This window comes from Carassius gibelio, chromosome A7 (genome assembly GCF_023724105.1).
Source record: "Carassius gibelio isolate Cgi1373 ecotype wild population from Czech Republic chromosome A7, carGib1.2-hapl.c, whole genome shotgun sequence".
Classification (NCBI taxonomy): domain Eukaryota; kingdom Metazoa; phylum Chordata; class Actinopteri; order Cypriniformes; family Cyprinidae; genus Carassius; species Carassius gibelio.
This window is the reverse complement of record NC_068377.1, coordinates 12517007-12626188: the sequence shown is the minus strand read 5'-3', so window position 1 is coordinate 12626188 and position 109182 is coordinate 12517007. Positions and strand designations below refer to the sequence as shown.

Here is a 109182-nt window from a genome sequence, read left to right as displayed (position 1 = left end):
TGATGCACTGAGAAACAGGTCAAACACATCTCTGCATAAAAATAGTATAGTTCATGAATCCAATTTTATATTACACTAATCAAACCATTGTGCACCTTCAAGCCATTTAATATTCAGATATCATAATGATTTTTCATTGCATGACATTGTATTTGGGTTGCTGGAGAGGAAACAAATTGATTATGTCATGTAAATATGAGCAAAGCAGTACGTGATTTGTAATAAAACTGTCATTTGCTTTGGGTTATAATTAAAAAAGCTCTTTTGCAAGAGATTAAAAAATGACCACTGACTGAGGTTATGTAAACACTTTTATACTCAAATGACTATGATTGATAGTGAATATATCTAAATAATTGATACACAAGACACATTTCGGCCCGAATCTAATGATATGCCTTTAGTGTTTACAGAAATGTTACTTTGTGAGTGAACATTTTCGTGCTCTATAAATGGAAATTGATCGAACAAAGCAAACAAATAAGGAAATAATATTTGCATTGTAACTAAAGGGAGATTGAATCCTTCAAAAGAACAAATAAAGTGTTTTAACTATATACACTCACCTAAAGGATTATTAGGAACACCTGTTCAATTTCTCATTAATGCAATTGTCTAATCAACCAATCACATGGCAGTTGCTTCAATGCATTTAGGGGTGTGGTCCTGATCAAGAAAATCTTCTGAACTCCAAACTGAATGTCAGAATGGGAAAGAAAGTTGATTTAAGCAATTATGAGTGTGGCATGGTTGTTGGTGCCAGACGGGCCGGTCTGAGTATTTCACAATCTGCTCAGTTACTGGGATTTTCACGCATTTATAGGGTTTACAAAGAATGGTGTGAAAAGGGAAAAACATCCAGTATGTGGCAGTCCTGTGGGCGAAAATGCCTTGTTGATGCTAGAAGTCAGAGGAGAATGGGCCGACTGAATCAAGCTGATAGAAGAGCAACTTTGTCTGAAATAACCACTCGTTACAACCGAGGTATGCAGCAAAGCATTTGTGAAGCCACAACACGCACAACCTTGAGGCGGATGGGCTACAACAGCAGAAAACCCCACCGGGCATCACTCATCTCCACTACAAATAGGAAAAAGGGGCTACAATTTGCACGAGCTCACCAAAATTGGACAGTTGAAGACGGGAAAAATGTTTCTTGGTCTGATGAGTCTCGAATTCTGTTGAGACATTCAGATGGTAGAGTCAGAATTTGGCGTAAACAGATTGAGAACATGAATCCATCATGCCTTGTTACCACTGTGCAGGCTGGTGGTGGTGATGTAATGGTGTGGGGGATGTTTTCTTGGCACACTTTAGGCCCCTTCGTGCCAATTGGGCATCGTTTAAATGCCACGGCCTACCTGAGCATTGTTTCTGACCATGTTGATCCCTTTATGACCACCATGTAGCCATCCTCCGATGGCTTCTTCCAGCAGGATAATGCACCATGTCACAAAGCTTGAATCATTTGAAATTGGTTTCTTGAACATGACAATGAGTTCACTGTACTAAAATGGCCCCCACAGTCACCAGATCTCAACCCAAGCCCTGTCTAGCGTCTTGTGTTTGTCAGAGCGTTGTTCGTCATTTTCTGTGTTTCTCATGTTCTGCCTTCCATGTGTTTGTGATTCTCGTCGTTGGATTGTCCTGTCTTCCTGGAACCCTGTCCACTCCATCTCAACCCTTGCTTCCTCCTACTCATTACCCGATCGTTACACCAATAGAGCACCTTTGGGATGTGGTGTAGCGGGAGCTTCTTGCCCTGTATGTGCATCCCACAAATCTCCATCAACTGCAAAATGCTATTCCATCAATAAGGGCCAACATTTCTAAAGAGTTCTTTCAGCATCTTGTTGAATCAATGCCACGTAGAATTAAGGCAGTTCTGGAGGCGAAAGGGGGTCAGACACAGTATTAGTATAGTGTTCCTAATAGTCCTTTAGGTGAGTGTGTGTGTGTGTGTGTGTGTGTGTGTGTGTGTGTGTGTATATATATATATATATATATATATATATATGCAAAATTTACATTCATCAGAGAACATAACTGTGGACCACTCAGCAGCAGTCCAGTCCTTTTTGTCATTAGCCCAGGCGAGACACTACTGATGCTGTCTGTTGTTCAAGAGTGGCTTGACACAAGAAATGTAACAGCTGAAACCCACGTCTTGGATTCGTCTCTGCGTAGTGGTACAAGATACAAGTACAAGATATCAAGAAAATAAAAACTATGTAGAATTGACTCTATTCTTTCTAAAAATGACTTTAGCATTCCAAATATTCTTTTCAATGTAGTAAATGGTATGAGATGTGATGAATTTAATAGAATTCAAAGAAATCGAGGTGATATGTTTAATAAAACATTCCATGAATCTCCATCATCACAAAAATATAATGAAGGAGCTTCAGGGAATGTTTTTTTTTTTAGTTTTCAGTTCCTTGTAAGTCTCTATTTATCTCACACATCTCATTTCCATCCGCATACATGATGTCAGCAGCTTAGATATAACAGGGTTCAAAATATGTGACATCTCTGTATCAGAATAACCCTGTGAATAGGAGAGAATGAGGAGAAGTGCAGTTAGTACAGGCTGTCCCATGATTATCTTTGCCTGAGAGGATGAGTCCAGCTTGCAGCCAAGCAGAAATACACACCCAGATTCTCTCAAATGTCAATCAAAGCCAGCACTCAAATGCGAAATTGTAATGCAACAGCTGAAACCCATGTCTTGCATACGTCTGTGTAGTGGTTCTTGAAGCACTGACTCCAGCTGCAGTCCACTCTTTGTGAATCTCCCCCACATTTTTGAATGGGTTTTGTTTCACAATCCTCTCCAGGGTGCGGTTATCCCTATTGCTTGTACACTTTTTTTTTCTACTACATCTTTTCCTTCCCTTCAACTCTATTAATGTGCTTGGACACAGAGCTCTTTGAACAGCCAGCCTCTTTTGCAATGCCCTTTTGTGTTTTGCCCTCCTCGTGCAAGGTGTCAATGGTCATATTTTGGAAACTATCAAGTCAGCAGTCTTCCCCATGATTGTGTAGCCTACAGAACTAGACTGAGAGACCATTTAAAGGCCTTTGCAGGTGTTTTGAGTTAATTAGCTGATTGTGGCACCAGATGTCTTCAATATTGAACCTTTTCACAATATTCAAATTTTCTGAGATACTGAATTTGGGATTTTCCTTAGTTGTCAGTTATAAACATCAAAATTAAAAGAAATAAACATTTTATATATATATGAAATAAATCAACTTTTTGATGATATTCTAATTATATGACTAGCACCTGTATATGTATGTATATTCAAACACTGTGATTAAACCATATATGTGGACACTTGTTAAACATTTAAATTTCACATGCAACTAAAAATGTGTAAAGCCTCAAGTATTTATCTTAAGATCAATTTGTGAAAATAGGCAATTCCAAACTGTTTTATCCAGCTTATGTCTTCGCAACATTTTAATAAATGACATTTCTTATATATATATGTATACTGTATAATTGTATATAATGGTTTCATGTGAATGAAACCAAGAGCCTTGGAAGACTTTTTCAATTTAAACTGGTGAACAATTAACCTTGGGGTAAACTGTACAGGATCTTTTGACTTATAGTTACAGAGTTATAAACTAAAAGCAACTGCAATTATTATAATGCTATATAGTAGCCAATTTGGAAACACCCCATATAGTTTTGAGATTTCTAGAGATTGAAGATTTTTTATTTTTTAAATGTTACTACCAAACAAAACAAAAATGTACGGTTAGACAGAACAACACCTCTTTTTATGAAATCCGAATATAACCCAGGTTAAGCTTTTTCTGAACATTAGACACATTGATACATTTCACCAAACACTTGCACTTCACTAATAGTTCTGCTTGAATATTTAACACTGGTTTGAAACAGATGGCAGTTTTTATTTGACATTCAATGAATCTGCCCAAAGGACCACAACAAAAGGCAACACACATTACTAAATCTCATCACAGTGTTTGACCCAGAAAGTTATGACATGTATTAATAAATAAAAACTGTCCAATATATGCGAAGCAAGGGAAAATATAAAATAAAAACATGAAATTTAGATATCAAGCTTACAACGAGATCTTATTTCTTTTCAGCATTATTATTCTTTACTGTAATCTCTTTTTTTAACAATCCAAACTTAGTCTAACCATTACAATTTTGTTACCCATTAATGTATTAATCCAAGGTTTATTTTGATATTATCATCTTTTTGAATATTGGACATGGACAAATCCAACCACAGATTCGACTGCAGACTGTATATTCTCAATGTAATGTTTTAGAAACAAAAAATCCCCAAAGTTATTGACTATTGACATTTATCAATTAAAATGGCAGCTTTTGAAACCACCAACATTTTTCAAGGTCAGTCTGAACTGTAACCACAGTATGAAGATCTAAACAGTCTAAACTTCAAAGCCACAAGCAAGACTCTAATGCATCAGCGGAAACATTTTACAAGGCGCAAAACTCATTTTTGGATCACGTTTACAAACTACTATAAACCTACCCGTCCTTCTCCACATTGCTACTCTGAATGAGAATAAGTGAAATCTGAACAAATTAAACTCTTTAAAACTGCAATGAGAAACAATTTCACAGCAGCCACAGGTGAATCAACAACTTTATTTCATTGTGGCAGAATGAAGCTCTACTGGTTTTCCTGAAAGGGGTAGCTGAGAGCCGGAGGCAAAACTTGGCTCCTGGACTGTTCATCCAACAAAACCAAATCATCTACGTCTTGTCCTTGGAACCTGCGGCGGCAAACTTTCACTGTCACTTTTTGCCCTTGAAACACTTTGAGTGCTTCCTTGGAGGCCATAGCCCTGGCGGCAGCCTCGTCGCGCCCGTAGCCTGTGCCCATGTAGACCGTACAGCAGCGCAATTCACACACCTGGCCTTCTTTCTGGGTACGTCCCGTAGGCAGGTCAGGAATGTCTTTGAGTGGAACAAACACACAAGTAAGAGCGGCCTTACACGACTCCACACAACTGCGCAAGATCTCAAAGTGTTCCAGGTTGGGGCCAAAGCCACCGGCAGACACAAGCTTCCAAGCAACGGCCTTATAGAGTCGATTAAAAAAGGGCTGGTGTTCTGCAGGAGCCCCTGGAGGAGGGCCCGATTTGAGAGCACTGGCAGCTGGACGCCCAACGCTCTTCACATGAGCTGTAACGTCTGTATCGTTGGGTTTAGTCTTCTTGCTCTGGGAATCAGGATCCACTGCTACAAAATACAGTTAAAGAGCTACGTGTAAATCAAACATTTGATCAAACATCTACTGTTCAGAAGAGTTATAAATAAATGGTATTGCTTTAAACTTTCTATTTGAATCCTCAAAAAATTTCACATACTATTTCTGTTTTTATTGTATGTTTGATTAAGATACTTCTTTTAAAACCCTTTGAACGGTTGTGTTCACTAAATATAAAAGATAGCCCATGTACCTGAAGGTGCAGGTCTCTTTGTTTTCCCCATGATTTCATCTCTAGTCTTTCGCACAGGGGCTTCAATCACAGTGATTCCTTCTGCCATCTCATTTACCTTGTCCATTACAGGCTGTGGATATCTGCATTAGGGCCAATAACAAATACAAGTGTTCTCAGTGAGAGAGAGAGAGAAAAAAAACATGTCTAAAATCTGTCTGAACGATCAGTCAAGTCTGAATTGTATCAGAAGTGTGGTGTGAATATTCTTTGGTGGACATTTTTTAAATATTAATATACTAATAACAAATAAAACTGTTTCATTATTTTAAACTTTATAATCAGGACAGTTCTTTGACCTTTTATACTTTATATTCATGTCATTTTATGTATGCAAAATTTGGGGTCAGAAAGATTTTAAAATATTTTTTTTAAGTCTCTCATTCTCTCCAAGGCTACATTTATTTGAGTTCAGAAATATAGACATGTTTTGTAACATCATAAATGTTTCAGTCCCTTTGAAAAATTTAATGTGCTTTTGCTGAATGAAAGTATTGATTTCTTTGAAAAAATCAAAAAATAAAAATCATACTGGCCCCAGACTTTAAAATTGAAGCATTCAATTCTGCAAAAAATTAGATGCATGACATTCACCCACAAACAACTGAAATAAGAAATGCACTTTGCGTTCATGAAAAAATTACCGACAGCCCAGAAACACGTGGTTGGCCCAAACCATGGACAGAGACAGAAGTCTGTCTAAACTAGGACTCGGGATCCCAGGTTTGATGGAAGGAAAGTCCTCCATATTGCGCAGGACAAACTCTCTTCTGGCATGCCACTGTTTGTTTGTCTCACAGGGTCCTCTTAAAGATCCCAGCCAGTTCTCCAGCTGTGGGTTCTGACTGAGAAACTCAGAAACAATGTCTTCTCCTCTCTCCTCCGCCATCACTGCAAATCAAATCAGTTTGAGAAGTTCAGAAAGAAGAAGGTTCGTGGCCTGCCCTCAAGACTGAAACTGTAGGCATGTTTCCCAGCGACAGACAAACAAACAAACAAACAGTTCAACTGTAGTTGGCAAGGTATCTAATACTACACAGGCCAGTTTACACATAAACAGAAGTTTGAATAAACATTAGAGTTCTGTGTTGAGTTAATTGTAGTTTTGATTCGACTTCGCCCAGATTATTCTTAATAATATAAGTTACCACGTTATAATTACCAGAGCTTTTCTGTAATGCATTAAAATGACCACTTTGCTCACCCTGCAGGCATTTACATGACTGATCTCAACTACAGCAGCACATGTAAGTTAATATAAATGAAAGCGCAAAACACACAAAAGACTCAACTGCAGATCCTGGAGAGAAAGCAAGATCTGTTCACCTCTAAATATATTCTCTGCAGATGAGTCCTCATCAGCTGTATGTGGTAAAAATATTATGTTAAATTTAAGAGCAGTGGAGCCATAGTAGCTGGCTGAGCACTTCCCCTGTCGCGCTCGAGATCTGCGTCATCAACATGCGACCATGGTTTTGGCGGTGCGAAAATATTGATGATGAGAACTTACTATCTCTATTTCTATTATCGTGTGTTTCATTTGGATACGCTATCTAACTAACAGCACTGGCAAAATGATTCATGAGCTGCTGCTCGCTCTGAGTGGATATCCTGGGACAATATTCACCTGGAATAAAAGGAATGGATTGCAGGTATTGAATGCAGTAATGTCACTCTGTCACCAATGCATCTAATAATGATCGTGTGTATACCTCTATTATACCGGATAAACTGCATGATGACTGTAGTAAGGCGATGATTTTTAGCTAACGTGTAGTAACTATTTTTTTATTAATACATTTAACGTTGTAATATATATATATATATATATACAGTTGCTGGTCATATAAATAGAATATCATCAAGTTGATTTCACTAATTCCATTCAAAAAGTGAAACTTGTATATTATATATTCAGTCATTACACACAGACTGATATATTTCAATTTTTTATTTATTTTAATTTTGATGATTATAGCTGGCAACTGAGGAAAATACCAAATTCAGTATCTCAGAAAATTAGAATATTACCAAAACAAAGAAAGGATTTTTAGAAATCTTGGCCAACTAAAAAGTATGAACATGAAAAGTATGAGCATGTACAGCACTCAATACTTAGTTGAGGCTCATTTTGCCTGAATTTCTTCAGCAATGCGGCGTGGCATGGAGTCGATCAGTCTGTGGCACTGCTCAGGTGTTATAACAGCCCAGGCTGCTCTGATAGTATCCTTCAGCTCTTCTGTATTCTTGGGTCTGGCATATCGCATCTTCTTCTTCCCAATACACCATAGATTTTCTATGGGGTTAAGGTCAGGCGAGTTTGCTGGCCAATTAAGAACAGGGATACCATGGTCCTTAAACCAGGTACTGGTAGCTTTGGCACTGTGTGCAGGTGCCAAGTCCTGTTTGAAAATAAAATCTGCATCTCCATAAAGTTGGTCAGCAGCAGGAAGCATGAAGTGCTCTAAAACTTACTGGTATACATCTGCATTGACCTTGGACCTCAGAAAACACAGTGGACCAACACCAGCAGATAACATTGCACCGCAAACCATCACTGACTGTGGAAACTTTACACTGGACCTCAAGCAACGTGGATTGTGTCTCTCCTATCTTCCTCCAGACTCTGGGACCCTGATTTCCGAAGGAAACATGACATAACATCACTCAGCAGCAGTCCAGTCCTTTTTGTCTTTAGACGCTTCTGATGCTGTCTTGTTCAAGAGTGGCTTGACACAAGGATTGCGACAGCTGAAACCCATGTCTTGCATTCGTCTGTGTGTAGTGGTTCTTGAAGCACTGACTCCAGCTGCAGTCCACTCTTTGTGAATCTCCCCCACATTTTTGAATGGGTTTTGTTTCACAATCCTCTCCAGGGTGCGGTTATCCCTATTGCTTGTACACTTTTTTTTCTACCACATCTTTTCTTCCCTTCGCCTCTCTATTAATGTGCTTGGATACAGAGCTCTGTGAACAGCCAGCCTCTTTTGCAATGACCTTTTGTGTCCTACCCTCCTTATGCAAGGTGTCAGTGGTCGACTTTTGGAAACTATCAAGTCAGCAGTCTTCCCCATGATTGTGAAGCTACAGAACTAGACTCAGAGACCATTTAAAAGCCTTTGCAAGTGTTTTGAGTTAATTAGCTGATTGTGGCAACAGATGTCTTCAATATTGAACCTTTTCACAATATTCTAATTTTCTGAGATACTGAATTTGGGATTTTACTTAGTTGTCAGTTATAATCATCAAGAATAAAAGAAAAAAAAAGTTTCACTTTTTGAATGGAATTACTAAAAAATTAATCAACTTTTTGATGACATTCTAATTATATGACCAGCACCTGTATATAAACATACTAGTGATAGTTATATGGTACTACAGAGAATACCATGATATATAATACATATTATCATGATGCATATCCAAAAACATGGTAATACCATAGTGTTCTGTAGTACTTCAAAAAATATTATGCCCATGAAAATAGTATTGTGGTCCTATGTTAGTGGTATGCTAGTAGAAAATGAGAATCAAGTGTTGCTGATCACAGGTGTCCCAGGACCTTCCGTTCCTCCACCCCAGTGAGACCAGTGTCCTCAACCGGCTCTGTAAAATGGGCACTGACTATGTGCGCTTCACAGAGTTCATAGAGCAGCACACGGGTCATGTCCACCAACAGGTAATCTGAGCGTATTCTGCATGCATTGTGTGTCAAGGACATGATCAGATCCAGGGTAAAGTGTGATTTGGTCGACATGTCTCACAGGAGCATTACTCCAGCCAGCCGAGTCAGTCTGGGCTTCATGGCATTTACCTGCGGGCGTTCTGCACCGGGCTCAACTCCATGCTGCAGCCCTATCGGCAGGCTTTACTGGACCTTGAGAAAGAGGTGTTAGACTTGGAGATTACACTTGAAGTCCTTTTATGGCTGTATTTGCATATAATATTAAAAATTAAACATTATTTAAATGATTAAACTTTAAATTCTCCTTACAGTTTCTTGGTGATCCACACCTCTCCATTTCTCACGTAAACTACATGCTGGAACAGGTAAAGCAAACTTTCTAGATATTTTACCTAGACATCCAATCCACTGAAATAAGCTACATGACCTAACTGATCTATTTACACTGTTCACATGTTTGGGATCAGAAAGATTTATAATTTTTCTTGAAAGAAATTAAGAATTGTATTCAGCAAGAACCCTTTAAATTGATTTAAAGTAACAGAAAAGACATTTATAATGTTACATAATATTTCTTTAAAAATATGGTTTCCAAAATACCATACAGCAGCACAATTGTTTTCAACAATGATAATAATAAGAAAGTTTCTTGAGTGCCAATTCAGAATATTAGAATGATTTTCTAATGACTTCACTGAAGACTCGACTGATGACTGCTGAAAACACAGCTTTGCTATCACAGGGAAAAAATATTTTAAAATAGAAAACACTTATTTTAAATTGTAATAATATTTCACAATATTATGTTTTTACTGTATATTATATCAAATAAGTGCAACCTTGGTGAGGATAAAATACTTCTTTTAAAATAATTAAAACCAATCTTTTTAACAGTAGTGTGTATAGAGTTGTTTTTAAATTATTAAAAAAATAGTGACTTTCAATTAAACTAAGTCACAGATTTTTAATATGAACTCAAGTTTTCAACCCCCCTGTATATGACTAACTTGCAATTTATTCTGTTGTTTAGTTTCAGCTTCTCTTCCCCTCTGTGATGGTTGTTGTGGAGACTATCAAGTCTCAGAAGGTTGGTAGCTTGAGGGGAGCCACCGGTTTGCAGTAAATGATTAGAAGAGTGCATGGTTGAAAATAATAACCCTTCTGAAACTTTCTTGTTTCAACAGATTCATGGCTGCCAGATCCTAGAGACTGTATACAAGCACAGCTGTGGAGGACTGCCTCCTGTCAGGATGGCCTTAGAGAAGTGAGCTCACAAAACTCCCAAATAAAAGCCCCTAATGCACGTGGTGGTGGGAGACACATAATTCTATTTTTACTGCTCTAATGGTAGTGTCTGTTTCGCAGGATTCTTGCAGTGTGCCATGGCGTGATGTATAAGCAGCTGGCTGCGTGGATGCTGCACGGGTTGCTGCTGGATCAGAGCGAGGAGTTCTTTGTCAAGCAGGGCCCCAGCGCAGGCGGAGCCACAGCTGCGCAGGAGGAAGAGGAGGAGGACCTGGGGATCGGAGGGCTGAGTGGAAAACAGCTCCGTGAGCTGCAGGATTTGGTGAGCAACTAAATAAATTAGAGCAGGGTGATTTGAAATTGTGGGCAATTTAAGCCATCCCTTGTTTATAGGCAACCTTAAACAAAATTGGGTTATCTATTTTATTCACCTGGAGTCTAAGCCAGCATCTTGAGCAACAGGTGAGGAAACTCCCTGCCAGTCCATCACAAAGCTCACACAGAGATTTTAGGAAATAAGTTTTTGAATTTCCCTTGCTTTGATATAGCATGAAGTGAAAATGTTTGATTTTACTTCAGTGTGATCAGTGGTAAATGTTAATTCTATATGGCTCAACTTACCCTCTCCCTAGGCTCAATTTAAAAAGTTGAACAAAAAAGTTTTTGTTTTTTTGAAAGCCATATTTTGAAAGCAGTTTATTTAAGATTTAAAGTGAGTATTCCATAAAGATGCACCACATCCTGAAATGTATGTACATATTTAAAGGAAAATGCCACTGTTTTTCCATATTCAACTACGTTCTTCCCTCAACTTAGATGAGTTGATATGTACCTCTCTCGTCTCAGTGCGTGCACTCAATTGCTGTAGCGCACAGTGTGACTATATTAGCATTTAGCTTAATACCATTAATTCCTTAGGATCCAAACAGGGATGAATTTAGAAGCAACCAAACACTTCCATGTTTTCGCTATTTGAAAATGGTTACGGTTATGAGTAATGTATAAACAAAATAAACTAGTGATTTCCTAAGCGGATAAAAATTATGACTACAATGTATGGCGGAAGAGCACTTCGCAGCCCTTCGACCTCCTCGCAGTAATATCATCACTCCTGATATAAAATAATAAAATAAAATGCTCCATATTTTAAAATATATAGTGAAAACCCCAGGTTTCCCCAGGAAAACCCCACAAGTCCCCAGGATTTGTGTCACTGGTGTTACCGTTTGACAAAAATCAGTCGTCTTGTAATAAAAATCACACTGATGACATCACTTGACTTGCTCCTTCATATTTTCTAAAGATCTATGAAAAAAGCCCATGTTGAGTCCACTGTGAATGGTGCTAAGCTAAAGTAGCATAGTGACGACATGCGCTATAGCAATTAAGTGCACGCACTGAGACGGGAGAGGTACGTATCAACTTCGTCGTGTGTGAAATAATGTATCTGTGCTTGTGTGTAAAACAACAAAATGATGATGTATATGCTCAATCATATGTACTTGTATATACAGGTGCATCTGAATACATTAGAATGTCATGGAAAAGTTCATTTATTTCAGTAATTCAACTCAAATTGTGAAACTTTTGTATTAAATAAATTCAGTGTACACAGACTGAAGTAGTTTAAGTCTTTGATTATTTTAATTATGGTGATTTTGGCTCAAATCTGACAAAAACCCACCAATTCACGATCTCAACAAATTAGAATATGGTGACATGCCAATCAGCTAATCAACTCAAAACACCTGCAAAGGTTTCCTGAGACTTCAAAATGGTCTCTCAGTTTGATTCACTAGGCTACACATTCATCGGGATGACTGCTGATCTGACAGTTGTCCAAAAGACAATCATTGACACCCTTCACAAGAAGGGAAAGAAACAAACATTCATTGCCAAAGAAGCTGGCTGTTCACAGAGTGCTGTATCCAAGCATGTTAACAGAAAGTTGAGTGGAAGGAAAAAGTGTGGAAGAAAAAGATGCACAACCAACCGAGAGAACCGCAGCCTTATGAGGATTGTCAAGAATAGTCGATTCATAGAATTTGAATGAACTTCACAAGGAATGGACTGAGGCTTGGGTCAAGGCATCAAGAGCCACCACACACAGACGTGTGAAGGAATTTGCTGATCCACAGATAACATCAGAGGCGTCTTACCTGGGCTAAGGAGAAGAAGAACTGGACTGTTGCCTAGTGGTCTAAAGTCCTCTTTTCAGATGAGAGCAAATTTTGTATTTCATTTGGAAACCAAGGTCCTAGAGTCTGGAGCAAGGGTGTAGAAGCTCATAACAGTACATGTACAGTAAATTAACATACTTTCCAGAACAATTTACTAAATGTTTTTTTTTAAATGGTCTTATAAAGTATTCTAATTTGCTGAGATTGTGATTTGGTAGGTTTTTGTTAAATGTGAGCCAAAATTGTATTTGTTAAAAGAAGCAAAGACTTTAAACTACTTCAGTCCGTGTGCATTGAATTTATTTAATACACGAGTTTCACAGTTTGAGTTGAATTACTGAAATAAATGAGCTTTTCCACAACATTCTAATTTATTGAGATTGTTATGTGTAATTGGGGCAGGAATAGTAGCTGTAAAAATAGTTGCCTGCTGAAATTTAAATATATATATATATCTTCATGACATGGTTAGTTTGTCTTTACTATACACGTTAGATGTGAGTCAGTCAAACAAAGGGAATCCTGTCAGATCCTGCTGGCAGAAAATTAATTTGAATATTAATTTTCTGATGAAGAACGGTGCCTTGCAGAGTTTGGTTCTCAAACACACATACCATGTAGTTTCCAAATAAGCCTGAAGGACTTGATTAGCTGGATCAGGTGTGTTTAATTAGGGTTGAATGTAAACTCTGCAGGGCTCCGACCCTCCAGCAACTGACACCCCTGATTTAGACCAGTGTGAAAATCAACCCATGTTTTTACGCTGCAAACACGCAGAGCTGTAAATATAAACTGGTGGACTGATAAGAAGATAATGCATTATAGAAATATAAACAATTTAGACACCCACATGTGAACATTTAAGACAGTGAAATATATTTATTTAATCAAAAAATAAATTGATGATAATAATAGTTTAAACTAATAGAATAATTGATACTTTTGACACATCCATATTCTTTAAAATGGTTATTAAGCTGAAATGTGAAGTTTATCCAATAATGAAACTTTTTTTAGTTTTGAAAACCTGTATCTGAACTGTAAATCATGCTTTTTATAGTCATATGTTAAAATAGACATTGCTCTACCCCAACTCATATGGTATTCATTTTATTTGTGCAGGTCTTAAAAAGTCTTACATTTGAGTTTAAAAATCCTGCAGATTTGTTTAAAAGTTTGTAGAGGAGGGTCAAAATGACATTTTCCCTCTGTAACTCAGAACCAAATTACAGGGGAGTGAACATAACTTCAGAAAGCTGGCCACATCATGTTATTTTTACACAGAGATTGGTAGGTCTATTAGTAAAATCTGTTGACTTTAGCCATCTTTGTTGCATTTTGTGCCAACAATGACCATTTAAAAATGGGGGAAAAAGCACATTTCAGTTTTTTTCTTCTCCAAAGTTTACATGCCTATAAATAAATATTAAAGGTGTCTGAATGACCTTTTATATTTTTGGTCTTAACAAATTTGTCCCTTTGGTATCTTCATTTTTAAGGCCCTATATGGTTCATTTACAAAGATACTGTAACTTCATTATGGCTCCTGGCTTATTTTGCACAATTACACATTTTCAGTGTTCAAAAACTAAATGCTAGTCACTTTGCATACAAATGATTCTCCTTTCCTTTTAAAAAGGAGTATCTGAATAACAAATAAACTAGAAATATATATAAATAACTAAATAATCAAAATAACTGTACTGAACACACCTGTCTAAGTGCCATAAAGATTATTTTTCCAAAAATTGTGTGTCTGGAACTTAAGAAGCATTAAAGATTTTGCAATATGATTTTAGATTCTAGTTCTTAATAAACTTTTTTTTATTTTGGAATCTTCAAGGCCCTACATTGTTCAGTCCCAGAGATATGGGGAGCCCAATGCGGCTCCAAATTCATATTATTGATTAACACCTGTTTTCAGAGGTCGAAAACCAAAAGTTGGTCACTTTGTAAAACAGCTAATACTTATTTTATTAAAAAAACAATGTATAAATAATAAATAATACTGAAACTAGAATTGTAGCTTGTTTGCCTCTATTAAAAAAAAATCATACCTACCTGAGTCCTATAAAAATGCGCTGAAATTGTCAAGTTGAGGCACATTAACTTACTCCGTTGTCTTATTCACTTTACACTTTTATAAAGTTTCCAAACATAAATTGGTCCCTGGCAAAACATCCGCTATTACATTACTGATTTGTCTAAGGTTATTACAAATGCTGAAGTTTGTAATAGGGGTGCACGATAAATATCGGCCGATAATTAATGCGCATATCGTCAGTAAATCAGCTGATAATGAACGTGGATTTGCGCAGCTTGTCAGTTAACAGCGGGTCTTGTCAGTAACAGCTGCTCTATGTGAAAACACACACCTGATGGAATTTACCGTTGATTAGAGAACCGACTTTACTGACGAGATGCGCATTAATTATTGGCCGATATTTATCAAGCACCCCTAGTTTGTAAAGCATAACGATACTATATACTGTACATCCACTTTCACACTTATGAAAAAGCAGAATGGTGTAGTTGCAACAATCACCTGCAAGGGCTAGTAGAGTATGATAATCAACCAAACTCTGCTTGAACGTCAAATTAAATTTGTGATGATCACAGTTTATATGTACATATTCTAGGATTAAACTGTCTTCTGTTCATTACTGTCCCTCTATAGAGACTGATTGAGGAAGAGAACATGCTCGCACCATCTCTGCAGCAGTTCTCCTTGCGGGTGGAGATGCTTCCCTCATACATCCCTGTTCGAGTAGCTGAAAAAATCTTATTTGTTGGGGAGTCGGTGCAAATGTTTGAAAATCACAACCAGAGCCCATCCCGAGCTGGTGAGCAGAAGAGCGTTTTGCTGCTGTTGTTCAGGTAGGTTTGCGATGGTTTAGTTTCGTAACGCTGCCCTCGTGTGTTTGACCAGGCTCTATACTGAAGCACCAGGAGGACATGTTTGCAGCGGAGCTCCACAGACTCAAACAGCAGCCTCTCTTCAGTCTGGTGGACTTTGAGAATCTGGTGGATGGCATTCGGAGCACAGTCGCTGAGGTTTGTCCTGTAACTAAATTGGTATTCAAAGGTGAATCCTATGAAACATGTCTAAAGCCTCTTTGGGTCATATTTTAATTTGTATATAAAAGATGAATGAAGCTTTTTATTAAGCCATTACAATTTTTCGTAAAATACAACTGTTCACTGTTATGGTAGCCATTGACTTCCATAGTATTATTCCCATAAATAATATTATACATATATCTTGATAATGAAAATCTAAAAGAAGATAAGATCAATGGCAAGGCTTCCACAGTCATGGAAAATGTGAAAATATCAGGACATTTAGATTCCGATTTTACAACTGGAAAAGCCAAGGAATTTAAGGCTAAAAAAAGAAAAAGATGTAAAGGAATATTAAGTTTTTCAAGCTGAAATATGAAAATGTTTTAATGAGATTCACTTAAAGCTAACAACACTAGCATGTGTCTAGATGCAGTTGTGTTTGTCTTTTTCCTGCAGCACTTATGGAGTTTGATGGTTGAAGAATCAGATCTTTTGGGGCAGCTGAAGGTAAATAAAGAGCCGTTTCTTGATGGTATCCTTTTGCAGGTGCACCTTTGCTTTCACAATTAATTTTTTGTTGTTGTTTCAGATCATAAAGGACTTTTACTTGTTGGGGCGAGGTGAACTGTACCAGGTCTTCATTGACCTTGCTCAACATATGCTGAAGACCCCACCATCTGCCGTTACAGAACATGGTATATTAAGACACTTTCCTTCTAAACCTTCAGGTCAGCTTCCTCAAATTCTTCTTTCATCTTCATAACTTCTCTGAATTTGCTACATTTGTTTCAGATGTCAATGTGGCATTTCAGCAAGCAGCTCATAAAGTGCTGCTAGACGATGACAATCTTCTGCCCCTCCTGCATCTCACCATAGACTACCAAGGGAAAGAAAGCAAAGGTATCACTTCCTGACTAGCTATTTAATCCTTCACCACCTCTTTCCAGTTTCCACGTAGGAACTACTTCTCAGAATTGGATAATTATGCTTGCAGAGGCTTCTGGGAACCGAGAGGGCACCACTCCTCCACAGGAGACTTCTCCTCGTGAGGCTCCGCCTACTGGCTGGGCAGCTCTGGGATTGGCTTACAAGGTTCAATGGCCCCTGCATATTCTTTTCACTCCTGCTGTGTTGGAGAAGTAGGTCATTCTTTCATGTTAGCAATTTAATGAACAGTATGAACACCGCAGCAGCAGTTTCTATGAAGTGAGCCCTTTCTTGTTTTAGGTATAACGTCGTGTTCCGTTACCTGCTGAGTGTGCGTCGAGTCCAGTCTGAGCTGCAGCACTGCTGGGCCTTACAGATGCAGCGCAAGCATCTCAAATCAAACCAGACGGATGCTGTTAAATGGAGACTCCGCAACCACATGGCCTTCCTAGTGGACAACCTTCAGTATTACCTTCAGGTTACTACTTGAATCATCTCTCAATTTGCATACAACACGCACTAGAGATATTTTAGTATCAAATTATTTGGGTGTGTCCATCAGGTGGACGTCCTGGAGTCCCAGTTTTCACAGCTCTTACACCAGATCAACGCCACACGGGACTTTGAGAGCATCCGATTGGCCCATGACCATTTCCTCAGCAATCTCCTTGCACAGTCTTTCATTCTGCTCAAGCCTGTGAGTGTCCATCACAAACCTCTCTTTGTGTAAATAATCTAGGCCGTGTTCTGCTTTTAAAGAAATCCTGTTTCTCTCCCAGGTGTTTCACTGTCTGAATGAGATTCTGGACCTCTGTCACAACTTCTGTTCCCTGGTCAGTCAGAACCTCGGGCCTCTGGATGAAAGAGGAGCAGCGCAGCTGGATATTCTTGTGAAGGTAGCTTTGCTCGTGTGAATCGTTTTCAGAATTATTTCAAATGCAAGACTGTTTTTATGAGGGTGGGATCATGCTTTGGTCATGATTTTGACAATCTAAACTGAAGAAAGTCATAATAATGAAATTGATGAGTTAATTATGAAGTCGACTTCAATGAAAGTCGATTATGATATTCATAATTATGATATAAAAAGTCAAACTTATGTGTCAGTTAAGACTTAAAATTAGGAGATGCTAAGTGAAAAGTAAAAATTATTGGCAAAAAGTCAAAATTATCTTATTTTTATTTCATTTTTTTATTAATTTAAATTATAAAATTGAAATTATGACAAAAACCATAATGACGAGTTGAAATTGAGATCAAGTCAATCATGGCAGTTGAAAGTGAGATACTTTTTTTTAAAAGTCAAAATTATGACATGCCAAGTCATAATTAGAACAATCAGGTTTTTTTTAAATTCATAATTATGGTTTACTAAATATTTTGATAAGAAATGGACTTCCATAAATACAATCTTACATTTGGAATAATATCAAAATCAGGACTTTGTATGTTATAATGCATTATGTTACAATGTTATAAAGGTAAACACTTTACTTTACAATTTAAATGCTTTATTTCATAATTATCATTTACCCTTGTGTGATTAATTTTTTTTGTTGACATCAACTGTGTACGATTGCTGTACTTTTCCTTCCCAGGGTTTTAGTCGTCAGTCGTTCCTGCTCTTCAAGATTCTTTCCAGTGTGCGTAACCACCAGATAAACTCTGATTTGGCACAACTGCTGTTACGACTCGACTACAACAAATACTACACGCAGGCAGGAGGCACGCTGGGAAGGTAGTCATGACTGCTACAGTGCTTGAGAGAGCTGATACATGCAAAAATGTAACTCATGTTGTTTGTTGTCCTACAGTTTCGGGCTATAAAGCGGCACCTGAAGATTCGAGGCACAATTCATACAATGCTTCATCTCAGCTTAATACAAACATGCCTAATACAATAAGTGTGTTGATTTGTATATTTAAATTATTGTAAGATGTCACTGTCTTTGTCACAGTCTGTGTCCTGCTTTTTCTTCACTTTCAACTGTCTTATGCCATTCTTGAGAAGTAAAACTATTCCTTGAGCGTGAAAACGTAAAATTTGTAAATACTCTATATGCTTTGTAATCTCGGTTTTGAAATAAAACAGACAAGTGAAACAATAATTATTTTATTTCATAAAAACTATGTACAGTAAAATGCATGCATTAAAACCCAGAGGACGTTTAAAATACATGTGAGAAGACACCGGAGGACGATGGTTTACGTAGACGGGTTGTGACAGAATTCAGAGTTGCTGTCATAGCTGAGGCACTTTCCACAGATCAAGCTCTGAATCAGCCACTCCAGAGACACAACAGGCAAGTCCAGGGCCACACGTTTCAGGTCCTCAGATGATGTCACTGCCACGTCAAACTTCATGTTTGGAATGTCTGTCGAAAATTGACATCACATTATAGAATATGGTTTTCTAGTCCCTTTGTCATCAGTTATTTATGCGTCTATAAAGCTCTATAAATTTTTCCATTGAACTAAGTGTACTATTACCTACCAGAAAGGTCTTCGTTTTCTTTATGGTGATGAACTTTTGCTGCACCACCCATGGAAAGCAAAGAGGTCCACAAATCCACACGATCTTCGGATATGAGCACCACCTTCAGAGCTTTAAAAGGGTTACAGCGAGGATGCCTGAGGACAGAGCAAGAAAAATCTATTACCAAAAAGATGATTTTAGGTTTTGTTAAGACAGGCAGCAAAAACATGCTTTTTGTTGATGTTGTATTCAACTCAACTTTGTTCTGTTGTTTGTAGTCTGAACAGCAGTCCAAAAAATTACATATGAAATAATAATAGGGGTTTTAATAATAATAACGTGCATATCACACTCAAAGTGCTACAGTACAATATAAAAGACTAAGAGTTGGGGCTTTTCTGATGCAGTTTTTAAATCTAGAGGAAGCTGGTTTTAAATGTTACTACAATCAGATTTTTGGAAATGCTATTTGGTCTAAATATTTATTCCCCATTATTTTACGCTCTCTTTCCACTATCACAGCCACTCTCTCAAGCGTCCTGGCATCATAACTCATTACTCTGGCAACTTGTGTAGATACACTGGATGTTTACCACGAACAGATGAATTGTTTGCTGACAATCTGCCCTAAAGGCTGGATCTGAAAAACTATGTTAATTAATAATAAATGAGATAAGTATAGTCCTATCCAAACGAGACGGGCTCTTACCACTCCACGATGCGTCCCTCTGGCCCCAGACCGGCAGGAAGGAGGTAGTTCCTATAGTTGACCAGCTTCTTCTCCTGGCAGCAGTCCCTCACCCACATCTGAGACACGCAGGGAACTCCACCTGCCACACACAGCAGATACTTCCTGGTCCGACAGTGCTGGTCGGCGATCAGCAAGCTCTGATAGGCTGCTTTACACTGACAATGCAGGAAACACACATAAATAAAACATGCACACACAGCAAAAAGGATGCTGTGCAGTTCTTGCAGGAAAGAGAGGAGTGGTGCTGAATATGAGCTCACCTGTTCTTCATTGAAGTCAAGCAGGATCATTCCTCCTCCCGCCTCCAGTTGTCTCACTGTATAGTGTTTGCTGTACGGTGCTCTCTGAACATACTCTAAGGAAAATCATGAGGTTTATCACATTATACACAAACACACACATCCAAATCGTATGCTCTCCAATATTGGAATTATTTATACTTTTTATTGAAAAATTTGAAATAACTGTCCTGTATTTTAATACATTTTCCAACCTAATTTATTCCTGTGATGCAAAGCTGATTTTTCAGCATCATTACTCCAGTCTTCAATGTCGCATGTTTCATTTGAAAACCATTTGCAACATGTCTTTACTGTCACTTTTGATCATTTTAATTTAGCCAGGAAACAAGTATTAATTTCTTTGAAAAGTTAATGTAAAAATTTAGTACAAATCTAGTAAGAAACCAAGACAACATTCCACAAACCATACTAAACGGCAATTTTGCTGCCTTGGCATCATTGCTTCAAATGTTGTATGATGCTTGCCTTTATAAATCACAAAGCAAATCACAAAGCCTTAAACACAAAGCACACTCAACACCAATCACACATGCGCTCTTCATTTGTTCTAGCCCTCACCTTCATCCTCATCGCTTGGCTGGTGGTTGAAGTCTCTGTCGTTTTCAGAGGACGCTGTCAGCATGAAGACAAACCCCATAAAGAGAGAAGAGTTTTCCGGAAGAGGTCCATGTGTTGCCACCAGGTCATTGGGGTCAGGGGGCAGGTCTGCTCCACTCCCAGATGTGTTACAAGCAGCAATACGCTGTCCTGTTCAAATGAAACAAAAGGATACTTAGTATGGCATGGTTGGGTAACAAAAAAGAAGCCATAAAGTCAAATGAACTGTGAGGAATTAAACCCAGGCACCAATCCCATAAAGCCCGTTGAGTGCTCACCCACACAAAAGGAAAAGCATGTAATACTACATACCAGTTGCGGTTTAGAGCTGGAGATCTGCACTCCATTTAGTTGTATCAAAAGAAGTATTTATTCACACCTTCAGGTGGGTTATCAGATGCTTTTATATTGTAAAACCTGACAGTTACATGCAACACTGCAAACACGGGGGAGAAAAGCACTACGGTTTGTCATTCATACGTCCGAGTTCATTTAAAAATACATTTACAGATAAATATAAAACATAATTTCATAGCCAATAAAATGTTGTTTAAAACCCAGAACTTTAAAATACCGAATTAGGCGATAAAATCAGGCATATAATAAAACGTTCTTCTAAAACTGAGCAAACGCTTTGGTCCATATTGTTGAATTAATAAAGTCTGTCTGCAAGGGGCACCGTACCCACTCTGGCCCCTCCCCCCCTGCGTCCTCTCTTTGCAGGACTCCTTTCGTCCTCTGTGCCGCTGAGGAGCTTGCGTTTCCCAGAAGGCCCAGGGTTTCTCGGGCTGTTGCTGGAGCTGCGGGTAGGGGTCCCTGCTCCACTGGAGTTGCCTCTGCATCTCCGCTTTCCTTCTACCAGGTTATCTGAGGACAAAATAACACTGTGACAAAAGGTAGTGCAGTTTCAAGATATTTAGTAGTATGCATACCAAGAGGTCAAAGTCTGGCTAGTTAAGTCTGGCTAGTATAAAGAATTATAGTAGATGTTTGTTTCCATAATTAGCCTGAAACCACAGGTCACAGGTTTGAACAGGCCAGCTGAAGACTCACCAAGGCTGATGTCAGAGGCCATGGTTTGGGGTGTAGATGGTTCATAGGGTCCCAGTCCATACTGCTCCCTCAGGCGGTTGCCTTGCTCTATGCTGAGAATCACAGACGTTCTGCTGTACCAATTACTCTGACCAGCTTTCTCCACACAGTAAAGGAACTCAGAGCCTTGAGTCTTGTGACCCTTCACCACACCTGAACAGCGGAGACAGAATCAGGATGGATTCAGACAGGTAATGGTGCTCTAGTGTTGTTTTGGTTTGTTCCTGCTTACCTATATTAAAGTACTCCTCCTCGGTCAAGGCAGTGACTTCCGTCTCTAGAGGAATGGGGTCACAGAGCAAGATGTCTTTTCCTTGTACTTCACACTCCTGGTTGTCATCGAACAGAAGGCGGAAACGGTTCTCTCCCAGGTCTCGGGTGATACTCCCAGAATAGAAATACGAGTTGGATGACCACTTGGCCAGCACACGCAACCCAACAAAACTGCTGGAGCCAGTGCTGTTATCTGGGGAGAGTGTGTTGAGAGAGTCAAAGTGGCCTGTAGCACTGGGCTCTACTGGGCTGCCCGGGGCTTGGACATGCCTTTGGGCAAAGAGCTCCTCTTCTGAGGATGATGCTCCCTGGCCATGGGCACCACCTCTCTGTCCTGTCCTGCCACCTCTGAGAGTCAGTATAAGCAGGTGATGGAAAGAGAGAAGAAAAAAAGCAACACAATGAGCATCACAACACCCTCTAATTATGCAAACAGAAAGCTTTCCATGATCCATAAAGCAAAGCTGCGTTAATACTAATGTCTCAGACATTTTGGGGGGAAAAGGAACAAGAGTCATGCAAAGTGATTAAAAACAGAGGCTTTATGAAGTGGCTATAAATTAGTGCCTAATTGAAGATACAAACAGTGTCTTGGACCCTGCCAGTCTATCCAGGAGCACCTCACCTGGACAGAGGGCCGCGGGAAGGAGGCCTTCCTCGCCGGGCACGGCCACGGGGGCTCAGTTGGGCAGTGACCTGAGGCCCCCATGCATCCGTCACCTCTGACCCCACCTCCACAGTGTGAGTCCTCAGCTGCTGCCGTCCCCCCCACCTGGGGTTCAAACACACACAAGGAGAGGATGCGCTCAGCTGAAACGCCCTCGACCAAATGTGTATGGGGCAGCAGCCATGAGAAGATACTAAAATCATAACCGTGTCTAATAAAGAGATGGTGAGAACATGCTTGAAGGAAACGTACTGACAATAACATGCAAACAAGACTTCCTAGGGCCTACTTCCCTACAAGAGTGACCATTTCCAGGACTCGTGTGTAAACTGCAGAGTGTTAGTCATGGAAACAGAGACTAGATGACTTCTCACCGGCCAAACTTGCCCCCTCGGCTTGGGGGCATTAGAAAATCTGGCATTCTGATAGGGCCCAGGCCTCCACTGCTTGTCCTACTGGAGTCGTGGTGTGATTGGGCCTTTGAGGAGAGTGAACTGACGTCAGCCAGGTCTCCTGAAGTCACGGAGCTTCCTGTGCGGGACGGAGAGATGTCATTCTCTACGACGCAGCGATCCACAACGGGTTCCTCTGACTCCTTGGAGAAAAGATACAGCAGAGGTTTGTTTATCTGCTTAATCCATCCTTGAGTCCTTTGTCAATGTTTCTGACCTGTCCTGGAGTAATCATAAAACTGAGACTGAAAGCCAAATACTGGAGGTGCACCAAGTAATATTTTTCTCATTAAAAATATTTACCCATAATGAAATACTTTTAAAATCATGCCCACTCAAATAAAATGAAGATGTGTCATATCAGTAGCTTACTGAATGGAGTATTTAAGTGAAATGTGAATTCCTGAAAAGAAAGTTAAAAAATATATCATTGTAAATTATAATAAGGTAAAGGAAAACTTCCAACTTATGAAATCATTGGGATGGTGAGCCAAAGGCTGACATTTTCGTAATGAGGACAAAACAAATAGACATTCTAGAAAATATTAGAGAATGACTTCTGTATTTTTCATGAATTGTGCTCAAATCTGGTTGAGTTATGTGAACCTGGCACCCGGTTGCCTCATGAGGGCTGTCATGTCGAGATCACATGACCAGCCACCTAATGTCCCAATTATTAGACACTTTTGGTCACTGGATTAAATTGTTCATGCCTGAATCAAAACGATTATCACAAGATGTCACTATAACTAGAGCAACATGACCAAAAATTGTGGAGTTGCCAAGGCAACACTTCTTACATGAGTAACCTTGCGGTCAACCTCTCTGCCATCTTCATAGTAGACATCTGTGATGATCCGAGTGACCGTTGTTCGGACTTCCTGGACGGTGCGAACATGTGTGCGCAATGACGGGCCTGGATGGGTTCTGGTTGGTGTGCTTGGTTCTCCCTTTCAGAGTAAGATAACACTTGAGTATACACCTAAAAAGTTACAGCCCTTTACATATAATAATACAAAATAATAGTGGATTTCTTGCAATCTATGACATTGTGCAGGACTGTTCATATTCACCAGAAATAATAAAGTCATTATAAACATTTATTGAAATATTTTACCCTTCCAGACAGGTTGCACGATGCAGACCGGTCAAAACTGGTCTGCTGAGACACAGCTCTCTGTCAAACCAAAGGTAGAACATAATATAACATATTGCATGTTAACGGGACAGGTCACCCAACAGTGAAAATGTGCAGTTAATGTATTCCCCCCGAGGCCACCCAGGATGTGGGTGACTTTTTTTCTTCAGTAGAACAGTATAGAAGATTTTCAGGTGAAACCGTTGTCCTTGGTGATTCATAAAATGCAAGTCAGCAGCTGCTGGTTTTTGAGATAAAAAAAACAAACAGAAAAAACAACATAAAACCAAGACCAAATCAAAACCTGTGGCTCCTGAAAATACACTGAGGTTTAATGAAGGTAAATGCATTCTCACCGAGCGGCAACATCCCGCTCTTCCTCCAGAAGTCAACAAGGAAGTGACTAAAATGGCAATTCATCGACTGGCCACTTGAGTCTGGCGGCGAAAGGGAGTCACTCCCATAGACTCCCCATGTTAAAATGCCCAACTTTATAGCAATAAAAAACACGTTTACAGCCTGGTATCAAAAAAGAAAAAAAAAAAAAAAAAAATTGGTCTATATAGCTAATTTTGCCCTTCATGAAAGCTGTGAGGGGGTTGAACCGTTTAAATTATATTAAGGGGGGGGGGGGGGTGAAATGCTATTTCATGCATACTGAGTTTTTTACACTGTTAAAGAGTTGGATTCCCATGCTAAACATGGACAAAGTTTCAAAAATTAAGTTGTACGTTTGAAGGAGTATTTTTGTTACAAAAATACTCCTTCCGGTTTGTCACAAGTTTCGGAAAGTTTTTTTCGAATATGGCTCTGTGTGACGTTAGATGGAGCGGAATTTCCTTATATGGGTCCTAGGGGCACTTCTGCCGGAAGAGCGCACGCTCCCGTATAGCAGAGCAGAGAGAGCACAACGGACTTCACTGATCAGAGCGAGAGCGTCGCGAAATGTCACAAAAGGAGTGTGTTTTTGGTTGCCAGGGCAAGACAACCCTGCACAGATTACCAAAAAAAAAACAGCATTAAGGGACCAGTGGATGGAGTTTATTTTTACAGAGCATCAACGGAGTTGTGCAAGTGTTTGTGTTTGTTCCCTGCATTTCGAAGATGCTTGTTTTACAAACAAGGCCCAGTTTGACGACGGATTTGCACATCCTTTATTTCTTAAGGATAAAAAGTGACATGCTGCCAACATGACCACTGCCGCCACCGCCTACTTTGAGCATCAGAAATACTCTTCAGAAAACTACAGGTGATGTCACGGAACGGCACATATTTCTTATAAGAACCCGCGGATGTAATTATTATTTATTAACTTGTCCCAGCATCCAGGATAAGCACAGGTAAAGTACCATTTTAATTAATAATAAAACACATGCGTTCTCTATATCTCTTGTAAATGAACTTTTACGAGAGTATGAGCCCGTGCATCCGTCAGAAAGATCACACTCCACACAGACCTCAATGTATCCTTAATAGCCGCAGGTTGATTTGGTCTTGTCTGTTATTTAAATCTCTTTAAATACACTTACATTTTTTGTATCACCAAGAAAAATGGTTTCACCTAAAATTCTTCTTTACTGTTCTACTGAAGAAAAAAAGTTACCCACATCTCGGATGGCCTGAGGGTGGATAAAATAACAGCAAATGTTATTGTTTAGTTTTTATTGTTAATTGTTGTATTTTATTGTTAAATGTTCTTACTTTGCTGGGCGGGCTAGTGGTGGAGCAGTTATCCACACTTGTTTGCTGCGACACGGCTCTCTGTCGGACAGGTGTTCGAGGTTTGCCAGAAGTGATGAGAACCTCTTGTTCTCTGGCAGGGGTGGACAGACCACTGACCAGAGGCTGAGGGTTTGCTTCCATACCAGCAGGATGCAGAGTTACAGCTTCAGTGACTCGGCCGGAGGCTCTGCTGGCCGCGGTCTCTTTTGGCCAGTTGGGAGACAGTCCTGAGTCATTAGTTTTAGGGGGACTGAACAGCTGGCTTGCTTGTCTGCTGAAGAAGTGGGGAGACAATCACATAGAGGCAGAAGAACATTTGTTTAGTCTAGTGCACATGACCTTGCTTAATTACTTTAATGTTTCACTTAGTGATGAAAAAACAAAACAATTTATTGACATGTGAAGCCACTTACACATAAAAATAGGGCTGTAGGATTTGGAGACAAAAATGTAATGGCGTTTGCAGGGGTTGCGCAGTTTGTCCAACATTATATTATTGTTGTATAATTTGAACAACATTATATATTATTTTTATTATATATTCAAATAAATTATAAATCATTTAGGTAAAAACAAGGCCATCACTCGTCACAAGTATGTTTTCTTAGCATTCAGTTCCCACATTTGTTTAAAGAACAGCACTGTGCAGGATGTGGAAAAGGGAGTTTTGGCAATTAAAGAAAAAAAGATTTTTTTAAATCAGATTGATTGAAAAAAAAAAAAATCAGCCAACTAATCGATGATAAAAATATTCATTAGTTCAGCCCTAAATAGCGGTTCACTTCCGCGATTTTGTACGATTGCGTTCATCAGCAGCAAACTGTTATAGAGTTCACTTGAACCGTACCCCAGACCAGCCCTTTTAAGTGGACTCAGGTACGGTTCGCGGGTGCGTACCTAAATTCACCACATCATCCAAAAATACCAGACTCTGACGTCATTCGAACCCAAAAGTGCTAGTGTGAAAGCACCCTGAGATCACCAGGAGAACACCTTGAGGAACCCAGGCCAAAGACAAGGACCAAAACAAAACCAAAAACATCCCAACCTTGAGCTGTGGAAATGGGTCATGCTCCATTGTTCGTCTCTCTGCAGCCCTGACCAGACAGAAGTGGCAATTTCAAACCCACTTTAGGTTTCTAAAGATATCCAACACCAAGGGAATCTTTATTTATAACCTCAGCAAAAAAAGATTTCAAGGTCAGTTGTGCCCAATATTATTCTCATTGAGTCTAGTAAATTAAGACAGGGCTTTATGCTTACTCTGTTTAATAGCACTCAAGCAAGCCCCTCCAAAAGCTTTTTTTAATTTTTAAACATTAAACAAAAAACTTTCATTTTGCAGAAAGCTATAGGTAATTTTAAATGTAGCTCAGAAATTATTTATAAATGATTCTCATTACAAATTTGGTAAGATGGTTGGAGTGCCATACGTTTGATCCAAGTGACCCAAAGTATTTTAGAAATGGAGTTTGTGTGGAGCAGCATTAAATGCAAACCGAGCAGCTCTTGAGACATTGAAAACACAGGATCATGAAGTTGCTTGTGCATCAAAGAACAAAATTGCTTTTTATTTGACAGCACAAAAGGCACAATAATTTTTGTCGTAAATGCTCATTGTGGAGCTCTGTGAGAGCCTTTAATTCAAGATACCTAGCAAACAAGTATTATTTTTTTATAGAACTTTCACAAAATATACTTTTATCTGTAATGAACGGCAGGTGGTGATGTAAAGTGTGACATCTCTCTTATTTTAGAGGAGTGTGGTACCTGAGCGGAGGATCACTGTACTCTGCATCATCCTGGACCTGGACCTGCTTGTGGACTTCCCGAACACGGCTGAACACTGACGGACTGAAAGACAGACAAGAACAGGGAAACAGTAAACCACATCATTTCCCAACAATGAAAAATAATGTCTGCAATTTTGTCCAGTTTTTAAATGATATTAAGTCCAGTGTTATTACAAATGTGTTAAAAAGACTGAGGCAGTGAATCAGCAGCTGTGAGTGACAGCTAAAAAAATTCATCCATCCCACAGACAAGCTCCTGCATAGCAACTACCGCAAGTTACCTGGTTACATCCATGGCAACAGTGGTAGCCTTGGAGACAGATCCTTCCTCATCTGTTAATGGTGGTTCTGGGGAAGCATTAAAATCAAGCTTAATTCATTACATCCGACAGTATATAACTGTCTTAAATAATACAAAACACACATATATATGTATATATAAGTATATAATTTAATTATGCAATTATAATTATATATGATCATTTTTTGGTGTAAGACAATGAGTGAAAATGTCTGTGTCTGAAACAACAACAAATGTCTTTTACTCTGCAGGCTGAAATGTTCTGAGCCCGAGCTGCCCTCCTCCACTGGGGTCACCAGTCTCATCCTCAGACTCAGTTTCCCATCTTGCTCCACTGCGGCTGGCTCTTCGCCCTCTCTGCTCTCCTCCACCGAAATCTCACTGGCCCCCATTGTCGTCTCCCTGGTAACGTCGGCCTCTGACGGCTCTGAGAACGAGGTCATCAAAAGGCATGAAAAAAATCCAAAAGGCATGAAGAAAAAGAAACATGGTTCAGCACAAGAAGGACAGGAAGGTTAAGAGGGAGGGGTGTGCAGATTCATCTCAGCATACTGATTAAAATACAAATATGTTATGCAACAATAAGAAAGGGACACCCACCAATAGGAGTGCTGTGCCTCGGGGTCTGTTTCAGCTGACTAATCTGTGGAGGAGTTGCACTCACTGCTGGGTGGATCAGCTCGCCCTCTTTGGGCAATGTAAAGTGAAACGGAAGCTCTGGTTAGGGAAGAAAGAAACAATCAGAAGACAGGTTACATAATCAGCAGGGATAACAGATCACTTTTGTGAGGCTTAAGCCTACCTCCAGAGCTGTCACTCAAACTTTTGTTGGCCGCATTGTCTGAGGTTTTTTTGTGCTGTCCTGTATCGCTAGGCTGTGTGCCCTGGGTCTTAGCTCTCTCAAGCTGTAAAGGTGAAACCTCAGTTGATCCCATCGGCTGAGACCCTGAGATCTTTGCCGTGGCTTCACGTTTGTCCTGCACAGAGCCCCTCACAGGTTGTGAGGAGCTTATGAAAGGCTGTGACCTCCCATCCTTAACTTTCTCCTGAGAGACCCTGTGGCTCTCTTCTAGCACCATGACACTGAAGCTCTCCTCTTTGCTGGAGGAGTGGTCAGCTCTGCTGGGTTCACACTGGGATGTCTCCTGCTCCTCCTCCTCCTCCATGGGTTCTGGAGAAAGCAGCTGGCTCTCAGACAAACCCAGCTTGATCCCAGTGTCATCATCTGTCCCCTCTCTCTGGATCTCACCTTCATCAATCCTCTCCTCCTCTTCAGCATTTCTAACGCTGTCTGTAACAACACTGTGGCTGTGTGTCATGGGCTGACTGAGTCTCTGGCTTTGAATAACATGTTCTTTTTCCTTCTCTGTGTTCTTCTGGGACGATGCAGTCGAGACTGACTGAGACAGAGACTGTTGGGGGACAGGAACAGGGGTTACAGGTCTGTCAGTTGATGGCGAGGCATTTGAACACTCGGCGACTGAGGCTTTACTTGTTTGTGGTGCATTAGGGGGGTCTGAAACACAGTCTGCAGCGACAGAAAGCTGGGACGGAGTTGCACTTGGAGAAGCGTTTATATTCTGGATCCCTATAACAGCCTGCGAGATCTTTTGGGAGGGTACACAGTCCTCTGCTTTTCCGGTTAAAGCACTTGTAATATTTGAGTCAGGCGTCCTGGAAAGACTTTGTGAATTTGATGTTTTAACAGGCTCAGGGTCCATTCTATTCTTGCCTGCATTTTGGGAATGGTTTTTGGTGCTTGAGTTACTCTTGTCTGCACCAACAGTTCCTTCCTCTTCCGCGATCTGTGTGGCTTGGCTATCTTCCTCCACAACGAACAACTGTGTCTTCTGAGCAAAGCTGCTGTTTTCACTGCTGAGCTCCAGCTGAAAGCACTCAGCCACCCCAGAGGGCTGTGAATCGCTGCTTGAAGACGTTTTTAGCTGCTCCGCTGGGCCGATCTGATTGGGCGATGCTGATGGGTTGTTTTGGTGAGGCAACTTCTTTGAGCTCTCAGTCCCTGGACTATTGTTCCCATGTTCAAGACTTGGAGTGGAAATAAACACGTCCTACATTGAGAAACGTGGTAAGTAAATTATAAACAAAAGAATACCAGATGTTTAACTGAAATGCTGTGGACTGTAACACAAAGTTAAGGTGTGGTCACATTAGCGAAATATATGCAAAATAGGTCCATCATTGTATATTATCAGTAGTGTAGCACTATATAAAGCACAGCTCACACAGAAGTCACTTTCAAACTGCACAACTTTCTGTTGTTTAACATTGCAAATCTGTGTGTCCAACTTGAACCCGATGCACAATCCGTGTGATTGCGTGGTAAAATCGTTCACCCTCACAGAAAATTTCCTATTGAATCCTACTGGATTTCAGATTTCCCACAAAATTCGACAAACAATTGTGAATGTGACCACACCTGTACCCTGAATAACTGATGCATACATGTGAGAATTCAGGCTGGCTGGGGACAGAGAGGCTTTTATCCAGAACAAATCCAGGGGAACTCTGGGACACTGGAGTGGAGGCTGTGGGTTGTGGTTTGGGACAGGGGTCCATGTCCATTGGTTCTTCCTCTCTCCCTGGTGGCTGGTCCTCAGGGGGGGCTGATGTGTCCATTGGGGATCCAGAAGCTTCATTATAATCTAAATGGAATAATTCAGGAATGGGTTAAAAAAATGCATCACATAAACTTCATGTGTATGTAAAACACACTTACTCTGCTCTTTTTCCGTGGGTGAATTTGGGACAATGTAAGGTGTTTGGCTTAAATTGTCCTGAGTGGCAGCCACAAAGTCAACAGACTGCCTAAAAAAAATGAAAGAAAGGCGGCCAGTCAGTTATTGAATGCCATGATTAACCTTTTCAGTGTACGTAGAGAAACAAATTAGATCAAAATGAGATTCTATTTTTTGTCATCAAAGTCATTAACACTCTAAACAGTGAGTAAATGATCACAATATTAAAATAACGGGTGAACTATTACTAAGCAGATGATTGTATAGCATTTATAGTATGTTAGATATTGGAAGATCGTCAGTTAATATTCTTTGCCTTTTCTGTAATCTATAAAATAAGACACTTAATTTTACCCTCCAACTAAAAAAAAAAAAAAAAAAGGATCAATAAACCATGCTAAGAATAGCCACTCACTGTGAAAGACTCTCCTGTACAAGCGTGCCCTGTCCAGACAGATGAAGCAAGCGAAGACTGTGTGCAGGTGTGGATGCTGGCTGTTGCTCTTTCTCTGAAACACTGCTGTCTGCTTTTGTGCCTGTTATAGTGAACATGACAACTAGATAACTACAAGAAACTAAAGCAAAAACACAACTAGGCAATAACAGAAAATAAGTAGAATAATTTGGGTCCACACACCATTTCTCTCGTTTTCAAACATGTCATCCTGTGAGGAAACAAGCACATCATCTTCATCTTCTTGACTGTCAGTTAATTGAGAGTGCAGTATAGTCTGAATACTGAGCTTCCTGCCGAGCCCATCCTGAGGCTTCGAAGGGCAGCCTGAACTGACCTCTGACCTACAACATCATCAAGAAAAGTAGAACTGTCAAACTAAAACTGGGCAAGTTACCATTAATTAGAACTGTACAAATATGACAAATGTTATTCCTTAAAATGTCATGCTTCATTACCAAAACACAAACAAATTTCAAGCCTGTGATGTAGAATTGCACAATAGATATGTTGGAACTTTCACAATTAGCTTCTTGAGGTTTCAATTCAAAATGTGCAAACACTACTGCTTTTGAAAAGAGATTCTTGCCCTGTAGAATTTCCATCTTGATTGGATGGTGTTCTTTCTGAACTCTTCAATCCACCTGACAAGAGAAAATGAACAGAAACCCATTAAAAAAACTAAACGGCAGCAGGTCAATAGTGTACAGTAAAGTTTAAACCTACACTGACTGTCTGTTTGATTTGCAGGAGCTCCATCCGGCTCATCTTCCTCAAAGACCCCCTGGCTCTCTGACAGCTCCAAGAGACCGAACTGAGACGTCTCATCTAAGATCAGATGAACACAAACATTCAATTTATAATGCCAAGCTTTTTTTTAGTAAAGCAGCATCACATGAAATGAATGGCCATGGTGACACAACTCGATATTGCTTCAGTTTTGTTATATTTGACTAAATCTAACTGAAATAAATCTGAAATGAACTAGAAATATTATAAATAAAGAAAAGTTTAAATAGATTTAAGTTGAAGTACTAAAATTGCTAAATAAGTAAAATAAAAAATAAATTAATGCTAAATAGAAATATAAAAACAAATAAAAATAACAAAAAGCACAAAACTAAACTAACAAAAAAAAATCTAAAAATGAAAGTACTGTAAAAATGGAAAACATAAAAATAAACGATCATTAAAAATACTAATACTATAATAGCACACAGATATTAAACAAATAAAAATAGCAAAAAGCACAAAACTAAACTACCATTTTTTTTATATATATTAAAGTTACAATTAAAGTGAAAATGTAAAACATAAAAATAAACGATCATTAAAAATACTAATACTATAATAGCACAAAGATAATAATAAAAACTGGATAAAAATAGGTTAAATATTTGATAGCCTGAATGCACTGTAAGTCGCTTTGGATAAAAGCGTCTGCTAAATGCATACATTTAATTTTAATTTTTAATTTAATTTAATTTAATTTAAAAACATCTGACATTTATCTTACCATGTGTGGTGGAGTTAGCCTCAGACTCCATGTGTTCGGTAACACTTCTGCATAAATACAGTTACAAACAAAAATAAAAGCTTTTTAGTAAAATGAAATATTTCCCACTTGTGGAAATTGTGTAAGATGTCATTGCAGTTCAATACCAGCTTCATATTTACTACCTTTTTGATATGGGATAAGAGTGAACTTCAAAAACTTGACTGTGCTCAGTAGCTGCTGAACCCAGGTTGGACTGCAAATTGTCTGAAACGAATCAAAAACCCCTTTTCAATAAACATATGATAAATGAAATCTTGTGTCCATAGGTTAATTTACTTACCTGAGCAGGCAGTACTGTCACTCTTATCAATCTGACTGTCTTTTTGTAAACAATGACTTTTAGTAGGGGAAGAAATTATCTCCTGCAAAGACATGATGACTCAGTATCAATGTTTAGAGTCTTTACAGAGAAGCACACACACACACACTAGCTGCTATGGCTTGTGATGTCTCACCAGCACAGGGCTTTGTGATGTGGGCTGCAGGTTAGAGAGGCGGCGGGCGAGAAGGGCACAGTAGCTGGAGTCAGGATCGTCCTCCAGGGCCACGCTGTCAGGCTGCGAGTCCTCTACTATGAGGCAGGGGTTTTCTGTCTGAGGAAAACTGGAATCAAGATCACTCTCGCCAGGATCCATAAGGATGGGACAGGGTTAGCAGAAGTCTACACACACAGAGATCAAACAGGAGGGTTAAAACACATGATTTCACAATGAACAATTTTATGTGTTTTTGGCAGGGGTTTTGTTTAGATTTATTTCTATGTTTATGCATTTTCCATCACCTTGTGAACAAGATAAAACACTATATAAACATGCTTTTATTATTAGTTACTCTGTCAAAGGCTGGTCATGTGTTTCTTTTAGACTTTCTGAAATTATTTAAAGTATTAAAATACTCAAACAGCTAAACACGTGGATTTTTTTAACGCCGCATTTTCCCACGAAAAGACTTTCCACAGCTGTGTCCCGCAATATTAGTCTGCAGCTTCATACTACTCCTGTCCCGGAGAGAGTGTGCGTGCACGGACGCAGGTAACGTTAGCTAGCATTGCACCTACAGCCTGAGACGAAAGCAGCCCTCTCTGTAAAACACAGCAGGAAATAAATAGCTATCTTACTTGCTGGATTGCTGTTAGGTGTTAATCCATCTCAACGAACGTGTGAAATTTTACCGTGCACGTACAGAACATCTGTATACTTTCACAGCCTAACATTAAAGATTTACTTCACGGCAAAAAAAAAAAAAAAACACGGCACGAATACTCGCCGTTGATTGGACACGAAAGCTCTTGGCTCAACCGAACGGCTAGGAAACCTGCTGTGATTGGCCGAGAGAGAAGCGTAAGGCGGGGTTTTGTACTCAGGTTTTGGATTGGAATTGCGCAGATGTTTTAAGGAAGCAGTGGGTCTGTTCGCGTAGTTACTATTACCCAGCAGCAAAAACCATTAAATTAATAAGAAATAACACTTAATTATAACATTAAGCGTATTAGGGTTTCTTGACTTAAGGGCTTTGTTGCAACTTGCTCCAGCGATTTACATCGTTTATCAAAGCACGCCCATTAAAGACAGAGCCCTGGAAGACAAAAACGTAAACATTTGACTCACAAGAGTTAAATCACTCGCTATCTTTGATTAAAATTCGCTCAATAGCTAGCTGAAATCTCTTGAGATCATTTTTTTTCACAATTTATTCCAATGAATATTGTTAGATCTCATCAACTTTGAGTTTTAATCTGATTATCATCATTATTAGTGTTATCATTTCAACACTGCCAATAATGATAATTTGTATATCAATAAATTGAACAAACACAGGGCTATATGATATAGCTGGTTCTTTAGTTTTCTGTAGTTGTTTTTTTAATAAGCCTACAAAATCATTACAATCATATTTTGAAAGATCTTGGTACAACCATTTGTGACTCTCGTACATAATTGTTTAAAAAAAAGAACTTCCATATATTTTATAATTCATAATTTAATTCAGAAATTATAAGAAAGTACCTTGTATAAGCCTTGTATGTCAAATTAAACTTTAAAACTGTCAACCCCGTCATATTTGCATTCTGGCGTATCTTAAAATGAAATAATTTAGGTTGTAATGTTTTGACTCTAACAGAAATGTCCTTATCAAACAACAAACGGCATCAGTTTCATGGACTGACCCATAAACCTGCTTCAGTTCTGTGTTTGATCATCATCTTGTGTTGTGTTGCATCATGCTTTAATTGGTTTAGCTGCTGCCAACATATATGAGATGACAATCGTCGATACCAACGATTGATGGCTGCTTACTCCAGCCTTTTCGGCATTTCCGAAAGAATATTTGTACATCTGTCGTCTCGAACTCGAAGCCATCAGGTAATGCAACGATGCCTTATCCTCTCGACATTATGTGGTCAGACGAGGAACCATTGTTACATTGGACTATTAACAGACTGTTAAATCACTTCGTCCATCGGTCACAAAGCATCGCGCTGGAAGCACAAAATGCAAGTCACAGCGATGGCGACATCTTACAAAAATGAGCCCATTACCTGAGAAACGGATCCTGTGCCGAACCGCAGGCTTGTCTGTTTCTGGAAGAAAGCAGGAAGAAAGGAAATGTTGTGCGTGTCGATGATCTCTATGAAGATGATGGGGTGTGTGTGGGATACTTGAGTGTCACTTGACGGTGCCTTTGCATCTTTGGATATGCGCGCGCATGGTAATTAATAGAAGCTAACATATTTCAAAACACAAAGGAGTACAAAGAGACAAATGATAGTGCCCCCCCCCCCCAACTCATTTATTCATGCATACGTGTCTGTTATATTTCAGGTTAACAAAACATTAAAATACTAACTTTGATATTACATTTTATGGATAAAAGGGATTAAAAACATAAATAAATTACACATCATGGTCAGATTAGCCTGTGAGTAGCATGCAGAATTTTTTTTTTTTATTGCAGTAAGGGTCATTAAATAGTCATAGCAAACATTTATGGGCATGTCTGTGAAGTACCATTAATGAGGAGTTGGGGATGAAGAAGTCTTTAAACCTTTTCACTCTGCATACATCTTTAAATAAAGAAGAAGGAGAGTGATCAGAAGTGGCCATAATGAGACATATGGCAGTGTAGATCATAGGTGGAAGCTGACATTACTAGCGTTCAACGTACAAATAAATAATAAAAAAAATAAAACAAATTTGATAAATACAAACACACACACACACACACACATTCAACCAAACAAGCTACCAAAACAGGAAGTCCTTCAAGCAATATACTTTAAAGTGAAATCAGTAGGAGCCTGCAGGAGCTGCAGAGTTCAATGTCTTAGAAGTTAAAAAATACATTATTCAAAATAACTTATGAGAGCATGTGACATTTTCCACTGAGCAGTGAGCCATAAAAAAGAGAGATGAGATCAGAAATTTACTTCATACAAAATATCAGGCATATTGTAAGTAATCTAACTGATAGCTGAAGATAATTTTCCAGAGCACACAATCATTTAACTTTTGGAAATAATACAAACATTGGTAAATACCAAAGAAAATGTCAGATGTAACAAGAGAGTAATGCATGTACGTTATCCTACGTGCAATTTGTAAGTATATTAATTCAAATTTGTGACTGCGTATATTTAAATATCTCTGTTTTTACTAAATGAATCAGGGATAGCAATACAATCCAATAATTGTGTTTGTGCACTGAAGTAGACAGCAGAGGGCAGTAAACAATCCATCTGTTCCTGTTACAGTAGCTGAAATAAGGACTTTGCAGTAAACCTCTTAAAGAATGACTAAACCACTGTGGAAATGTATATCAAATATCAGCCAGTAAAAGCCATGCTAACCCAAACCATGACCAAACCCTGTGAGATGTGCTTAAAGATCATATTTCATCTGCAGTGCATAAGAGATTGCACATATCAGTCAATCTCATGTGTCGGTCAATATTCATGTTTTATGGAGAGTAATCTTTGGATCATATATCATGTGTGATTTACAAAACCCAAATCTTAAACTCAATCCTCCCGTAATGACACGACGTTACAGTGGAGAGAATTGACATGTAGAGTATTAGAACATCTGCTCTCCTGTCACAAAAATAAGAGAAAATGATTCATTGATTATTGATCACCAAAATATGATTATAATAAGAGAAACTCTTGGCTATGTCTGTCTTTCAGAGAGGGTGAGTTTGCAAACATCCGTTTTTGAGAATTAATTTAATCTGGATTACTTCCAATTTTCTTTACATAATGAAAAGTTGTTTTAAGATGGAGTGTAAACAGCTATTTCCCCCAGGTATCTCAGAACACATTATCGATAGCAAAGTTGTCATAATGACACGTAAGCGTTTGGTGGCAGCTGATAACCAATAACAGGATGTCTTTTTCAAGCCACTCTTTCCGCTCCTCCTCTGATCCCGCCCCACGGAGAGGGATGATGGCACAGTTGTCATGGAAATGCAAGAACTCCCTCAGCTCCAGACTCGGTTACCATAGAAATGCCGCTAGGAGATGCTGCTGTAGGTCGTCAGGAGAAGAGCACAATTATTCAGCACCTTGGACAGCAGCGGTGTGTCGGTCCTCCTTTCTGCCGGACTTGTTACTGCTTATTGTGATTGGAGAAATTTCAACAGATCAACAGCTTGATTCAGTGAAGGAACACTTTAAACAGGGTGAGTCGCATTTTGGGTATTCTACCTTTGGGTTAAGCGTGAAGAGTTCAGTAGTCACACATGGACCTAACAGACGTTATTCAGATAAACAGTGCAGAACTGTTTAAGCTTAACAGCTGTTAATATCTGAGCATCATATAAAGAAACTTATGTATGCATATACAGATGATATGTGATCATTATACATTGAAAGAATAGTGTGGAATTTGTTTTTTTTTTTTTTTTTTTACAGTGGAAGGTTTTAAATTTTTTTTTTAGCAGTTATATCAATGACACGTGTGTGTAAATTTTGTGTAGGATATTGTTTATCTCTTGAGATTATAGCATTGTGTACTATTGATTTATTAACTGTGCATCTAACAGGGATCCTGTCATGGGGCGTTGATTTGATCATTTGTGACTTGAATAAGGAACTAAAGCTCTTTGAAGCAAGACACTCTGCCCAATTCCCGTCAGAGGTGAAAGGTCAGTTATTAAAGTTTAAGAAAGATGATGCATGAGCTTTTGCAAAAATGTATAAAAAAAATATAATTTACTATTTTAACTAGTAGCATATGATATAATTTCTGATAGCCATGTGTGTTTGTTTGTTTATTCATTGATGTTTCCTTTTTTAAGTGTACAGTGCTAAATATTTCAAAATGTATAAAAGTGTCTTTATACAGCTGAATTAAAGCTGCTCTGTCTGCTCAAAATTCAGTGTAAAGTTGCAATGCTGCATAAAAGACTATTTCTGCCTGCGCTGATCAACCTTAACACCTAGTATCAAAGTATACAGTAGTAATTGCTTTGTAAATGCATTTATGCCCCCTCTAAACAGCATTATACAGTCTGTAAAGACACCTACATGTAAATGCCATTTCAGAAGCACTTCTGTGCCACCCTTGCAGTGTAAATTTGGCATAAAAAAACCTTGTGATGTTGTGAAATTCAGAACATCTGTTCTGTTTTCTCTGTCAGTATCACAGTATTTGTAAAAGCAGCTATCGTCCTGCCATTTGACAGCTAATAGATAATGTGAAGGTGAGAAGGTGACAGTTTCATTAAATCACAGGTTGAATGATTCGATTGCATTGATGTAAGGCTCCCTGTGAGGTTGCCCTACCAAACCCACCTTAATTCCCATAGCCAATGAAATGGCAACATTCTGTAAATGCATATTACAATATGGAGTGTGTTTATTTTCCCCTAATTATTTCCTTCATAAATGTTCTGTTTTTCAAGTCAGTGTTGCTCTGTTTGGATTGACAGAAAGCTAATGACATTTGAAGGGTGTGGATGTTTTTTTGCCCATGTTATCCATTCTTGTGCTTCAAGGATGTTTATCATTCATAATTAAGCAAGATTCAGATCGGCATGTCATTATTAAGTTTGTATATCTGTTCTTTGCCAATGAATACTGTTCCATAAGAAACAAAGCATTTCAGCTTTGCATGTTGCCAAGCAACACAGACTAAAACAGATATATGGGTGGAATAGAGTGACACTCTTGGGTTTATCCGGCGACTTGATAGCTTGACTCTAAATAACTTGTGAATTTTATGAAGTCCATTTGATTGTGTAAAAGAACAATGCTTTTAAATCAGTAGTACTATTTGTTATGTCTGGTTAAAGGAATAGTTCTCCCAAAAATGAAAACTTGCTTACAATTTACTTAACCTCAGGCTATCCAAGATATAGATGAGTGTTTCTTCATCAGAACAGATTTGGAGAAATTTTGCATCACCTCTCGCTCGCCACTGGATCCTCTGCAGTGAATGGGTGCCATCAGAAATAGTGAAAACATAACAACAATCCACATGACTCCAGTCAATTGATGGATGTATTGTGAAGTGAAAAGCTGCGCATTTACATCAATCCAACCATTAAAGAATTTTAAAACTTCTAACTGCTGCTCCTGGCTAAACTATGAATCCTCTGTCCATAATATTACTTCCTCCAGTGAAAAGTCATCTTATATGAAACAGATAAATATGCACAGGTCAAGCACCACTTAGCTTACAAGTGAAAACTGTTCAAAATGGTTTTAAACAAATCTGTCAGTGGTTTTTGATGTGAGAGGAAAACAGTGCATGGACTTTTTAAACTGGATTTCACAAATTATGTAATTTCTCAAAATCTGGGTTCCTTCAAAGAAGAAAAAAACTCATCTGGATCTTGGATGGCTTGATGACGAGTACATTTTAAGCAAAACTGAAAATTTTTATTTTTCTTTTAACACGCTTAGCCTTATTTTATCTAATAAAGCACATAACAACATTTGCATTGCTTTGTTCTGTAAAGTGTTGGCATTTCTGAACAGCACAGCTGATAACAACATGCTATGCTGCACACTGCAACCATCAGCAGATATAAAGCTAAAGAGGATAAAGTGTTACATCTAAATTTACTTCCTATGCATCATGGCATACCAGAACCCACACACAAACACACACACACACACACACACACATGCATGCACAAGATTGCACACACTGCATGTATGCATCACTCTATCACTCTATCACTACTTTTCTTGTTTTTCTTAATCTCTCCATTCTGTGGTGTTGTACGTCAAGTCTTCAGTCTAAATTCTCTGCTAGCCTGCCTTATGTCATATGGTTCCTCATATGTGACTGCTGACTCCCTATCCATCGCTGCATGGATTAATCATCAGTTCCATCTCTATTAGTCTTTACCAGTGGATAATACTGATAATAATATTTTATATAATATGTCTTCCAAATGATTTTCTGATATTTAGTTAAGATGAGTGCTGTCTGTCACTGTCTTTAATCAGTTCTGTGAATGACTGTATGCTCATTCTTTATAAAGTAGCAACAATCTCGTTTTTAAAATACAGTACTGTGCAAAAGTCTTATGGAAAAGAAAGAATAGTGTTTTCACCCCAAAAAAAGGGTTTTAAGCCAGTTATTTATATATTTTGCTGCAATGTGTCAGTAGGACAGTAGTTTGCCATTAATTTTAATAATAATCTAGTGCGATTTTGAATGCACAAGCAGTTTGACGATGGCAAAATGAATGTTTGGAATTGTAAACTGATATTTTATACTGACAGTGACACTCTACAGCAAAATATATAAATAACTGGCCGAACACCATTCTTTTAAGTGAAAATACTGCCTAAGACTTAGTGTATGTACGTATGATTAAATGAAGTATACTTAAATAAGTGTAAGGAAACAGCTGTTTCGTGATTAGCGGTGACAAGCGAAAACTTTACACTAGATGAGAAACCGACTGATCGTGACCTTTTGTAAACTGTATTCATGACAAAGAACTTCACAGATACAGATATTCTAACAATCTATCGGTAAACACACACCTTGTGTCCTCTGTCTCTGTTTGAGCTCGCGCTGCTCCACCGTGGTCGGCGGATTGAAGAGCGCGCTGAAAGACGGGAGGAGACCGGACTGACGCCGGTTTCATTTGAAATTTAAGCGGACTGACTCTGAGGCGATCGGATACTACTGGTTCCAACCTACTTTTAAGAAATATATTTTTTGATAAACGAACCCAAAACTGTCTATGCAGTGTGATGTGACTTGTGTCATGTGCAGGTGTGATGGATCGCGTATGGACCAATAGGGTGTCGGAATGGTATACTTCTCATCCAACCACAATCAAATTCACTCCATCCTGATGGCGCGATTTATCTGGATAGGGTTTTTTTCTTTCTCTCTCTCTGAACGATAACAATCCGGTATGAAAAAGCAGTAACGAAGCTATTTTTTTAAATGTAAGGAGTAGAAAGTACAGATACTTGCGTGAAAATGTAAGGAGTAGAAGTAAAAAGTCGGCTGAAAAATAATTACTCAAGTAAAGTATAGATACCCCAAATTTCTACTTAAGTACAGTAACGAAGTATTTGTACTTCGTTACTTGACACCTCTGGTAGAGAGCCAGCAAAGTGCCAGTCCACTGATCCCAATAACCCAGCAACCTCAAAAGACAAGGTTCAAACAGCATTTGGACCAAGGAAACTTTGTGGATCCAAATGCAGTTTGTACATGGGTATTAGAGACCAATCACTGTTGCAACAAGTTTGACGTACAGAGAATAATATTTTAAAGATTTCGAGTTATTCATCTTATAGTTTTACTTTATTTTTATCTATTTAAATTAACAAATAGTTTAAGCAGCACTGGGACTGGGAACAATACTGTTCATCTCATCTGTGATCTCTGACAGGCTAAACAGATCTGAACTAAGAACTGAAACAGAGTATTTAAAAGCAGGTGTACATTTTAGGTTTACGTTGATGGTAAACTGAAGTTAGTTATGATTCAGTGAAATTCTAGTTCTGGCCTGCAGGCAAAAAGCTGCTGCTTTTCTCAGCTCAGAGAATCTTGAAAATAAGAATGCCTTTGTTATTTCACAGAGCCTGCCTTTATTGACAGCAACGTCTTTGTCTCTATAAGCTGAGGATATTTCTGCTAGTGTTGTTTAGTACCACTAATTAACTCCTGTATTGATTACAATGTTACAATATTCCTCCCGATTATCTCACAAACTATAAGAAGCATGCCCATCCCAGTTGCTTGACAAGAATAATAATGTTTTTCAAATAACATGATACAATTTGTATTATGTGTCAGTTGGAGATGTATTTGTCCATATCCTGATATCTTATCTGGATCTGGTTATGTTTACAGTGCATTATAGGAGCTGAATCTTTCAGTAATGATAGCAGGGGAGCTGCTCCCTCTTCTCACAGCACACAGAGTGGCTCCCTCCACTTCACTTTTGTCTCTGACAGGTGGCAGTCACTGGACAGAACTCATTTTCTCTGTATTAGCCGGCAGTGGAAGGATGATGGATGAGGACTGAGCATGCTCAGTATCCAGCTGTATGCCACTCCTGCAGCTGTGCTAGGAATACTGATCAGGACAGGAGTGCAGTGTCATCATGGCCGACTGCTATTACATGTTTTTGAACACACACACAAAAAAATTAAGACTAATAATAACAGTTTTAACTATGTTATTTTCCTTGTAGAATGGGATTGGTCCTATATTAATTGTGCAACTCATAATATGCTGGATATTTCAAAACATAATAATATATAACCAATACATAATTCTGTAGATCAATTGATCTATCTGTTTGTCTGTTGGCTCTTTCAATAGACTTAACAACATTCATAGCTACACAAAGCAGTACAGAGCAGGTTTTCATTGTAGCATCACTGACTCATGTGTGAGTTCTTTGGTATCTTTTTACATTTATAGATTACATTTGTTTTGAAAAGAAAGTCTGCAAGTTCTATGCAGGAGAGCAAGATTTATGCTTCGAAGTGCTGCTGCTGAATTCCCATATGACCTTTTGTCTCAAGAGGAAAGGTGCAAGAGATGAGACATGAAAGCAATCTCCGGCAACAAGTCGATCAAATAGACTCCAGGACAAGTAATTAGAAGACAGGGATTTCTTCAGACCAATTCATTAAGAAAATGTAAAAATTGCAATGTATGTTATTAGAAAGTTGTATATTTTTAGATAAAAATAGATGAAATTACTGTATTGAGTCTGATGATGAAAGTGTATTATAGACTTACATATGTGTTGCTATTCCCTTATGAGTGGTTGTCTTTTGGAACTTCAGACGGGGATTTTACAACCAACACAGATGGATGGGTCGTTTAACATTACAGATCCCTTTACCTCCCTAGAGGCAGCAGGGAGGAGGCTGGAATGGTCACCATGGCCCCAGCTGTCTTGGGCATTGTTCAATTCATTTTGATTTTTCAGTTAATGACTGTGACCACAGTTTACTGCTGTAATAGCCCTTATGCGTAGCACGTTTAGTTGTAAAAGCCTCCAAATATGCAGACTTAATTGCATGAGTTTCTATGTGATCCTTAGAACATAATTAAGTCAATAACCAGAGGTAATTGACAGGGTGGAGAAAAAAGAGTGATGAGTCTATCAGAGATGCAACTGCAAGCCCCTCTGCACTGATAGAAAGACGAGGAGAGGATGCATTCTAATTCAATAGCTTTTACACTTGGTTATGAAGATTTAATCTTGTTATATATAATGTGTTAGTTTAAATCCAATTAGTTGAAAGATTAATTTATATATACCATAATTTCTCAACAACAACAATAGAAAGTGTGGAAACAATTTTCACTGAGAAATTGCTAAATTTCCTAATTAATTACAAAAAAAGCAAGTAGCACATTAAATTAAACATTTTAAATGATAGAAAGACACAGAATCATTTATTTTCTTGTAAAACACAACCCAGTTATCTTATATATATTAATGACATTTTTTTTACAGTGATAATATGAGAAATAAGATACATAGCTGTCTCTGGGGTGGTACCTTAAGTACTGTATAAAAGCTAAAAGGGACATCTTTGTACCTTATTTACCCCAAAATTGTAGATATATTAATAACATAAGGTATGTATTACTACCTCAGTGTTAGATAATAGTACTTTAAATGTGCATATTGGTACTTAAGGTGTGAATATTAGTTACTATTGAAAGGGTACCACCCAGTAGTACATGTAAAGGATTTTATTAGGAAATCATAAAATGGGACATCAGATGCTAAAAACATATTTCCAAGTAATATATTTGTTACTCCAAAATCAAATCTTGGAGATCCATAACACTTAACATGGAACTGATTTTCGCAGACAGCACTGAAACTTAAGTGAGCTGTTAAGTGCAGTGTTGATTTGTGATTTTCTCACCTTAATGTTTGCACAGGACATTATAGTGTATAAGTGTATAAATCTCTTCACTTATAAAGCCAAAGCAGAAAGGGCTTTTTACAAGGTTTCCAGCATGTTTTCTAGGGTTGATGAATAATTCAGGATGGGCTTTTGATTGTGCTCTTTTATACCACTGCAGTCTGCACATGGACGCTGAGCAATGGTGGTGGCATTGATTGCAGGGCTGGATCTTGCACCACACACACCACGGTGAAACATGAGCCCACGCCCAGACTCTGGGCCTGAAGTTTTAGGAAAGACGGGGAGTTATTGTTGTGAGCAAAACCAGGGTTCCCTACTGTTAGGGTCTAGAGCATAAAAATAGTGTCTGCAAAGAATTCTGACCATGGAAAGACATTTGAAATGCTTGCAGAAGGACATTCATCTACATTTTTCTCTTACAAATTCTGCCGAAGAGGCTTTAAATCTGGAGTAATGTGCTAATACAGTAAGAGCAAGATGTTATCAAGGGACTGTACTGAAAGGATGAAATAAATGAGATAATTCAAGAGATGGGCACCGGCTGTCTAGCATTAAGGGTGTGGCAGCCAGACTGCTGCTTTGAACAGCTGCTTAGGATATGTCTGGAAGTGTCTATTTATAATCTTGTAATAGCATCTATTTAAATTTGATTTAACAAATGCAAACCCTTTTTTGTAGCAGCTAGATGCATTCATCACCTCCAGCTTTTAAAAATGCACTCCTTCAATTAAAACCATTTTCCAGAGGAATTAGATAAATCATAATTTCTTCATGTTCATATATAATTTCGGTTCAACTTTTAATGTAGTATAAATATTCTTCTTTATTTTGTTAGTTTTAATCTCCGATCTGACAGCATCCTCCCCCCTCACTGTAAACACAGTTCTGCACTGGCTCACTGTCAAGGAGGTGGTCAGCGTCCAGCAGACTGTCTGCGAGAGAATGCTGATGGAGTGCAGTTAATGGGTCAGATTTTGGCAGTCTTGCGCTGCAGCTGTCGGTCTGGGATCAGCTGTACATTAACTACTAAATGGCCTGTCCTTGTCATTTGTGACCATTACAGCACACGGTGAGGCTGAAAAAGACAGAATTAGTCACGTTGAGCTGTTATAGTATGTCAAACTCTTTTACATTATTCAAATTGATATTATGGTGCCAAGTAGAAATTTGTGTTTTTCTTTTCTGTCATATTGTTAACAGAGCCTCTCGGTATGCTGAAGAGTTGTTTTTTACAATACTGATACGGAAACAATATTCCTAAAAATACTCCAGTCAGTCTCGAGAGATTTTGGTTTGCATTTTTCCAATCTTCAAGGTCAGAATATGTTTATTATTATTATTATTATTATTATTATTATTATTATTACGTATTATTGTTCCGGTAGCGAACTGTTATAAGCCAACATTAGAATTAACACTACACAATAAATTGAATTAAAAGTGGTGAAAGTTGTGCTCTCTCACCTCCTTATAAATGCATACTTTTGCTTTAATATTGAACATTTAACATTGAACATTTCTAATTAACAAATAAATACATATCATTTTATTTATAGAGTGCTTTTCAGGGTGCTCAAATAAGCTTCAATAGTTGTTTGTACTAAACTAAAAGGGATCTCCCAGTGTAAAAAAAATAAATAATTCTAAATAAATGAAAAACTAGGGTGAATACAGGTGAACAAGAACACCTTGAAATGCTTCCTCAGACTGAGACAGACCCAATCTCTACTTTTGTTCACCCTTCATCTTATTTATCAATGACTTATTTGTTCAAGGTCGAATAATTGACACAGAAATATAGACTGTAAACGCTATTACACTGTTGCATTGTCGTCCTCATTCGTAGTATGTGTGTAAGTAAATCCATACTCATAGGTCACACCCACTCCCTCTCGCGCACTCGCGTGCCTGTGTGCGCGCTCTCGACGCATGATACGCACAGCTCAGCATCAGCAACGGTAGGACTAATCTATCTGTCATACAATTCTTCAAATATTTGCTTACTGGCACGTGGTTCAGATGTCTTTCTCTTTGAACGAGGTTATTCATTCATGAAAGGTGCAGTCTGTATCGGTCTAGGTCTGTATCGGTTCTGGTTTTTGCACGGATTTGTCTGCAGGATTATTTATCTAAAGGTCGCAAAAACAAGCCGTTTCAAAGCATGTATGATTATGCCATCAATGGAGGTGAATGAATGTAACGTTACATGTTTGCACTTAACTGTAAGGAACCAAAGATGCTTATTAAACAAGCGAATATAGCCTATTAGACAGCATAAACGAGAGATTTTTGGATTAGAAATATGAGTGAGAAAGCTACGTTCATTCATGACTTCTTCTCACTAGATTTTGTTTTATATATTTAAGTTTCTTTTTCATGAGCCGCTACATTTTTGATGACAGAGCTAAAGTTTTTGGTAACTGCAAGGATCTGCATATTGCCAGAAATCGGTGGTTAATTTGTTGGAAACACATTATAATTTTAGCCTGACCCCGATGTGTGTTTCTGATTATTATGGGATGAAGCAGGGCATCAGAGAAAGCTGGGACTGTAGCGCGCGCGCGCACGAGTATGCGTCACCGTGTGCGGTGAAGAGATGTGCACAGATTCCACAGGCAAGACATGAATTCACTTAGATTAGTTCATGACATATCTCTCTGAAGCAGAAACAGGTTGATGCACTGTGCTTTTTTTGCGTAGTAAATAATTGCATCTTAAAGGGACAGTTCATGAAAATTCAGTAATGATTACTTTTCAAATCCGAATGACTGAAACACATAAAGAGGTATTTGGCCGAACTGCATCGATTGAATTGAACAAAAATAATCAACATCAACATCTTATTTGTTTCACAGAAAAACAAACGAAAGTAATAACTGTTTGGAACAACAAGATGACAAAATATTTATTTTTGGTTCAACTGTCATTTTAAAGAGACACATATTTGTCATGTGAAAGGATTATGCAAATGTTGCCTTCAGTATTCATCTTTTTGATATGCTTATAACATTTCAGTTGAGCTGATTCTATTAAGTGCTGCTTGTGTGTTTAGATTGGCAGTAGTGACTGAAATATATCTTCTGCTACTATCTCTAAACAACGATCAGCCATCTGCATTGCTGAGGTCAGCGTTATTTAATGGGAGGCGAGAAAGATTTTGCTTCAGCACCTCCCTGTTCCAGTTCCAAATGACTGCGTGTGTGTTTTTACCAGCCCCTTCACACCTGTGTAACCAATTTAGTTTAAAGAGCAAGGCAGGACCAAAACCACAAGCCAAGTTATTGTCCCCGGTCATTAATCCTCAAAAGCGATTATGGATGCAAATCATTTCTGTATCATTTTAAATGGTCCCTTGAAGCTTTCAGTTTATCTGCATGTAACAAATAATTTCCAAAATGGGCACGTTAGGCCCAGTGCCCTAAATATGGCCATATCTACTCTGAAATAATAATGTTTTTTTTTTTATATATACACAAAGCCACGTGTCACTTTTCCTAAAGATTTTGGAATGAAGATTTTAGATGCATTTCGAGTTCAAAAGCAAATCATAAGTGAGTCTTTAAAACTGTTTAAGCCTGTAAGGCAATCAGTCAGTCTTACTAATTTCTTCTCACTGAAAGCGTGTCAGTCGCCTGGATCTCTTGTGTTTATCATTTAATCCTAAAAGCCAAAATTGCTTGTAAAGCTTAAAATGCACAGGGTAAAGATATTTTCTGGATTGCTATCAAATCTAAGATTAACTTTTACTAAATTTGTCTTAGCAAGCGTAAAATACATCTGACCCCATTTGTCAGTGTTACATTCTCAGTTGAGTGATACTGAATTAGCTAATTTTAGAAACCATCTGCTAAGCTGCTAAATATTACTGTTACTGTGTACAAGACTCAAATGCATATAAATCGCTTACATGATTATATTACTTATTGCTCTGAAATATTTGATATATTTGTTCTTATTTACTGTAGGCAATTTATATATTTTCTTGTCCTTAATTAGCAAAAACAAAACAAACAAAAAAACACATGCCATCCAGATCATAATAAGCAGAACATATGCTCAGTGAGGTGACCTGATTATTTGACTCTATTGAGCTGATTATTAAGGGATGAACTTTATTATTAACCTTGTTTAATGCAAGCCGATAACTTGCAGAATAACCCAGACTGGTTAACTGTTTGTGCAAAGTGCTAAATTTAATGGTTTGCTTTACAACAACATGACTAAGAAGGAGGTGTTTAATGTCAGATGTAGAATTTTTCAGCATATTTTCAGATGCACAATCATCAGTAGTTAGCTGGGTCCTAGTGCTACAGTACATACATAGCAAATGACTATGTCTGTGGAATCTAATATTGTGCCATTAGTATGGCATTTACTGTATACTGTAAATTAGACCTAAGATTAGATTAGATTAGATTCAACTTTATTGTCATTATGCAGAGTCCAAGTACAGAGCTAATGAAATGCAGTTAGCATCTAACCAGAAGTGCAAGAATATAGTGTTTTATATACTGTACATAAAAGTGCAGAGTAAGTGAAGCTATGATATACAGAATGTACAGTGGAGTTGCTATATACAGTATTGAGCAGAGTATATACAGAAAATAAATAGGATGCAATGTAGGTATTGTATGTACATTATGAACAGAGCAATGTAGGATTATATACACATTATGAACAGCAGCAACGTGAGAACAGTGGTAATAAATACAGTTGGATGAGTGTGCAAAAGTATTGTTAAACAATGTATTATATGCAGTAATAGCTAGAATAGTGTGCAGTTTGAATAGAATAATGCATCTATGCATCTAAAAAACAACTTTCTTTCTAACAAATACTTTTCTTATAAAAACACAAAGCATTTCCACATCCACATTCTTTCATCTCAAAAGAACTACAGAAGATTGCAAATGCATTTTTTGTTTTAGAATGGTAATAAGGTGAAGGTGTGTGTATGCTCAGCTCAGTGTCACAGGAGACCATGCAGCCTGATTTAGCAGCTCATAACATTATCTGTTCTCTGTCTCAAAGTGAAAGCACATTCGAAGGTCATGTTGCCAGCTGTCCCAAAGCATCTTGTTAGCTGTGTAGGAAAAGATTTCTTGATGTCAAATGTCTGCAAGGATAAAACTCCGGTAAATGTATCAGGCTGCTAATCCCTAAAAGGTTTGGCTTTCAAAAAACATTCAAAGTAAAAGAGTGTGAAGTTTACATTGGGTTGGGACTATTTGGAGTCCACTGCTACCATCCAGAGTCCATTGTATGATCTTACAGGAGTGTAGTTTTTATTTAATCTATGTTATGCCAGAAATAAACATGGTTACACATATAAGTACTGAGTAATATTAATTAACTACATGTACTTACTACATGGATAGGGTTAGGATTACGGATTGGTTTAGGGTTACTTGCATGTATTTTTGCATGACTATTTGTCATTATAATAGAAAGTACATGTAATAATATGTAACAAAGACACCATGAAATAAAGTGTTACCAAAAATACTTTGTTTATTCATATTTTGTTTTCGATTTGATACTACTACCTGATCTGCACTGATTTGTTCTTAAATCAGACTCATTACATTTAAATTATACAGTATATATATTTTTTTATTTTGTGGTAGTTTGTCCATACATGCTATGTTTTATGAATTATTTATTTTCAAGCTCATCACGTTTATCATGCTGTGTACATTACGCTACTGTTAGTGTTAGAAGCCTAGTTAAATCATCAGTGTGCTTTTTAAGTCCAAGCGGCCTTGTTCCTTTCTCACTGCTGTGAAAATGACCCTATAAATATCCTATAGAAAGATCTAAGTAGTGACCTTTAAACAGCCAATGAGAGGTTTATGCTTATTAAAGCTTTACAATGCACAGTGTCATAGACTTGTTTGTACAGTATGTTTCAACTGTACAATGCTGGACTTACATTTTCAGCTAGAGAGAGGAATTGTTCACCCTTTCAGAAATGCTGCAATGCGTCGCGCAGCACCAAGACTGGGTCAGTGTAACGCGGCTGGCGGCAGTCGCCAGCTCACTATCCCCATGGCAACAGGCCATAGATTTGCTTGCAGAAGCTTTGCAATATTGTTTTGATTGCATGGAACTGAGAAGACTGCTTCACGGGATTAGTTTACTCTTGCACAGCAGCAGGAAGAGACAAAGAATAGTGAATAAAAACAGTAATGAAAAGCATGAAGGCAGTGATTTGCACAGTTTAAAATCTTTGAAATAAATGATATTGTAAATAAATGTTCTGTGTGCCATATTAAGCATTTAGTGTTTTTGAGTGCAATACAAGAGAGATGTCCTTGAGACCATTGTGTTGGTGAATCCTTCTGAGGAGAATATTGCTATAGAAGTAATTATAAATAAACCATAGTGTTTGTTTAACTCTCCAAGTTTTCCCAATTTTTTTATTTGCATGGAACCATATAACCATTTAAGAAATCTAAATATTTGGACGTTAATTGTCAAATATAACAATATAATGCATTCTTTTTCCTTTATAGTTCAGAACACGGCTCTGTGACTCAGCAGGACAATTTATCAGACATTCTTTCAAGTCGTAGGGTAAGTGGCTATACACCATTATAGGTCCCATAATACTTCACAGCACTTTACATTTTTACATTTTTAATTGAACTTTTAGAACTATTTTGTTTTTGTTTTTCTTTGTAGATTAAAGATCTCTTAAACCAGCCATCTGCAGGTCAGCAAGCCTTTTTACAGTGTCCTGTAAAGGAGAAGGGGGCTGGAGCTCCCTGCGGTACATTCAGGAGCATAGCATACTCAAGTAAAGACTGAACCCAGAGCCCGTACTGCCTGAGATGGAAGGGGTGAGCGAGTTCACAGAATGCATCTCTGAGACAGTGGATGTTCCCTCTCCTTTTGAGCTCCTGGAACCACCAACCTCAGGAGGGTTCCTGAAACTGTCCAAACCATGCTGCTATATCTTTCCTGGAGGACGGGGCGACTCTGCTTTGTTTGCAGTCAATGGTTTTAATATTTTAATCGATGGTGGATCGGACAGAAAATCTTGCTTCTGGAAGCTGGTCAGACATTTGGATAGGATTGATTCTGTTCTCCTTACCCACATAGGAGCAGATAACCTCGCTGGTATAAATGGACTGTTACAGAGGAAAATTGCAGAGCAGGAGGAAGAGAAGAGCCGTGGTTCAAATACGTATGGAGACTGGATGAAAAACCTGATCTCACCAGAGCTTGGTGTTGTGTTCTTTAATGTTCCAGACAAGCTGAAGGCACCTGAATCCACACTGAAAACAAAGAGGAGCATTGAAGAGTCCTCTCTTACATTGCAGTACCTTCAGAAACTGGGCATCAAATCTGAGCCCCTATACAGAGTTATGAGCAACACAATTGAGCCTTTAACACTCTTTCACAAGTTGGGTGTTGGCAAACTAGACATGTATGTTCTAAATCCTCTCAAGGACAGTAAGGAAATGCAATTCTTCATGCAGAAGTGGGCTGGTAACAGTAAAGCTAAGACTGGCATTGTCCTGGCCAATGGCAAAGAGGGTGAGATTTCAGTTCCTTACCTCACATCAGTGACAGCTCTGGTCGTGTGGGTACCTGCCAGTCCAACAGAAAAGATTGTCAGAGTACTGTTTCCTGGAAATGCCCCTCAAAACAAAATATTTGAGGGGCTGGAAAAGCTGAGGCATCTCGATTTCTTGCGATATCCAGTAGCCACTCAAAAGGACATGTCATCTGGAGCTCCACCTCCACTGATTAAACAAACCAAAATGAAGCTGAGAACTGATAGCAAAGAAAGTCTTAAATCATCCCCTAAAATGTCTCCTACTACGAAAGCAAGCAAGAAAGAGGCAAACGAAGATATTGAGTCTAAGACTGATTCTGTAAAAGAGAACAAAGTTGAAAAGAAAGATAAGAAAATAAAAGAGACTGTCAAAACTCCAAAACCACTTAAACCCAAGACAGCATCACCTGATTCACTTAAGCAGGAGACAAAAAAGCTGCAGAGAGAAAAGTCTCCTAAAAAACATATCAAGGAGAAAGCATCTAAGATGGAGGAGAAGAAAGATCAAGAAAAGAAAGACACCAAGAAAGAACAAGCAGATGTAAAAAAAGATGTTAAAAAAGAACTCAAAAGTAAGGAGGAGAAGAAAAAAGAAAAAATCAAGCCAGAGTTGAGAAAAATCACAAAACCTGACTTGAAGCCCTTCACCCCTGAGGTCCGGAAGACTCTGAACAAAGCAAAGGTTCAAGTGAAGCCTAAAACAGAAAAGACTAAAGCTGCAAAAGAGCAAGAGAACAGGCCAGCTGCTAAGAAAACTTCACTAGAGAAACAGGAGAGTGACAGGTCCTTAGTCTCCTCCCCAGAAGATCTTACCAAGGATTTTGAAGCCTTGCGAATGGAGGAGGAGCTTTCCAAGCCCACAGACAGCAAAGTACTCCCAATTTTTCAATCTACAGTAGACAGTGTTGTCCCTCACATTGAATCTCCTGATGAAGGAATAACTAAAACAGAGTCCTCTCATGAGGAAATGATACCATATGGTGTAAACAAAATTAAACCCCCTTCTAAAACTACTGATAGATTTGAGGATGAAGGTGTTATTACAGAAGATGACATAGAGGATGACCTTACCACAAAACTAAAAAGTGCTACGACATCTGACTTTTTGGAGATGGACAAAAATAAAAAATGTCAAGAAAATGCGAAAGAAGAAGATACAGAGTTTGAAGTGAAGCCTAAAAAGAGTGACAGTGAAGAAGAAGAGGATGTGATTGAGAAAGCAGAGCTAGAGGAGGCAGAAGATTTTGTACATGAGGAGGAGCTCAAGTACAAATCTGATGAGACTAGAAAAGAGAAACTCGCAAAAGACTGGGAGACAAAACAAAGTGACATTAAATCTGCCAAACCTCTGGGTGCTGCAGAGCATGTGTCTTTCATCCAAGATGAAACCATTCCAGGTTACTCTGAGACAGAGCAGACCATTTCTGATGAGGAGATTAATGAGGAAACAGAGGAGCGAATCCCACATATACAATATGATGTCGGCTCTTATGACATCTCAGTTCCTGATGAACCTGGGACTTTTGACACCATTCATGGCATGAAACCACCAACAATATCTGTTGCTTCTGAGTTATCATCAAAGGGTTTTGCAGTAGACCAGGAGCCAGTCCTATCAGCTTACACAACCAATATAATTGTGGCTCCATTGGCTGAAGAAGAGCATATATCATCAGCCACATCCATCACTGAATATGACAAATTATCATCTTTTGCAACATCTGTTACTGAAGATCAGTCGATGGCATCCATGACAGCACCACCTACTGAAGATGCAGGGAGAAGCTCTTTACTCTTAGATACTGTAAATAGTATACCATCATCTGTACAGACAGATGCCACTCAAGGAAAGGAGTACCTCCACTCTGCTGGAACTATTTCTCCAACTTCTTCCTTAGAAGAGGATAAGTGTTTTAAATCACCTCCTTCAGAAGAATATCAACCCATTGTGCCAGAAACAGGAACTACAGTGAAGGCTACTGTTCCCACAAATTATGAGGATGAAGAGGACGAGGAAGAAGATGAGGATCAGACACCGAATGTTGATATGCCACTTGGAAAGATCCATGAGGGTTATGCATCTGCTGCCATGCTCCAAGATACTGAAAAAGCTTCTAATAAATTTCCCACAACAACAGCATATATTTCTCCTCAGATGATTGGCGCACAAGAAAAAGATGAAAAGGAAATCTCACTCTCTAAGGATGAATCTAAATTGGGCACCTCTGAGAAAAGTTTGTCCTTCTCGCCAAATTTGCCTTGCACCTCAGAGACAAGTATTATTTCAGAGAGTGAAGAAAGATGCCTCAGCCCAGATGACAGCACTGTGAGGTTCGCCTCACCTACTCAATCAGGACCGACCAGCAGTAGCTACTCTCCCACTGAGGAGAGGTCACAAAAGCCATTGATTATGGACAAAGACGAAAAACTAGAAAAGGAGACTTTTGATTCTCAGACGTGTTTAGCCCAAGAGACTCCTGCTGGCAAAAAGTCTGTGGAAATAATTGATGATAAAGTGGATCCTTTAGTAAAGGAATTGTCCAGCACTAAGCCTGCATTATATGACTCAGAAGAGGATGAAGAGGAAGATAAAGAGGATTATTATGGAAAAATAAGCAATGTAGTGTGTGGTAAAACTAAATACAAAGAAGAGAGGGAGTGTACGTTTCTTGATGAAGAAAACTCTGAAGAGACATCATCCCTAAAAGAGGAGAAGCAGTTTGAAAATGAGAAAGAATTTGTGGATGAGGAAGATAAACCACAAAGTGTGACCTACTTGGGCCATGAGTGCAAATCCCAGATGCTCAGCTCAGGAGAGGAAGATGAAAGTGAAACTGAGGATGGTGCTAACTCAAGTGTAAAAGTACCACAGGGCAAGTTAGATGCCATGTCAGCAAGCCAAGGCAAAAAAGATGTGTCATTCTCAGAGATAGATGATTTAAAAGTGATTTCAAAAGACATCGATAAAAGTGTTCAATTCAGCTTGCATTCCTTCCCTGAGTGTGAGAAGGACCTCAAAGGTGAATTTGAGAGGGTGGTAAGGCAAGATACACCCTATGTTGGCAAAAGCTTTACATACTCTGATGTGTACGACAGTAAATCAAGTTCAGTGGATTCCTACTCTCCAAATCTGCCAACAGAGCACACTTTTGAAGATACTGATGTTACTTTAAAGAAAACAGAAAAGCAGGAATCCCTAGATTCTTCCACTGGCAAGATTTCTGACCTTAAAGCGTCAAATGAAAAGGAAACATCATCAACTTCATATAGTAAAGCACAAAGTATATATGGGACACCACAGTTTAATGATACACCTGAAGGAACATTCTCAGAGAGAATAAATGAAGTTGAAGAAAAGATAGCTGTGAAAAACTCATCCTTTTCTACAGAGAGAGACACAATTTCAGGTAAATTTGAAAAGCCAGATTTCAGTGGAATGGCAGTGGGTGGTGCATCACAATCATGCCATTATGCAACGGACAGCTTCGCCACTGCTCACAGTGCTAAAAGTTCTGTGTTAGGCCAATTTACATTTGGCACAAAAGAAATCATGGCTGGAGACAGGAAGATGTTTGCTGATGGAGAGGATGAAGATGAAGAAGACGAAGAAGACGAAGATGAAGATGATGAGGAGTATGGAGAGCATGTAAGTGATAGTGATACAGAGAAAGGTGCCAAAGACAGACAAGAGAAAGATGCCCAGCATCTTCTAAGCAGTGACATCAGTACTGTACCTACTCAATTCCAGGAAGAAAAGAAAGACACCATTACACAGGACTACAGCTTTGGCTCTGACACCTATTGGAAAGCTTTAGGTCCATCGACATTTGAATCCACTCTAATCCATGAGGGACCCAAGGACTTAGGTCAAACTGTTAAAGGTGATTCCTCAACTTTTCCCCCTGAAAGTCATATCACAGGCTCATCTGGATTTGAACATTCTTCCAGTGAGGAGAGAGATGAGTTTGTAGAAAATTATGAGAAAGATGTCAAGTCATATTTACCCCTTTCAACAAAGTCTGCTGTAGATAAATTCTCTACGCACTATGATGGCAAAGATCTTGAGTTCGACAAGCAAAAGACACCAGATGGAGCAGGGAAAAAATCAGGAGACCCTGTTTTATTGGGCTTCAGTTACACAACCATGTCAGCCACAGCATATTCCTCTTCCTCTTCTTACAGTCATTCCTCATCAGCTTCAGCATCTCTGTCCACTAGCCGCCAGTTTGGGGATGAGATAGAGACTCCAGCCAGTACTGGATTTGAGTACTCATCTTTCAAAGATGAACATTCACCAGTAATGGACTCACCCTTCTCTAGTTCTGGTGGGGCTAAGGATGAATTGACTGAAAAGCTGACCCCTGCAACCACCTCTAGCCTTGCAAGATTGTCACCATTATCACCATTTGAGGAGAACAAGCCTTTCCCTCCACATGCTGGTACTTGTTTAGGTGAAAAGACACAACCTGCTTACTCTACAAGCAATATCTCAGACCAAGGCCCACAAAGTAAGAGCTTTTACAAATCAGAGTGGAATGAGGACTCAAGATTACAAGCTGAATTTGGTGCGACTGGACCTTATACCTCAATGCCTCTGACCACAGAGAAAGACACCATGCCTGAAGATCTGTATGGTGCTTCATCAACACTTCAATTTGAGTGCCCTGAAAAACAGTACTATGAAGACACAGAGAGTAGTGAAGAGGAGGATGATTATATGTATGAAACTGAACCGGATAAACTTCAGTACCAAAGATCTCCAATTACAGTTCATGCAGACAAGAAAAATGCCACATTTTCCTTGAGTGAGACACTAATAAAGGACATACCTTCTGGTTTGGGAGCCACCTCCACGGATTTGCATACCTCACATACATCCAATTACCCTGAGTCCACAAAACCAGACACAACAAATGGGCCTGCAGAAGTTACTTTGAGTGCACCAGAGGCTTTTGGAGGATCCAGCAAGGTGGGGATAGGCTTGTCAAAAATAGAGATGCAAGACCAAGAATTTGACTTGAAGCAAATTAGAAGCCCAAGTGAATGGGAAATGAAGCAGAAACAAGACATCTACCCGGGAGCATCCCCACCTCATTATCGACATGAAGATGAGTATGAAGAAGAAGAAGTGACTGAGCCAGAGCAACCAGCCCGTCCTCTTTCTCTTTCATCCACAGACCAACCTTTCCAAACCTCCTTTTATGCAGATGATCCAAACAGACATGATGATGTCTCCAACTATCCTTCAAATGTTGGTATCCATCCACATTCATCCAAAGCTTCTCCAGGCTATTCCTCCTGTGAGTACAAGCAGAGAAGAGGAGACACATCTCCATCCTTCATCAACCCAAGCTTATGTCAACTTACAAGTGACGAGGAAAGTGAGGAACAGGGAAGCCAAGCATCCGATCAACAGCAACCTTCGGGGAAGACCAGATCTTACAAACAACCTCGTCACCACTCTCACAGTCATCATGGCGAGGACAGTGAATTGCAACACTTCTCTGGTGCCATGGCTGTTGGGATTAGTGCCAGAGAGGAGGAAACACCTCCAACCTCTGTCAGTGAGCCACTGCATTCACAGTCAGATTCTGATATTCCATCAGGTACGGAAGAGTGTCCATCGATCACAGCAGAAGGAAACAATGACTCTGATGAAGATGCAGATTACCTGCCTGTAGATAAATCATCTGGAGTTTATGGGGTAAAGCATTATTCATCTAGGTCGCCTGCTAAAAATCAGGATCCTTTCCCATCACCAATGATGGACCCTGCTCCTTGTCCCCCTCGCCCTGATGTGTGTATGGTTGATCCCGAGGCTCTGTCAAGCCTAACCGACAAACCAATCAAAAAAGATTCCAAAACCAAGGGTTTACGAAAATTAGGTAAAACTAAATCTTCATCTCCTGCTCGCAAGTCTGATGCCAGGAGGAAGAGGTCCCCATCCAAGGACCCCTCCACTCACACCACTTCTCTTAGGAAGAAGGAAATGGAAGACGACCTTTCAAGGTCAAGCCACAACACTGGCAAAGGCCTTGCCAATGGCCTTAAGAACAGTGCAGGTATAAATATAAACATTCAAATCTGCAAATTAAGATAGAGCAGTTGTTTTATTTGCCAGCATCACACTGACAGCAAGTTTTTGTTCATTTCAATTTCCCAACAGGTTCAAATTCTGCAAAACTCAGTGCATCTGTGTCCCCTGGTCCTCCTATCTATGTGGATCTGGCCTACATTCCCAACCACTGCAGTGCTAAAAATGTGGACCAGGAGTTTTTCAAACGTGTTCGTTCTTCATATTATGTTGTGAGTGGAAACGACTCCAGCAGCGGAGAACCAAGCCGCAGTGTACTAGACGCCTTGCTAGATGGAAAGTCACAGTGGGGATCCAATCTACAGGTGTAAAATTTGTTAATTACTCTCCATGTTGGTAGATGTCACCCTTGGAACTTTATAATTTGCTGATAAATCTGATGGATATTTTATGAATGCCCTGCATATTAATATTTGGTAAATTTTTTTGTAGTCAGTTTCAACTCCAATGAAGTGATTCAAAACCATTTGAGTCAACCATTATGCTTTTAATGTCTTACTCTGTCCTATTTGTAGGTAACATTGATACCGACTCATGACACAGAAGTGACCCGTGAATGGTATCAACAGACCCATGAGAAGCAACAGGAGCTGAACATTATGGTCCTGGCCAGCAGCAGTACAGTTGTGATGCAGGACGAGTCGTTCCCAGCCTGCAAAATAGAGTTCTAAGTTCAACATGTCTCCCAGGTTCACATCTTTACTCTCAAATGGTCCGTTACAGCCTTCATTTGTAGTTTACTCAGTGTCAAATTCTTAACCTTTTGCTTTTTAACTTCTCAAGGTTTAAACCAACACATACTGCCTATTCCCCCAATACACCAGTCAAATGGTATAAACCTTGATTATTATTTCTTGGTGAGGAAAGTTACTAGAGTGCAGGAGAACAGAAGGAAGATGTGCCTTTCACTATATACTTTTCAGGGTGGCTTTTCCCTTTATGTTGTACAATAAATACAAACACACATATATAAATGGGTCTCTAAAATGCTTAACCTTTACATTTTGGTCCAGGGCCTGTTTTAACTAGTTTTCATGGTTAGATTCCCAGTTGTAATTTTATACTGAACAAGATTACCAAATGAATGCTAAATATAATAACAAAGTTAAGCTACATAGCTTTGATTACAATGTCATTTAACTAAAGCACAAGTATACCTCTTTACTTATTTTTGAATAGAACACCAGAAATGCCCTAAATACTGCAGCTCAACTAGATGAGATTCTCCTGCTTTCGTCTGATCAATTCATGTATTGTCCTCAATGATACTGTTGCTTCGAGGCCCTGAGTTACACATCCCGCATCATCCTCTTTCATAGCTCACACATACACTCGTTATATATAAAATAATCATCAAATCAAGTTATCACACATTCAGATACCTTCTTTGCAAATTGCAATTGAGGGTATGTACCTCAGCAGAGAGATTAACAAATACCTGGGTGCTAGAATTTTAGAAATAGGAATTTAGTAAACAAATAAGATTAGCAGATTAAAATAATAATAAAATTTCAGATATGCTAGAGATGGAGCTGTGCTTCAGCTTGTGTGTTTTGCACAAATTACTGTACATTCCTGACTCAAGAGATTACTGCTTTGAATTTGTAAAGTGAAACGATATATATGGCATCGACAAAAACATTATAATAACACAAATAATATATTGCCACTAGATCAGGACAGAATTTTGTTTGTAAACTGATGCTGAAAAACAACTGAATGAAGAATATGCTTATGGTATGTTTGTCAAATCTTATTTTGTCATTAAATGATGTATAAAATGTATGTTCACAGAGTTTATGATTATTTTTTGTGTTTATGAAGTTTTATTACTGATTTTAAATTAGGTAACTGAAGAAAATTCATTATATTCATTAGCATCCTAAAATGATTTCCTCTTGATTGCTATTGGTTATAAAATGTATATAGTATAAAATCGCTTTCTGTAAAGGAATGGAAAGAAAGGATGACTGAGAACAGAAATGTAAGCCGAAGTTTCCGGCAATAGAAATGCACGGTGTTCAGTGAATAATCTATGTATGGAAGTCTTTTGTATGGCTTTGAATAGGGTTTTATGAAATATGTGAGCCATGGATACTGCACTTAAACCTATTCCAAAAACGTTATAGTGTGTTTCATGTTGTTCAAAGCACATTGTGGCTTCAAAACATGTCATAAAACACTCAGAATTGCAGTGGTTTTTCTTTGTGCATTGGTAATAGAGTAACATTTAAGGCTTAAAAAGAATTGATTTGATGAAATGAATGATAGTGCTGGCTTAAGCCCTTGTCACAGAGCAGAATCAAAGATGAGAGGGATGATGATCTTATACAGTACCATTTTCTGATGAATAGAGTCAGAGTCAGAGTTCAACCTCATGGTAATATACATATGCATTGCAATTGCAATGCATTGTATGAACTTGCATTTGAATACTGCTATGCTTTTAGGTGCTTGGCTTAACTCACGGAAGGTTATAAGTGAAAAAATAACCTTTTTTCAGTTACATTTGAGTCGAAATGTAATCTTTAATCTTCATACTTTCTGCGAGATGATGTAATATATATATATATATATATATATATATATATATATATATATATATATATATATATATATATATTCAATTATGATTTTCCTAGTCTTGTTTATTAGTTGATGAGATTTGATTGTTGACCTTCAACTTTAGAGAAAAGTGCAGAGGTTTGATAAGCTGTATTTACAACAAGACAGAATATGGTTCAGCATAATTCTTTATTTTCCTCTGAGGAACAATATATGAGGATACACAGTTAATAATTGCCTCTAATGTTTTTAAGGTGCTGTAACTTTTGAGCTACTGGTTATTTGGCTGCTGACACGGTGAAACCCAGATGTGACTTTGCAGTACCACAGAAATTAACAAACACATACAAGCACCAGACTGCAGACTGCCAGATTACGTGACTAGATCACTGATCACATTTTATATTCAAGATTTGTAAGTGTCCGTGTGATTATCTTGTCTTTTTTTCTTTTTTTTTTAAGATGAAGACTAAATGTTACACAAATAGTCATGATGTGCAGTGCAAAACATCCCTTAGTTGCAATGCTGAGTTTGCCATCTCAATAGCATCAAATCTTTGAAATATAGCATTCCATTGAGGCTAGCTGTTTAATGCATGTGACCTTAAGTTTGAACTTGTATGTAATAGTTCATAGTTATTTTAAATAAAGTACTATACTTTAAACCTATATTTAAATGATAATGGTCTAAATTGTACTAAAAGGCACATATATCCAGGCCGCGCTATCATTTCCAGCGTGTGTGTTGTTTAAAAAACGTGTACTTGGATTTCTTTTGAATTTTTCATATTTTTATTACCTTTGCTTTAATTTCGCTCTTTTTTTAATGTGCAGTACTCTGTAACTTTCTTTAAGCTCTATGAATGAGTGTCTGCAGATATGTTGTAGATAGGTAAACCTTGATATTCACAAATAAAATATATGTTAATGGGAAACATCAACCAATTTTTGCCTTTCCTTGAGTCAGCCGTCAACGAATCATGAAATGTCTCCAATAAAACTCAAATACCAGAATACAGTTAAAATTGATAAAAATTTGTACATATGCCAAATATTATGCAGTTTGTTACATATCAGTGTTATTTTTATCTCAATGTGATTATTTTGAATGTTTTCATTGTTATATTTTCCATTTTTGATTACATTTTCATTCTTTCTTGTTTTAGTTATTTTAGTACCCTAGGTTTGTTCGCCAACTATATATATATATATATATATATATATATATATATATATATATATATATATGACTTGGTTTGTGAGCATAAAGAATCAGTGTATTAGAGCAAGATTCCAGTTTTGAGCTGAATTCATGTGATGTTGACATCACTGTCTGGGTCACATGCCTATTATCTGTTAGTACCCATCGTTTCTTCCCCTCCGTTTGTTTCTGAGAGAAAAAGGCATGGAAACGAACAATGGCCTTGTGTTTAAGAAAACTAAATGCAGTGCTTGGCACAGCAGCGGGCAATGCCGACAGTACCTCACTGTTCACTGATCCTAATCATATGGAAATACAAACATTGTGGATTATGTTTGGTGGCGGGACATTCAGATGTATTATGAAATGTGGGATCCTCTGATGATTGTTTACTCGGTCTTGTTGAAGATGTGTGTCGTGAGGCAGTCGCGGCTAACAGGATGAAAACCCTCCAGGTGAAGAATGATAAGAACCTAGTTGTCATGCCAACGAGTATGAGGATGAATAACTGTTAGAGATAATGACGCTTATGCAAGTGTACACCTACAGAGACAGTAAATTAGGTTTTGAAAATATGGACCCCACAAACTTGAGATGACTTTTAAATGTCAAACATTAAAGGGGTCATTGGATGCCTACAAGTTGATATGATTCTTTAGGGTCTTAATGAGAAGGCTGCAACATAGTTTAGTTAAAATTTCTAAATGGTAGTGTAAAAAACAGCTCTTTTCAGAGCAAGCCATTCTGTAGCATATTCCTTTAAATGTTAATGAGCTCTGCTGACTCCGCCCCTCTCTTCTGAGCTGCTCTCTGAGGGACTGTTCACTTTAGCTGCATTCATCATGAAACATGCTAATTAACATGTTATTAGGAAAGATGATTTGCAAAGATTCTTTAAAAAACCATGTACCGTATTTTCCGGACTATAAGTTGCACTTTTTTTTCATAGTTTGGCTGGTCCTGCGACTTATAATCAGGTGCGACTTATCAAAACTAATTTGACATGAACCAAGAGAAATGAACCAAGAGAAAACACTACCGTCTCCAGCAGATAGAGGGCTCTCTATGCTGCTCAGTGCTCCTGTAGCATACACTAAGCAGCATATAGCGCCCTCTCGCTGCTGTAGACGGTAATGTATTCTCTTGGTTCTTGGTTCTAAATAAATGCGACTTATAGTCCAGTGCGACTTATATGTTTTTTTTCCTCATCATGACGTATTTTTGGACTGATGCGACTTATACTCGGGTGCGAAAAATGCGGTAGTCACTTCTTCTGTAAGTGGAGCTGGATCACGAATGATTTGCGCGAACATAGACACATTTATGTAGATCAGGGGCGAATTTCCTTCAAAAACAAACATAATCCACTGTGTCTTCAGCAGCTCAGATGTCGGGAGTAAATGAAGACTGCTATGTTCATTATTACATCCAACAACAGAACACCTCAATCGGTCAGGAGCCATTCTTGTCTACATCTGCTCCAGCGGTGAAACAATGGTGGACTGATGACAGCTCACTTAGGGCTGGTCTAAGGTAAGACACCAGTCCAGTCTGTGCTGAAACACTACTGTCAATCAAACTATTGTGGGAGGGGCCTGTTTTTGTGACATCACACAGACAGGCATCTGAGATCGGCTCGATATTAAAAGGGGGTAAAGATTTTAGTAGATAAAAAAAAATCATTATAGGATGGTTGTGTACATTTCAGTTCAAACTATTTGTAAAAGTGCATGTAGCATCCTATGACCCCTTTAACATTTTTTTTTCAAATGATTATGGAAAGTCCACGTGTAGTCTACACTAGAATATCCTGGTTCTTTTTGATCCAATCAGTGAGTGTAGCTCACACACAAGACATTATAAAAAGACAACTGCTTTCTGCAGACAATGCCACTTTTATTTGAAACACTGTAAATCAAAGTGCCAGTTAAAGGAATAGTTTAGATCCATCTAACTATCCCTTAAATATTACTGCACAGACAGCATACAGCACCAACAGTACAACACGTTTGAGTTAAATCTATCAGAGGCAGATGCTTTAATATGTCAGTGATTTCAGAATCAGTGTGCTTCACTGTACTCCGAGCGGAGTGGAATAATTCACAGACGCTGCTGCTGGAGGGGGGAAGTGAAATGCTCCTCTCTAAAATCTAGAGGTCTTACAAGCTGGTCCAACATCAGTGGCAATCAGTTCACACAAACTTCCTGCATGCTCAGTAAACAACGTCCACTATCCAGGGTTTACTTCAGTTTTTTGACTCATCAGGTACAGTGTGTGCTTCTGAAAAGCAGCATTATTTTATTTTATTTTTTTCACTAGGAAAAAAAACAAATTGTGTCAAACTGCACTCTTCAGTTGATCAAACAGGAGGGTTCATGGTACAAAAAAGGACTTCAATGTCAAAAAGGTGAGCAGTACAAAGCAGGACAAATGTAATTGATAAGGAGACCACTACTTAATTATTGAAAATTGTGAAAGCACTATGTTTTACAAAAATAAAAACTAAAATATAAAAAAATTTGACTCAATCATCTGCAGTCTCATTGTTAAAAGTAAGCTGCATATTAGTCTATATATAGTCTACATTTATATGTATTTTATAATGATTTAATAAATTACGACAGCAAGCTTAGGCAAATAGTAATAAAACAGTTAGCGTCCACTCAAAGGGATTGTTCACTCATGCCGTTGCAAATCCACAAGACTTTATCATTCATCTTGGAAGCACAAATAAAGATATTTTTCTCTACTGATCTCAATTAAAAGTGTTGGTTCCATGGACTTTTCACAGAGGGACAGAAATCTCTCAGGATTCATTAAAAACATCTTCATTTGTCTTTCAAAGATGAATGAAAGTCTTATAGGTTTTGATGACAATCTGAATTTTTAGGGCAACTATCCCTTTAAAATCCATTAAGTTATGCAAGTTCATTATTCAAGAGTTCAGCTTGACTAATATCAAATACCATGTCCCTTTAAAAAATATCTTCCAGACCAGCTAATGAAGAAAGAATGCAGTCATTTGGAGACGAGGAAGATAATATGTGCACAGAATAATTTTTTTAGTGTGTCTAACAGCCTATGTTTGATCACTAGCCGCTTCACTAGAGTGATGCGTTACACAGGAAGCAGCTCTGAACGTCACATGGAGAGTTTATTAAGATTTTCAACAGCAGGATCTGCACTTCGTGTTCGACATGTGACAATCGCAGAGAGGGCCAACCATTTCCTCAACTTCCCTTAAATTGCGTAGGCAAATCCCACTTGGTCTTGTATGGGACTTTATGAAGGTCTGAGGCACTAGAGTGAGAGCATGCTGAGATGGGTGAAGGACACGCGTATCTGCGTTTCCTTCACTGCTCAGGCACATGGGGAGCTCCCACCTCTAGAGGAGTGCTGGGGTGGGGAAGGGACCCCGTGCTTCCCCTCCACACATCAACCGTTTCACACGTATCGAAGAACTCCTCGGGCTCCTCAGGGGTGAGCGGGGTCTGGGCGCTGGAGTCGGCCTCTGAGCTGCTCTCTCTGAGCTCCTGGAGCACAGGCAGAGAGCTGGGCAGCCCACAGAAGGACTCCGCAGGCGGACTGTCAGGAGCACTGGGCTCCGCAGGGGCCGGGCTTGGCACTTCGTCACAGCAGGGGCTCTCTGTCAGACACTGGCCTGCAGAGTCTGTGCCATCCACTGCAGTTTCACCGGGTCTCTCCGGGATGGGGGATGGTATGGAGGGGCGGGGGTCCTCAGAAGGGAGGCTGGTTTCAGTGCTGCTGAGTACAGACGTGGAGGACACGCAGTGGCTGTTGTTGTGAGGGGCTGCGTGGATCTCCTCGCTGCTCTGCGGTGTGAGGGTGATCTTCTCACTGAAGCTGAAGCGTGGGGAGGTGTCAGCCGTTGTGGGAGACGAAGGGCCGGCGCTTGACACCGTACTGGAGGGACCACTGCTGTCTGCATGGGGGAATACAAACACACACACATTATTTGGCACATTTTGCAATGGAGGTGCCATTTGTGTCTCTCATATATACTGTATACGAGTGCAAAAAATGACTGGAACAATGAATAGTGCCAACTTTTACTGTGTGTTACTCTAGATGTTTTTCTAAACGCATCAACACAAATTCTGTAACTTTACTTAAAAAAAAAATATTATTCTTTTGTTTTCTATCAAAATGAGAAAGCCTTTTTTCCCGTTTCAGCCCTGTTTTCACAGCTTAATGCACATTTTGATTTAAAAAAATATATTTTTGTAGATTACTAATATAAACTTTAACTTAATGTAATTTTTTTATGAAATACATTTTTAATGAAATTATTTCAATATATTTATAATTACAAATTAGTAATGATGAAGCTTTAAGCTGGTACCTTTAAAATGTATTAACTTCAAATGGAATATGAAATAACACACTTGTTAAAATTATAATCAAGCACTCTACAGGTGTATGTCAGTCAAGAGATCAAAATAAGTGTACTTTTAAGCCTGACCAGAGATTATTAAAACAATAATTTAATTGTTAGACTTGGATTTGACATTCAAAGCGCACTTTTTAATATATTTTATGTACACACACACACACACACACACACACACATGCACACACACACACACACACACACGCACATATGAGTATGTAGTTACAAATGCACATTCAATACACTGAAACACAACTCAAAGCAACTCAAACGCAAAGTTATAACTTGATATTTTTCACCATTTTATTGTTGTTTAAAATGTCAGCAGTTTCATCAGTCTTACATACAACTGATAACTGAAAAGTTTGTATACATATCAACATTTAATAGTATGCCCTTAACTGTCAACCTTGTTACTTCACTGAAGGCAAATCATATTCCAACATACACAAAAGTGTATGAACTTAGCCTGCGATTGCACAGTGATGTATGTTACCACTTAAACATCATCTGGTCCATACAACATATATGTAACATGTTAGCACAATGGCTATATAGATGACTTCCCTCCACTTGAAATAGCAAAGGGCAGCAGTACTCACACCATGGTGGGCGATCAGAGCGCTGGCGCAGTGAAACCGAGGAGGACAGCACTCTGTGAGGGATGTAAGAGTCCCCCGTGGGCTGGTTCTGGGAGTCAAACATTGCTGAGAGAGCTATAGGAGGGGAGACAAACACACATACAGTTAGGACACAGGTTTATTATAGGTCAGTATCAAAACAACTGCGACGAACCTATAACTCTCCTAAATGTATGCCATGTTAGAGTGGTGCTAAGGGTATCACCTCTGGTTGTCCTGGTGTGGGAATCTCCTGCGTTCTCACACACGGTCGTCAGGAACTCGTTCACTTGTTTGAGTGAGAGTGAGTTGTGGAGGGTCTCGAGGGGGTAGATGGAAGGCACCATGGAGCAGCCTTCAAACCCTGCAGACATCAGTATGCACCCAGAGTGACACAACAGTCTCTTACCACTGAACCAATAACAACAGTCGCTCCACTTACTGCCGAACCCTTGTTAATGACAGAACCACAGTCATTCAGACACAAACAAACCCACCAGATCCTCTCATCATTCATTCAAGACTTATCGTGTGTCACACAGGAGCTCCAAATCTACATTTAAAAATAAAGACAATAACACACACAACTTCAAATAAAAGAAAAACGTTCCTGTAATTAGTTGTTAAGAATCTCTATGCACTAATTTTAGTTGAAAACCCACACTCTTAATATAGATTAAAGCAACACGTGTAAATTAGGAGGGAGCTGGCAGAGACAATAATAATAAAAACAGGAATGATTGTGAGAACTGAACCTGTGGCTCATCACGTGATCAGTGCATGAATTTTATAAAAGGAGATAGGATTTCATGATAATACATCACTAATGACTATTATTAATGAAAATGACCCTGGATTCTGGAGAATTTAGTACAAAATTCCAATAACAACATAATGTGCATGTATGATTATGTATGAAGTTATTGAGGTTTGATTAATCATTGTGGAAAAAAAGTGAAAACTCACATTTGGAAGAGAACATTACAGTATTTTATTCATCAAATCCCTGGAAGCCTGTGGCATGCAAATCATGTGCCACTATCATGCAAGTCAGTCATTTCTGATACGTCAGAGAGCCGATGCGACTTTAAGCTGGCACAGTTGCAATAAGATGCCACTGGCATGCATCTGCCACACCACACCACAACACACAGCAGTGGGGGGTCACCCTAACGCTACTTTAACCTCTTTTATTACAATTTGAAATAAATTGAATATCCTTTAAAAAGTAATTTATTCCTGTGATCAAAGCTGAATTTTCAGCATCACTACTCCAGTCTTCAGTGTCACATGATCTTTCAGAAATCATTCTGATATGATTATTTGGAGCCCAAGAAACAGGTCTTATTATAATCAATGCTGAAAATAGCTGTGCCGTTTAACAGTTTTTGAAGATATAGATTATTTTAATTGTTTTTAATTTGATGAATAGAAAGTTTATTTTTTATTCAGTTTAAAATTGATTTGAAATAGAATCTACTCGTAACATCGAGAAAGACTTTATTTAAACTTTTTATAAATTTAATGCAACCTTGCTGAATAAAAGTTTTAGTTTCTATAAATGAATCAATACATCCTTACTGACCCCAAACTTTCCAATTATTTTGATCATAATGAAGAAAAAACGCTTAGGAGGGGAATTACAGCTAACTTAATTTGAGATATATTATGTCAAAACATAAGGTCAAAACAATATATTTTTTTATTTATACCTTTATATTTTATATCTATATAACTAAAAATAAAAAGACAACCTACATAAACTTAAAAAAAAAAATAATAATAATAAAAAAAAAAGGGGGAAAAAACATAAGAGCTGTGTAATTGCAAGCTGCTTTTCCAAAAAAGCACAAGCATGCTTCAAACAGCAGAGGCGCTAGAGCAAAGCAGAGGTCATTACTGCAGTCACGGCACAGCAGGGCACGGAGGGACCTCCGCAGGGCTGACCGTAGAGGTACTCTAGTGGGTCCTGGCCAGAGATTAACCAGTTGCGGAAGAGGCGGAGATGGTAGGAGCACTGATGGAGGTGGTGGGCAAAAGCACTGTCCAAACAGAAGGGGTGGCCAATATGGGGGTCGGTGGAAAAGCGCCTCAGCAGCTGGGCTACCTGGTGCTCTTCCAGGGGTTCTGAGGAAGAAGAGGCAGAGCAGAGCAGGGAAGAGAAGAGAAGAGAAGAGTGGAGAGTAGGGGGTTTGAAAAGCAGACGGCTGAGGGCGTGGGGTCCTCATCGGGACATTGTGGATAGAGATTACCGTTTCACTAGCATGCCATCAGAAAAGCTCCCCACCACAGGGCTGACACCGTTTAACTGACACTTCTCCACATTTAAACACGCCTATTCACCAGCAGATAATCCCAAACAGACACACACAGCATCCCTTAAGTCTGTTGTAGTCTACAGCCTTCAGGCCCAAACATATACTGTGCAGAGGAATCTCCTGGGCTCAAGGAACAACTCACTAAGCTATACACCGAAACGGTCTTCATCCCCACACTGACTCCGAGAAATTGTATATGGACACTGTGCAGTTAGTCCCTGTCGATTACCTCAATCAGCCTGATTGAATTAAAGCTGCGGTACTCAGAGGAGTCAAACATCACACCCCTATTAGACCAAACTATAAGGAAGTAACATTATTACAAAATATATACACAAAAACTTTGGGGTCAGTAGGATTATTTTCTTTATTTAAAAAAAAGTATTTTATTCTGCAAGGATCCATTCAATTGACCAAAAGGTTACCATTTCAAATCAATGCTGTCCTTTTAAACTTTCTGTCGATCAAAGAATCCCGGCAAAATGTTTCTACAGAAATATTAAGCAACAGTATTACAGTATTTTGATCAAATAAATACAGTCTTCCTGTGCATTAAAGGTGCCATCTGTAATGTTTGGCAAAAAAAATCAAGTCATACTCCACATTCCATAACAGATGGGGGCAGTATGCCTCAATAAAGTGAATTGGTCTACTCTAGAGTAACAAACGAGAAACGGCATAATCTCTGTGCTCCGCCCCTACTTTCACAACAACACTATAGCCATAGCCGAAGCCTAACTGTGCGTTCACACCGCCGGCGTCTAGAGCGTCAAAAATCGCTCTTGCCGCTCTGCTCACGACGCTGCAGAAAGATTTGTGAGTGCTCAGACGTTCTGACGTAGATCGAATGCTTATTTTGTATTTAAAGCGGCCGCAAAGCAAACAAGCTTGTTGATCTCGTGCAGACTAACCCCACAAGGAGTTATAAGTTAACCTCATTAAATATTGTTGTGGACGAAATATTAGGATCCTTTACTTAAAATGAACAATCTCAGACACCTTGGTCCACGTATCACTTTTAATTAATTTTTTTAACATCATAGATTAATACAAACGCTAAACAGCAATAATCAACCTGTCCTTTATTCTGCTTGGAAACTAATGTGCCAACTCTCAAGCATTCACCATGAGACACACGCAATTGACTCTTTTCACACGCTTTCACGCCACACATCAATTTTTTCACGCACAGAAAAACCACGAAGCAACGAGGACACAGAGACCAACAGACTAGACAGAGCAGGTTAGTTATGATACATAGGGCTGTGCAAAAAATCGAATGCGATTTTCATGCACCTCTCATCAGTAAAGACGCTCCTGTAATTAGAAGTATATCTCCAGCATGTGCATTCAGATCAGGGTTGCCAGGTTTTCACAACAAACCCTGCCCAGTTGCTTCTTAAAACTAGTCCAAAACTAGCCCAATCGCGTTTCCGGGAGGTTCCCCGACAAAAATTGCTTCCCGGGGTTAAAATATAAATTTTTGGGAAGGGTTTCCCTGGTAAAATTAGCATTTTAGGGGCTAAATATCACATTATTGGTATTGGGATTGCTTCAAACCGCGGACATGAAAAACAACCGCAGACTTGGCAACACTGTTCAGGTGGAGCGGCAGTAACTGCACAGAGCCTTAGTCTACCGACAACTAACACAAAATCGCTTTCAAAATCGACAAAGAATTGCCTGCGATTTTAACATCGATGTTGTGTAGATTGTCAGTGAATTACGGCTCTGTGTAGTAAATGCCAACCAGTGTTGCCAAGTCTGTGGTGGTTGTTTTTCATGTCCGCTGGTCACAGCGACCCCAATACAAATAACGTGATATTTAGCCTCTAAAATGCGAATTATACCAAGGCAATCTGCTAAAAAACTATATTTTAACCCCGGGAAGCAATGTTTTATCGGGGAACCTTCTGGAAGCGAGATTGGGCTAGTTTTGAGAAGCAACTGGGCAGGATTTGTTGTGAAAACCTGGCAATCCTGATCTGAACACACGTGCTGGAGATATACTCCTAATTACAGGAGCGTCTTTACTGATGAGATGATCAGATTACATGGGTAAAGACATGCACAGCCTTATATAATAAAATGGGTAACGTTAAGTTATAGCTAGCTAATTATCAAACGCAGCTACGGTTAGCCATCGCTAACATTAGCACGTTTATCGAACAGCCTTCGATACATTTCTATGTTATAACTTCACTAAAACAAATACACAAACATATAAAACAAACTTCTAGCGAAATACTAACAGCATCTAACTTGCAAGTTCTGAGTCGAACCTCATTTCTTTCAGGTCCATCAGTTGTCTCCAGCGATTAAAAGCAGTGCCGATGTTTACTCTGGTATTCTTATCGGATTTGATTTGCGCGGTTGTTTCCCTGTAGCGGGTGTTGGTCTCTTGCCAAGGGCTTCAGCTATCCTTCCGCTCTCTTCTGAACTGAAAGTAGTGGGCTGTACTTTCCACACGATTGACATCAGGTCCAGGTACGCCCTGCGAGTTATTCGTGTATTGCAGGTTGGCTGGTGGTTATGTCGCCCGCATACCGCCTCCCACGGCCGAAACTGGTATTACAACACCTGCCGGGCCGGGGCTAGTAATGCTAATGCTAATTAAGGTTGATATCTCTGCAGCACTATAACTTGACATTTTTTTAATGATATCATCGCCCTTATTTCTTCTCATTCTTTTGATGCGTGTAGGTCATGTTATGGATATTTTTACCTCAATTTCTGCATATGGCACCTTTAAAGACTAAAGATCTTACTCACCCCAAACTTTTGAACACAAGTGTTAATGCCCTTTTCATATCTTTTTCTAGATCTTAACAAATATGTACTTCATCGATCTACTGTTATTACATTTGAATATTCAATTATTGAATAAAAAAAAAAAATTGCTTATTTTATTTAAATTGATTAATAATGTTAAATAATTTAGGTGAATTTGTTTTTTTTAAATACAGGATCAAAAGCCAGAAAAAATTAAATCAGCAGCCTGAATGGATACTTGAGTTTTATTGTCAGCAGACCATAACCAATGCATTCAACACAAACACACATATTTGTTTTTTAAAATCATGCTGTGAATTTTTCATTAATATTAAGTCTTATATTTGCTACACCCTATACTACACGTACTCCTTGCAGAAACCTTTTAGCTCTCTTAGATTATAATTAAGACATTATTCAGTCTCTTTATTAAGCTGTTTCATCATGCGTACCATTGGGAGGTGCCAACAATGTAAATGATTAGGTTTAACAATCCTCGTGGGGGCATTTGATCCCCACCTGACCCACATATGCACACACTTTACCAGGAAAACACTAAAATATAATAATTAGGCTGAATTAACTAATTTGTTTAAAGAGTATGTACTCATTTCAGAGACATGAAGGTAAATGAGTATTTCTTAATAACTACAGACACATAATTAGGTTGGTGGAAAGGTTTTGAGAGCTGGATGGCTTGGAGTGTGTGGGATCTGGCAGGGAAAGGGGATTGTGTAGGTGGATCAGGGACCATCTTTAAGCTCTGCCCGAGATGTACTGAACACATGCAGAACTGTGTCCAAATACACCTACATAACACACTGCAGTAATGCAGATCAATTCACGAGCAGTGTTTGCATTGTTCTCCATTCAGGTCTGTTGACACTAGACAACATCTCCAGACATCCTTCTGAACACAACATATGCAGGACATTTGTTTTACCAAGAGATAGAACACTGATCGTTTTAACCAACATAACAACATGCAGTTTATACACAGCACAAGTGTCTATCAATGAAGTGTAGAGAACCACAAAAGACACTGGCTAGTTCATCTTTTTCCTTATCTGTGGTAGGACATTTGAAATCACATAAACTGAAAATGTCCATTTCTATTTGAAAGAAATGTTTCGTCTTTGTCGTTTGTGGCATTTCAGATTTGAAGCTGCTTCCCATGAAGAACCAGAGTAAAACACTCCTCGGTCTCACAGCTCAACACTTACAACATTTAACATAATTGGGTCAAAGACGAAAAAATGTAAGTTTGATACAGATATCAATTTTGTATTTCCTCATACATTAGAATGTGACCTGTTTAATTTTATGTTTTTCCAAGCAAAAAAAAGAATGACTATCATACATATTTTTACCATAATTTACAGAAGACATCCATTAAAATGTAATTCAGTGTAACAACATTACATACCAATAAATCTTGTCAAATACTAATTAACTTTTTCTAATTTCCTTTAAAACTCTAGGTTTTGCTCATTTGTCAGCAAGACATTTTTGTAAGGAAGAGAATGTTTTTTAAAATATAATACCATTTATTATGGTCACATATTCTTTTATATATTTTAATAAGTACAGGTCAGAATAAGTATATTGTTTCATTTTGATATAAATATTATGCAGTTTGAGACTGTGAAGGACTTTTGCCAAAGACAAAAATAATAGTCATTGTGGCCATAATTGCAATGTTTTACTTTTGGGTGGAGAATCTTCTCAATGGCCTTTACTGAACTTGTGACATACTGTACTGAGGGAGGACTCAGTTCAGAAATACTGGTAAGCTATTATTCTTTATCTTTATAGTTCTGGTCTGAGTGGGCTTTAACAGTGCCATCCAAGCTACTGAGTCTGCATTTACTTTATTTTGTTTTTGTTTTTACAGCGCCTAGCAGCTCACTGTTTGTGGCCGTCTAAAAATAATCAATAACACAAACTAAAAAATACAAAAATGCATTCAAATAATAATATTTATTAAGTGTAACATATATTTGCCAGTGCTAAATATTCCTCATTTATATGTAATATAAGTAAGAGTAAAATTATTTAAACAGTGACGCTGTCATTCAGTGTAATGGACATGACAAAAACATTATCCTGAATGAAGAAACTTCTACTTCAGCCTATATTGTAGGCAATCAACTCGCCACCTGTATCAAACACTGAGCTTTTGAAATATCAAATATTTCTTGCAGGTGCTATTTGATGATGTCACAGACTGTCGAATGACTATTAGATGTTTGTATGATTTCAGAATGGCTTCTTGTTCCTGTTACACTGAATGACCTCTGATAAACTTCATCTTCAGGACAAAAGTCCCCTGTTTATTTAAATACTTAAAGGCATAATCCTTTTAATATAACATAGCCAACACTTATTTGAAAATGCCAAGAAAACAAATATATATTTTTTAACTTGTTTATTTAAAAAAGTAGAGTTCGGACCATTGCGCTTTGGAATAGTGTTGGGCAATATGGTAATTTTTCAAATGTCAGCCCATGAGATCGACGATACACGATATTATCGCGAATGGGTGGAGCAAGAGAGAGACCCTTTGTTCTTGTCATAGCATAACTAATTGGTGTTTTAGACGGCGCAGGTGCGTGAGAGTGAGCCTGTTGAATCACCAATAATAAAAAAATATATACTTTCAAACATACTGATAAACTAACGTTAAATATAAAAATACTGTATTTAAAACAGCTAGTTCATAATGATGGACACAACTGTCATATCGCGCATCCTGACAAATTTGCCGCATCTGCACATGGAAGTTACCAGTCTAAATGTTCTGCAAAATCAGACAATGGTGAAAATCCATAGTAGATTTTAGTTTAAAACTAATATTGGACATAAATAAACACGTTAAACATAAACTATTCAAAACAGGTAAGTTCATATATTTGAAGTAGAATTAAACGGATGCATCAGTCATACAGTCATACTATCAATCAAAGCTCTCCGGATCGCACGCCTCATGACGAGACAGAAGCACCGCAACACAAACAAGAATGAGATGCATTCTAAAATAACTGTGGCATTAAACTCAGTTAGTGAGGGCTCGTTTAAAATATTGCAAATATATAGGCTGTTCAGATTACTTGTTAAAGTGCAATGAAATTCCTTATATCTGCAGACGATGCACATCTGTTTGTGGATGAAGACTTTGTAACGGCCAAAACTATGTATTTTGCATGCATCATATTATGTGCGCTGCGCATGAAAATAATATAAAAAAAAAAATTACCCATCACCCATAGTGTTTCTCACGTAGTCCTTCTACGTCATCACCACATAATGTGTGTTATAAGTTAAAGGAACACTCTGACTTTTTGGGACTTTAGCTTATTCACAGTATCCCCCAGTGTTAGATAAGTCCATTCATACCTTGTTCATTTCTGTGCGTTCTGTAAGTGTTATTTGACGCACCCACCGCTAGCCTAGCTTAGCACAAAGACTGGATGTAAATGGATAATGGTAGCATAGTAATCCCAATAAGTGACAAAATAATGCAAAAATTTTCCTATTTACATGTTGTGATCTGTATAGTCACAGCGTGTACAAATAACAAGGCTATATGAGACAGAGACCATTTTTAATCGTATAAATACTGGGAACTATATTCTCACTAGGCGTATTGGGATTACTATGCTACCATTATCCATTTACATCCAGTCTTTGTGCTAAGCTAGGCTAGCGGTGGGTGCGTCAAATAACACTTACAGAACGCACAGAAATGAAAAAGGTATGTATGGACTTATCTAACTCTGGGGGATACTGTGAATAAGCTAAAGTCCCAAAAAGTAGAAGTGTTCCTTTAAGTGATCAGTCTTTAAAGAGAAGGATTACATGAGAACCACTATGGATGATAAGTTCGCTCTGCCATCTTTAACTCTTTCTTTACGTTACAAATAAAGTAATCTCTCATGTAGGAGAAGAGTGTGTTGCCGTGTAGCAGCCATTAAATGTGTGGGACACCAACTCCTTGTTTTCTATATCTTTCATTTCATGGATTTAAAGAGTTATCCAAGTCAAAGGGTTACAACTTCTTCACTGACTAAAGACTGTATATGTGTGTGTTTGTGTGTGTGTGTTAAATGTGGTGCTGAAGTGAAATAGCTGGGCAGTTTGATAGCCGAATTATAATAGGCCACCTAATAAAAAGAAAAATAATAATAGTTGCTATTTTTTTTAATACAATAATAGGAGAATGAGCCTAATATCATCTTGACTATCGATATATTACATTACATTGATTACATTTTATTTTACGAAATATAAAATAATATATATATAATCTATAAATTATACATTACAAATTATTCAGAATTTGGGATGCATTTTAAGAATAATTTTCTCATTAACTGGTCAAAATGCACAAAACAGCTGTATGCTGCTTGAAAGACGCGTGTGCGCTCAGATGTAAACAAGCGTGCATGAGAAGCACATGGAGGAACACGTGAGAGACGCGCTGAATGAAAGCACATTCACTCTCTGACAGCAGATGGCGCTTAACTGAAGGAAATGCAGCGCTTACCCTGGAAACCCCATAAATATAGCAGCTGCATTACTCTACTTTCTAAAACGTATTTAAATAGATTTAAATAGCCATTCAGATTTGTGGATTTGCTGTGGTGTTCATCACAGCACCAAATACTTATATACTAGACTACTTAAACTTTTTTTTACATTTTAATCTGGACTACAACATGCTCTAGATATTGTTAGAAAGTGTTTTGATTCTTTATTGTTCATTCACACTTTACATTAGGGCTTCATTAGTTAACATTGGTTAATTCATTAGTTAACATAAACTGCCAATGAAAAAGTCTTCTGAACATTCATTAATCTTAGGTATTCCAATATAACACGTTGTTAATATCGAAAGTTGCCAATGTGTTATTTAATGAGGTTACATGAATTAAGACTTTTTTTTTTACAAAGATTAATAACTTCTGTTGCAAATGTAGCTATTGCACATTGTGAATGTTAATGCATTAATTAATATACATTAATATTGTAAAGTGATACCAATTGTTTTTTATAGTTCTTTTGCACTTTAATCTGTGTAATCTGTATTGCTTTATTGTATTTAAATATTCAGTTATTTTTGTTATAAGAAATAGTTATTAAACCTGTTATACTGTATTATGGCCATGATATCATATCATGATAATACTGTACACCGAAGTATTAGAAATTAATCGCAAATTTCATAGCAGCATATCCCTAGTTCAGTCATTGGAGTTAGAACTGTAATCGGGCCTTAAAAGTTAGGCCCGACAGGACCCGAGCCCGACAAGTACATTTTGATTGACAGCTTTTTTAAAGCCCAACCCGTTTACAGCCCGACATTATTCAAATGTGCGCACGCACACAGCTTTTTTGCCTTTTGTCAACAATGAGTAATTTATTCATGTTTTAACATAATTTACTCATAACTAACGTAGACTAGACCACTTGGAAGTTGGAATAAAGAAATAAAATAAGTCCTCTGTGACATCGTAACATCTCAGCATTCTAGACATAGGCTCATTTAACCTATAAATAGACCAACACACCAATAAAAACGAGTCATTTAAAAAATTTTTAACTAAGATACATTTTAAATTAAGATGGGTATTTGGCAATATCGAAATTAAGATAAAGGCTCCGCCGGATTTGCTTGTTACACCTGCTCAGCATTCATTTTCGCATCTTTCTCGCGCTAATTGAAACCCATCACATGACCGCTCCTTTACCTCGCAAACCGGAGTGCAAGCCCGAGCCCGGCCCGAGCCCGCGTAAGATGATAGAAATTAAGCCCGAACCCGACCGAACCCATCGGGTCCCGACGGGTCCCATCGGGTTCAGGCAAAGATCTTCAGCTCTAACTGGAGTGCTGTCCACTAATGGTACGGATTCATTATCTTGAATATCCATTCATAATTGTATTTAAAAATCATGATCTTAATCAGTAGTATTTTTAAGTATTTATTTTACATATAATATATCCTGAATTAATTATTTTTTTTTATTTTATTATTTATAAAAAAAAATAAAAAAAATCAACTGACCCCAAACTTTTGAATGGTAGTGTATATTACATAAGTTTAGCTTCCCAAATATAAAACCAGAAAAAAATACTGATTAAGAACATGACTTTTTTGCAGTGTAATACACCCACCTTCCCACAGACTTACAATCACATACAAATCAATCACAGGAAACAAACATGAGTTTAAACTCTTTCATACGAACAGTCATCCGTAAATGATTAACATCGAGTCACTGGGTGAGAGTGAGAGTTGTCCACAGGAGGTTACAGATAGCGATAGCGATGTATGTGGGAAGGGTTTGATACTTTCATGAATGGTTAAAAAGATGATGAAACTGGAGAGGTTGAAGGAAACATGGCAGAAATCACGTGAAAAGAGAAGAAAACGAAACCGACCATAAATTCCAAAATGAAAAGTGTTTTCCACTGGCATGCAAAACAAAGTGAGATGGAGGAAGTGGAAATATACTTGAAGAGAAGCAGACATACCATTAGTCGGATGCTTTGCAAACGACACAGAAAATCTCTTTACTGCCGGCATAGACAACAACTCTGAGGAAATAAGAAAGGTCACTAGAGTTACCATATTTTACAGTACACCTGTAAGGATGGGGACGGTGTTACAGAGCTGAAGGTGTGAGACTGTCAAGGACAGTAGGGTGAGGAGTGTAGGGCTGGGTTTCTACTGGGGCTACAGACTCAGAAACACTGGGTCAGAAAGCAGAAGAGCAGTGTTTAGCGTCTCAATGTGATTTAGACTTTCAGCTAAAGAGTGACAATGTTCCTTATTACGAGGAATTAAGATGTCAGTCTCATAGATGCGTTTACTCGAGTAGAGAAAATAAACTCTTAGGGTGTTTTCACACTAGCACTTTTGGTGCGAACCCGGGTTCGATTGACATTAGAGTTCAGTTCATTTGGATTATGTGAACACGGTCTTCCGAACTCATGTGCGCACACGCAAACCTTACCCGAGTCCGCTTAAAAAGGGTGGTCTGGGGTACGGTTCATGTGAACTCCGGTACGGTTCGCTGCTGATGGGAACACAATCGTATCAAATCACGGAAGTGAACCGCTATTAATGACATATCATTTGATAAAAACGTGTGTTTGTGTGTGTGTTTCACTCACTTCCTGACAAGTGTGACTGACGCGCTGCAAACAGAGAGCTGGATATATAATTTATGTTTATGTATACATTCGTAAGACAGACGCAAGTGCCATTGTACCGAAGCTTTGTAAACAACGAACGGTTCAAAAACGTAAATATATGTAAGTGCAGATAGCTATGTTATGAATTTACCGCCTTCTCCAGCGCCGTTATTACCAAGCAAAGGTGTAAACAACTGCTGGCATGATGACGCAACCGAACCGCAGTAATTAATATTAACGCAGTCCAGCGGGGGCAGTGGGGGGCAATCGAACTCCGATTCGGACCAGGCAAGCGAACCAAGTGTGAAAGGACCCTTAAAAAAAATGACAATAAGGGGATCTTTATCTTAACTGCTTAAATGTCTTCACATAGTTGCCACTGTAAAAGAGTGCATCTATTTATAACACTTTCGCTACAGTAATATTTTCGGCACTTCTCTTCTATAAATACAGATGCCATCTTATCAGACGTCATCTCTCAGAACAAACAAAAAGATGGACAAAAGCATGAAAAGCTGGAGACGGTCAGATCGACCCCTTGCCTCTGTAAACAACTCTGAGAGTCTGTAGCGTAACAGCACATGCCTTCACAGGACAAAACCACACACAACAGGGAAGACAAAGAGACTGGGGATTGTGTTCTATGACTGGCCGGTCCTAGAGACTAGCCAGAGATTTGAAATGAAGCTAATACGGTTAAATGAACAGGCTCATGTATTCGATAGCAACAAATGCAAGAGTAAAGTTATTACTGCAAAGCAGCAGTAAACAAAACAAGAAACATGGGAACTGAAACAGGGAGAACTACAAACAATGTCACACTGACACCTTGTGGACAATAGGATATTCCACGAGTGAACAAACGGAACATTCTGGAAGGAATCGGGATGTGAGAGCACTCCGGTATGGACCGGAGAGACACTTTGTCAATGCAGTTTCAGATAAAATACCAAATTACAGTGTAATCCAAAACTAGTTTGGCCAATTATCGCATTAAGTAATAATATCAATCCCCAAATATTGGGTAACACTTTATTATAAGGTCCAGTTCATAAACATTACAGAACAAGTATAACAATCACCATTTATTTTAACAGTATTTACAGTATTAGTTTAGGTTAATGTTATGGGTCATTGTTAATTAAATTTTTTAGTAATACATTAGTTAATGTAAAAAATTTGAAATGTTAGAAAAGTAATGTAAATTCCTAAATATACTATTAACCAAGATTAATAAATGCTGTAAAAGTATGTGTTAACTAGTGTTAATATATAGAATCTTATAGTAAAGTGTTACCAAATAAAGTGATGTGATACAATTACAATTTACACTACTGTTCAAAAGTCTGGGATCAGTAAGATTTATTTTAGTTTTTTAACAAATGAATAGTTTTATTTAGCAAGGATGCACTGAACTGATCAAAAGTGACAGAAAAATAATATTACAAAATATCTTTTTTTACATACATGATGTTCTTTTGAACTTTCTATTCTTTAAATCCTGGAAAAATGCAGCAAGGCTTACACAAAAATATTAAGCAACACAAATGTTTTCTACATTGATAATAGTAAGAATTTTTTCTTAATCAACATTTCAGAATGATTTCTGAAGGGCTAAAACAGCTAAAATTCAGCTTTGCCATAATGCGAATACATAACCTTTTAAAATACATTCCTGCACACTAAAATATTTTTTTTCCAAACCGGTAAAAATAAATCTTAAAGATCTCAGACTTTTGAAATGTTGTGTACAGTGAGTATAAAAAATAATTCCCCCTTTCAAAATAATCACGTTTTGTTGCTTTTCAGCCAGAAATGAAGACTGACACAGTTTTTATTTTTATCCAGCTGTATTTGTGCAACTTATAACATCAAAGTTAAAGATATAACACCAATGTGTCAAAAAAAAAAAAAAAAAACGATTCACAGTTGGAAAAAGTATCACTCCTCCAAAAAATGACTTAAAGCTGCAGTAGGTAACTTTTGTAAAAATATATTTTTTTACATATTTGTTAAACCTGTCATTATGTCCTGACAGTAGAATATGAGACAGATAATCTGTGAAAAAAAATCAAGCTCCTCTGGCTCCTCCCAGTGGTCCTATTGCCATTTGCAGAAATACATCGCTCCCGTTAAGAAACAACCAATCAGAGCTGCGGTCCGTAACTTTGTTTGTGTTCAAAATGTAGAAACATTTATATAATAAGCGAGTACACCATGAATCCATTTTCCAAACCGTGTTTTTAGCTTGTCCTGAATCACTAGGGTGCACCTATAATAAGTGTTTATATTCAGACTATTTTAGATTGCTTCGGAAATACCTCGGCGGAGTAACCCAGTACCTTTGTGATTCTTCATAGACATAAACAGAGAGAAGTAGTTCCGGCTACGATGTTCTTCCGCAAGATGCAAGCAGTTCTGTTTATTAACCGCTAGAGCATCAAAAGTTCCCTACCGCAGCTTTAATCGGGTGTGGCTAATCACCTTCTCAATGGCACACAAAGCCATTTGATTTTCAGTTGCGGTCACTTTGATAAGCTCAGCATGAAAAGAGCTTTCCTGGAGCATTTCAGTCTTTGGTAGTGCAACTGAAGTAAACAGTCAACTATGAGTGGTAAGACACTGCCAAAAGGTCTCCGGGATAAAGTTGAGGACAGGCACAAGTCAGGACATGGATACAAATAAATGTCTTTATTTTAAATGTTTATCAAAGCCTATAGAAGCACAGTGAAGTCTATTATTAAGAAGTGGAAGTTATTGGTACAACACAGACCCTCAGAGGGTTCAAGAAAAAAGCCACTCCTCAAGAAAGGCCACATGCAGTCATGAGTGTGCTTTGCCTAAACGCACCTTAAAGATTCTGAGGCAGTTAAGACTAAAATGTAATAACTTGTCCTCAACACCAAAACCAGGGACTGAAGCACTTGTCAGGATAGAAGGAAATTTCTGTCAAATTCTTTGCAAAAGGTGGTTCAACAAAAGACTGACACAAGGGGGTGATTCTTTTTCTAAATCAGTGATTCTTTTTTTTTATTTCAGTTTTTTTTGTTGATGTTTTTCTTATATGTTGCTGGATAAAAACTGTGTCCTTTCTTGATTTCAGGTTGCAAAGCTACAAAATTTGATTATTTTAAAGGGGGTGATTATTTTCTATTCCCGCTGTCTCTTAGTCTGAATTGTAACAATTTGATAATATAACAAAAAGCCCCTTTATATAGTGGAAGGCATGGTCAGAGTTTATATTCATTTTACGGTTCACTAAATCTAAATTTTTACCATGTTTTTGCATCAACCATTTTTGGATTCCTGCAGTGTACATAAAATATGTGTTTCCCATTAAACGATGAAAAAAATATAACACTGCATAATACGACAAATGACAAGTCAACAAAGACATAATTTATGAAAGACGACGAATGTCACTGTAGACTCCATGAGTTATGTACACCATACAGTCAAGATCATGAAAATGAACCAGATGTGAAATGCCGAGTATGACAGCAAGATGTGTGATACACACTCAGGACCTGATGCAATGGATGTTCTTAATCCTAAACTTTCCATTACTCACATTCACAGGAAGTGCCCTTTAACTATAGTTTCTAGTTTCTAAACTATTTTATGATCTCTATGAGAGAAGGAGCTGGACTGAGCACATACCGTCTTTATAGGTCAAACTGCCCGAGGAGAATTTTTTGCGGTGTGCGCGTGCGTAGTCCTGAAGGTTGGGGGCACTAGAGGAGCCCCCCAGGACGTTGGTGCTGAAGAGGCCCGCGCACTGAGAGCCTGCGGAGGGGGTTAGATCATGGAATTAGTGTGCACACCAACCACAACACAACAGTTACTACAGAGAAAGTGAGAGGATTATAAAGTCATAATATGACTCATGCCAAAACCATTACTGTTTGAAGGACATCAATGACAAAGGCTTAGTAGAGCAAAACCGAATGAACAAAAAACAGAAGCAATGTTCATTAAAGTATTATAAATTATAATTATTAAAAAAATGTAATATAAATAAATAAATCAAAAAAACTTCAGTGAAATGGCAGATGAGTATGCTGAGTATATGAAACATATGAACGAGTATGAGTATATGAACGTCAGCATTCATATGTAAATATATAAATATATATATATAAATCTTCCGATGGTTAGGTATGAAGCATGTCTGCCTGCATGGATTATTTGCACCCTTGTCAGATGTGCTTTTTTCCATGCAAAACTTTGAAATAAGAAGTGAATTCATGGCACTTTCTTTCATAGGTAACAGCTTTGCGTAAAGACTGAAACAGAGATCACAGCACTAGATTTTAAATGGAGCAGAAACACAGAATGATCCCTCAAAGATGTCAAAAAATAAACTGCATCCTACTCCCAGACACCAAACTCCAGATTTGGATACAAAATGTCTATCCACCAATTTCCTTGGTAACATCAATGAAAGCAGTCAGCTAATGGACTTAACACCCCACCCAAAATAACATGCAATATAGTATGATTTCCTGTCAGGGAGAAGAGATAAAGAGCAGTTGTTGAGGCTGAGTGAGGGACAGACACACGATACCAACCTAATCCGCTCTGCTTCATCTCTGGAGACTGACGTGAGCAGGAGGGGAAGAGGCGGTAGCTGCCTCCTTTAGAGGACGAAGTCTCTGACAGGACCTTTGCACACAACAAATGAAGCCCTTTTAAATAAAATGTCATAAAACCAAGCCTGTTTCTCTCAGTTCGACACCACAGAGATTTATGAAAGTATTTTGAAAGCACTCTGTTCAGTGGTTGGCATAGTAGGTGGCTGAGTGAGATACCTCCATGGAGCCAGTCTTGCGGTTCCGGATCAGAGGGGATTTCCTCAGGGTGCTGATGGCCTCTGAAAGGGGCAAAGCACGGTCGGGCTCATCTCGTACAAGATTTTCCAAGCTACCAGGATCTGTTTGCTTCTGATCATTCTGTGTGAACAAACACAAACACAGAGATGGAAACTCTGTAAACAAACCAAGCTATCATTAACTGAACAACAATCCAAATCCAAAACATAATGAGAAAGTGGAACAAAGGAAAGTCTGTGCACTTCAGAAGAGGCTGGTCGGAAGCCGAAGCCCATCGGAGCGCTCTCCTCCTCAGATACTTTGACCCCAGGGCTGAAATGCAGTTCCACATGGAAGCGTTCTTCAGAGGATGGGTCCTAGGTTAACGCAATATCACAATTGTCATTTCTTTGTAGCACTCTATTGAGACTGCACAATCAGTTATTACAGTTCACTTATGTTTATTTTGTGCCTCAAAGGAGCAGAACAGACCATGAGAACAGGATGTACCTTTTTGTTGTCTTCATAGAGCATTATGACGATCTGCGTCATGTAGTTGAGCTCAGACACTGCACTCAGATAATCCATGGCTCTCTTCCACTGCTGGTCCTTCTCCTCCTGAAACGTCATGCATCCTTTAACACTCAGCTGATACCACAATCAAAGACAATTGCTTAAAAAAAATAAGTGTTCTTGTTCTCTCTTTTACTTTTCATTTGTAGTACTGCTATAGCTTCTCTACTTCTCAACGATTTTGAAAAAGAAGTACATTTTAGCATGCCGTACTTCAGTTGTTAAGCACTGCTCTCTTCTCATGTATGCCCTACCAGGCTTACTTATTATGTCAGTCATTTTATCTTTACCCTCAATACATTTCTCAATGCCAAAGAGGCATAAGTGCAGCTACTCCCTTTTGGCACCAACTGGCTTGGTATTTTCAGTGTTAAGTCTTTGTTTTCTAATGAATAACTCCAATTTTGAATTCACTTGTGTCCTTTTGGCAGTAGTAAGAGCTCATCAAGAGCTTTCATTTGATGTAATGAAGAAGTTGGAATTTACTACATGATACTTACATCCAATAGGCCACCATAACGGAAAATGCTAAGCAGTGAGTGGACGTGACTCTCACTCGTGAAATACAGCCGAGTTCGGACATGCCTGCCTGGCGACAGCACTCCACGTGAATATCTGTGAAACAAAGAGATGGACAAGTGTGAGCTCTCATGCTCAATAGGAGAGTCCAAATAAAAGAAAGAAAGGGATGAGAGTGAAAAGACAGGGCATCTCACAGTGGATGCAGCTTGTTTACAGACTCGTCCTCGTGTGTCCTCTGAAGGTCCAGCTGAATCTTCTTCACTAAAGGCAGACAGTAGGCATACGCAATGTCCAGCTTCTCCACCTTATTAATGCCGTACTCCTAAAAAAGCAGTTTGAAGGACAGTTGTAGTACAGTTGAAACACTCAAATATATACATCATTAAAAGAAAATTAATTACAAAATTAAAATATAAAATTAAAATCTAATTCAAAATATTAGCAAAAACGAGTGTGTGAATTATACTAAAATAACATTTGCTGTTAGTTGGAAAGCATCAACATTTTCTTGGAAGGGTTTGGAAATAAATTTTTAGATTTAAGTTTTTGTTGTGGTATCCAAGGACTTTCCACGTTTTTTTTTTCTCCAAACAAAGCAATAGCTAGTGGAACTATTTGGGGAAATATCGGTATTCAAACAAACCTGTTGCTAAAGCATCTGTGTAAAAACCGTATAAAAACAAATGTTCAGCTCTGAGGACAAGCTGTACGAGTTCACGTTTCAGAATTTTCTCACACACCTGTGGTATGACAATGTTGGCTAGTGCTCTGGAGAGCTTGAAGAGTTCATATGTGTCCTCCAGGCCCAGACAGCTGTTGTGCTGCACGTCATACTTAACACAGTCGTAAATGTCAGGAATCTTGCTGATGTCGTAGCGGCCACTCTTCATGCGGAAGTCCCTTTCCAACTTTGACCAGCGCTGCAGCATCATCTCCAGCGTCTCGCTGTGGTACAGCTGTAAATCTGAGAGGCAACACCAACTCACTTACTCAGGTCTTTCTTTCTTTCACGAGTTACTCCTTTTAGTCTTTTAAATGTGAGTTTTTTTCTCTTCTATGAGTACAGAACAATCACCTGCTGATTTGGGGTCTTCAAGTCTTTTGTGGATCTGTGAGGTGAGGCTCTGGACAAGGGTGTAGACTTGATCACATGTACTTACTGGATTCTCCACAGCTTTCATAGAGCCAACAAGAGAGCTGCTGCATGTTGGAGCCAGCTGCAGAAACAAAGAGATGAAGTGGACACAGGTGTGTTTTCATATCAAGCCAGCGGAGGGCGGAATGCACCCTTAGTTCAAAAGCTGTCTGATGCTTCACTTTACCCTGTCAAAGTCTTCTTCTGTGAAGATTTCATCTTTCTGCATGATCTCATGAAGTCTGGCCTTAACCCTCTGCTGACAGCCGCTGAGGGATTCGATATCGTTATCCAGCAGGCCGTTCATATTTGCACTCTTTACCATCTGGACCAGGATCGGTGTCAGTTCCCCTTCCAGTGCCAAGAGACCCTGACAGCCAGACAACCAACACCAACTTAACACCCTCTGATAACTTGATATCTTTAAACCTTAGACAACCTGTATTTGTTGCGGCTAAAGACCTTTGCAAAGGCAGCAGCAGTCATTTGCACCCTGCCCTCATCAGAGGCATAGATCTTGAGGTCATGCCGGTAGGTGCTGTGGAGCCTGAGCAGGCCGCAGCCTGGAAAGCCAGCATAATCCCCTACAAGTGGACAAGAACATAACATTCACAGATGAAAACTTTATGAGACTAAATAGCCATAATCAACTGAGGCAATCAAGCCTGTTCCTTTAAACCCAGTCTTTCTGGGTTTCACTCCAAACCTAATCAAGTCTTACTTGACAGTAATAAGACACATGGGTGCTGGAACAGGGTGGAACATATAGTCTACGTTAAGTCCAAAGACTGAAAATGTTGTCATAACATAACTGCAAATGGGTATATTTTTCTCTCAAATCTCATTAATTCAAGTGTTCAATTTGTGTTTGGCAACTACAGTCATAAAACCAATAAGCAATACATGACTGTAAATAAAATTTACAAGACAAGTAAAAAAATGAAGTTTACAAGAACAACATCTAAAATTTAAAGTGGTCATCAACTGAGAAATCAAAACTGACATATAAGAGGTCACTGAGTTTCAGAACTCAAAACTTTCTTGTTGGTCTAAAAACAGCTTATATTGAAGCCAATCTGCCCAAACGATGGGGTGTGGAATGTGCCACTTTATGACGGAATAGTTAGGCTAAACACTGCCTCCATAGAAGGTGATAAACGCCTGCTTCTACATCACTGCCTGTTCAGCCACACCCACCAATTCGCACATGTATTGTAAATAACGAGAGGCAAATGCAGATGTGCGCAGAAATCAATCCATAAAGATGCTCAGAGGACAAGAAGATGCTGTGCAGTGCCAAGTTGTGAAAAAACAGTCTTTGCATCGGCTTTCTTCTGATCCCAGCATTAGGAAAGAGTGGATGAGCTTTATTTTTGTTGACATTTATTTTTATTGCAGGACTGGGACCTTTGTTCACTTCATTTTACTGCAGATTAGTTTAAAAGAAGAAAAAAAAAAAAATTTGAGACGGGTTTTCAGAAAGATTGAAACTAAAAGACAATGCTGTGCTGAATGCAGTGCCCTCCATAAGTATTGGAACAGTAAAGAAATTTTTTTTCAGTTTGCTGTGGAGTCAAGAAATCTGTAAACATGATTAAAAGATGAATATGAGACAAAACTACAGATATCACATTTTATTATTGGGTGATTCAACACAAAGATGTTTTACCAGCTAAGAAAATCAGCACTTTTCAGAGTTTCATCTCCCTATCTGATGTGAGAACAAGTATTGGAACAGCTGCCTCACAAATCTTTCTAAGTGTTCTGCTGTGTCCTGTTGCATTAATTCTTCAGATATTAAAAGCAGGGAATGTCAGTTATATCCATTGCTTCTGCATTCTAAGTCGTTGACATATACAAATCAGGATGAAAACGAGGAAGCTGACTCCGAAAGAAAAGCAAGCAATTTGGATGCTAAAAGAAAAGAGGAACTCAATTAGAACTATAGGAAAAACAAAGGGCATGGAGAAATTAAAAGTTTGGAAACTACCAGAGACGTCAGCAACCAACACGACTGATTGGATGATAAAAACAACAGTAGTTGATGACAGACAAATCATAAAAGCTGTGAAAATTAACCATAAAATACATGTCTGTAAAATCACAAACAACCCCCAGAAAGCTGAGGTGATGCTCTGTCAATCTACAGTCCGCAGGAGAATTTGACACAGAATTACAGAAACTACACAGCAAGATGCAAACCTCTGATCAGCACCAAAAATAGAAAGGCAAGATTCTTCACAAATGTGAGCCAGTAGAGTTTTGGAACTGAGTTGATGGACTGTTGAGACAAAGATTAACCTTTTATCTAAGTGATTGGAAAGCAAAAGTGTGGAGAAAAAAAAGGGAACTACAAATGATCCTAAGCATACAACCGCAAGCTTGGTGGAGGTGGTGTCATGGCATGGCATGCATGGCTGTCTCTAGAACAGGACCTCTTCATTTTAATGATGAATTAATATATGATGGAAGTAGCTGAATGAATTTGAAAGGGTACAACTCATCTTGGCTACAAATATTCAAGAAAATGCCACCAAACTCATTAGAAAGCACCTCATATTGGATCAGGAAAATGACCCAAAACACCCTGCCAGTTCAGGCAAGGACTTTATCAGGGCAAAGAAATGTAAAATCTTAGATTCATTTCACCAGCTCAAAAGGACACTGAAGACAGAAACTCCCCAAAACAAGAATCAGTTGGAATTGGCTGCATTAAAGGCTTGGGAAAAGCATTTCAACGCATAAGATCAAGAGTCTGGTGATGTCCATGGGTTGCAGACTCGTTGCAAGGGATCTGCAACTAAATATTAGCTTTTAATCTTTTACATCTGTCTTAAATTCAACTGTTCCAATACTTATGCTCACATCAAATAGTGGGATGAACTCTTAAAGTGCTGTCCTTTTTATTTGGTAAAACATGTATGTGTCGAAAGACACAATATTAAAATGTGACATTCTGTAGTTTTGTTGCATATTAATATTTTAATCGTATTTGCAAATGTCTTTACTCCACAGCAGACAAAGCAATTTTGTCTTTTACTGTTCCAATACTTATGGAGGGCACTGTATAGTGGATATTGTTTGATGTAAACAGTGTTTTAATCTAAATTCCATCAGTGTCTAACTATGAAGGATGTAGGCTGTCAAACATACACAACTGCAAACCAATCATAGCAGTGGGCATTTACTTCAGAGTCTACAATGTGCTACGCCTATTCAAACAGTGTTCAGATGAGGGGGGTCAAAACAGGACAGAAAAATAGCCTTTTACTTCTAAATGATGTTTTTGATGTTAAAGTATTGATAACATTATAAGTGGACCTCAGAGAACAGTACAAAGTAATAAAAAGGGCACTTCTTGACCCTTTAAGTCTGATATTCACACAAATGTATGAAAAGACAAAGTGACATGTTGAACATATTTTTATGACACTTTTATAATGCAAATGGCATAAAATTGCTGCATGGAAAAAGAGGCAGAAATTATAACCAAGAGCAAACAAGAAAGAGGGAAGTGCATAATATAAAGACTGCTGAATAGGCACTGGCTTTTAACCCAACATTTGGTAGCGCTTCATACTACCTTACATTTAATACAGTTCAAGAACGAGAAAGATTGTTGTATTATAATAAGTACTTCAGAAATCTTTGTTTAATACAGTGCTGCAGAGATGACATATTTTTGTAGGCCAAACCAAAGCCAGTAGGATTTCTCCTGAAGTAAAAATCAAAATCTTCAAATATCGCCACCATTAAGCGTCTGAAGACTCCTTCCATTTTTTATTAAAATCTACAGGTTGGAAAGTGTGAACTGGTATAACTTGCAACAATTCTTATATAAACACAACAAGGGTGAGATGATTGATTTATGAACATAATTAAAATGTTCCAATATTGTGTCACATGCTGGTTTAGAATGCTGTAAGTAGGAACGACAAAGAATAAACTTTGTGCTTCGGAAACTCATGATGAAGAACATCTACAGTGTGAAATGGGGACAACCAGTGATGAATGTCTGTGTCCTTAAAGGGTTAGTTCAGCCAAAAAGGAAAATTATGTCATTAATTACTCACCCTCATGTCGTTCCAAACCCATGAGACCTCCGTTCATTTTTGGAACACGGTTTAAGATATTTTAGATTTAGTCTAAGAACTCTCAGTCAGGGCTGAAACGATTCCTCGAGTAACTCGAGTAACTCAATTACAAAAAATGATTGAGGCAAATTCCTCTGCCTCGAAGCCTCTTTTAATTTATTTAAAATCTCTCAGGTTCTTTCGCAATGATTTTTTTTATGTGACACAATGCGTTTACGTCACCCACAAAGCGGAAGGAGACACAAGCGCTGCGTCCGAAGTCGCATACTGCCAGGAGTCAGCAGTGTTTTGATTTGAGTGCGAGGGCAAACGTAAAGAGAACGTCGTGGCGTGTGTTCATTTCAAGATAGAGCTGGCATACCACAACTAGGGCCCTATGATTCCGCGATGCAGAAAACACGTGGAATCGCGGAATCCAGTCAGAAAAACGGAATTTACAGTTTAACGCAGAATGGCACGGAATTTGCCAAATTTGAATGAATTAATCAAAAATAGGTCATTGCACTTACATCAAATCATGATATGGACTTTATCTGTAAATATTAAGCTGGAACAGTCTATTTAAAAATGAAACCTGCATGTTCTGCGTATCTTTGTTAATGAATGGAGCAGAAGCGCGTCTTCATTCATTAAACACACTGAAGCGAGCGTGACGCTCCGGTGATTTCAGCGTCTCAATAAATAAGTACGTGGACACATGAACAACATCTCCAGAACTGCTCTGACAGTCACTTCATGAGCATTTGACCGTTTGATTAGAGTAAAACTAGCGTCAAATCAGATACACAGAACAGTAAAGGTACGCCAACCCGTCAAAATAAAAGTCCGGTTAAAAACTATTGTTCAGCACAATGTACATAGCCTACTACAAAAAAAAAATAAAAATCCAACATTATTTTTTTAAGGTTAAAAAACACATTTCTTCCATGTTTTATTTTTAATAGTAAATCCCCTTTGTTTACCAAAATGTTAAGTTTGCTTAATTTTTAATAATTAAAAGATACATTAAATTAATGTTTTGTGTTTAATGTGCATCTCAGAAACTGCTTTATTTAAAACCCCAACCGATTGGCACTTAAAAGCACTTAATTCATCTGTCAACTTTATTGTCATTGTTCACAGTACAAGTACAGACAGAGAAACAATGGGTAATAATTAAATGTTTATTTTTGATGTATGCATTGCATTCTATGCATTTAAAAAATAGTTAGTTGTTAATTTTAAGAGACCCAGGAGTCTCATTTTCTCCTGCATAATTAATATTGCACTTTAAGCAAAAACACATTTTATCCGATTACTCGATTAATCGATGGAATTCTGGGTAGAATACTCAATTACTAAAATATTCAATAGCTACAGCCCTACTCTTGGTCCCTCCATTGAAGCTGTGTGTACAGTCTACTGTCCACGTCCAGAAAGGTAAGAAAAACACCCGGAAGAGAAGACGATGTTGAATAAAGTCGTACATTTTTTCTATTTTTGGACCAAAATGTATTTTCAATGCTTCAGCAAATTCTAACTGACCCTCTGATGTCACATGGACTACTTTGATGATGTTTTTCTTACCTTTCTGGACAGTAGACCATACACACAGTTTCAATGGAGGGACTGAGAGCTCTCGGACTAAATCTAAAATATCTTAAACCGTGTTCTGAAGATGAACGGAGGTCTTACGGGTTTGGAACGACATGAGGGTGAGTTATTAATTACATAAATTTGCTATCTGGGTGAACTAATGCTTTAAGCTTAAGAGACTGACAGACAGGAGACAGGTCTACCTTGACCTCCAGGGTACATGCAGCGAAAAGCCCTGCCAAGTTCTTCAGCCTGAACTCTGCCAGCTGGAGTCAGTTCCCCACCCCACTTCAGCACCAGCAGTATAGAGGGGCCCTCCTTACGAGTATCTGCACACAACAAACACAGCAGCACCATCATGCACACCATGATTCAAGCCAAAGAGGACATGTTTCCCAATCAGCAATCCTCATACCTTCCTCCTCACTGGATGTTTTGGGCTGTAAATGAGGAAGGTAAGTTAGCTGCACTTTCCTATTGATTCCAGAAAAATGGCCATACCTGGAAAATAAAAACAGATCAGAGACAATAATTTAATCAGGCCATATCCTTTAGGCTCCAAAGAAGTTTACCCTCCACTTCACTGTTTTTGACTGACATCTAAATTAATATAGCCACAAGGACCTACCAGATCAGCTGCTCTGAAATATATCCAGCGAATCTAAGCTATTCCAAAATGAGTGATGTTTGACAAGGGTTGTGAAAGGAGACACTGTATATTGTGTCACAGGACAAATCTTACAAACTGAGATTCTAAAAATAATGCATGTTGTTAATATCACTGAACATTGTTTTCATGACAGTCACAAGGCTGAAAGGAGGCCTCCACAGCACAGGACACTGCAAATGTGCCAATTAGCATCTTACAGTAGCATACATTTCTAGAACAGTCTTTAGTTGTTCAAGTTTGGATGACTTCTCCTCAATTTCACAGTCAGTATGCTCTCCTATGTCTGCCAAGAGTGTCCTGGTAATGTCCAGAACTTCCTGTGGAAACAGCACAGCACAGATATGGTTTTAACAAAACATTTTACATTTAAATGATTGGTTCTGGGACAGGGCTCACTATGGGGTCTCAACAAACTTCCAAGGAGGCCTAAAGATGACTTAAAGTGATGCAAAATAAGACAAAACAGTAATTACAATATTAAAAAAGAACTAACATTTTAAAGGGGGGGGGGTGAAATGCTATTTCATGCATACTGAGTTTTTTACACTGTTAAAGAGTTGGATTCCCATGCTAAATATGGACAAAGTTTCAAAAATTAAGTTGTACGTTTGAAGGAGTATTTCTGTTCCAAAAATACTCCTTCCGGTTTGTCACAATTTTCGGAAAGTTTTTTCGAGTATGGCTATGTGTGACGTTAGATGGAGCGGAATTTCCTTATAGACGGTTTCATCGGGCACACGCGCCTGGACCTAAGTTGACTTCGCCACAATTTTAAAACTGATCGATTTTCAAAAAGGCTTCCTTAAATAAACACGAGTAACGTAACATTACGTAACGTACTGCACGTTTTATAATAATAATAATTCCTTACATTTATGTTTAAATATCAAAGCGAGGCACAGGTGTTTTTATATCGCTGTATTTCTGAAGGAAGACTTGCATGTTATATGCCTGAGCAGCGTATGAGCGTAGCTCTGCTTCGTTTACAGCTGTTACTGGGGAAACCTCAATTTCTTGCGCTTTATGTCTATGCTTTAAAACATCTCCTGCTGGCAAAGAATGAATTTGCATTTTCATTAAGTCCGCCTGATCCACGCAGCAAACATATTTTGTTTGTTATCAAAAAATATCTACTCTAGAGGGACTTGGCTGTTGTTATTGATTCTATTTGGAGTCTACCGGAAGTTAAGTTAGGTCCACAAAAGCGCTCACGCGCATTAACGTTTGTTTATGTTGATGCCGTTGAAACCGTCTATATGGGTCCTAGGGCACGTCTGCCGGAAGAGCACATGCTCCCATATAGCAGAGCTGAGAGAGGCTGAGCACAGACAATCACTCATCAGAGCGAGAGCATCGCAAAATGTCACAAAAGGAGTGTGTTTTTGGTTGCCAGTGCGAGACAACCCTGCACAGATTACCAAAGAAAAAACAGCATTAAGGGACCAGTGGATGGAGTTTTTACAGCGCATCAACGGAGTTGTGCAAGTGTTTTTGTTTGTTCCCTGCATTTCGAAGATGCTTGTTTTACAAACAAGGCCCAGTTTGACGACGGATTTGCACATCGTTTATTTCTTAAGGATGATGCAATCCCAATGAAAAAGGGTCACGATCGTGTTTTGGAACGGCAGGCGGTGAGTAAAACTGCTTCAAATATCTCTGCCTCCTTGTTAGTGCGTCCGCCTCCCATGCCGGAGACCCGGGTTCGAGCCCCGCTAGGAGCTGCTGCTGCTCTCGTTCAGTTTCAGCCTCGGGATCTGATTCTGGATCATAAATAAACGTATGAATCTGACTGTAAGCCATGGTTTATTTTGGATGATGGTTTTTTCCTCACGGTAATGTCATAGCTTCCAAACGCTCTCAACGCAAAAGACTACTCGCGCTCGTGATTCTTTAGCTCCGCCCACACGTCACGCCTCCAGCCCGTCGTGTTTTTCCGGGAAAAATCAGTACAGACTATCTTTCTCTTATAAATATAATAAAACTAAAGACTTTTTGGAGTTATGAAGGATGTAGTACTACTCTATAGGTGCTCAAGATTAACAGGATATTGAGTGAAAACGAGCATTTCACAACCCCTTTAAACTATTTCTTATTTCAATTTACCACCTCATTTACTTTTTAGTAACTAAGACTCCAGAGTCTTTGATAACTTGAATATATGAGGTAGCCTAAACCTGAAAAAGTCATGGCATTTTACAATGAATATACATACATCAAATTAAATCTTTAGCCAGTAATTAACTGTCTTTACATGACTGGAAGTATACTAGGAGTGTTCATAGAAAAAAATAGGTCTGCTTTGTTTAAATTTGGTTTAAATTTAAAATATAATAAAAAAAAATTACCTGCAGTTCTTTGGGTTTCTTTAGCTTCAGCTTGCCTGTTTTATACCCACCATATTTTTCAAAAAGCTCAAAAAACCTGGAAGAAAGGAATCAGCATGATATTTAGCATTTTGGATCCATTAGTCATGCTTTAAGTGATTAAGTCTATGGAGTAGGTGACAAGATCGCACATGGGGTTCCGAACTTCCATCTTCATCTTCTGCTTTGGTGTACGATCTCCATGACGGATCACAGCAATCACACAACGCAGCTCCATCCTAGCAGACAGAACCACAAAAAAAAAGTCATTCTGATGCAATACCATAATAGGGGCACCTGGCATTTATTTTAAAAAAAGACAAGTTTTACTACTATTAATGCATAGTGTACACTACTTAAATGAGTCAAAGATATGAGTATAGCATGTGATAAGTACATGGTCCCTGATGTAGTGGGTACAATAGGAATGTCCTCTGCCTCTGTAGGTATGGACCAGGGGATCTGGAACTGTGGAGCCAGCTCCCTCATCACAATATTTCTGAAAGAAAGAACAAGAAAACTCATCAGGTGTTGTGCATCTTGCAACTATATGCCAATCTGTGAATGACACACATTTTGAATCATTATTTGATTATTAGGCTTTACCCCAGGATCTTAGCACAGTCATCATAGTATTTCATGGAATTCTTCACAAAGCTAAATCCGTTAACATCACACACATACGAGTGGCCATTGGCTCGGAGGAGGTCGAATCCACACACTGTTTGCTAGAGAATAAAATCAATAAGAACAGGTTTAACTGAACTGAAAGAAAACTCTTAAAGGGTTAGTTCACCCGAGAATTAAAATGTGTCCATCTTCTACTCACCCTCGAAGCATCCTAGGTCTGTGTGACTTTCTTCTTTCAGAATAATCCGATTGGAGTTATATTAAAAATCCTCCTTGCTCTTTCAAGCCTTTCAATGGGGGTTAGCAGGTGTTTGTTGTCAACAGTTCAGAAGATGTGAAATAAAGCGCGTGCATCTGTAATAAAACATCCCTCACACCGCTCCAGGCATGAATAAAGCCCCCTTGTAGCGAATTCATGCGTTTTTGTGACATAAATATCCAGATTTCAAGCGTAATAGACACTTGTTGAAAAATGTTAGATGATGTTAGCAGATGTTAGAAAAAAAAGTGTTTATTACGCTTGAAATCTGGATATTTATATTACAAAAACGCATGGATTCACTACAGGGGGCCTTTATTCATGCCCCTGAGCCGTGTGAGGGATGTTTTATTACAGATGCACTTTATTTCTGTTCTGGACTTTATTTCACGTCTTCTGAACTGTTGACAACAAAAACCTGCTAACCCCCAATGAAAGGCTTGAAAGAGCAATAACAATTTTTAATATCTCCAATTGGATTATTCTAAAAAGAAGAAAGTCACATACACCTAGGATGCTTTGATGGTGAGAAGAACATGAATTAATAGAAATTTTTGGGTGCATTAACCCTTTAAACCCTGAAGCCCAGAAAATGTAATCTATCAGAAACATTTTGAGTCAGTACTGAAATGAGCAGCTCATCTGACCTTGAACGCCAGACACACTTTACGGGCCACAAGCTTCTCCATAGCAGTCAGCATGACTGGGTAGCGGATTTCTTTGCCTTCACTGTCTCTTTCTACTTTTCCATCGAGAGCAGGGGACTTACGAGCCTCTGCGTGAGCATAATCTGGCCCTACTGTATACACCTGTAACAATACAAGCACACACATAAGCAAAAAATTATCATTTCATCTGATGTTCAAAGGAGAGACATTTTACAAATAGCACAAGTTTCCAGGCACACAGCATAACAAAATGAACAAAAAATAAGTCTAAAACAACAAACTAAGAAATATTGCTTTTCCTCTAAAAAGATCAAATTTACAATTGAACTAATCATGCAAGAAAACTAAATTTTGCTCTCTACAGATTAAGAGGAACAGGGTAATGCAATCCCTGGGAGATGTAAAAGATGTTAAATTATTGAGTACCTTACCTTCACATCTGTGCCATCAGTTGGCATGAACTCTTCATAGATATAGGAGCCAGTTTTCCTCACACTGCTCTCTGGAGAGTAAACACTACTTCTGCTCCCAATCTGAAACAGAGACACATTCACACTCAAATATTCCTTTACTCCACATTGTGCATTGTGTGCATAATTCAAAGGTTTTGTATACAGTTTTGTTAAAGAGCCACACAGATGGGAAATCAAAAATTACCTGTATTACAGTGTATAATGTAACTGTCCATCAGTGTACAACAATTTGCAAAGTAATTAAACCAAAAAGTACACGATTTATAAAGTTATTGGCTTCTAAAGTAAGGAGTCGACTCTGAATCGCTGAAACGAGTCGTTATAGATTTCAAATCTTTTGCCCATCTCTATGTATGTCACTAGGAACACTTTGCATAATAATCTTCGCCTACTGTCTTGGGAGAAACGGAACTCTGACCTGCCCACATCCACCCCCCCCCCCCCCCCCCACACACACACACAGACGCTCTGGTTGGTGTGAGAGCATCATGTCGAGGAGACGGTGTGTTTTTAATTGTAAAGGCAAGTTTGTTTTAGTTTTACTGCCAAAGAATGAAGATCAGAAGAACCAATGGCTAATATTCATTTTTACCACAATACCAGAGCAGTACAACAAATCCCTTTTCACTGATGACTGCTTTTCTAATATCGGTGAGTACAAGGCGGGATCTTCAAAGCGTTTGGCCATAAAATAGGGTTCATTACCAACTTTATTTAGACCAAAAAGCATCTCCGAATCACAACGCGAAGTATGATTATGAAGTTATGCGTTTGTTTTCTCCCGAGCATCTTATCAGTATGTGTGCTGTCTGCAGCCTTCGTCTTCGCTGATCTTCATTTACAAACACGTCATTAAAATGAAGTGTAACTCCGTGAATACTCAACGAAGAGACATGAGAGAGATATCTATAGAAAGTTTGACATGTCTTCTTTTAAACTAAACAAGTGCTGCTAACAGATATTCTGTGATAAAGTAATCCATATGAAAACAACGCGATGTCCGTTTTTCACGTCTCCCTTCATTATATCTAATGTGACAACGCCCTGGCGCTGAACACGCTATTCAGATTCAAACTGAAGCGCGCGGCTTGAATACGCACACACAGAAGAAAAAGCAGCCAGACTGTTCTTCAGGTTTCTATTTTATTTTACTGTTTGCTTCGCGATGAGAGGAATAAGACATAATTCACCCCAAAAAGATGCTAACGCATTGTTTACCATGAAGCTGTGTGCGGAACAACCAATCAAACCTGACTATGTTAGTTGACCAATCAGAACACAGTATACTACCGAAAGGTGGGGTTTAAGGAAACTGAATCTTTTGAACAGCTTCGCGCGAACCGTTTGGGGATCTCTGAGAATTGAGGTAATTTTAAAATGATATTTTGACAAAATGACAATGTTTTTTAACCTAAATGGATTTAAACCTATTGTACAGGACTTATAAAAAGTGATAGGAAGCTTAGAATTTTCATCTTTAATAAACTATAGTTTATATAACTGTAGGCAGTGCTAGGGAAGTTACTATGAAACTACTACAAGCGGCTAATAATTAACCCTACAAGTTACATAAACATAAACATGTCTGCTAAATGCATAAATTTAATTTAATTTTAATTTAATTTAGTTTATTATGCGACATAACAGAAGATGTATAACTTATAGAACATAACTGCTGCAGAGATGATGTAATTTATCAGGTCAACCCATAAGTTAGCATTACCTGGTTCCCTCAACAATAAGCCATTGGCTTTTACATTGTGTTTGATTTGAATTATTGCAGAAAATAAGCTCTGTGGTCAACACCACGGTCAAATTACTTTTCACATTTTCATATATTTTAAAAATCTACTACAAGTTTGGAAGTTTGAGTTATAGTAGCAATTGTAGAAGAGTTAGCAAAATCACTTCATACATATAACGTAAATAGGACGTAAATGTGGACTAATAAGCAGATGACTTTTAATATCCAAAGTCACATTTAGCCACTTGTATTTTTCAAGACACATAAAAAAGTAATCTTTTTCAGAAATTTAACCAAAAACCCATTCAAAAGACCTATTGACTTTGGGATGATAAAACAGGAAGGGTAAAAATGCTAAATTGTTTCACGGTTTTAGTACTTTCCTGCATAACTCTTTAACTCTGGTTGGTAAATCAAAGGTTTTAATAAATGAATGAACTGCTAAAACAAGAATTCAAGTTAGCGGTGTTGCTACCTAACTTACTGACAAAATACACTGATAAACTCTTCACTTTTGTCTATTTTTAACAGCTGACAGAGAAGGCTGAAACAAAATGTCAGCATGTTCTTCTGTTTCCGTTTTGACAATTCTTAACAACAAATCACGTGCCTGTGTTACCAAGATGGATGCAATTCAAGATCTATGCATTGATACCAGGAAGTCATTGCAAAAAGACCTTTCTGAAGAGACGCTGGCTGCCTCCTCCAGCTGAAGTTGGGTAGTAGATGTACACATTATGGTCCTCAGCAGAAACTGGCTTCTCTACAAAGGGTTTTAGGAAGACTTCACCATTAACTTCAACTTGGTCTTCTCCCTCAACAAGGTTACACTCTATGGCACACAAGAAGGAAAGGCCAATCAAAACAGTATTCCAGAGAAGATAAACAATATATGAGCAGACACACAGATAAAACAATCATCATCTGAGATATGACCATTATGTGGATTTATAACTGGGTAAATATAGCACTTTGATTGTCATTTGTTTAGAGGAGGATAAATTTATTCAGGTCTTCAGGGAACTGTCATAGCTGCCAAGAACATAATGGCTCATTGGATGCCAAATGATCCCATCACAGGTCTCTTTGGCCTATAAAACACTTGAAATTGCTCTGCGTGAGGGGCTATATTTACTAAGAGACTAAAATAAATCAGAGCAGGGACTAAGCAGGACACTTTGCTAAGATTGAGGTTTCTACTTCACTACTGGATGAAAGGGAATTAAGCAAAGCAAATAACAAAAAACCGCTCTTTAAAAATTTTCAGGATTTTTGAAAAAAACTTTGACTGACCATCAGGTTTGTCAGGGTCACGATTTAACACAGCATAGCGTGGCAGATCTATCCCCTCCTCCTGCAGGATACGATATACTTCCCTCCTAAAATATGATTTTAAAAAAAAGCACAGAAAAACCTTATTCAGGTATCATACAGGATGCTAAAATGTATGTAAATATGAGACAATATGCAAAACCGTGGTTGAAAAACATGCTCATACCTGTCCTGTATGTAATACTGCATGTTAAGATCATTGATGAGAAGCGGGTTGCGGAGCTTTGCATAACTCACTGCCTTATCCAAGGGGAAACCTAATTTAAAAGAGAAAATATTAATGTTGGTAGTATGGACATGATAATATACAAATGACTTGCCAAAGACACAACACACTGATAAAAATCCATTTGTAGACTACTTATAAGGCATCTTTGCACACCAATGAAGCAAAATATGGTCAAATTAATTATTTGGCATATTTTCACAGGCAAAAATCCAGTAATTTCAACAGAAATCCATGTGATTGGGAACCTCATATGAGGGCAAAATTTAGACTGCAGATTTTTCCCATGCAGACTTCTCAGCAGGCTCAAGCTGTTACCTCAAATTAGCTTGACCATCAGAAAGCAGCTGAGTTTGAAAGTGACTTCTGTCTGAGTTGTGCTTCATACATCCCTACATTATTTGAAAATCGACAGCTGACCTTTTAGCCCACAACATTTTTCTGAAATGTTGCCAATGTGACTGAACCTTCATCGTGTCTCATTAGACTAGCTGCTAATGCAGAAATGTTTAGTAACTGAACATGAGACCCCTTCCACAAAGCTGCTTCTCGATTTTATTGACTTACTTTACAGTTAAGACTTCGGTGGAGAAACACAAACCTTTAGAGTGAAACGAGATCAGGCAGTCACAGAGTGGCCACTTCTCCACCGACTCATTGAGTATGACGTCCTCTGGAAAGATGACCACTGTGATGTACTCAAACTTGCAAAGACGCTCCAAGATCTGAGTCATGGGTTTGGACTTGGATTTCTTCATCATACAGCAAATCCCCACCACGATCTGACATTCTGGAGGCTTAGGAGAAAAAGCACGAATTTAAACAAGATATACCGGTATCTACCTAGACATATCAAACCAAGCAGCAAGACTAAGACTGTTTAACAGAAATTATTTTAAAGCACCAAATCAGCATTTTAGAATGATTTCCGAAGGGTCATGTGACACTGAAGTCTGGAGTAATGGCTGCTTAATACTTCTGTTCTAAAACTACTAAATCTCCAAGTACTGTATGTGAAGGACTTCCTGCAAAATCCCTCTAACAGACCAGACAGACACTTAATCAAACTGCACACCATTCGTACCGAGTCATCCTCCAGGTCATCTTCGTACAGCTCCATGTCTGTCCTCATGCTGGCGCAGTCGTCCAGGCCTTCGCTCTCATCCTCCGCGCAGCCCACGAAGAATCTGGGAGCGCCGCACTGGCTCTCGCCGGGGCTGCTGGGCTCTGACATTACAGTCCACAGCAGCAGCAACCCTCTGCTTCCTGCCGCGCCATCTCACACTAACACACAGAGCTGGAGGGGCACGCGGCCAGACCAGCTCCGTACCCAGCCTGCAGGAGCCGCGGTGGGGTCACAAGCGGAGCGTGTGTGTGTGTGTGAGTTTGAGAGGTAGAGGGGAGGCCGAATGAGGCCTGACAAAGTGCAGGTAAATAGTTATTTGAAAGGATGTGAAGTGCTGGACTGATAACACGAATTCATTCTTCCTAAGGTTTACGCTCTTCTTTATATGAGAGAGGGTCTTTCTCCAGGTGTCTTAACAAGATCCTCAAAGAGTGAACTGAAGGATGAAAAAAGCACCTTCATTCCTACAAAAACAAACAAAAGTGCTTAATCAATAACGGATCCAATAATAATGTCAGGAGTGACATTTGTTTTAGCTTAAAAGGGAATTGGTTGATGGTCACTAACAGTAGACCTTACACATTTTGCACAGCCAAGTAACGGTTAGTTCACCCAAAAATTTACATTCTGTCATTAATTACTCACCTTCGTGTCATTTCAAACACAAATGAAGATGTGTTTGATGCAACCTGAGAGATTTCTGTCCCTCCACTGCAAGTCCATTCCACTAAAACTTTAATGCTTCAAAAAGTCCATAAATAGACATCATAAATTTAATCCATAGGAATTTAACCATTTAATTCAAGTATTCTGATCCCTTTTTATTAAAACGATTTTATATGATGAACAGACTTTTTATAATGAACATAATTAGGCTTTGTTTTATTCACATGTAAACTTTGATCATACATAGAGCAAATCAAATATGGTAAACAGATACTGCAAAAAAAAAAAATTCAGACAGGAGACACAATCACAGAAACTGAATAATCAAATGTATCAATAAAACACTATAATAGAGTCTACACTGTGTGTACTAAATATAAAGTAATTTGTAAGAAAACTACAAAAGTTTTTGACTCAAGAGCAGTGAGTGATTCTCTCCATCTTTTGTGATTAAGGACACACAGCAGCAAGTACATTAATCTGCTGTCACTTTGAGACCTAATGCATTTAGTGTGCCATGCAAGAACAATGTTTGAGCCTCCATAAGAACCAATGAGGTGTGTTTGTGCTCACCAAGCAAACACAGTTAAGTTTCCTGTAGTGGCTTTCCTGTGTGCCAGGGCTTTAGTTGTTATTTACACATAAAATAAACAATGTTGTTAAAAAACATGTGGAACTATGATAAGAATCATACAGTATGTTCCCGCCAGCACCTCTCTAATAGAAAATACAACATCAAGGGAAGGTTAATATCACAGGATGTGAACAGTTGACCTACACCTATTCACCACAGTGCACACTGCACCTCTGTTGGGGAAATAATAGTTACATTTGGCTCCTAATTCCATTTACTATATTCGATGTGCAAAAACACTAAATCAAATCTGTTTATTATATAAAGCGATCATTTCTTCGGACTTGGATTAAACAGCTCAATTCATATGAATTCCTTTCACGATGTCTTTATGAACATTAATTTGTGTTTGGGGGATGAATGCAAGTCTTAAGGGTTTTCGAACTACAAAAGGGTGAGTAACTGATGAAACAATTTAATTTTTAGGCGAACTATCCCTTTAAGCAATATCCCACAAACATGTGGACTGTTGGGAGTATCAGCGCAACTGCGATTCAGCTTCAGGTGGAGGTTTTGTGGGTTATCTAATATGCTAATATATATTTCCTAACAGTTTATGTATTAATATTTATTAATATCGGTCTACTTCTTATTTCATTTTTCATTGCTTTGGGGCATGCAAAACTTAAAACTTGACGCTTTGGTCTCTCATTAAACTATTTTCATCTCCAGAAAAGAAATACGTGAGCTAACTAGTGTTTTTGAACATGTATAACACCAGCACTTCTGCTTGTGTCACATCGCTTAATTATCATGCTGGCACTCATGTTACAGCTCCTGCCTTCACGTCAGCAAATTCTCCAGTCCAGACTAACCACAGAGCTCTAGGGCTGCAACTAACGATTATTTTGATAATCGATTAATCTGTCGATTATTTTTACGATTAATCGATTAATCGGTTTATGTACTTATATTTTAGTTTTTTCCATTTTTTCCCCAAGTAAATTATTAATAAAGGGTCTTTATCATTCAGCATAGATTTTTAAGAGATTTTAACCATTTTGCATTGTCATATCCTCATCAAAAATATACCTGGAGTTGTTTTATTATGTTAGTAATCCTTTGTCGAACTCTTCTGCAATCAAAGCACTGACCCATACTCCAGCAAAATTCACAAGGAGATTTCAAATATTGTTTTCACCATGGCAGTCCTTAGAGCTCCTAAAGTAGTTTAACATCCCAAACAAAGCTTAAGGAATCTTTGAGAACATATTTTCACGAAGTATAAGGATAAAACAGAATAAAATTGCAGTGCATTGTATTTTATTATTTACTGGGAAAAAGCTTTATAGCTTATGCTGTGAAATTGTAAACAATCCTTCGAAAAAAAGTGCCAATGGCATGAAACCTGAATGGAACTCACAATTTAAAGTAAAATCCATCAGAAGGTTGAAAAAAAAAAATTGGGACACACAAAAAACCTGCTGTGTGAAAAAGAGCAGTGAATACTTAGAAAAGAAGTGCATTTTAAATATACTCAAACATTTACCTCTCTCATTCAGTCATAATTAGGCTGCAAGTCTGAATTTTGAACTGGTAAACGACAAACTGATCACATAACATGTTTGTAAAGCTTTAAATGTTCACTGTTAAAAAGCAATGTTATCAGCTTTTACGACTAAACATTTGCAAACAACCTTGTACTGGAGAATCTGCACAAATAAAATTCTTAGGGGCCGTTCACATATCGCACCTAAAAACGCGTGGAAAACGCTAGTCGCGCCGCTTTCTCCTTCTTTCCAAAGCGCTCGGGCAGAAGCGCCCCTGAGGCGTCTGCCTTTGCTAAGCAACCATGACGTGCCCTCTCCATGAAGACCCGGAAATTTCAGCAAAGAATAAATGGATGCGGTGTGGACGCGCCTGGAAAAACGGGCGCATCGCACCGCGTGCGTGTCGCGACCGCGTCGCTTCCATTATGAGAGTGCATACTGCGCGCCTACATAGGAAATAACGTACCTGAGCACGCAAAAGACACGATATGTGAACGGCCCCTTAAACAGTTCAGTAGTGCAGAGTTTACAGGTTACTCTTCATTTTGAAGGCTCAAAGTAAAGTACTCCCACTTCCCGCTGAATGCTGCAGAGACGCTGTTCGGGAAGCACGTGACATAAAACGAGGCCAGCTATTGGCTATTCGCTACTTCACCTGCTGTACTGGCTGAGTAAAACCTCCGGTGGCTCATTACTGCCACACTTTGGTCACCGCAGATTTGAAATATGCACGAAATGAGCCGCTTATGGCAAATACAATTTATTTAACGACGAATCGATTACTAAATTAGTTGACAACTATTTCAATAATCGATTTTAATCGATTAAATCGATTCGTTGTTTCAGCTCTACGAGAGCTCTGTTCTCAGAGACTGAACATACATTTGTGCCACTGTCACCACACTGCAAAATCAATCCTTCATGTCAGCTGTTTGACAAACACCCATACGGAGTTATATAAAAGTATCTTATCATAGGTTTTAGTTTCTGTTTAGTACCTAAATAAGAAAAATCACCCCCTGGATCTCATTTTACTTAACCACTTTCAAGTCATACATTTTTTACTGAATCAACCAGGTAACATGATGACGGTAACAAGCCTGAACAAGTCTGAATAAACTTGTACAATAGTTAGATCTAATACACTTGATAAAACTAGAGGAAACCTCATATCAAGAATCCAAGACTGATGAGGGTTTTAAATCTAGACTGTAAGACAGTAAGCCCCAAACTACAGGCTTACACTTTTCCAAAAACATTTGTTAAAGATACATGAGAAAACAAAATGGAAAAGACAATTTCTCTGACAACAAATAAACAAGTTATTTCCAGTTGACCGGATTTTGAATCCATTCTTGGCACACACGTTATTTTGGGCTATGCTGGTTCAATACTTAACACGATTATCCTTCTGCTGTACAAAGTATTAGAAGTTAATTAGTATTATACGCTTGAAATCCTCTATTTAACTTACACCTGTTCAACTGCTCGAGGAACTCGAACACGACTTGGCCGTGAGAACTGCGTTAGCTGTAACGTAACGTTACTCCTACAGAACACATATTATATAATGTCTATGCAATTACTGTTATCAGATTATTATCTTAAAACACAGTATTACACATGTGGAACCGTGACAGCACACTTTAAGTATCAGGTTTTCTATTTGTAAACATGTAAGAGAAGTCGTGAGTAGGTTGTGTGGGCTCGCTAAGGTTAGCTAGCAACACGGCTATTCATTAGCTCAACAGAAACAAGACAATTTTCTTCAGCTATTATGAGAACTGAATGACAACGGTAGCCAATGATCTTATTTTCGGTAATATCAAAGATCTTTGGTTTCAAGCAACAACACGAAGATAAACGGTATTTTCCTGTGATGACTTACTCTACGTGATGCGCGAGGCGGTGCTGACTTCACAGCTGTCCACGGATTTGACAGGTTGAAAATGAAACCGAACTTGCTTCGGAGGCAAAGATAAACAAATGTTTCAGCCAACGAAAGAGCAGGATTCGCAGACAGACAACCGCCATATCGTGTGAGGCCATAAGAGGGCGGGCCTTACAAGGCAGCACGGGAATCGGTTCGCCTCAATTGTTGGAGTATTAAAAAGTGCTTTCTCCTCATAAAACTGTGCAATATTTTAGATGAAAACCACTCATAAGGAATTCTTGTATTGCTAATCAGTGAATGCGAATCAAATAGAACAACCATTCGAATTAACATATCAAATAATTTTATTGTTTTCACTTTGAATCACGTCACGGCTCTACGAATGTGCAAAGATCTGCAAACGTTACAGTCAAATTTTAAATGCAACATTGTCTTAAAACAGACAAAAACGTTTTCAACGTTTTCATTTTTCTTCTGCACTAGTGGACTTGTGATAGCATTTCCTAACTCCATATGCATACCTTGCAGTGAACGAGTATAGCCTAGTATTGGATTATTTCTGATAATGGACAGACCCTGGCATTGAAGATAAATATGGAGCAGCTGCAAAGAAATGTGAAAGAAAGCAAGATCACTTATGTAACTCTTTCCAGTAGACAAACATAGTAAGTTATGGCGTTTTCAGACCAGTAGGTAAATGTTTTCTTTTATCCAAAAGAGGGACTTAAATTGTTACGATGTTGCATTATTTCCTAGGTTCAGTACACTTTCAGAATGCAACATTTCACAGTGTTTTTGCAAGTCACATGAATAAAACTGTATTCTGGGATCATCCATCAATATACAAATAAATTATTAATATTGCAATGGACCTGTTTTGGAGAAAAAAAAATTGACATTTTAAGATGAAGTGGTGCTCTTTGGTTTTCAAGTGCGTTGAACCACAAAATTAAGACCCATTCCCATTATGAACTATAAGGTTGGATCATTAGGTCAGATTGCTTTCTCGCCACAAGAAAACTGCTCCAGACTGAGACGATTGCAGACCAAGTTTCAGAAAAGAAAGCACCAAATGAGCATGGTGTGAAAACGCCCTTAATCACTTAGTCACAACCAAAACCACAAAATCACCAAGTAAGCATCTCTGGTTACCTGCAAACAGCATGTTCATTTGCCAACAAAGTCCAGAAGTCTGATGGGATTGCCCATCCACATTGTTTTCAAAGGGATCTGATTGAGAAAAACACTTGTGTTTACTGTTGTCTAAAACATAACTCCTGCAAATGTATATTTCTTAGGATCTCTTTAGTCCTACCCGAGATCCAATGGCTCGAAACAGCCAATCAGTGTAGTCACAGCTATGCTCTTCCCATATTATCCAGGCCATTCAGGAGCTGATTTTGGGGGCTGAAGACAGTAAAATAGATTGTTGTATTAATGAAGTTTTTCTTTTTTAACATTATTCTCACATGGTGATCTAATGAGAACTTCATTGCATCAGAATTTGCTGACGCTCTATTTTGGCAATTACTTTGAGAACACACTTACCAAATGATGCACCCTCCTTAGGTTGCTCCTTTCTGTTTGCTACCCGTTCTGGAAGATGTTTTAGAGTGACCATCAACTGTTGATTTAACATGATTTTAAAACCATTATTTCAATCAAACTTTTGATTTCATGCCAAATAGTGTTTTTACAGCAACTGCAGAGTGCAAGCCCACAAATTGTAAGTACTGTAAATGAATTCTTCATTTATTCCTAAATTATAATTTATTCTTTGTAATTAATTCCTGTGATGGCTAAGATGAATCTCCACTTGCCATTGCTCCAGTCTTCAGTGTCACATGATCCTCCAGAAATTATTCTAATATGCTAGTTTGGTTTTCCAGAAACATTTATTCAATTATCAATGTTAAAGACAGTTGTGCTGCTTAATAAGCAGTGCAGTTCTCTGGAACCTCGTACAACTCTTGTGAGAATGGGGCCTACATCAAATCTTAAATATGAAATAAAAACCACAAAATAAAAGACTTCATTGCTGGAAGAGAAATATAAAGAAATATTTACAATATTTATGTACTTAGAAACTGATGCTGCAATGAACCATAACATGTCATTTACCTCTTAGGTCTTATTTGCATGATAGTCACTCCTGTGACACTGTCACCATGTAGAATCGTATAAAAGATTGGAGCAGGTCCCTGCCAGCGTGGCAACAGACTAGGATGCACATTCAGGATTCAGCTGAAGAATAAAACACATACACATAGAAATTATGGTCTGTAATAAGCATTTTAGTTTGGGGGAATTGCAGTATATCAGATCTGTTGTCTAAGTTTGATTGAGTGGTTTTATGTGCTTGATAACATGCTAAATGCCCCACTATGCTGTGATCTGCAGCTTCACTTGCTCCCTTTTACACACCAGCTGCAAATAAGCTGCATAAAGGATAAAAAGTGCTAGTTTGTCATAAACATCAATATAAAGTTAAAACCGAGATGTAGTATGTGTATGAACAATTATTCAGTTCGCAAGTGACTGTAAGCAGGGTCATCTCATCTCAAGTGGGGAAATAGGAGGTGATGATCCTCGGGGCCCCTGATGATTTTAACCAAGCTCCACTACTCCCCGGGATGTGATTTTAGTGGAAGGGACCCACATACCCTAGCTATGGCCCTGATCATGAACATGATCTTAACAAAGGGTTTTTTCATTACTCCAAGAAGACTTTGTTTAAGCAGGGTAATATGGTCTCTCAGTGTGTGTTTAGACTAAGATGCTCTGCACAGGGAGATAAATTGGCACACTACACAGTCTAAATCTGTTGGTGTAGGCTGAAATTTGTTTTCAAATTTTTATATAATTGCTATGCTCCCCCACACAGATGATATCCTACTCTTGATACTTAATGGCGTATTAATCTCTACCTTCATCAATACAACACCTATGTGTAAAGTAAATCAGTGGAACAGTCTCTTGCAGTGCCAAATACAGACTATAATAAACTAGGGCCCCATAGAGATCATCCTTTTAATTAATAAATATTAATTGCTTTTATACGAATTACATGTGTTTTAAATCCAAGCCATGTGAATTAATTAAATTCAGATTGTAAATATTAAGTTGATTCTGTGCGCATGCGCGCAAATGCACATTTTCACGGGCGTCAAAAGGGGTTTCCAGTCAGTTTCACGGTGGGAAATAAAGACCTTTTCATT

General features: G+C 38.4%; 5 protein-coding genes across 20 annotated transcripts; 2 read left to right on the top strand and 3 right to left on the bottom strand.

Annotated features, from left to right (window-relative positions):
• Positions 1-3906: 3906 nt before the first annotated feature.
• On the bottom strand, positions 3907-7005 carry LOC128017759 (protein CDKN2AIP homolog B). Of its 2 annotated transcripts, none has more exons than XM_052603264.1 (4): positions 6847-7005; positions 6165-6411; positions 5482-5603; positions 3907-5260 (listed from the first exon to the last, which is right to left on the bottom strand). In XM_052603264.1, the coding sequence occupies exons 2-4, from the start codon at positions 6407-6409 to the stop codon at positions 4689-4691; spliced, it is 939 nt and encodes a 312-aa protein (XP_052459224.1). In that variant the 5' UTR covers positions 6410-6411; positions 6847-7005; the 3' UTR covers positions 3907-4688. The 2 variants fall into 2 exon arrangements, with proteins under 2 accessions (XP_052459224.1, XP_052459225.1); XM_052603265.1 differs by lacking the exon at positions 6847-7005 and adding an exon at positions 6725-6842.
• Positions 7006-7028: 23 nt separating this feature from the next.
• Positions 7029-18728, top strand: LOC128017758 (gamma-tubulin complex component 4). Its single transcript, XM_052603263.1, has 18 exons — positions 7029-7172; positions 9071-9199; positions 9287-9409; positions 9517-9570; positions 10236-10292; positions 10390-10469; positions 10571-10772; positions 15308-15473; positions 15560-15684; positions 16150-16200; positions 16283-16388; positions 16486-16593; positions 16688-16832; positions 16921-17098; positions 17183-17317; positions 17400-17516; positions 18219-18358; positions 18435-18728. The coding sequence occupies exons 1-18, from the start codon at positions 7095-7097 to the stop codon at positions 18445-18447; spliced, it is 2007 nt and encodes a 668-aa protein (XP_052459223.1). The 5' UTR covers positions 7029-7094; the 3' UTR covers positions 18448-18728.
• Positions 18718-35656, bottom strand: LOC128017757 (TP53-binding protein 1). Of its 7 annotated transcripts, none has more exons than XM_052603255.1 (29): positions 35492-35656; positions 33408-33613; positions 33233-33314; positions 33075-33156; positions 32911-32957; positions 32121-32222; positions 31984-32038; positions 31578-31738; positions 31356-31476; positions 30922-31010; positions 30648-30847; positions 28987-30253; positions 28785-28901; positions 28429-28611; positions 28165-28231; positions 27861-27944; positions 26070-26364; positions 24348-24407; positions 24031-24180; positions 23153-23373; positions 22737-22883; positions 22071-22459; positions 21800-21991; positions 21431-21613; positions 20708-20896; positions 20108-20202; positions 19806-20002; positions 19115-19251; positions 18718-18995 (listed from the first exon to the last, which is right to left on the bottom strand). In XM_052603255.1, the coding sequence occupies exons 2-29, from the start codon at positions 33585-33587 to the stop codon at positions 18826-18828; spliced, it is 5262 nt and encodes a 1753-aa protein (XP_052459215.1). In that variant the 5' UTR covers positions 33588-33613; positions 35492-35656; the 3' UTR covers positions 18718-18825. The 7 variants fall into 7 exon arrangements, with proteins under 7 accessions (XP_052459215.1, XP_052459220.1, XP_052459219.1 ...); XM_052603260.1 differs by having other exon boundaries at positions 30648-30835; XM_052603259.1 differs by having other exon boundaries at positions 32127-32222.
• A 1802-nt stretch (positions 35657-37458) lies between these two features.
• LOC128017756 (microtubule-associated protein 1A-like) lies at positions 37459-61499 on the top strand. 3 transcript variants are annotated; one of them, XM_052603252.1, is made up of 6 exons: positions 37459-37629; positions 37993-38094; positions 50851-50911; positions 51020-57961; positions 58066-58298; positions 58509-61499. In XM_052603252.1, exons 4-6 carry the CDS (start codon positions 51169-51171, stop codon positions 58662-58664), a joined length of 7182 nt encoding a protein of 2393 aa, XP_052459212.1. In that variant the 5' UTR covers positions 37459-37629; positions 37993-38094; positions 50851-50911; positions 51020-51168; the 3' UTR covers positions 58665-61499. The 3 variants fall into 3 exon arrangements, with proteins under 3 accessions (XP_052459212.1, XP_052459214.1, XP_052459213.1); XM_052603254.1 differs by lacking the exons at positions 37459-37629; positions 37993-38094 and adding an exon at positions 46248-46293 and having other exon boundaries at positions 51027-57961; XM_052603253.1 differs by lacking the exons at positions 37459-37629; positions 37993-38094 and adding an exon at positions 46253-46293.
• Positions 61500-63634: 2135 nt separating this feature from the next.
• Positions 63635-106095, bottom strand: LOC128017755 (inositol hexakisphosphate and diphosphoinositol-pentakisphosphate kinase 2). Of its 7 annotated transcripts, XM_052603245.1 has the most exons (31): positions 105959-106095; positions 101239-101744; positions 100756-100951; positions 100095-100185; positions 99890-99975; positions 99274-99428; positions 96811-96912; positions 96359-96520; positions 95429-95550; positions 95220-95321; positions 94975-95061; positions 94805-94880; positions 92667-92776; positions 92205-92290; positions 91993-92118; positions 86583-86704; positions 86308-86490; positions 86061-86202; positions 85726-85949; positions 85180-85307; positions 84964-85078; positions 84401-84508; positions 84154-84267; positions 83891-84031; positions 83651-83744; positions 82740-82865; positions 78417-78479; positions 68739-68918; positions 67018-67155; positions 66774-66887; positions 63635-65703 (listed from the first exon to the last, which is right to left on the bottom strand). In XM_052603245.1, exons 2-31 carry the CDS (start codon positions 101386-101388, stop codon positions 65114-65116), a joined length of 4233 nt encoding a protein of 1410 aa, XP_052459205.1. In that variant the 5' UTR covers positions 101389-101744; positions 105959-106095; the 3' UTR covers positions 63635-65113. The 7 variants fall into 7 exon arrangements, 6 of the variants coding, with proteins under 6 accessions (XP_052459205.1, XP_052459207.1, XP_052459206.1 ...); XM_052603247.1 differs by lacking the exon at positions 68739-68918; XM_052603246.1 differs by lacking the exon at positions 78417-78479.
• Positions 106096-109182: the final 3087 nt, after the last annotated feature.

Bases quoted from the DNA above. Each gene is read 5' to 3' on its own strand.
- LOC128017758 (XM_052603263.1), top strand. From the start codon at position 7,095: ATGATTCATGAGCTGCTGCTCGCTCTGAGTGGATATCCTGGGACAATA. The intron at 10,470-10,570 runs GTGAGCTCACAA...TCTGTTTCGCAG, and splicing joins GTCAGGATGGCCTTAGAGAA to GATTCTTGCAGTGTGCCATG. The intron at 17,517-18,218 runs GTAGCTTTGCTC...TTTCCTTCCCAG, and splicing joins AGCTGGATATTCTTGTGAAG to GGTTTTAGTCGTCAGTCGTT.
- LOC128017755 (XM_052603245.1), bottom strand. From the start codon at position 101,388: ATGTCAGAGCCCAGCAGCCCCGGCGAGAGCCAGTGCGGCGCTCCCAGA. The intron at 85,308-85,725 runs GTGTGTGAGAAA...CTGCTTTTTTAG, and splicing joins CCAACATTGTCATACCACAG to GAGTACGGCATTAATAAGGT. The intron at 78,480-82,739 runs GTATGTGCTCAG...TTATTTCCTCAG, and splicing joins CAGTTTGACCTATAAAGACG to AGTTGTTGTCTATGCCGGCA.
- LOC128017759 (XM_052603264.1), bottom strand. From the start codon at position 6,409: ATGGCGGAGGAGAGAGGAGAAGACATTGTTTCTGAGTTTCTCAGTCAG. The intron at 5,604-6,164 runs GTAATTTTTTCA...GCCCTAATGCAG, and splicing joins CACGTGTTTCTGGGCTGTCG to ATATCCACAGCCTGTAATGG. The intron at 5,261-5,481 runs GTACATGGGCTA...TGTATTTTGTAG, and splicing joins AAAGAGACCTGCACCTTCAG to CAGTGGATCCTGATTCCCAG.
- LOC128017757 (XM_052603255.1), bottom strand. From the start codon at position 33,587: ATGGATCCTGGCGAGAGTGATCTTGATTCCAGTTTTCCTCAGACAGAA. The intron at 32,223-32,910 runs GTAAGATAAATG...ATCTGATCTTAG, and splicing joins GGCTAACTCCACCACACATG to ATGAGACGTCTCAGTTCGGT. The intron at 21,614-21,799 runs GTGAGTCTTCAG...TTTTGTCCTCAG, and splicing joins GGCCTCTGACATCAGCCTTG to ATAACCTGGTAGAAGGAAAG.
- LOC128017756 (XM_052603252.1), top strand. From the start codon at position 51,169: ATGGAAGGGGTGAGCGAGTTCACAGAATGCATCTCTGAGACAGTGGAT. The intron at 57,962-58,065 runs GTATAAATATAA...ATTTCCCAACAG, and splicing joins TGGCCTTAAGAACAGTGCAG to GTTCAAATTCTGCAAAACTC. The intron at 58,299-58,508 runs GTGTAAAATTTG...TCCTATTTGTAG, and splicing joins AGTGGGGATCCAATCTACAG to GTAACATTGATACCGACTCA.